The sequence below is a fragment of the Erinaceus europaeus genome, chromosome 1 (assembly GCF_950295315.1).
Source record: "Erinaceus europaeus chromosome 1, mEriEur2.1, whole genome shotgun sequence".
Taxonomy (NCBI): Eukaryota; Metazoa; Chordata; class Mammalia; order Eulipotyphla; family Erinaceidae; genus Erinaceus; species Erinaceus europaeus.
This window is the reverse complement of record NC_080162.1, coordinates 69204627-69348805: the sequence shown is the minus strand read 5'-3', so window position 1 is coordinate 69348805 and position 144179 is coordinate 69204627. Positions and strand designations below refer to the sequence as shown.

Genomic DNA, 144179 nt, shown 5'->3' with positions numbered 1-144179 from the left:
TTGTAGTTATTACTGTTGTCATCATTGTTGGATAGCACAGTAGTAATCTGATATTTTAACCCCTTCTTGATCTAATATATTTTGAACTTCAATAGCCTTAATGATACTGCAATGATATGCCCCACTTTTGAGAACCCAGGTAGGACAGCCTTTTTTTTTTTAAAGTCTAACTTGTAGCTTTGCTGTTCTTAGCTCCAATCATCAGGTCCAATTGGATCAAGAAGACACAACTTGCCTAGCTACTTCTGTTGAGGATTCATTTTCTTATGTCCTCTCATATTTCTCCATGAACAATGGATCTTACTTCACTCTGATATTTTCTTTCTGTCAGATTGAGGAGTTGCACTAAGGTCTTGCCTTCCAAGGTTCAAGCAATAACCTGTGGGATCTCCCCGGAAGAGGCTTTTATTCTCATCTGATTTGTTGGACTTTTCACTGAGGCTTTGGCCTATCACTTTTCTAATTCATCCCCACAGTCTTCTTGAAGATGCCATTCCCACTCTGTTGTTCTGACATCCTACTGGCCTGATTTCTCCATGTGGACTCAACAACAGAGCCACATTTGAAAAGTATTGGGGAGAAATGTGTCAGAAGTATCGAGACTGAGAAAGTATCCTCTGTGCCTAGAGTTTTTACTGCCTTGTGTTGAGGGTCCAGGAGTCAAAGATTTTTCCCCTAGGCCAGCTGCCTCATGCACAATCAGCCCTTGCCTTGGGTGGACATCTGAGACCTTCGTACTCAGTTTCTCACCTGTGAATTAGCACATATTTCTCTTTCATCTGCTTAGTTTGAGAGTCTGTGATGCAGAGGAACATCCCAACAGTGTTCTGTGCTTTTTCCAACTCTGTCTTTCACCCCATCACACAAACCTGCAGTTAGTTCCCTGTGGAAACAGGAAATGTCTCACACTTTAGAGGTAAGAAAGAATTGGGCTCAGAGAGTGGTCTTCTAAATGCCACATACAATTTACAGTATAGTTAGCTCTCAGGTCCAGATCTCAAATGCAAACTCTTAATGTCCCTCTCAGAGTTTCCTAATGTTCAAGAACCCTAATTAGTACAGTGAAGGTGGGGCCTAAGAAGGGACTTTCCACCTTCACACCAGTGAAGTTTTTTTTTAAAAAAAAAAACAACTTTATTTATGAGAAAGATAGGAGGAGAAAGAACCAGACATCGCTCTGGTACATGTGCTGCCAGGGATCGAACCCGGGACCCTATGCCTGAGAGTCCAAAACTTCACCACTGCGCCACCTCCCGGACCACACACCAGTGAAGTTTCTATGGTGATAAATTAGCCTGTTGCCACACCCATGACTGCCACATCCTATTATTATTTTTTTTTTGGCTTGAAAACTTTTTTTTAACTTCAGCAAATACTGGAAATAGAAAAACGAATTCTGCAGAATCTCACAAATAAAACGTCCAATTCCCATTAACAGTTGTTAGCATTCATTGGCTAAGCAGTAATCATGCTATCCAAATTCACCACAGCAAATGTGCTGAAATAGAAAACAGGCAAAAGAAGATATTAAAAATAATACTGACACAGCAGTATTACAACATATTTCCTTTAAAATTCCAACACAGATTTTATCACTTCAAAAGATAAATAGCATCTCCATTATATTTGCAAACTCAACCTTAACAGCTTTCAAAATCTGGGAAAATTTTAAGCAGTCTAAAAAGCACTAAGCAAAGTCCTAAAGTCTACATCATGGAATCCGAGCCCTTCCAGCGGGCCCTGTTGGCATCAGGAGAATGTAGTTGTAAACACGCACCATCATACCTCATGCATAGACCATACTGACCTTCCTTCTTTGGAGTTGGAACGTTACTACAGTTGTACCTTTCAGAAACAAAAATTGTATTTGCGTATGCATTAAAAGTTTGTTTTATTTAATTTTATGAAGCTGTGTAAAGTGATAAGTTAAATTTTTTTTTTTCACTTAGCCATTTAAAATACCTTGTCACTTGAATATTGTGTTGACTGGTCTGAAACAGTGACCGTTGTTGTAACATAGCCCCCAGCCTGGATGTCATCAGGCTTCTGCTGTACTGACTAGACTCGCGGGAGCTGGGTGGTGCTGGTTCAGTGGGAGCCAGGTGAGTGTAGCTCACCCATTGCTTGGCTGGACCCTGTGCCTGCCTGCCTCCCTTCCTCAGCAATAGTTTCTGATAGATCTGGACCTCCAAGACCCTTTAGTGACAAGCCTCTAATCAAAAAGTAAAATTGGGGAAAAGAAGAGTTTGCCCTGCAAGGTGAGCAGTTTTCTGTGTATATAAGGTTTTCTCCAACACCACACCACTCTTAAGTGTGCTTGTTGTCACTTTAAATTTTGAGCATGCCCTATTTTTGCTTTTCTATCCTATATACTATTGGTATAATTGTGTACCAAAAATAAGCCAAACAGTGCATTACACTAACTGGATCCCCATGCATGTCAGCGGAGGAGAGAGAAGCTGGCTCACTGGAGAGCCTGGTTTTCTCTCTTGCCAGTCCCTGTTTGGGCGCCAGATGCTAGGCTAGCTTCACGGGCGGGAGAGAGATGACCAGGAACTCATGGCTGAGCAATCCCTCATTTATGAATCAGATACATCGCCTTTTATGCATCTCTTCATCGGAAGAGGCAAGGGGAAAGGAAATGACTAGGAGAGGGGGCAGAGCAAAAAAAGAGCATGTGGGAGTGGGGTGGTAGCACAGCGAGTTAAGCACAGGTGGCGCAAAAGCGCAAGGACGGGTGTAAGGATCCGGGTTCAAGCCCCCAGCTCCCCACCTGCAGGGGAGTCCCTTCACAAGTGGTGAAGTAGGTCTGCAGGTGTCTCTCCTTTAACTCCTTCTCTCTGTCTTCCCCTCCTCTCTCCATTTCTCTTTGTCCTATCCAACAACAGTGACATCAATAATAACTACAACAATAAAAATAACAAGGGCAATAAGAGGGAATAAATTAATTAAAAAAACATTTTAAAAAAAGAGCACAAACAGAACATAGAAAGCTTCCATCTAACCAGTGGGGATTAAACCAATACCCTGCAGGCAGGGTGGGTCTCAGACAAAACAGTGATTATGTAAATAGACCACAACATCAAGCAATGCAGCAGACCTGGCGTAATGAACAACACTCTCTTGTCTAGCTTGTTTCTGAATCCAGTGACCCAGGGTTCAAGCTTTTCGTATCAAGTGAAGTCTCCAGGTGACTCAAGGTAGTGAGCTGATAGAAACCTAGTGACCTTGTGCAATGCTTGACGACAGATCCTCTTCCTGCTACTCCCCAGACCTCTTCTCATCCTATTTTATGGCTATGGGCAGCGAGGGTCAGAGCGGCCCCCTGGGAGTCCTGGAGTAGCTCTGTATATCGAGGGCAAAGTGCTCAGAGAGACAAGCAGTCAACTCTGGGAAAGCCTCAGTTGGGCAACTCGTTTATTGAAAGAGAAAGCAAGTATATATACCCATTACCCAGGGAAAAGGTCAAGGTAATCATTAACCCAAAACAAAAAGCAATACAATGCATAGTTACATTTTGACCTACAAATTATTTGATCACAAGTAGAAAGTTACCATACAAGGTTTGATCACAAGCTTCACAATGCATATTTCTCCGAGGATAAATTACAGGCACTTCAGGGCGAGGGGAGGAGGGTGTGGTTGAGTAACAAGAGTTTGCAGTGGTTTTTCAAGTTTAGCCAAACACAGTGTACAGTAATTCATGGCCTTTGTTTTAAGGGGAGAAGAGGGACATGTGCAGGACGGTAGCCCCCATTCCAGAAAAGTCATCCATCATTAGTTCAGGAGGTATGGGGAACCTGCCCTTGTCTCATCCCGAAGGGAGAACTAGGGTTTAACCCACTCAGACCTCATGGAAACAATGGCCTGGACTTTCTGGGACAGTGGGCCCATCTTCCAACGTGTTCAGATATGATAAATAGGGTAATGAGGTCCTGAGCAAGGAGCCAGACCCCAAGAGTGGTAGCATTGGAATCAGAACGGGGGTTGGGCAACTCTAAAGCGCTGAGTTCAGGGGCATGAAACTATGAAAGCAGAGAAGCAGTTCCCAGGGAAATAGGAGTTTGGGCACTTTGTTTATACTGGGAAACAAGGATATAAGGTACATGATTTGAAGAATCCTGATCTTCATGTGGCACCACAAGCAGAACTTGAACTGCATGGGAAGTAACTGGGTTCTAGAAGGTTGAGAACAGGTCAGACACTTGGATGAACATGGGGTTTCTCAGGCATTAGAGGCCCAAACACTGGGGCACGGACAGTGCCCAGAGGAATCAAACATGGAATTGAAGTAGGAAAAGGCACTTTGATTTTTTTTTTTAATACTCCAAATGACAAAATTCACATGCTCTTGGGGCAAAAGACTCCACATGATTTACATAGAACTTTCTCCTTCCCCACCCACATTCTTTTTTTTTTCTGATCTCTCCTTTAATTATATATTTTTTGGTTTTTGCATAACTCTTGAGATAACTTATAGTATTTTTTTTTTTTTTTTGGTGACAGTTTCATGTGGGCTGTGTTGCAGGTTCGAGTCCCTGGCTTCCCACCTGCTGGGGGGATTCTTTACAAGCGGCGAAGCAGGTCTGCAGGTGTGTCTATCTTTCTTTCTCCCTTCCTATATTCCCCCCATCCACACTCAATTTCTCTCTGTCCTATACAATAAAATGGGAAAAAAAAAATGATTGCCAGGAGCAGTGGATTCAAAGTACAGGCACCAACCCCCAGCAATAACCCTGGAGGCAAATAAATTAATTACAACAATTTACCCATCAGCAAATATTTACTAAGGATTTGTACAGTACTTAGTGCTGTTGGAAGAGGGACAAAGATGATATATTTCACTTTAATGATTCACAACCACCCTGTGAAAGCAAGAGACAAAACATTCTAAGAGGAAAAAAATTTGTTTCACATGAAATTAAACATGAATAATCTACTTGAGACTGGAAGACAATAATGTCACAAAGGAATGAAACATAATAGCTTTTCTAAAACAAACTCCAATTAATCTGTGCCTGAAATAATTCCCCAAATGTGAAATGTGTCATGTGCTCTTTACTGAACAGAGAACTAAGGAAGATTCAACCCATATGAGGTGCTGTGTGGAGGAAAAGCTGAGAGACAAAAACTTAAGACTCTTAGGCACTGGCATCTTGGTTTTTGTTGTTTTTAATTTTATTTTACCAGATCACCGCTCATCTCTGGTTTGTGATAGGGGAGGGAGAGGTGAGTGGGGAACTTGAACCTGGGACATGAATGAGCCTCAGGCATTAAAGTCTTTTGGACAATCATTATGTTATTTCCCCCACACACCATCTTAATTTTGAGATTAATGTTCCAGAGTTTTTCCACAAGTGAGAGACCCATATAACAAACTTCTTTCATAACTTGGGTTGAAACATAGTGGTTTCAGAATGAGACAGCTCTTTTGTTCATTTTAGAGTCTTGCAAAGTCTTGTTAGAGCAAATTACACTGATACAGCATCTTAATAGGATAGTTTTTTGTTCTTGTTACAATGGCATATTTTTTCTTTTATATTTTTATATTACAGAATCACATGTTGACAGGGGCTTGAATCCACACCATTCCCACCACCAGAGTTCTGAATCTTCACTCTCCCCACTGCAATCCACCACAGTTTCCCTAAAGTTGTAGACATGGGCCAACCATCTCCTCTACAACTATCTATCCACATTTGTACATAATTGCCCCTTGTTTTTCTGACTTAATCCTCTCTTCTCCTCTAAGCCACTCATAGCATCATAGCTAACTCTGTAAGTCCTTCTCCTTTTCCTTCTCTCTCTCTGGGTGCTGATGGAGCTGGAGTTCAGAGCCCTCTTATCTTTATCCTATCACTTCTCCCCCCATATGGATCAAGGTTGCTTATGGGGAGCAGAAGGTAGGAGATCTGGCTTCTGTATCTGTTTCTCTGCTGAGCATGGGCATTGACAGGTCTTAATAGGATATTTTATATATCTAAAATCTGTTCTCAATTTTCAACAAGTGAAGAGTAATGGAACAAAGGTTATTCAGAAATAGTATGGATCTTTCCCATATTATTTGTGAAGGAAACTCTTAAATTTTCTAGCATTGACCTAGACAGACAGTGCTAACTGTGATGTGGCTACAAAGGTGAAATTCACAGGGCATTAAAGGCTGGAAATTATAGTCAAATCTTGCAGAGTGGGAAAATGAGAATCACAAATACGAGAGTTCCAGAGTTCCAGAGTTGGAGAGTTCCTGAGTTGGAGAGTAAGAGAGTGCTTGCGCCGCCGCCGCAAAGAGACAGCCGAGTTCTGTTTGGTGATTAGTTTGTCTTAGTTTGTGAATCGTTGTTCCTGAATAAAGAAATACAGCTTCCCTGCCCAGCCGTTGTCTCCGCGTCTCTGTTACCCACCGTGAAGCAAGCCAGGCCGGCAAGAGCCTTCCGAAAATTTTAACAACAAATGGCGCCCACGTGGACCTGACCTGCGCATCTCTCAGATAAGTAAAGACAATTTGGCTACCTATGCACTATGGCCTTCTCTTCTGCTTGTGAAGAGATCTCCAAAGGCCTCTGCTCTTTCTTCACGAGACTGTTTTGCTGTTTCTGGAACATTTATCTCTGGACCACTCTGTGGTTTCCACTCACTCGGGCCAACTCAGAACTCTGGAACTCTGGTACTCAGGAACCCTCTCTCGGGGTTCCTTGGGGCGGGGCCAAGCAGGCCCGTGAAATTAACAGGACTGATCCAATTCTCTTGGCGGGGGGAGGGCTAGGACAAACCAATGTAAAGCATACGACAGTGAGGGAAGATAGCATAATGGTTATGCAGAGACTCTCATGCCTGGGGCTTCAAAATCCTAGGTTCAATCCCCCGCACCATCATAAAAACCAGAGCTGAGCAGTGCTCTGGTGAAAAAAAAAAAAGCCCACAAATAATGACCCCCTTTTCTCTTTCTAAAGGAAAGTCTTTTATGCATAGATAAATTAATCAACCATTCCAACTTTCCAAATGGCTGTGCTGTACTATCAGGACACTGGGTACTATCCCTACTCCAGTGTTTGGGCCTCCAATGCCTGAGAAACCCCATGTTCAGCCAGGTTGTCTGGCCTGTTCTTAACCTTCTAGCACCTAGTTTACTCTCCTGGCAGTTCAAGTTCTGCTGGTGGTGCCACATGAAGATAAGGATTCTTCAAACCATGTTTATATTATTTCCCAGTACAAATATGGTCCTCGGACCCCACCGTTGTCTTGAGTACTGATGCTCTACTCTAAGGTTTGAAGTTCCTGAATTTTAGAGCTTTAAAGTTGCCCAGCCTGTTCTGACTCTGTCACTTTGGGCTGGGAAGACAGCACAATGCTTATTTAAAAGACTCTCATACCTGAGGCTCTGAGGTCTCAGGTTCAGTCCCCAGCACCACCATAAGCCAGAGCTGAGCAGTGCTCTGCTCTGTGTATCATCTCATTGGTTAGCAGGAAACAGGACAAGAACATAACAGCAGCGGGAGTGGTATCAGTTTATTTACCATCACCATGGAAACTTCACCGGTTAGGGCTTTGGATATGGGCCCCATGTTCATGGCAGTTCACTGACTCTTGGGTATTAAAAATTCATGGTAGAGAACACAACTTGGTGGAGCACATTTCAAAGGTCTACCCCATACCTAACAATTTCCTTAAATTCTAAGTATGATTTATCTTAGAATTCCACACAGACTAGTGGGCAGAAGGTGAGGAGAACTGCACATTTCTCAGAACAAATCCCCACCATGTAGTGACACTATGAATCTATCTAATTCTGTGTATCTGGTAGTTTATGGCAGCCTTCAAACCTCACCTTATTGGCCACTGCTTTGCACCCACTTCATGTTTCTAGGCTAAAGATCAAGAAGGCTGGAGACCAAATCAATTATAGCTGATGGCAATGCTGCAGAGGGAGAACTAGGAGTCCAGTTAAGCACACATAGTACTAAGTACAAGGACCCGAGCAAGGGCCCAGGTTCGAGCCCCCAGCTCCCCACCAGAGCTGCAAGAAGAGGAAATCTTGTGGGAGTGATTGCATTTGGAGAGCCTACAGCCCATAGGTATTTTGGAGTGGGTAGTGTGAAGAGGCTGTGAGGCTCTGTATAAGGCCCACCTAGAACAGGAGCATTGAGAAGTGACCAGTTAGATCTGGAGAGGGGAAATTTGAGTCTGGATTGCCAGCCCCAAGCCAGTCAGTGCAGGAATGTAGGATACTCCAGCTTCTGATTCATCATGTGGTATTTTCCCCTAATGTTCTTCAAATCCAACTTTGCCATTTTGTGTAGTAGCCATTGTGGAAATGGTGGCTTCAGGAAGGTAGCAGTTTGCTCATCCCCCCTGGGGGTATGAGGAAGGTGGCAGGTGAGGGTCATAGTAAGAAGTCCTGACAATCAGCTATGTTCGGACCTCGTTAGGGAAGTTTATTGTCATACTACCACTGGTTTTAAGTAAAAAGCCAAGGCATCACTTGCTCAATAACAGTTTCCAGGGAGTAAGATCAGTAAGCAAAATAAATGGTATCCATGAGTAATGGAGGGAAAAAGACACCAGAGAATTAAAGTGCTGAAATAAGGCTTAAGCAAGTCAGAAGGACTGCCAACTCAATGCTGAGTTCAGACAGTAAAGTCTGAGAGAACACCCATATGGATTTATTACAGAGGGTAGTCCTTTAAAGCACAGAGTGCTAAAGGATACACAGTCTAAGAACTAAACAGACAAAATTCTTGCGTTCAGAGAGCTGTACTTAAGGTCATTTCTTCTTTTTCAAAGAAAAATTCAAGAACTGAATGAACAGTAAAAGTTCAGCTGCAAAAAAAAAAAAAGCCAAATTATAAACAAGATGTCAACCCTTTGAGAACACCAGCATGATTATTAAGAGCAGATGATAGAAAGAGAAGGTGAGGAGACTCACATAAACACTTAGAGGAGCTGAGCCAATGGAAGGCAACTGCTCTGTAGGGCCCTTTGAAGAAACAGTCAATGAACCCAACAGGAATGGATGAGAACAGAGAATGAAAGCCATGGCCCAGCAAGAGAAGTACACTCAAGACCAAGATCAGTGACACCATGCCCAGGATGATCTGGTCATGACACCCTTCCAGAAGAGAGATCCTCAAACTCAAACTCACTTGTGGCTCAAGGACTGACGACTGAAGTCACTGGATGCCCAGGTCAGGTTCCCCCAACACCTGCAGTGACCTTGCCCTCTCTAGTTCTTCTTCTTCTAGCGTTTGCCCTTCTTCCATAGCCAGTCAACAGCGTCAGGTTGAAAGCTGTCAGGAGCTGCTTGTTGCTGGCTTTGAAAGTGACTGGGATCCATGTGGATTCAGTCGGCTAGGAAGGATCGTCAGTTTCCCCAATGAATGGGTACTCACGGGATGCACCACGAGAAGGTCGATCCAATGCATCCCACCCTCTCTAGTAGTGAAGGAGAAAAGCACTGAATGGAACTTAGGTTTGAGGATTGAGTGTTCATCTCTAGGTGACTATAACTGATTTGTGACTTTGAGATCATGCTGTCACTTCCTGTATGTAAAAACAAAGACACACACCAGTGTCCTGCTTAAGAACTCTCCTGACAGCCACTTGCAATGAGCCCCCAGAGATGCCTGCCTGGGTCTGTGCGACTAAAGAGACCCATATGTCAGAGAAGCCACTCCCTTACCTTGTCACCTTTTAGAAAGGGACAGCAAAGGAACAAAAAGGATCACACTAAATTTGCCAAGCACACAGTGCCAGAAGGTAGATAGCCCAGTAGGTCTTAAACTTAGGCATCTGGGGGGTGCTGCAGTAGCACAGCGGGTTAAGCGCACATGGTGTGAAGCACAAGGACTGGCATAAAGACCCAAGTTCGAGCCTCCGGCTTCCCACCTGCAGGGGGTCGCTTCACAGGTGGTGAAGCAAGTCTGCAGGTGTCTATCTTTCTCTCCCCCCTCACTCTTCACCTCCTTTCTCAATTTCTCTCTGTTCTAACAACAATGACAGCAATAGCAACAAAAAACAAGGGCAACAAAAAAGGAAAAATTAGCCTCCAGGAGCAGTGGATTCGTAGTGCAGGCACTGGGCCCCAGCACTAACCCCAGGGGGGGGGGGGGAAACATGTAATTTAGGCATCTGACTCATTATTGGAAAATTCTGGTTTCTTCTCTTCTGGCTCCCAGTCCCCAACCCCCACTCCAGTTCTCTGCCTGCTTTGAGACTTTTCTTGGGCCTCCTGCTGAGGAGGAGGAGGAGGAGGAATAGGAGGAGGAAGAGGAGGAGGAGGAGGAGGGGGGAGGAGGAGGGGGAGGAGGAGGGGGCGGGAGGGAGGGGGAGGAGGGGGGAGGAGGAGGGGGAGGAGGAGGGGGGCGGGAGGGGGGAGGAGGAGGGGGCGGGAGGGGGAGGAGGAGGGGGCGGGAGGGGGAGGAGGAGGGGGCGGAGGAGGGGGCGGAGGAGGGGGAGGAGGAGGAGGAGGGGGCGGAGGAGGGGGAGGAGGAGGGGGAGGAGGAGGGAGAGGAGGAGGGGGAGGAGGAGGGGGAGGGGGAGGAGGAGGTGGGGGAGGGAGGGGGAGGGGAGGGGGAGCGGCCTGGCTGCTAAGACAGGAGCTGCCCTTCGCCCATCCAGCCCTAGGAGACGCTGCTCTGACACTGAAGCAACAGAGCCCCATAGCACTGTCCCGTCTGCCTGGCACGAGGCCCGGGTGTATCCACACCCCAGCGTGCTGCCGGGGCTCAGCACCAGGCCCACATCCTGCTGCACCTTCCCCTGGTGTCACCAGAAGGAGTTTGGCAAAAGCAAGGTGAGGGCTTTCCCAGACCTCATCGTCCCCGGGGTGGGTGCTGCTCTTCCCCTGTGGGGCCAGGAGGGGCCCCTGCGCACCCCAGCAGCAGGTGCCAGCTCGGCCTCCCGGCTGTGCCCGCGCCCTGTGGCTGCAAAGGCTCCAGCGACTCAGCCGGGCGGCGCTCACATCTCCCCCCCCCCCCCCGCGGGACTTGGGGCTCCTCCACCCCGAAGCTGCTCTCCTACCCAGGAATGGCAGCACTCTCAGGCCTCTCTGCCCAGGGCAGCCACATGCTCTGTCCCTGTGTGGCTCGTTAGCTACTGTTTGCCACCGCCCTGGCCAAGAACCTGCCTTCAGGAGCCTCCTGACCAGGAGCGGGAGGAGCAGAGCCGAGACTCCCTGGGCACTGGCCCTTGGGTTGGTGGTTTAACGGAAGTTGTCTCCAAGGAACTAACTGCCAATGATCTCATTGGCTGAGCATGTGGCCACGTGACTGTGGTCCAGCCAATCATCTATCTGATCACTGACTACCTGGTCTGAGGTTGTTTAAACCAGGAAGAAGGATGTCAATGAGCACTATCGAATGTTGGCTCTTTGTTTTATTTTTCTTTTTCAAAAGATGTTCTCTTTATGTATCTATGAGAGTGTTAAAGAGAACCAGAACAACACTGTCATAGGTACTTCCCGGGGTTACACTCACGGCATCCATCATGCAAGCCCTAAGTTTTGTACACTGTGCCACTTGTAGGGCTTCCACTCATGTCATTCCTTCTCCTTTGCATTTTAATCACTTTATGAAGCCTTCCAGGTGGTGGCTGCACCCTGTGTAAACTGGGTTGAGCAAGCATGTTGTTTTGCAGAAGGTCTTCTTTCCCCATCTGCAGGGGGGAAGCTTCACTAGAGGTGACACGGAGCTGCGGGTGTCTCTCTTTCTCCCTCCACTTCCCCCTTCCTTCCCTCTTAACTTCTCTATCAAATAAAAGAAAAAGAACCGCCCCCCCCCCAAAAAAAAAAAAGGCTGCTAGGAGCTGTATATTCATTATGCAAGTACTGAGTCCCAACCATAATCCTGAGGGCGTTAAAAACTAATTACTGGGAGTCGGGCAGTAGCACAATGGGTTAAACGCCCATGGCGCAAAGCACAAGGACTGCCATAAGGATCCCGGTTCGAGCCCTGGGCTCCCCACCTGGAGGGGAGTCGCTTCACAGGCGGTGAAGCAAGTCTGCAGGTGTCTTTCTCTACCCCTCTCTGTCTTCCCCTCCTCTCTCCATTTCTCTCTGTTCCAGCCAACAACGATGACATCAATAACAACAATAATAACTACGACAATAAAAACAAGGGCAACAAAAGGGAATGCAAAAATATAAAAAATAATAATAATTACCAAGACACAATATACCACACAAAAGACACTTTTAAGTAAGAGGGCACTTGTTTTTAGTGTCTTGTGTGTACTTCACCACCACAACCTAATTTTATAAGTTTTATAATCCCAAAGAAAGATGTACCCATTAAAGTTCATCTCCAGTTACATCACATCCCCTCCATCTTAGACAACAGAAGTATGCTTTGTTGCTATCATTTGCCAATTTGGACATTGGATATACAGTCCTCTCTCGCCACGTGGAGCTTCGACTTTCACGGCTTTATTCTATCGCAGTTTTTTTCAAATATATTCATTAAAAAGTTGATCGAGACAGTGAAAATGATACAGCACACGCTGAATTGTCGGAGTTAATTATTCCCTCCTGTATTACAATTAAAATTACTTTAAGGGACTGGGTGGTGGCACACCTGGTTGAGTTACAATGTGCAAGGGCCAGAGTTCGAATCCCCGTCCCCACCTGTGGGGGAAAGTTTTAAAAGTGGTGAAACAGTGCTGTATGTGCCTCTATTTCTCTCTCCCTTTCTATCTCCCCCTTCCCTCTCAATTTCTGGCTGTCTCTATCCAATAAATAAAGATAATTAAGGGGGGGCAGGTGGTAGTGCAGTGGATTAAGCATACACAGGTGGCACAAAGCGCAAGGACCGGATAAGGATCCCAGTTGGAACCCCGGCTTCTCACCTGCAGGGGAGTCACTTCACAATCAGTGAAGCAGGTCTGCAGGTGTCTTTCTCTCCCCCTCCCTGTCTTCCCCTCCTTTCTCGATTTCTCCCTGTTCTATCCAACAACAATGACAGCAATAATAATAATAATAACAACAACAACAATAAAAACAAGGGCAACAAAAAGGAAAAAGTGGCCTCCAGGAGCAGTAGATTCATAGTGCAGGCACCGAGCCCCAGCGATAACTCTGGAAGCAAAAAAAAAAAAGTAATAAATAAATAAATATTAAAGAATAAAAAAAAGAAAATGGGTGTGGTGAAACCAAGCCAATCAGAGCGGGTTTTTCTCATACGGTCTTCGGCATCACTATCCATCCGAAGCATCTTTGCTCTTGTGTTTGCTATTTCTGAGAACTTTAAAAAAATATTTATTTATTTCCTTTTGTTGCCCTTGTTGTTTTATTGTTGTAGTTATTGTTGATGTCATTGTTGGATAGGACAAAGAGAAATGGGGAAGACAGAGAGGGGGAGAGAAAGACAGACACCTGCAGACCTGCTTCACCGCCTGTGAAGTGACTCCCCTGCAGGTGGGGAGCCGGGGCTCAAACAGGGATCCTTTCGCAGGTTCTTGAGCTTTGTGCCACCTGCACTTAACCTGCCGCGCTCCTTCCTGACTCCCTTCTGAGAACTTTTATCTAAGCCCCACAATGGCTCCCAAACGTGCTGCTGCTTCTAAGCCTTCTGATGATGAAACTAAGCACTGGAGGAAGATGTTTCCATCCAGGAGAAGGTGTAACTCTTGGATATGATCAGAGATGGCAAGAAGATGGTGGAGGTTTCCCACCATTACGACTTGAATGAGTCTACTGTTCACTCCATCTGTAAAGATGAAAAGAACATCCATGAAACAGCTAGTGTCTCAACAAGGAAGCAAAACTAAAGGAGTGTTATTTCATGTCTAGAGAGCTCTAATAATGTTTAAAAATATTTAGAAGGTCATAAACAGGTTTTTCTTTCCAGCCCCCATAAACAGGTTTTCTATGCTCTATGAAAATATTCAATTTATGTCTTTCACTTCTTTGGTTAGGTTTACTCCTAGATATTTTATTGTTTTTTGTTGCTATAGAAAAAGGAACTGATTTCTGGATTTCAATTTCTTCTAACTTAGTGTTTGCATAGAGGAATGCCACTGACTTTTGAATGTTAATTTTATAGCCTGACACATTACTGTATTGCCTGATGATTTCCAAAAGCTTCTTGCTGGATTCCTTAGGTTTTTCCATGTATACTATCATGTCATCTGCAAATAAGGAGAGTTTGACTTCTTCTCTTCCAATCTGTATGCCTTTAATTCCTTGCTCCTGCCTGATTGCTATGGCAAGAACTTCCAACACTATGTTGAATAGTAATGGTGATAGTGGGCAGCCCTGTCTAGTACCTGATCTGAGTGGAAAGTGAAAAGAAGTGAAAGACTTGTATACTGAAAATTATGAGTCACTACTCAAAGAAATTGAAAAAGACACAAAGAAGTGGAAAGATATTCCATGTTCATGGGTTGGAAGAATTAACATCATCAAAATGAATATATTACCCAGAGCCATCTACAAATTTAATGCTATCCCCATCAAGATCCCAAGCACATTTTTTAGGAGAATAGAAAAAATGCTACAAATGTTTATCTGGAACCAGCAAAGACCTAGAATTGCCAAAACAATCTTGAGAAAAAAGAACAGAACCGGAGGCATCACACTGCCAGATCTCAAACTGTATTATAGAGCCATTGTCATCAAAACTGCTTGGTACTGGAACATGAATAGACACACTGACCAGTGGAATAGAATTGAGAGCCCAGAAATGAGGCCCCACACCTATGGACATCTAATCTTTGACAAAGGGGCCCAGACTATTATATGGGGAAAGCAGAGTCTCTTCAACAAATGGTGTTGGAAACAATGGGTTGAAACATGCAGAAGAATGAAACTGAATCACTGTATTTTACCCAATACAAAAGTAAATTCCAAGTGGATCAAGGACTTGGATGTTAGACCAGAAACTATCAGATACTTAGAGGAAAATATTGGCAGAACTTTTTTCCACATAAATTTTAAAGACATTTTCAATGAAACGAATCCAATTACAAGGAAGACTAAGGCAAGTATAAACCTATGGGATTACATCAAATTAAAAAGCTTCTTCACAGCAAAAGAAACCACTACCCAAATCAAGAGACCCCTCACAGAATGGGAGAAGATCTTTACATGCCATACATCAGACAAGAGTTTAATAACCAACATATATAAAGAGCTTGCCAGACTCAACAACAAGACAACAAATAACCCCATCCAAAAATGGGGGGAGGACTTGGACAGAATATTCACCACAGAAGACATCCAAAAGGCTGAGAAACACATGAAAAAATGCTCCAAGTCTCTGATTGTCAGAGAAATGCAAATCAAGACAACAATGAGATATCACTTCACTCCTGTGAGAATGTCACACATCAGAAAAGGTAACAGCAGCAAATGCTGGAGAGGGTGTGGGGTCAAAGGAACCCTCCTGCACTGCTGGTGGGAATGTCAATTGGTCCAACCTCTGTGGAGAACAGTCTGGAGAACTCTCAGAAGGCTAGAAATGGACCTACCCTATGACCCTGCAATTCCCCTCCTGGGGATATATCCTAAGGAACCCAACACATCCATCCAAAAAGATCTGTGTACACATATGTTCTTGGCAGCACAATTTGTAATAGCCAAAACCTGGAAGCAACCCAGGTGTCCAACAACAGATGAGTGGCTGAGCAAGTTGTGGTATATATACACAATGGAATACTACTCAGCTGTAAAAAATGGTGACTTCACCGTTTTCAGCCGATCTTGGATGGACCTTGAAAAAATCATGTTGAGTGAAATAAGTCAGAAACAGAAGGATGAATACGGGTTGATCTCACTCTCAGGCCGAAGTTGAAAAACAAGATTAGAAAAGAAAACACAAGTCGAACCTGAAATGGAATTGGAGTATTACACCAAAGTAAAAGATTCTGGGGTGGGTGGGTGGGTGGGTGGGGAGAATACAGGTCCATGAAAAATGATGAATGAAATAGTGGGGGTTGTATTGTTAAATGGGAATCTGGGGAATGTTATGCATGTAAAAAAAAAAAAAAAAAAAAAGAAGTAGAAACGCAAAGCAGAAAATTGACTGAGTTTGGAGTATGGCACCAAAGTAAGAAAGCAGAAGTATACCTGAGTTTGCAGTGAGTACTCTCCCTAACACTTCCTCTCCACTATTCCAAGCTTTGGGTCCATGATTGCTCAACAATTTGTTTGGCTTTGTATGTTAACTCTCTTTTCAGTCACCAGGTTCCAGATGCCATCATGATGCTAGCCAGGCTTCCCTGGACTGAAGACCCCACCAATGTGTCCTGGAGCTCAGCTTCCCCAGAGACCCACCCTACTAGGGAAAGAGAGAGACAGACTGGGAGTATGGACCGACCAGTCAACGCCCATGTTCAGCGGGGAAGCAATTACAGAAGCCAGACCTTCCACCTTCTGCAACCCTCAATGACCCTGGGTCCATGCTCCCAGAGGGATAGAGAATGGGGAAGCTACTGGGGAGCGGGTGGGATATGGAGATTGGGCGGTGGGAATTGTGTGGAGTTGTACCCCTCCTACCCTATGGTTTTGTTAATTAATCCTTTCTTAAATAAAAAAAATTTAAAAAAATTTTTAAAAAAGTGATAAATGACAATAACTATAAATATATAACTTTGTAATTTTCAGTGCTTGATATTTCTAAAAAAAAAAAAGAAAATATTCAATTTATGAAGAATCCTACTTTGCAGAAATTCACTTATTGTAAGAGAGCGTGGAACTGATTAACCACGATAAATGAGGGATGGCTGTAAGTTTACTCATACCTTCATCAATGTAACATTTGCTAAGTTCATCATTGTAGAATCAGTATCAGAATTTCATTTCTTCCTCACTGAAAAATATTTCACCATTTATATAAATCATTTTACTTATTTGCAATGAATGGACATTTGTACTTTTTTTCTTTATATCTATTAAGAGTTAAGTTTGGGGCGGATGAACTAGTTCACTTGAATAGTGTGTGCTGCTTTGCCATGCGCATAACCCAAGTTGGAGCCTGACCCCCAGTGCACTGAAGGGAACTTTGGTGCTGTGGTCTCTTTCTCTCCCTCCCCTCTCCTCATGTTTCTCTTACTCTTTCAAAGAGAGAGAGAGAGAGAATTATGAATTATGCTGCCATCATGCCTGTGTGGTCCTGGGCAGGGTGCTACCCCATTATAAATTGTGATAGCCCAAACTTGGAAGCAACCTAGGTGTTCAACAACAGATTAGTGGCTATGAAAGTTGTGGTAATTATTTTTGTTGTTGTAGTAGTTATTATTGTTGTTGTCGTTGTTGGATAGGACAGAGAAATGGAGAGAGAAGGGGAAGACAAAGAGGGGGGAGAGAAAGACACCAGCAGACCTGTTTCACTACTTGTAAAGTGACTCCCCTGCAGGTAGGGAGCTGGGGCTCGAACCGGGATCCTTACACTGGTCTTTGCACTTTGCTTAAAGGAATCATGTGAAGTGATATAAGCTAGAAGGAGAAGAATGAATTTGGAATGACTTCACTCATGGGCATGGCTTAAGAAATAAGAACAGGGATGGGGGTAGATAGCATAATGGCTATGCAAATAGACTTTCATGCCTGAGGCTTCGTCAAGCCCCAGGTTCAATCCCCGCACCACCATAAGCCAGAGGAGGGGAGCGCAAAGTAATAAACTACAATGAGCTATACCTACTATGTATAGTTCAGAATATACTGAATTCAAAAGAGTGACAATTTTGGGTGCTGATGAGGAGGCAGAATAACCTGAGAAATGAAGTAATAGAATTCAAGTTGTTCTACCTCCTGGTGGAAATTGATTTTTTAATTACTTTTTTTAAATTATTATTTTTTTTTTTTACCAGAGTACTGTTTAGCTCTAGCTTATGGTAGTATCAGGAACTGAACCTGTGATTTGAGAACCCCAGGCATTAAAGTTGTTTGCATAGCCAGTATGATACCTCCCAGGCCCCCATTGGTGGGAATCTAAATGGTATATATAAAATGACATAGGAAACAGGCTGATGATATGGAAAACAGGTTGATAATTTCTTTCAAAAATCAAACTTAAGTGCTGGAAAGGCGTAATAATAGTTACGCAGATTACTTTCAGGCTCTGAGATTCTAGGTTCAGTCCCCAGCACTCCCAGAGTTGAACAGCACTCTGGTGTAAAACAAAACAAAACCAATGAAAAGTAAAAAACTAAACATGTAACTACTATATAACTCAGTAATTACAGTCCAGGGCAATTATTCAAGTGAAATTATTATTTATGTTCTATAGCATCTTTATTCATAATAGTCCAAATCAAGACACAAGCCAGATACCCTTCAATGAGTGAATGAGGATGGAGGCTTTAAGGAAGCTCAGATTCGACTGCGCATGACATTCCAGAGGATGGACCTGGGGTGGGCAGTCTTAGGGGCTGGGAGAGTTCACTGAAGACAGAAAAGCAGAACAGAGTCCTTCAATGTAGAGTCGGTAAATACTGAACTGTATCTCTAAGGCCCTAAGGCTCCACATCTGCTTCATCGCGAAGCATTCTGGGAAGATGATTTCATCAGGGGAACCCTCTTGGCCTGTGAGGGAGCATGCATTTCCCTTGGTTGGGCAGAGAGGAGCCTGCTATCTGCTCTGCATATAGAGCCACCTGTGAAGAACGTCATAGGTGAAGCAATTCTCTATATGGAACACATTGCTTTTTGGCATAACATCAGGGGTGTCTGTGTATAACAGGAAATACGTAATCTTGCTCAGAACAGCTAGACTCCACAATGCACTGGACACATTCCCCAAAGTGCCACGAAGCAGCAGCATATGCACGTTTTTAGAGCTCCTTCTCCCAGTGTTTTCTTACAATGACATCATCCTCCAGCAGTGCCCCACTGTCCTGAAAAGCCCTGCACATAAAAGTGTGATGATGCCTAGTTTACAGTAACATGCTGCAGACACACAAAGGATTTCTTGAGGCAGCTCGGATAAAAGAATGACAAGAACAACAGGGCAGAAGGCTGGCATGTATCAGTCCCTAGGTTTGACCTCTAGCACTACATATACCAGAGTAGTGTCTTCTATGTATATCTATCTCTCTATCTCTGCCTCTACCTCTTTCTCTCTCTGCCATAAAAAAATTTTTTTTCAAAGGATGGTAAGAATTTGTGTCATTAGAACATTCTCCTTTGGGCAAAGGCTTTTATCTGTACCTGAAGCCAGAGATCAAGGGCGTTTTATGAAAGGACTTGTTCAGCACAGGTTCTCTGCATGTGTTAATGGCTTGAGACCATGCCAAACAGTGACACTTCAGCTCATAATTGCTGTGGTTTACATATTGGGAATCCTCAATCTGGGAATATTGATAATGTCTTACCTGCATTAATTTTTACTACAACTATCAGAAATGGCAATTACTATCCTAATTTATAGACAAATTTTCTACAGGGAAAGTAGAGTCTTTAGGAAATGTGATAGAAAACAGGTGCACTCAACCCTGCCCAGCTGGCTCCCAACATGCTGCAATATATGAGCGCTATCACTAGGTGGCACTCATGTCTAAGATGTTACCACTTGGTCTTTGCTGAAAGTCCCATAGAGGAGGAAGTTAGCTTCCATGAAGAATATTTTAATAGTAACATGCTCCACTGAGGGGGTGGTTGAGAGACTATGTTTTGTAGAGGGTCAGTGAGATAGCTCACTTGGATATAGTGTGTTTATTATTTTCCCATTTTCATGTCCGAGGTTTGTACCCAACCCTGAAGGAAGCTTTGGTGCTGTGGTCCCTTTACTATCTCTGCCTCTCTGTCCCTACCTAACGTAAATAAATACATTTAAAAATTAAAAGGAAACTCTTTTGTAGGAGTCCTAAACCTCACAGGTGTACCACATGGGCTGTGTGGCCCCAGATTCAAGATCCTGGTTCCTACCCCCAAGGGGGTCATTTCAAGAGCTCTGGAGTAGTGCTCCTTTCTACCTCTCTCCCCCACTTCCTTCTCACTCTTAGTCAAAAAACCAAAACAAACAGAAGAAGAAAAAAAAGAAAAGAGTAACCATGATGATGATAGCCTCCAGGAACAGTAGAGTAATGCAGGCACTGAGCCCCAGCAATCATCCTGGTGTCAAGAAGGACAAATAAGGGAACCAGGCTGTGGTGCATCCGGTTAAGTGCTCACATTCCAGTGCAAAGGACCCGGGTTCAAGCCCCTGGTCTCCACCTGCAGGGGGAAAGCTTCATGAGTGGTGAAGCAGGGCTGCAGGTGTCTCTCTGTCTCTCCCTCTCTATCTCCCCTGCCCTTTCAGTTTCTCTCTGTCTCTAATAAATAAATATTTTTTTAAAAAAAGACAAATAAGGCTATTTTGTAACATAAGCACTGATATGTTCAGTCTAACACCAATTGAGAACATACATTATGAAACCAGGGAGATCTCAGCCTGTCAGAGCACAGAAGTTGCATGCTAGAGGCCCCAGAGACCTCAAGTTCAATTTATTTTATTACCAGAGCCTTGTGATACTCTGGACACTGTCTCTTCCTCCCTTCCTTTCTCCATAGTAAATAAACATAGTTTTAAAAAGATAATAAACATTATTTTTAAATGAAAGACCAATCATTGGGAACTGGGCGGTAGCTAGCGGGTTAAACGCACGTGGCGCAAAGCACATGGACCAGTGTAAGGATCCCGGTTTGGTTTGAGCCCCCGGCTCCCCACCTGCAGGGGGATCGTTTCACAGGCGGTGAAGCAGGTCTGCAGGTGTCTTTCTTTCTCTCCCCCTCTCTGTCTTCCCCTCCTTTCTCGATTTCTCTCTGTCCTATCCAACAACAACGACAGCAATACCAACATCAATGATAACAACGACGATAAACAACAGGGGCAACAAAAGGGGAAAAATTATTTTTAAAAAGAACAATCATTTGCAACTTATGAAAAAAGTTTATGTGATTCCTTTTTAATTAATTTATTTTTAACAATTTGTTTTTCGTTGTTTTTTTATTTTAAAAAATATTTATTTATTCATTTCCCCTTTTTGTTGCCCTTGTTTTATTGTGGTTATTATTGTTGTTGTTAATCCAAAGTCCCAGGTTCAATCCCCTGCACCACCATAAACCAAAGCTCAACAGTGCTCTGGTTAAAAAAATTAAAAAAAAAAAAAAGAATTGTAGGGCTAGTATTACATTGATATTACAAATGCTGCAGATTGGTGAATAACTGTGCAAGTGGCAGGCCATGGTAGGCCTATATAGCTTGTTATGAAAGTCACCAGCCTAGTTTGGCATTGGTCACCAGCCTAGTTTGGCAGGTGAGATGACTGAACTATGATGATTCCATTTTTTCTCATTTGGGAATGCTAGTTGTTCCCAGTTCCTGTTTATGACTATAATAGTGGGGGATGAGACACCCCATGTGACAATGTATAGTTCTTCAGTAATGAATGACTGAAGACAGGTGGGCAGGGAGGGGAGATCACTTCTGTTTTTTTTTTTCTTTTGCCTCCAGGGTTATTGCTGGGACTCAGTGCCTGCACTACTAATCACTGCTCCTGGAGGCTATTTTTCCTCTCTTGTTGCCATTATTGTTTATCTTTCTTGTTATTGCTATCCTCGTTGTTGGATAAGATAGACAGAAACGGAGAGAGGAGGGGAAGACAGAAAGGGGAAGAGAAAGACACCTGCAGACCTGCTTCACTGCCTGTGAGACGACCCCCCCTGCAGGTGGGGAGCTGGGGGCTCGAACTGGGATCCTTAGGCCGGCCCTTGCACTTCATGCCATATGCGCTTAAGCCACTGCACCACCGACCAGTGCTGGGGGCGGGGTCACTTCTATTTGATGCACATGTACTTTGTCTCCACAGAGAACAGCTGTGTAAAATTCTGTTTCCCATGCTGCTGCTGCCTCAGGAGTTCCCACTTACCTGGCTTGGGCACCCATGTGGGGGTGAGGGCAAGACTCAGTTTAGGTAAATAGGAAATGGGGAGCCCGTCTTTGATTTTCATAGAAAATGCTGATACATGTATAGCATTGTGACTAAAACTAGTAATCTAGTATTATATATTTGACAATTGATAAGAGACTAGAGTTTAAGTGTTATCACCACAAAAGAAAGAGTGCTATATATCAATAATTATGTGGAATTAGGGAGGTATGAGCCCATACTATAGTGCCGATCAATCAGATTGCCATATACAAGTGTACCAAGCCAGTACATTTGTGCACCTTATGATTACACAATATTATATGTCAATTATATTCCAATCTTTTAAAATGCCAAAGCCTACCAGAGTACATCTGTCATTTGGGTTTACTCTGCAATCAACTCTTCAATATGTACCCTTATGGTGTGTGATTTATATAGACTATATAAAGTCACATTGCAAAGTCTTCAAATAAATGCTGCAAGTTGGACACATTTTCAGAACAGGAAAGTAAGATTTCTATACATTTTCAAGCAACATTTGTAAGGAAAAAAATGAATCAGTTAAGTGGAAGTTTGTGCCCTCTTAAGGATATTAAAACATCATGTGGGGGGCCAGGCGGTGGAGTGCCTGGTTAAGCACTCATATTACAAGCCCCTGGTCCCCACCTGTAGGAGGAAAGCTTCATGAGTGGTGAAACGGTGCTGTAGGTGTCTTTTTGTCTCTCTCCCTCTCTATCTCTATCCAATAATAAATAAATTAAATAATTTAAGAGTATAAAAAATCATGTGGAGGGGGTCAGGTGGAAGCACAGCGGGTTAAGCGCACATGGCACAAAGCGCAAGGACTGGCAAAGGATCCCAGTTCGAGCCCCCGTCTCCCCACCTGCAAGGGTGGTCGCTTCACAAACAGTGAAGCAGGTCTGCAAGTATCTTTCTCTACCCTTCTCTGTCTTCCAGTCCTCTCTCCATTTCTCTCTGTCCTATCTAACAATGACAGCAATAACAATAATAACAACAACAATGATAAACAACAAGGGTAACAAAAAAGGGGAAAATGGCCTCCAGGAGCAGTGGATTTGAGTGCAGGCACTGAGTCCCAGCAATAACCCTAGAGGCAAAAAATAAAGTAAAATAAAATAAAATATCATGTGAAAGGGCTAGGTGGTAATGCAACTGGTAAAGCACACATATTACAGTGTGCAAGGACCTAGGTTCAAGCCCCTAGTCCCCTAGGTTGGGTGTTAGTGCACCTGGTTGAGTGCACACATTACAAAGTGCAAAAATCAGGGCCAGGTGGTGGCACGCTTAGTGAAGAGCACACATTGTAGTGCACAATGACCCAGGTTCAAGCCCCTGGTCCCTGCCTACAGGGGAGAAGCTTCACAAGTGGTGAAGCAGGGCTGCAGGTGTCTCTCTCTTTCCCTCTCTATCTTTCACTCCCCTTTCAATTTCTTTTGGTCTCTATATAATAATAAATATTTTTTTATTTATTAAAAAAATTGCAGGGAGAAGCTTCACAAGTGGTGAAACTGTGCTACAGATCTCTCTCTCTCCCTTCTATCTCCTCCTCCCCTCTCATTTTCTGCCTCTATGCTAAACAAACAATATTAGGGGAAAAAAACATGGAGTCAGGGGAGACCACATAATGGTTATACAGAAGACATTCATGCCTGAGGTTCCTAGGTCCCAAGTCCAATCACTAGCACCACTGTAAGTCAGGGCTCAGAAGTACCCTGGTAAGAACAAACAAAAGTAAAACAATAAGAGAAACAGAAGGAGAAAGGGAAAGACATCACAACACTAAAGTTCTCCCAGTGCAGTGGGAGTTGGACTTGAATCTGGTTCAGGTACACAGTGAAGCAGGCACTGTCCCAGGTAAATATATTGCCCAGTTTGGAATTGCATTTTTAATTGATTTTATTCCAATTAAATTGAAAACTGAAGAAATATATTGTTATACAAAACACTTTTATTTGGGCAAAACCATATTTCACTTTAACCACTGAGAATCCAAACTGAACAGCTCAAGATTATATAGTAAAGTGGTAAACTTTTAAGCAACTAGAATGTTTAGAACTGCATATATCCTTTGCACAACATTACTATACAGCAATACTAGCTTGTGTGGGGCTAGCATGGGGGTGGCTCTTCCAGGGCACATACTCTCTGGGTTGGAGTGAACACAACCAGAGCCAGCCTGGGCTACTCACTCAGCAACACGAGGGAGATGACTCATGAACAGAGCTCATGGCAGTGAGGCAATCTGATTCTTTATTGATCAGAGAGCCAAGGCTTTTAAAGGGCAGACCCAGAAGTGGAAACGGAAATGGCTAGGAAAGGGGCGGAGAAAGGTAAAAGGGGCTGGAAAGGTAGGAACTTCCTTAGCAACTGTTGCAAGGGTTTTAACTAGTAGGATTAATAATACCCTGCAGGCAGGGAGGGTCTTGAGGGTAGAAAGAAGACAGATCAAAGGAATGGAATGGGTGGGAATCTTTCAGGCAAAACAATGATTACGTAGATAATAAATCTGATAAGATGAGAGGATAGATGTCCCCTCAAGTCAAGCACTGCCAAGCTCAACCACATCCTCACAATTTCCCAACAGGCTTGGAGAAAAGATGAAGGGGATTCCTAGAGAAGATGAGGACAGGGGCAGAGAGATAGCTCATCAAAAAGGCTGCATGCCTTGCCATGATGGCAATGTAGGTTCAAACCCCAGTATAACATGCAAGGTGTCAATAGCACTGAAGGAAGCACTGCTTTTGTAGTATTTCTCCTTTACTCTTCCTCCACCCTCCCTGCCTATCTGAATGAAAAAGCAGCAGCCCAGAGCTATGAAAGTGTGCATGTGTAAGGCTTTATTGTTGTTGTGTGTGAGAGAGTGGGGGAGGGAGAGAGACATATGGCATTTAGCTGACAGGTAAGCAGCGTTCCAGAAGGCAGGATGGAAAGACTTCAGGGATTGGCAGGGCTGCCAGAAAGTGTCAAAAAGGCAGATGCATCACCATATGGAGATGAGTGACCAGGGACTAGGGCCCTCCAGGGAATCTTGAGATTCACGTGGTGCCCGGAGAAAGCAGAAACAAAACAATGGAAGGGCAAGAGTTGAGATGGTGGAGATACTGTTTGGAGATAGATGAGACTCGAATTTTCTTTAGTGAAGAAGGCAGGGAAATAGAGATATTTTGAACCTCCCCCCCAAAAAAAAAAAATCTAACAGAATTTGCTGATGGATTGACTGTTTGGCATGAAAGTAAGAGATTTTAAGATTTGACCTCAAGGTTACGTTTATCCAAAGGGGATGATGTCATGAATGCCGGCATGGGGAACTTTAAAAAAAAAAATCTTTTTTTTTTATGGGGACTTTTTGAGTTCACACAGAAATGCCTTATGTTTGAGCCTCCTGCTAGACCTCTAAGCAGAGGTACTAAAGAATATGTCTCTCTGTGGGTCTCAGGAGCAAGGAGGCTAGAGACATGAAACTAAATGTCTTCAACATTTCGATTGCACCTAAAATCATAGGATGTGAATTCTGAGATCAAATATTCTACTTTAACCAAGTCATTCTGCTATAAATTTGCTGAGTAACTATAGTATGCAGAATTTCCTGGAAGCCTGGGAGGTGGTGTAGTAGTATAATTCTGGACTGGTAAGCATGAGGTTCCAAGTTTGATTCAGTGTTGCATATACCAGAGTGATGCTCTGGGGGTGCGGGGGGGGGGGAGGTCTTTCTCTCTGTTGTTCTGTCTCATGAAATTAATAAAGCAAATATTTAAATTATAAATAGGTGTCCCAGGAGGTGGTGAAGTGGGTAAACTGTTGGACTTGAACTGAGATCAAGAGTTTGAGCTCCAATATCCCATGTACCAGAGTGATGCTCACTCTTGCTCTCATACATACATATTAATAAGCAATAAAAATTACAATCAAAGCCATTTCTTTCTATGTTAGGCCAACAAATGGACAAGTACTTCTCCAGTCTAGAACATCAGCAGAGTTCTAGACTAGTTCTAGTTCTCTGTGTAAAAATCAAGCAATAGCACATACTGAGGGGGGAAAGGGTGGGGGGTGGGGGGCAGGAAGGAGCTGTACTGCTTCAGATAAACCTGTCTTCCTTTTTGTAGTTTGTTAAGTCAAAACCAAACACCAAGTCTTATGTATCACCCTTTAAGCCTAGATTGGTTTCATATTCCACTTCTTTCTGTAACCTTCCACACCTTCCACAAGACCTAGGCTAGGCTTTCTCCCCCTAGAGATAATTGATCATCTACAAAGTCTCCCAAATCAAAGAGAAGAGCTACCGATGCTTGTCATTTCATTGATGTTATTGGGAAGGAAATGGAAGTTCAGATTGGTGAGCTGTCTTGTTCATGTTTAGAACTGGTAGCAACAAAATTGGAACTATAGATGCTTCTATGCTGGGCAAAAGACTGCACCAATGTGTCCTGGGACCTCACCTCTCCAGAGTGCAACCCCACTAGGAAAAGACAAACAGCTGGGGGTTTGGATCGACCTGCCAATGTCCATGACCAGCACAGGAACAGTTACAGAAGCCAGGCCTTCCTCCTTCTTCACTTCAGAAAGAATGCTGGTCCATACTCCCAGAGGGGTAGAAATATTAGGGAAAAAATGACCAGAGGAGGGCTCTGAACCCCAATTCCATCAGGACCCAGAGAAGAAAAAAAAAAAAAAAGGAAAGACATTTGGAAATACTAACAGGTGTAGGTGTGATTTGGAAAAGAAGAGAAGGCAGAATCAGAATAAACTGGCAACTGTATGTAGAGATAGAGAAATAATAGTCAACTCATATCTGTGACCTTGGGAGAACTACTGCAGTTTCCAGTGGAGAGAGTGGGGACACAGAACTCTGGTAGTGGGAACAATGCAGAATTATAGCCCTCTTATGTCATAATTTTGTAAATCAATATTAAATTACTAAGAACATTTTAAAAAAATGAAACCAGGCTTTATATATATATATATACCTTCTTCTCCTGTGCCTTCTTTTCTGACTTAATGTAGAAAATTTCAAACATATACAGTGTAGACAATAATATAACAAGCCCATACAGACTCAGACATTTCTGTTGTTTCAGTCACCAGGTGTGACTGTTCTGTTGTGGCTGCCCTGCCAAACACACACACACACACACACACACACACACACACACACACACGGTACCCATTAGTCAACGTCAGCACTCATTAACTTCCTGCCACTCTTGCTATGTGTCACACCCAGAGTCCACGTTTCATTTCTTCAAATTTACCTGGGTTATTATTTCAAAGTAAGTTTGTACCATAGTATCCATGACAATTCCATTAAACCTGCAATTATAACAACCTAGATTCAAACCCAGGTATGAAGGTTTATTATTTAAAAAAAAAAAACTTTTTTTTTTCTCTCAGGCATGAACTTTTAAAACAGCACCAGGACCCCTGTGGCTTTGACTAACAATCCCATTAGTAGGAATTGAGCCTTAGCATGCTTGCACCTGTGCTCCCTTGGCCTTCCTTCAGAAGGGGATGGCATCTTTGCTGTGGTGTGTGGGTGAAGTTCCCGCCATTATTAAACAGTTTTGTGCAGAATAAGGGTTCCTTGCACATGCAGGTTTATTACTCTGCGGTGTTTTTTCAGATAGAGAAAAGAAAGTGGTACTCCCAGTTGAGCACACACATTACCTGGGTTTGAGACTCCGCTTCCCATCTACAAAAGGAAGTTTCACACACAGTGAAGCAGGTCTGTAGGTATTCTCTCCCTCCTCAATTTCTCTGTTCTATGTAATAAAAAAGAAAATGCCACCAGGGTGGATTCATCCTGCAGGTACCCAGCTTTCTGATGCCATAATTTTTTTAATTCTATGAAAATTAGCAAACCATTGCTCAAGTAATATTCATAAACATGTTCTATGCCAGTTCTTGCACGTAACTCAACATTAGAAAATATATTAGCACTGTTCATTCTATTAAAATAAACAAATTAAAAACAAAGATTATTGTGGCGGGGGGACGATTCAACTGGTAGTGTTGGACTTTCACGCCTGAGGTTCCCAGTTCAACCCCTGGTACTGCCATGTGCTAAACTGTGGCTGACTTCACTCTTTTCCCCTGTCTTTGAAAGTTCTTATATGCAATAAATGAAATAATACTTTAAAAATAACAGATTGTTTTCTGTATCTTCAAGAACTTATACATTCAAAATCTAGACTTGGGAGCAGCCATTATCAAACTAAGGAATTTTTTTTTTTTTTATAATTTCACTAAGGCCACCTATTAAAAATTTCAACAGTAATCATACTTATTTTCCTGTGTCAGTCAGGAAAGAAGCAAAGATACTTAGCAATTACTGCTAGCTAGTGAAATTAAGGCAGCGCACAGAAAAAAAGCTTTTGGCAGGTGTGTGTGTCAGGTGGTGGTGCACCTTGTTAAGCACACACATTACAGTGAACGAGGACCTGGGTTCAAGACCCTGTTTCCCACCTGTAGGGGGAGCTTCATGAGTGGTGAAGCAGGGCTGCAGGTTTATGTGTCTTTCCCTGTCTCCCCCTTGTCTCTGCCAAATAAATAATTTAAAAATAAAAATTAAAAGTTTTTAAAAATTTTGGAAAAGTTACTAAGATACCAATTACATAGTGCTCTGCTGTGTCAGGGGTACACCCCTCCGACCCCTGCCCCAGGTTCAAGCCTGGTCCCCATGACACTGGAAGGAAGCTTCGTGCTGTGGTATCTTGCACTTTATACTTTTGAAGAAGAAAAAAAAGAAAGAAAAGGAAACAAGGAATGAAGGGAGGGAAGAGGAAGGAAGGAAGGAAGGAAGGGAGGGAGGGAGGAAGGAAGGAAAGAAAATCATCCTACAGTGATAATGTACCAAAAATGCCAAAATTGGGAGTCGGGCGGTAGCGCAGCGAATTAAGTGCACATGGCGCAAAGTGCAAGGACCCGCTTAAAGATCCCAGTTCAAGCCCCTGGCTCCCCATCTGCAGGGTAGTCGCTTCACAGGTAGTGAAGCAGGTCTGCAGGTGTCTTTCTCTCCCTGTCTTCCCCTCTTCTCTCTGTCCTATCTAACAGACATCAATAACAATAAAAAACAACAAAGGCAACAAAAGGGAAAATAAATATAAATAAAAATGTCAAAATAAAAATTAGGTAAATGCATTTATAGATAAGATAAACAACTATCAAGAGAATCCCTGGGCAGGGGGTAGACAACATAATGCTGATGCAAAGAGACTCATGCCTGAGGCTCCAAAGTCCCAGGTTTAATCCCCTGCACCACCATAAACCAGAGCTGAGCAGTGCTCTGGTATAAAAAAAAATAAAATAAAATAAATTTTAAGACAGTCCCAGAGGCTATTAACTAAATTTAGTTAACATAATAAGCAAAAAATAAATGTAACAGAATTAATATTCAGAAGTATTTTTCCACAATAAAGGAATAAACTTCAAGAATTAACAGTCTGATGTAAAAACTCATTACACTGTGGGAGAGAACATTACGAGTAAATGGAGATGCACGATGTATTGGGGTTAGATTTCATCCAGATGGAATACTGTTATTGCAAAAGTCTCACCAGTGTGTGTGTATGCGTGTGCCCACGTGCACGCGCCACCAGGGTTGTTGGGATCAAGGCCAGCATGGTCAGCCTACCACTAGCAGCAGCCATTCCCCCTGCCTTGTTTTTTTCTTTCTATTATTTTATTTCACAGAACAGAGAAACGGAGGAGGGAGAGATAGAAAGGGAGATAGACACCTGTAGCTCTGCTTCAGTGCTTGCAAAGCACCCCCCCTCTGCAGGTGGGGATGGAGGACGTGAACGTGGGTCCTTGACCACATGGAAATGTGTGTGACTTACCAGGTGCGTCGCCACCCAAAGTTTCAGCATTTGAGTTGGATTTTTTGGAGGCAGGGAGAGAAGATAACTTCCTCCAGTGCAGTAGAGTCCAGGCTGGGATCTGGGTTGCTCAATACACTAAAACAGGTGCACCATCCATTCAGGCAAGCTTTCTTGCCAATCCCAGACTTCATCAAGTCAACCCCCACCCCATACTATCTTCATTAGCACTAAAATTTATTTGAATAATCTTAATCAGATGCTCTTTCTTGCATTTTAGACATCCCAATGTACTTATCAAACATTTCCATCTATTTATCAAACTACAAGCCCACTGAGATTATAGTTGAGTTTCTAAACCCAAAACAGCAAATGTTCCTAATATGTACGCTTTGCTCTCAAAAAGTACATGATTCAAACTTAAATTGCAAAGGAGCAATTAGCAGTAACATGAAAGCGGAGCTCCAGTGGCACAGTCGGTTAGCGGGCGGTACTTATACAGAAGTAGTGTGAAAGCACAGAGCAGCTAAGCTGTGAAGAGGGCGAGTCACTGCACAAAGGGGAATGCTGGCCTGTCATGATTAATGCCGTAGCTACCCCAGTCTGAATCCAAGGCAGCGCCTCCTACACTATGAGGTCATCCACTACAGGAGCTAGCTGTACAGCCCCAAAGAGAAGCAACATATGTCTTGGGGAAATTTTGTAACTTATCTTCTACTGCTGCAATTATCTTCATTCCACAAGTGCACAACTGATATTACTGTAACCCAGCAAATACGACCTTTAACAGAGCAGAGCAAAACTTTGTGTAAGCAGGTAAACACATGTATACACATGCACAGTCCAGACAACACAGCCAAGCATGTCCCTAAGTTATGTGTATACTGTGAATCAATCTGAGTTGGAAAATAGTATTGTTGCTACCACCATTTATTTATCTAGTTCATAAGTATATGACACTTGCGTAGTATTAGAGATGCAAAGAATCCCTGCCCTTGAGAGGCTTACAATCTTATTAGGGAAATAAGACAGGCACACAAATGTCTGGACAGTAAGAAAGCAGGTGTTAACAACTGCCCCAAGAATCCAGAAGGCAGAGTATTTTAAGAACACAGAATTAGGAGTCACAAAACCCAGTGCCTGTCAGTTAACTTCTCTGGGCTTCCAATGCCAGCTGTGAAATGTAGACAGATCCTATGGCTATCTGCATTTGTTTGCACCATGATTCTGATCAATCAGAAGCAGAGGAAGTGTTATGAAGGAGGTGGCACCTGAACCAGACATTAAGGAAGACTGAGGAGACATATTAGACAAGGAAGAGGTGTTGAGGTAGGTGAAAGAAGGGGTTCTGGAGGGAAGAAGAATGCAAGTGTCACAAGGAATAAGGGAGTCACAAAGAACAGTGGGAGTGAGGTTTGGTAGCCTTCAGGCATCACACATCCCTTACATTTACATCCAGTCAGTTACAGTACATGATTCAAAAGCAAAAAATGCCATTGAATAATAGTGGCATCGTTAACAAACATTTCAGTTTTTAGAAAACAGAAAATTACTTAACATTTATCTCTACATTTAAAATTGGCATCAATAAGCTGTTCTGTCAAAATGTAAACCAACTCAAAGTTTACATTCTCAGTAAACATAACTAAATCTATCAAATGTCCTTTTGAATTAAACCAGCCCACTAATTCCAATCTTCATCTTCTACTGTTTTGTGCACTATGAAAGGAAAAATATGTAAGACATGGTCCCTGTTCTTGAAGAGCCCACACACAGTATGGTAGCTGAGGTAAAGTAGAAATACGCTTACTCTGAATATGCCATGATACATGGCAAGATCAAGGTTATGAACATAAGGTCTTGGAGTAAAAGCAGATGAAGTCATCCCTTCTGGATTTGGCATGGGCTCAGAGAAGAGATCAATGGCTCAAGGAGAAGAGTTTGGCAGGGACAAAGTATCTGCATCTGCAGAAAGATTCCAGGCAGTGAGCACAGGGATACAGACAGGAAACAGTTTATGAGCATGGCATACATAGCTGGGGCCTCACACAGGTAAACTAACCAGAGAAGCATACAGCTAGTGATACAGACAACTGGATTTAGTCCTATAAAAATGGGGGGAACCATTGAAGCATATGCTTTAATCATTGTATTAATACTGGTTTTCTTAGACTAGAGACAGAAAATGAGTAGAAAGTAGTCTGTATCAAAAGCAATCGCTTTAAGATCTTCTCAGATACACTATTCAGGAAAATTCTCTACTCCCCAACATTACCTTTTCTTGTGCTTTTTTCCCCCATTACGACGTGCTTCCCCTCTATCGTCATATCTTGAAAATGAAGTTTGAACAGGAAAGGCATAGAAGGGAGGTAATAAGGGAGAAGGGAGGTAATAAGGGAGGACCAGAAATATATATGGTTGAGTTACCACAAAGGCCTACAGATGAAGAAAATTCTTATTTCTTAGTAATTTTCTAAAAATGCCAAATCCATCCAAGAAGTACTGGTCAATCTCAACATGGGTATGGTATGTAAAACCTTTACAGGGCTCTGGCTCTTAAACTAGCTTCCATTTTTAAATATCAGTGTTATAAATACAGTATCATGAAATTTGAAAGCCTATGCTCAACTATGAACTGATTAAAATTACATTGTTTTGCTTAAAAAAGATTATATGCATAACCCCAAGTCTTAGGTTCTTAGCTACTACCAAAATATGTCTTTATCTGAATGAAGTCCTTTGTGGAAAACGTGCAGAAAATGAAGATGCAAATAAGCCATTCCTTTAGGGTTGACACTACATAGCAAAATCGCAAAATGTTTTAGAGCCAATTCTACAAAACATGTTCTTTGAAATTTCCTTTTAGAGTGAAGAAAATAAATCTCCATGTTTTATCTAATATGCAGTCTTAAGCTAATTATACCCAATTTTCTTCAAAGATAAATTCTTGTTGTAATCTTAAAAACATGCATATACAATTAGTAGCATCTTCCACATTCCTAAACAAATTACATGCATGATATACATTAACAAATAAAGAAAACCAATATGAGAATTTAGGACATTTATTTTTCTGCATGAATATTTAACTACTACACAACACACGCACACATATAAAACAAACCCACAAAGCAAGGTGTGTAATAGGTAGTGAGAGACACTTAAAATAAGCATATTTAAAATGTCTACAAAAGGCCATTTTTTTAGGCAACAAAATATGTGCAGTCCTTAACACCCTCCTCAACATTCACCTAGCACCACAGATGCAAGGACTTACAGTAAACATGTACAATCTCATGCTTAAAATCTAAAGCATGCATTTAACAGAATTTATACATTATGATCTACTCTACTAAATATGGAATACACACTTCTAATGTTTTATACATTAAATTACCCTGCAGCATTTTGAATTTTAATATTTATGCAAAAAACCTTGAAAGATGTATGAAATAAATTTTCAAGGATGACCTCTAGGCTGTTTACACAGGCATTGGTTTGGTTAAGTGGAAAAATGGCAGCAGCCTTAAGGTTCATACTGAATAAAAATGGTATACGTGCATGTCAATCCATGTAAAAAATACATTATATACACAGATGGCACAAACATTTGTGCAGTTGGAATCACCAGTGCAAATGCATGCATTTGAGGTACTTATTTTTTTCCCATGGTCAGGTATAATTATGCATAGTCATGTTTCTCAAGTGCTAAATATTTCAGACCTGATCAAATAAAGAACTGCAGTAAGTGTAAATATAAGATATTTACATAGTTAATTTCAAAAATGCTATGGTTTGAATGAACACTTGTTAACATTATATGCTTACATATTTAATTTAAAATATTTACCAATCAATACATTTTCTCATATGTAAAGAGTATGACTAGTAATTATACCTGGCCAAGTGATTTATATAGTATACTTGAAATTCTTGACAAAAACTGTAGTGAAATACTTCATTATTGCTTCATTGGACTGAGAGACCTAAAGGCATAAATAAAATGCTAAAGGATGAGGAGAGAATACCCAGAACAGTGACACATGCCACCACATGGACCCTGATCAAAAAAACTCAAAGCTAAGTACTCTCCACATTATCAATGCCATTGGCATCCACATGAATATTGGGGTCCCCACACAAGGACGAGGGGACAAAGCGGCTAACAGTGGGACACAAACAGCTCTTAAGTTCTGGTAATTCTTGCTTCAGGCGTTCCAACTGCTCCACTTGAAATATATTTGGCTGTTCAGGCATCCAATCATATATCCTATGATGAAACAAACAAAAAAACACATAAAATAGCATAATCTCACAGTCTACTTAAGACTTGTCTGACTTCACCTTTAAAGGGTAAATTAGTTACAGAATGCCTGGAATATCCACATAAGCAGTCCTTTTTTTATTTTACCCTTAGGATGTAAGCATCAGTTCCATTAAAAAAAAAAAAATCTCCCCAATCCCTCAAATAATCCAGAATGGTATTTTCTTTTGTACCTGATATAAAAGAGCTGATTCTAAAGCAACTGGCTCAGAAAATAAAAAGTAGTTTTCTAGTGACTCAAATATCTTTCCTCAAAGCACTGCCTTGTTTAATGAATGAGAAGTTGTCACAAAGCAGGGCTAGAATTCATAACCAAATCTGATTTCAAAGCACTGAAATCTACTTTTTCCACTATAACCTATTCAATATAAAACAGTGATTAAATAATTCTAAGTATGAGGAACCGGATGGTGGCTCGTTAACAGTGTGCCAAGACCCAGGTTTGAGCACCCAGTCCCCATCAGCAGGGGGAAAGTTTTGCAAGGGGGAAAGTTTTGTAAGCGGTAAAGCAGTGCTGCAGGTAGTTGTCTTTTATCTCTCCTCTATCTCCCCTGCCCTCTCAATTTCTGGCCGTCTCTATCCAGTAAAGATTTTAAAAAAGAAAAAAGAAACAATTCTAAGCATGGCAAAAATAAAAGAAACACAGCAACAACATTTTGAAATGGAAAATACGGGTAACAAAAGTATTAGAGTATACGAGGTAGAACTCAGTCTGTAATGGAAAAACACAAAAAAGCAGTACTTTCTACATCCTGTCCCCCTCCCCCCCCCAGAGATATGGAATGTGTTCCCTAAAATGACAGTGAGCCAAGAGAGAAAAAGGTCGTGATCCAGGAGGTGGCGCAGTGACTAAGGCACTAGACTCTCAAGCATGAGGTGCCGAGTTTGATCCCCAGCAGCACATGTGCCAGAGTGATGGCTGGTTCTTTCTCTCCTCCTATCTTTCGCATGAGTAAATAAATAAATTATTAAAATGAGAGAGAGAGAAAACGGTATGGACTATCAGAAACAAAAGCTAACACTGAAATTGTTGGGGAATAGTCAACGCTGACAGTGGAGCCCAAAGAAGTTGCTTGGTCTGTACTACAGAAGTTCAAGTAGAAAGGAAGGCAAACTAAGGACAATCACTCTGAGGTGGTCAAGGAAACTACCAGCTTTGTAATTTAAGCACAGAGTACACAGTTATCCTGAATCCCAGTCTTACTTCAACCTGGCTTGTTTTAACCATGGCTTAAGTTTCTATCCATCACAGGATTACTGTGTACTGGTTTACTGCTGAGAACTAGTGCCTGGCTATAATGAGCACTGAACAAGGAAAGATAAATAGACCACTCCATATGGATATTCCTATTGTATTTACAATACTTGACCTACAGTGCCTGATCACACCGGGCCAGAGATCACAAAATCAACTAAGAAAGTTAAGACTAGTATTTATATAGTATACACACAAACAGAAAACATTCAATGGGCATACTTTTAAAAATTTTGCCTTGAGTATATACTTGTATATATACACATCTAAGTATGCACTGAACTACACTGTAAAAAGAACTTCTAAGTAGACTGGGATCAAAACCCATCTGAAAACCACTGCCCTGGAAACTTTATATTCTGTATTCTTTTTTTTTTAATTTTTAAAAATATTTATTTATTTTTCCCTTTTGTTGCCCTTGTTGTTTTATTCTTGTAGTTATTATTGTTGTTATTGATGTCATCGTTGTTGGATAGGACAAAGAGAAATGGAGAGAGGAGAGAAAGACAGAGAGGGGAGAGAAAGACAGACACCTGAAGACCTGCTTCACCACCTGTGAAGAGACCCCCCCCCCCCCCGCATATGTGGAGAGCCGGGGGCTCGAACAGGAATCCTTGATTCGCGCCTTGTGCGCTTAACCTGCTGTGCTACCACCTGGTCCCCCAGTACTAACATTTTAAAGGGAATAATGCTTTGATACACAGTTATACCTAGGGGAGGAAATAAAGGAATGTGAATAGGAAGAGCTACACAGGAAACTTTATGTGGTAATGCTCTTTATACAGGGGTATTGGTTATATATCTTAAAAGCAAACTTAATAGACAGACAGACAGACAGACAGACATATGGAATAGTGCTCAGCTTATTCTCTGAGGCCAGCATTAGCCCAATCATTGAGAAAGGTAAAATTAAGGTTGTCTTAATCACCATTATAAATACAAATCTCATAAATATTAACAAGACAGACCTGTACAGTCATTTACATAAAATTATATATCACAAGATCATGAAAATCTATTGTTAAGGCTTTTGAAGAAAAACAAATAGTTGTTAATATGCTAAGGTACCCACTCTCATCACATTTATTCCTCTGCAATGTAAAATGTAGTCTCCAACTCACTAACAACTCAAAAACCCACTATAATATTTAAGTTCTATGATGAATAAGTAACACTATATGCACATTATTTTCTATGTATGTAGGTATATAACAGAAGAAACAGATAAGAAAATTAAGGTATAGGAACTCAGAAAGAATGTAAAGGACAGGAACACAAACAAAGGGCTGCTGGCTTTTATTGTGAGCTGTATTGAACTATTTACATTTTTAAATAAAATAATACATTTATATATGTAGTTCTTTGACTGAAAAAATATATATTAACTAGGGCTAAAACCCAACACTAACACAATCCATGCCAGCTCTCATCAGACCCTAACTGGAGTTCAATATAACCCTACCCTAACTTAATAATATTCTCGTCTCTGCCTAAACTGCAAATCCTATTAAAGCAATTTTAGCTACGATCCATTTCAAAGCTTCTTTAAAACTGCCCAAATTGAATTTCGATCAGGAAGAATTCATTTTCTGTTTTATGAGGGGCCCACACACTCTACAACAGTGAAGCTGACCACAGACAGACACACACACACACACACACACACACACACACACACACACCAGCAATGGAGTTCACATACAATGTCTCTCTCTCTGTCTCTCTCTCAGTGGAGCTTACCCACAGAGTCATAGCATCTTCTATGTAGTGCTGAGGCTTGAAACTGGTTCACATGCATGACAAATGTAGGTGGCCTACCTGGTGAGCTATCTCTTCCGTCCAGGACTCATTTTTTTCCACCCCCTGTCATTACATAGCATATTATTATTCTCTATAACAAGTCACTATCTGACTCTAAACAAATAAGACCCTTGAGATGGTGTATCTGCTGAAAATATGTATGTCCTACATGGCACATTTCACAACAAACTTTCCTTATCTGAATATAACTGCAAGTTCAAGAAAAATGGGCTTTTTTTTTTTCTTCCTCCAGGGTTATTGCAGGGATCGATTGGTGCCTGCACCATGAATCCACCGCTCCTGGAGGCCATTTTTTTCCCCTTTTTTGTTGCCCTTGTTGTTGTAACTTCGTTATGGTTATCATTATTACCACTGTTGATGTTGTTCGTTGTTGAATAGGACAGAGAGAAATGGAGAGAGGAGGGGAAGACAGGGGGAGAGAAAGACACCTGCAGACCTGCTTCACTGCCTGTGAAGCAACTCCCCTGCAGGTGGGGAGCCATAGGCTCGAACCGGGATCCTTACACCGGTCCTTGCGCTTTGCTCCACGTGTGCTTAAACTACTGAGCCACCGCCCGACCCCCTTGTTTGTTTTTTTAAGCAAGTCTGTAGCTACTCTTTGTTGGGTCCTTTTCAGAATTAGCTAATCTCTCATGATGGTAACAACACCCTTCTAAGCCAAAAATTCTAAACTTAAAGCAATCTTTTTTACTTCTTAGGTTAGTGGCTCTTAACTTATGAACTTATGTCAATAACATTCAGAAAGTTATGGGTTTTTTTAAGGTTAGGGACAGCAGGAGGTCAGGCATAAGGAACACAGAGTAGGAAGGGCTGTCCCTTAGGGCAGCCTATACAAGCAACAGGCTGCATACACTACCCAGGAAGCTGCTGTTTGCAGCCACTGCACACCAGGCACTATGGGGAGGACAGCAATGTCGGCTTAATTGGCTGCAGAAGTTATGTTTTTTAAATGAAGGGGATCTAACAAAAGTAAACTCCGCCTGTGTGTGTGTGTGTATAAGGGGTGGTAGAAAGTGTCTCGGTCAGAGGACAAGGGAGAAATTAAGTGGAATATAAAATGTCTGTGTATGACTGTATCAGATAGAGGTTAGGTAGCAGCATGCAGGGAAAGTCAGAAAATGTGGTGCTGTGCTAACAAGACAGTAGGAAGGAGAGGGCAGCAGGAGTCATCAGTGAGCAGACTACTTCCATCATCTGCCTGAGTGAGAAATGAGGGGGTTCAGTGGAGAGGGACAATAGCAAATGTGCTAAGAGTTGACTTAGGATATATTTTAAAAATTGAATATTTTTACTTTTATATATTTTGTATAACTAAATTCACGAAATTAAAGAACAGAGTCAATGAAGACCCCAAAGACTCAAGTTGAGAAATTAGAAAAATAGAACTGTTTTTACTGATGATATAAAGAAGCTGATATTTGTAGTTGGTTGGAGGAGGGAACTAAAAATAAAAAAATTAGAGGTCATGTGGCTCAGGAGGTGGTGCAATGGGTAGAGTGCAATGGGTAGACTCTCCAGCATGAGGTCCCTTGCCAGAGTGATGCTTTGGCTCTCATAAATAAATCTGAGGGGAGATGGATATGTGTGTGTGTGTGTGTGTGTGTGTGTGTGTGTGTGTGTGTGTGTGTGTGTGTGTGTGTGTGTGTGTGTGTCATGGGCAGAAAAGGCCTGAGTTTAAATATATGAAAATGCACAAAACTGGTTAAGATCACCAAGACAATTCATATACATAGAAAAGAAGTTGGAGGTAGACAGCTACCCTCACTCCTAAGATGACTCTGTACGTCTGGTTAAAGCTTAAGCATTTGAATTTTTAATAAAATTCCCAAATGACTATGCTATACTCCAGAAAAAATCCAGTGTAAAGCAAATGCTAAGATAAATCTCAGGGGAGATATCAAGAAAGAAGTAAGGAGGGAGAGACATGTGGAGAAGAGACAACTCAGCACTACTCTACTACCCAGTGCTGTTCTTGGTTGGACTTGAATCTATCAGTTCATGAATGGAAGGTCTGAGCTCTACTGGGTGAGCTATCTAATGGCTCCCATTCATGAAAATTATTTTAGGAAGAACAAATACCTATCATAAATTAGACCATTGACTCCATATTCCTTCAGTTTCTTTCTGTTCTCAGGATCGTTGGTATCGTCACCCCAGCAGAATATGACTAGTCCCTTAGCTTTTGCATCTTGAATATAGGACGGGTTCCTGAGCAGGTCTTCAGTATGTGCATTTATGCCCTGGAAAAGAATAAAAAGTTGCTCATGAAAAAAAGTTAGGAACTGATTTTCCTTATTAAAAATGGCTGCAATATAGCCACTTTAGATGATTAATAAAAATACACTGAGAAAGCTAAACTCTAACACCTTCTAACTTAGGCCTGAAAACGTTTTTGTTGTTCATTTAACTGCTTCTTATTTGGATATCTAATATCTTTATTTAAAACATTTTTTATTATCTTTATTTCTTTTTTTAAGTGTAGTAATTTTTTTATTGTTTTTACTTTTCAATAAAGTAAATTTAATACTATAAATTAAAATTCAAGAATAAGAAATATATTTCTATTTAACTTATAAATCCTTCAATTTGTAAGAAACAAACCTTAATCATTGCAATGAATTCAAAGATAATAAAACTATCTTAAAATTTTTCAATTCTGAGACATCTACAGCAAGACTTTTTAAAAGTGCACCAGTGGCGATACAAACATGAACACAAGTCTTGCAACCAAAGCTCATGTAACATAAATAAATGCTGGTCTTTCTCTAGATTTTTTTTCCCTTCGAAATACCTTATGACTTTACAGAAGGGCCATAACCGGAGGTGGCTTTAGCCAGCAAAGACATGTTGCATCAGGAGGCATTATGGCTGTCATGGGAAAGTGAGATTACTGGCAGCCAGTGAGTAGATGCAGAGATGTTACTACCGGCCTTGCAACCCCGAAATGGGAACTATGTCCAGATTAAGAAATTCAACTATGAGCCAATTCTGAAAACACAGCCTGTGCTGACATGCCAAGACTTCAGATTCAAGTTTAGTATTTTCATCACCTGAAGCAGTACTTGGTTTCAGAGATCAGTATAATTCAAGACCAAGGATGTGGCTCAGCTTTACATGTACCAAGTCCCAAGCAAGCAGCAAAACGCAAGACCAAAAACTCCCCAAGTGATTAAGCAACACGGTCAGATTAGAAAAAGTAGTTAGCGTTATGTTCCATTTAATTTCCCTCGAGCCTGTTCTACTAGTTCAGTCTGTTAATACAGAAAGTTACTTTGAACTGCTTTGAAGGAAACTGTTCACACTGCATGTTTTGGACTAATTTAAAATAGCTGGCGAATCAAAGTGTGCTACAAGTGCTGAAAATGTTTCTCTCAACATAAGCAATGAAGAGTGTCCCCCACTGGTTCAGTCACTATGTTGTGTTTAGACTGGTTAAAACTAAGTTTATTTGCTTTTCTCTTTTTCATAATGCTTTCTCGTATCTGTCTTCTACAAATAGCAGTGTACATATACAGGGTGTGTAATATATAAAAAGTCAGCTGTCTTTCCACAGAATCTCTAGTTTTAATATTTCTGATGAATTTTCCTAATAGGGAATCAAATGGTAAGCTAGTGATTTCATGTTTCTTAAGGTGAGGAATGTTATTATCCTCTCCACGTTCACATTCTATGTATTTTCTCATGGTCAATAAACACATTCAAATTATGTAAATTGTCCCACCATTTAAAGAGAAAAGTCTCTGTAATAATCTTGAACCTTAACTTAATTTTGCCAGTGGCTGCCTTTCTCAAAAGTTCCTTTACTTCTTCCTTTGACACATAACAATAGCTTTTAATCTCATTGGGGTCTGGATTCAAAGTTACATTCTTCTTCATAAACAAAATGTAACCAATCTCATGTTCTCCCCAAATGTCATCAGATTGAGCCTTGTAATACAATCGTGTTAGGTACTGAATTTCTTCTGGAGGAACCTCTTCCAGGGGAATGCCTAACTCAGCTTTCAGACGTCTCTGAGCTGCTCTTCTCACTCCAATCGCATCATTTTCTTCAAGCTCTCCTGGATTGCTTAGTGGGTGACTACAACAAGTATTGGTAAAACAACCTGGAAAGGTAATTTTAGCATCTGATCTCTGTTGTAACAAGAGCTTATTTTCAGTATTAAATAAGAAGACACTGAATGCTCGATGCAATAATCCTTTCTCAATGTTCTCATTCAGGTGACAGTTCTTTTTGGTGTCAGCCCCAATGTTATTGTCGTTTTCATCAATGAGTATGCACATCTCTGCCAGGAGTTGCACCTGCTGCTTATCCAGCTTCTCCATATTTATTTCAGGCATTGTCCCCTTATGTCTGGTCTGCCCTTGATAGCTGAACACCCGGACGAGACGGTCCTCGGCTGGACGCTGCTCTATTATCTTTATTTCTTAGATAAAGACAGCCAGAAATTAAGAGGGAAGGGGGTGACAGAGGGAGAGAGACAGAGATACCTGCAACACTGCTTCACCACTCGCAAAGCTTCCACTGCAGGTTGGCGACTGGGAGGCTCAAACCCAAGTCCTTGTGCACTGTAACGTGTGCTCAACTACATGTAATACCACTGGACCCTGTATTCTCATTTTGAAGTAGCGTCATTTGCTACAAAGGGTGAAACTAACCAATTAGATAAGCTAAAGCAATATGAAACTTCACTATTGCTCTAAGACATAAAAATTAAACATTACCAATAGATTCTCAAACTGTGCAAAACTCATTGCAATGGGGGTTGTCCGGCATCTGAGGTCCATAAGTTCAGGGTAAATATCAGATTTTCCTTGAGTCAAAAATAATATAGGATATTTGTTCTGCTTCTGTCGAACCCTAGAAATAAAAATGTTTTTCATGGGGGAGATAATTGTAATTTTTTTCAACTTTAGGATATTAAAAATATAAAGAAAATTAATAACCAAAAATAAACCATATGCCTCCTTTCGGTTAAAAAAAGAAAAAAAAAAGGTGCGGGGGGGTGGGGTGGAGGGTGGGGATACTGTTAAATTTTTCTACCTAAGAGCTAAAATATTCTCAGGAGCAGGCAAAACAAAAACAAACAAGGGAATACAATCTGGTGTGCAAAATATTCACGCCAGTAAAATAAAATAGGATGTAGAGTGCTAGGACCAAGTGGGTGTGGAGTTTACAGGATGGGAGGCATCCTGACAGCCTGGAAGGGCTGTGAGAATATAAATAATCTGACTGAGAGACTCTCAAAGGCAACTTCACCTCCAAGCACAATTGCTGTACCCTAAGTACTAATCACAGTTGAATACAAAGGGGGGATCTATATTACTCACATTGTGCAAATATCTGCATCAAATGAAGAAAACACTATTCTCCTCTTGCCAGAATTTTCTAAGACAGTTTTTAAGATTATATCCAAAAACAGATTCATGTCAAAGTATGTTGATAAATTCCCATCCCACATTCCATCCTATATAAAGGAAAAAGAAAATCATGAAATCATTTGGAATCATGGAACTGAAAATAATATTGAAAACATTTTCTTCAGTTTTTATTTCATAGCTGAGGAAAGGAATGGTCTAAAAAGGTTAAATGACTTGTTGAAGACTAGAAGCTGGTTAATGATGATGCAGTGCCAGGCCTTTTTTTTTTTTTAAGATTTTTAAAAATTATATATATTTATGAGAGAAATGAACACAGCTCAGCTCTGACATATGGTAAGTGGTGTTAGGCATTGAACATGGGAATTCTGGGTCCTCAAGCATGCAAATTGTGTGCTCGAATGCTGAGGTAACATCCTCAGACCTGTAATTCAGGTTTACTTTTAACATATGACACAATTAGCCATTGACAAACCTGTTTCCATCATGCTAACACAATAAATGCTAACCAACTGGAAATTCCCAGTTTACTATGACTTTAAAATGTTTTCATATAATCTTCATAAACTCATCTCAATAAAATCATGGTAATTATGACCTATCAGTTAAAATTATATTCTTTAGGTCCTGGACACATTAAATTTATCAACAACAAAAAAGAATTTATCAACAACAAAATTTATCAACAACAAAAAAGAATTTTCTAGATAGCAGAAGGTTACCAAGAGCCCTACTGCTACTCAAATATTAAATGTTTACATATTAGTCTTTAAAATAGTTATGCATATTTTAAAAATCACTTATCAAGAAAACCTGGATGGAACACGTAATTATTATATAGGACCATCTCATCGTAAACAGAAGGCATGATTTGAGGTCAAGTGTGGATTAATTTGATCAACAAACTCCAGGATATTGCTGAGTATAATATTAATAACAGTACATTTACTCAAATTAACTCCACTGCAATTCACTCAATCCTTTCAGCGATCACATACATTTACACATAGCCACATCAAGTACATTCAATAGTTAGTTAATTTTATTCCCTGACTAGAATTTAAGCTCTAGGAAGGCAAGACTTTATTTTGTTTAGTTCACTATTTGACTGTAACACCCAAGAAATCCTTGGTCCATGGCAGTTTTTCAATAAATTGCTGAACAAAAGAATGACTAAATGTAGGAGAAATATATATATCCTAGAGAAATCTCTTTTTCTGCTTAATTATTCCTAGCTACTGCCAGTTAGCAGAAGACTGCTTTGGAGAATTTATATTTTTATATATGTTAGGAAAGTAAAATTTGTGACTGGGGAGGTGGTGCAGTGAGTGGTGAGCATGAGCTCCCAAGTTCAAGTTTCAGTATCGTATACACAAAAATGATGTTCTGGTGATCTCCCCCACAAACAAATACAAAAATAAAAAAAAATAAAAATACATAAAAGTAAAAACAAATCAATTTTAAAATTTTGGCTGTCTAGAGTTATCACTTTATAAATACTCCCAGAAACTATTTAATGTATACATTTAAATTGAAATTTCTACAGTATCATTACTGATTTTAAGAAATTATATTGGTATAGATGTTAAGATAGGCATTTTGAAAAGGTGCAACAAGAATTTTACTTGTTGGGAAAAGTCTGATAAAACAAAGAGGCAGAAATTAATGTATTTAAAGAAAAAGTAGGGAGTCTGGATGAGAGGAATGTGTTAAAAAAGTGACTTACCCTTTGTTGGCAGATCCATTTTATTTCTATGTTAAACCCTACATCTTCCGGCAAAGACTCTAAAACCTAGAGTTTTGTTTGTTAGCAGTAAATTTTGGTTTTTGTGAGATGAATAGAAGAATAAGAGAAAGAAAAAAAAAAAAGAAAATTACTACACAAAGTAATCTATGAGAAAAAGCATGACTAGTAATAGTGTCTGCATTTTTAGCATAGCCACTATCCTTTCTCATACTCAAACTGAAAATCTGCACTATATATGAAAGTAAAAAGAATTTGAATAGCAAAAGCAGTAAGTTTAGGTAAGATCTGTGATAACTGATAGCTCTACAACAAAGATGAGCCCATAACCTAAAATTCTATCACCATTACTTTTGAACTTCCCTTTCTCTTTAGATCTGAATTAAGTTATGCAACCCCATGTATGCATTTAAGACATTTGTCAAATTTTCTGAATTGCATTTGTCAGTCTACCTCACTAAGCTGTGATTTTTATGAAAAGCCATATGATTTTATCTTTTTTTTTTTCTTTGAAGGTGGGTATGTCTGACAAATCATGTCAATAACTATGTTGGGTTAGTAGATAAATAAAGCTATATCTACATAAATGAACAAATAACTGTAGTGAGAATTTATCTAAATTTAATGATAAAGACAATCTATAATGGTTTTTAATAGCCATAATTAGAAAATCAGGTTGGACACAACGTTTAGTTGTTAAAGAATAGTTGACATGCTTAGTTGGAGAGTGGGAGGCGGAGATGATGCTGCTGACCAGGTAAATATATAAACATGTTCATGGCAAAGCAAATCTGAAACAAATGTTTTGAACTTCAAAAGCATACTCAATATGACCAAGGAAATGGCTAGCATTCATGTAGGCTTTCCTGTGGCTTTAAAGGAATTCCTGTATGCATTATGTCTAGTTTTTAAAACTTTTATACTATTTAATTGTTATATATATATTTTTAAAGTGGTTTCTTGAAATGTGTTATCTATGTAACCATGGTATTTACCTTCTTTGACTGGAGAATCTTATTCCTCTCAAAGAGTTATGGAACAATAAAACTGTCTCTCTCTTACCATCAGCCCCCCATGCCTTCTTTACTCTTACATACACAGAAATATGTATATTTCCTATTTAATATGTATATGTGAACATATGAAATACACTGTATTTACTGTACACAATGACTAATTTAACCCAACTGAGAAGGTATTTTTTATTCATTGGAGTATATAAGTTGTTCTACTTTAAAAAATGTAGTATATTACATAATGTTATATCTTCTTGGAAAAGCATCAATGTTGACAATTTGTATTGTTACTGACAATATTTTTACTGCTCATAAAGAAATCAAAATAAATTATTAAAATAAAACTGAATTAATGGAACAGCCTTGCCTTATTTTTCCTAAGAAACTTACCATCTTAAGAGAAGGAAATGGCTGATTCTCAGATAAGGGATTTTCTTCTCCAATCACAGATTCTGAAATTTAATTACGAAAACTTAGTAGATAAAAAGGCATTTTACCACTTAGACTGCTTCCTAAATTCTTAGGAAAAAAACAAAGAGATGCTGACTTATATGTTACTCTTTCATGTATAGTATTTTTCAATTCTTATATTTATTATTATCAACCATCAATGCCTCTGCTTTCCTTTTGTTAACTATGCAGGCCAAGTAGATTTATTTATTTATTTATTTATTTATAAACAGTGACCAAAAATGACAACACAAAACCTTCCTTCTATGCAATGGAGGCCAGGGTTGAACCTGGATCCCACACATGCCAAAGCAGTGTACTAACCCCTACTTTCTAAATCAGAATCTTTTATGCAGACTAATTTGCAACTTTAATATATGTACCAGTCTGTGGCTACAACAGGAGTACTTTCTTATAAAAATTCTTTAACACTGGGGGGCCCGGAGGTAGCTCAAGGGGTTAAGTAAGCGCACATGGCGCAAAGCGCAAGGACTGGCCAGGTTCCCCACCTGCAGGGGGGTTGCTTCACAAGTGGTGAAGCAGGTCTGCAGGTGTTTTATCTTTCTCTCCCCTTCTCTCTCAATTTCTCTCTGTCCTAGCCAACAGCAGCAAAAACAGTAACAACAAAATGGGGGAAAATGGTCTCCAGGAGCAGTAGATTCATAGTGCAGGCATGAGCTCCCTGGAGGCAGAAAGAAAGAAAGAAAGAAAGAGAGAGAGAGAGAGAGAGAGAGAGAGAGGGAGGGAGGGAGGGAGGGAGGGAGGAAGGAAGGAAGGAAGGAGAATTCTAACACTGGGCAGGGGTAGACAGTATAATAGTATAATAGTCATGCAAAGACTCTCATGCCTGAGGTTAAGTCCCAGGCTCAATGACCCACACCACCATAAGCGATAGCTGAGTTTAACCTGTGCTCTGGTTAAAAAAAAAAAAAAAAAGTAAAAATTCTAACACTGAATGTTTTTAAAAGTCGCTCTAAGCAATCATGCTACTTCCTAGTGGAATTAGTAGTCATGCCAACTTGCTAAGACTGCTACTGACAATATCAAAATCACTCCAGATGCTAAATACTATGAGAATTTAATGTCTTTGTTACCATCACTATTTAATCCAAAATACATTTATACTTGCAAAATAAAAGAATATTCTCCAAAAGAGGGGGTTAAAAAGTACCAAACTTAATTTTTAAAAAAAATTCATGAATGCCAATATAAAGTTATAGGTAAAATTGTAATAAATTGAAATAAATAGTCATGGAATATGTGTAATTCTATAGTCATATTTATTCTCTAGAGACATTCTTCATAATTAAGTACTTTAATAAAATCTTCATTAAAGCACTCACACTAGGTGGGGGGGGTAGATAGTATAATGGTTATGCAGAGACTCTTATGCTTGAGGCTCCAAAGTCCCAGGTTCAATCTTCCTCCACACCACCATAAACCAGAGCTGAGCAGTGCTCTGGTACCAAAAAAAAGCATTCACACTATCTTTTTTTTTTTCTTTCTTCTCTCTAATACCAGAGGACTGCTCAGCTTTACTTTATAGTACTAGAGGGGACTGAACCTGGGAACTCAGAACCTCTTGAAAGATTTCTAAATAAATATTATGCTATCTCCCTGGTCCCACTCTATCTTCTTATTGCAATCACACTTAACTACTGATTGTGTACCTATTACATAGTACTGTAAGTAGCTCTGGGACTATAAAAACATTTTCCTCCATCTTTGAAAGGCTTACATTCTGTCAATTTGTTTATTTATTTACCAGAGCTCTACTGAGCTCTAGCTTATGGTGGTATGTGGGATTGAACCTGGGACTTTGGAACCTCAGGGATGAGAGTCTCTTTGCATAACCATTATGCTATCTAACCCCATCCTGAAAGGCTTACATTCTAAAGATATAGAATATATATATATATATATATATGGTAAAAAAAAAAGGGGGGGATACAGCAAGTCTGAAATGACTGACATAATGAAAACCATGTTCATATTGATACATACCTTTCAGGTCTTTAGATTTTAGTGCAGTCACATGAGTGAGCTAGAAAACATACACACAAATATGCCATCACAGAAAAGCCACAACTTATGAAGATACTAGAACTATAACTTGAAAAGCTAGCATGTTAGAAAAGATAACATGTAGAATTATCAGTGTAATAAGAACTGCTATTATATTTTACATGACCTTACATACATATATCATGATACCCAACTAGGGAACAATATAAAAATTCATAATTTAGTAAACTATATAAACCATTTATCTGGATATCTGCCAGAAAGAGGAAGGTGGATCATATAAAATTACATGATATACCAAAATATACACAGATGTCTTAGCTATTAATATACATTAAAAGCCAACTATAATACTATAGGACAGTTGTAAAAAAGTGAACTGCGTACAAAAATGGGCCGAAGCAGACCAGAGACAACCTAAGAGTATGGATGAGAAGGGCTTGGTCCTATGACTTTCAAAGACTTATAGCCTAGCTCCTTTATAAATGCAAAGTTCATGGAAACTGCCAGACAGATATATTAACACAAATCTATCTGATTACCCTAAAAAAGTCAAAGCATACATTCTACCCATTTTGGAAACAAAGAGTATTACTATGTGTAAGCAAGTAAAATTCGTACTAAAGCTAAAAAATTTCTGTTACATTTTTATTACCTTTAACAACTGAAGTTGGTCAAATGTTAATTCCTTCACTGGAATTTCAAATAATTCAACTGGATCAGCCTCAAATTTCTAAAAAGAAAGAAAGAGAAAACAGGTCCCAAATTACCAAGGACTATATGTCTCAAGTTACTAACAATGAAAATAATTGTTTGGTAGTCACAGTGAGTCTACACACCTCCTAGTTCTTAAATTCTGCCCCAACCCCACCTGCCCCCACATGTAGGTGAGCTTGACTAGATGAAAACAGCTGTGAGGAAGTGGCGGCACCAAGGCCATAATGATGAACGAGTCATTTGGCAGTATATCTCTCTACTTCCTGTCATACAGTGTACACCTTATCTGACATACAGCCATGTGGCTGTAAAGTCAACATGCACATATTATTTTGAAATTTTAAGTTATAAGTTTCTAAACTTCTCTAAATAGTTTAACTTTAGTTCTGTGTGGTAAAGCAGGGGAGCAGATATCTCTGTTCCTTCCTGTCCTATCCAGTAAAAACGCAAGTGGATTTGTAGTGCAGGCTTGAAACCTAACAATAACCCAGCTGGAGAAAAAAAAAGAAAAAGAAGAAAACAACAAGAGAAAAGAAATTAAAAGTCAACCTAAGTGTACATGAACTATGTATAGAATATAATTTCATTCTCCAGTAAACTCAAAAATGTTCAACTTAAGAGCAAGACAATGTCAGGAAAAAAAAAAAAGGTTATCAGCAATATTCTGCAACTAATTATAGTAGAAATAAATTAAAACTAGATTCCTTAATTTTGGTCTGGGTTAATCAGATCCTTTACTGCTCTATACCTTCTCATCTTTCTCTGCATTAATGTTCCCCTACAGCAAAAAAGTCTGCTCCATTTATTTTATTATTCTACTTTAGCTATTGAAAGTGGTGTTACTTGCTTCCTCCTCTCACACAAAATCATTAGAAGAGAAGGGCTGTTTCAACATGGTATAGTAATCCAAACTTCTATGACTAAATTAGAATTACAGGCAGTGTCAAGTGTTTTGTCATATTTACACTGCGTTATATAGTGTCCTCGTGCGCTGTTATACATGTTAGAAAACTAGCATCAATTTTATTTTTTTGTGTGTATGTGTGCTGCTGGGGTCTTAGGAATGTGTACTTTCACTGACTTTTTTTTTAGTTATTTTTCCCCCTCTTCAAAACTAACATTCCTATGTTTTTTTTATTAGTAACTTAATAATGATTAACAAAATAGTATTGTAAAAGGGGCATAATTCCATATAATTCCCACCACTATCCTCCTCCATGGGAAGGTTCTCTATTCTTTATTCCTCTGGGAGTATAGACCAAAATTCTTTATGGGTCTATTTGATTTTTTTTTTAACAGAGATAGGGACCAGTGGCTTAAACCTGGCCTCTTGAGCACAGTAATGTGCACTCAACTAGGTATATTACCACTGGCCCTGAGTTTTAATTTCTAAGTATTTTACCTTTTAAAAAATATTTTATTTATTATTTATGAGAAAGATAGGAGGAGAGAAAGAATCAGACATTACTTGGGTACATGTGCTGCTGGATATTGAACTCAGAACCTCATGCTTGAGAATCCAATGCTTTATGCACTGCACACCTCCCGGGCCACTCTAAGTAATTTTCTTATAAAATTAATGTGTAGTCTTTATGAAAATGCAAGTATTTCAGATTATGAAGTAAAAAAGAAAATCTTTCTCTCATTTTTCCAATGTCAAACTTATTCTTTACATACTTCTAGGAAAAACTTATGCATATATAGACATACCTTGTGTACATGTAAATGTAATGGATTTTAGTTTATTTGCTGGGTCAATGATTTACTATTTCATAACTTAACATCTTTTATCAAGATAGAGTGATATTTAATATGGCTTAAAAATCTAATACAGTGCTAGGCAGTGGTACACCTGGTAGAGTATACATGTTACTATGTTCATCTCTGACTTTCAGATAATGATGATAGAGGCAGATAGAGGGAGCGATAGCAGAGCACTGGGGCTTCCTTTAGTATCGTAACTCCTCTCATGATGTGTGCTTAAACTGGAGCTTGAACTTTGGTCATGTGTAGGATAAGGTATGCATCCATCCCAGTGAGCTATCTCTCTGGTCCTATATATATATATATTTTTAATTTCTTTATTGGGGAATTAATGTTTTATATTCAACAGTAAAGACAATAGTTTGTACATGCATAACATTTCCCAGTTTTCCATATAATAATACGACCCCCACTAGGTCCTCTGTCATCCTTCTTGGATCTGTACTCTCCCCACCCTCTGGTCCTATTTACATTTTATAAAGACTACCTTATTTTCATGACAGTCAAGAGACACCAGAGCAGTACTCACCACTGGCTTATGTGATATGGGGATTGAACCTGGGAACTTAGGGGCCTCATATGCAAATCTGTGCGCTACTTCCCTGGACCATTTCCCACTTTAGTAAAGTCACATGAGCCTATTGTATCAAGAGTAAGTTTGAAGTAGAAATAGCAGAAATAGAAAGAGAACCTAGAAAACTAACACTGATAGTTTAAATCCCTCTTCTCTCGCTATAGTGACAATTGCAGACTGCTATAGAAATCACTTGGAACAACATTTTGTTAAAAAAACCAAATTCGTGGTCCATGAGGTGGTGCAGTGAATAAAATGTTCGTCTCTCAAGCATGAGGTCCTGAGTTCAATCCCCGACAGCACATGTACCAGAATGATGTTTGGTGTTCTCTCCCTCCCTCTCTCTCTTTCTCTCCCATAAAATATTTCTCCCTTAATAAAATATTTTTTTAAAAAAAACCAAATTCAGCAATACAGAGGTTCTTCTCTAGAATGTTAGTAGTCCTGTCTCCTCACTAATTCAATGTTATAAGAGCTTGACAGAAAAAACTGCAGATGGGGGCCAGGTGGGGGAGCACCTGGTTGACTGCACATGTTACAGTGCACAAGGACCCAGGTTTGAGCCCCTGGTCCCTACCTGCAGGGGGAAGGCCTCACAAGTGGTGAAGCAGGAGTTGCAGGTGTCTCTCTGTTTCTCTCCCTATCACCCCCTTCCCTCTCAATTTCTGACTGTCTCTATCCAAAAAATAAACAAAAAGATTAAAAAAGAAAAAAAAAAAACTGCAGCTATTCTCCAGGAAATTTAACTGACCAACTCTAATAGTTGAAACACTATACCAAGCATTTTAGTTTTTAAGTCTTTTGCCTAACTATAAAAGTTTCATATGAAGCAATGTCCACATACCTTTTTCATTGTCAAACAACAGGTGAGATCATGATATACCACAGGCACAAAATCTTTTGAAAGATGTACGTCAAATTCTACAAAAGCTGCACCCTGATAGAAATAAATGAGGCAAATATTTGAAAAAATATTCTAGTCCACACCATACAATTATAGACCTATATGCTAAAATGCAAAAACGTTCAAAAGTCAACATTACTTCAAAAGTCAACACTACATTTTAAGGTTTTCTTTTTCCCCTAAAGAGTAATTTCTTTAAAAATAACTATTATCAAAGAGGCACCATCTCCTTTCTTCCCTTTTCTTAAGTCAGTTCATCAGAACAGAGGGCTCTTTTCTACATATTATAGCAATCCAAATCAATTAACAGATTAATGTAACCCAAACTTTATTATTATAATTATTATTTGCAATAGCATAGCTATATAAAGCACTGAAACACATGAACTTGTTAAAAAAAAACAAACCAGCCAAACTACTGCTAAGACTGTAAAAACTATGGTGGCCATCCTGGGGGGGGAAGGGGGCTGGAGGAAGGGAGGTGGTGGGGGCAGTTTGGTATATGCGATTTATAGTGATGTCTTTTAAAATGTTAAATAAACAAAGACCTAGATGTCAGACCAGAAACAATTAAATACTTAGAGGAAAACATTGGTAAAACACTTTCCCACCTACACCTCAAGGACATCTTTGATGAATCAAACCCAATTGCAAGGAAGACTAAAGCAAAAACAAACCAATGGGACTATATCAAATTGAAAAGCTTCTGCACATCCAAAGAAATTATTAAACAAACAAAGAGACCCCTCACAAAATGGGAGAAGATCTTCACATGCCATACATCAGATAAGAAACTAATCACCAAAATATACAAAGAGCTCAGCAAACTTAGCACCAAAAAAGCAAATGACCCCATCCAAAAATGGGCAGAGGATATGAACAAAACATTCACCTCAGAGGAGATCCAGAAGGGTAACAAACATATGAAAAACTGCTCTAGGTCACTGATTGTCAGAGAAATGCAAATTAAGACAACATTGAGATACCACCTCACTCCTGTAAGAATGGCATACATCAAAAAGGACAGCAGCAACAAATGCTGGAGAGGCAGTGGGGACAGAGGAACCCTTCTGCACTGCTGGTGGGAATGTAAATTGGTACAGCCTCTGTGGAGAGCAGTCTGGAAAACTCTCAGAAGGCTAGACATGGACCTTCCATATGATCCAGTAATTCCTCTCCTGGGGTTATATCCCAAGGACTCCATAACACCCAACCAAAAAGAGGTGTGTACTCCTATGTTCATAGCAGCACAATTCATAATAGCTAAAACCTGGAAGCAACCCAGGTGCCCAACAACAGATGAGTGGCTGAGAAAGCTGTGGTATATATTCACAATGGAATACTATGCAGCTATCAAGAACAATGAACCCACCTTCTCTGACCCATCTTGGACAGAGCTAGAAGGAATTATGTTAAGTGAGCTAAATCAGAAAGATAAAGATGAGTATGGGATGATCCCACTCATCAACAGAAGTTGAGTAAGAAGATCTGAAAAGGAAACTAAAAGCAGGACCTGACCAAATTTAAGTAGGGCACCAAAGTAAAAACCCTGTAGTGAGGGGTAGACTTGTAGCTTCCTGGGCCAGTGGGGGTTGGGAGTGGGTGGGAGGGATGGGTCTTTTGGTGGTGGGAATGGTGTTTATGTACACTCCTAGTAAAATGTAGTCATATAAATCACTAGTTGAGAGGGGGAAAACTAATTGTATGTCTCGAAGTTTTTCAAAACACAAACTGAATCTTTTTAATATATAGGCTGTGTAATTGATATGTAGACTCTCTCGAAAGCCTAGACCAAGTAGATCAGAAGCAACCAACAACACAGCTATATACAAGATACTGGGTACTGTACAGCAAACCATAACAAAAGGACTTTTCAAAGTAAACCCAATTACCAATTAATGTGATGATAACATTAACTATTGATTGTCTTTTTGAACCCTAAGACAGCAGGAACCTCACATCTCCACTATAGAGCCTCTACTTCCCCCAGTCCTGGAACCCTTGGATAGGGCCCACTTTCCTGTATGCCTCTCCCAATCCATATCAAATAATATTGCATCTGCCGATCACAACCTAACCAATGCCAACGATTGTCACCTCAACATGCTTCACCTCAGACTGTGTCCAGAGACTTCACGTGTGGAATGACAACCCTTCAGCTTCATTACTCGGGTGAGACCTTTCCTTTCATAGTACACTCTAATTTCCCAAAACCTAGATATACACCAGTTTCTGTGAGAGAGAGTATATGTTCACACGTATCCGTAAACTACTGCAAAATATATACCTGAAAGCAGAAGTACACTAGAGTTTGCAGTGAGTACCCCCATAACACTTCCTCTCCACTATTCCAAGCTTTGGGTCCATGATTGCTCAACAATTTGTTTGGCTTCGTATGTTAACTCTCTTTTCAGTCACCAGGTGCCAGATGCCATCAGGATGCCGGCCAGGCTTCCCTGGACTGAAGACCCCACCAATGTGTCCTGGAGCTCAGCTTCCCCAGAGACCCACCCTACTAGGGAAAGAGAGAGGCAGACTGGGAGTATGGACCGACCAGTCAACGCCCATGTTCAGCGGGGAAGCAATTACAGAAGCCAGACCTTCTACCTTCTGCAACCCACAATGACCCTGGGTCCATGCTCCCAGAGGGATAGATAATGGGAAAGCTATCAGGGGAGGGGGTGGGATATGGAGATTGGGTGGTGGGAATTATGTGGAGTTGTACCCCATCTACCCTATGGTTTTGTTAATTAATCCTTTCTTAAAGAAAAAAGAAAAAAAAAGTTAAATAAAATCACTATGGAAAGTCTATGAACATTATTTCCAAAATGAGTATTTGAATAAATACTATTATTCAGTTGATGAAATCTTTATTTAATAGGAAAAGATTTTCTTGCCCCAAGTAACTCTTAACAAATGGGTGTTTATTGTTTTTATCCCAGTCTTTACCATGGATAACAATATAAATGTCCACTGTTAACTTTATCTTAACTTCAAAACAGTTCAGAAGACACATACATATTCCTCCTTTTTAACTTATTAAAACTGCAGTAGACTCCCCAGAGCAATGTTGCTTTATCTCTCTACCTTTGGCCCAATACTCCAAATTGTTTAAATAAAAAAAAGAGTCCACTTACATGACTAGCAGCATTTCTTAAAGAAGCAATAGTATTTTCTTGAACTTTAGCTAGCCTGAAAAAGAAGACATATATAGAATATAAATACCATATATGATAGAAAAGATAAACTAAGGAGGGGCTGGGTGGTGGCAAACCTGGTTGAGTGCGCACGTTATAATGCGTGAGAACTAAGGTTCGAGTCCCCGGCGCCCACCTGCAGGTACCTCTCTTCCTCTCTATCCTCCCCTTCCCTCTTGATTTCTGGCTTTCTCTATCCAATAAATAAAGATAATTTAAAAAAGATAAATTAATGTAATAATTTATCAACTAGGGCCTGGGTGGTAGCACATGTTACATTGCACAAGGACCCAGGTTCAAGCCCTGGATCCCCACCTGCAGAGGGAAAGTGGTGAAGCAAAGCTGTATGTGTCTCTGTCTTTCTCCCTCTCTATCACCCCCTTTACTCCTGATTTCTGGCTGTGTCTATCCAATAAATAAAGATAATTTTTTAAAAAGTTTTAAGATGTCAACTATATTTTGAATACTAGAAACAGTACTATTTTGAGGTTATTTTTGCCATTCCTCAAACATGGCTGGTGTATACAATTATGCCATATATGCATGATCTAATGATCATAGTATGTGCAAATTAAATATAGAAATGTTCTACATTAACATATTCTCCCCCAAGGGAGGTAACCAGTTAAGAAAAATAAGCCTTGGGCAGAGGTTTAGAACATAATGGTTATGCAGAGAGACTTTCACGCCTGAGTTCTAGGATCAATCCCCACCGTATCACCATAAGCCATGGAGTACTAGGGATTGAACCCAGGGCCTCATCCATGGTAAGGCACAAGTGAGCTATGCCCTAGCCTCCAGAATTTCAACTTTACATGATATAGCTAGTCAAATAAGAAAAGAATTGTGGGGCTGGGTGGTGGCACACCTGGTTGAGTGCACATGTCACAATGCGCAAGGACCCAGGTTTAAGCCTCCAGTCCCCACCTGCAGGAAGAAGTTTGTGAGTGGTGAAGCTGTGTTGCAGATGTCTCTCTGTCTCCCTCCCTATCATCCCCTTCCCTCTTCATTTCTGGCTATCTCTATCCAATAAATAAAGATAACTTTTAAAAAAGAAAAAAAAAGCCTTTGCAATGGCATAGTATGGTTCCTTACAATGAAGCCTCAGGTACCTTGATACTGGCGGACTCAAAGAATGCAAAAAAATTCTATAACAACAAAAGTATAGAAATTACATCTCAGGCTGGGGAAATAGCATAATGGATATATGAAAGGTTTTCATGCCTGCAGCTCTTAGGTCACAGTTTCAGTCCCTAGAACTACCATAAACCACAGCTGAGCAGTGCTCTGGTCTTCCTCCTTCCAACTCTTCTCTCTGAATCTTTCACTAAAATATCAAGAAACGGGGGGGGGGGGGGGGGGGTTGTCCCAGTGGTGGCACGCCAGGTTGAGCACACACATTACCATGTACAAGGATCTTGATTTAAGACCCTTATCCCCAGCTGCAGTATGGAAGCTCCCCCAGTAAAGAAGCACTGTGCAGGTGGCCTTCTCCCCTTCTACCTACCCCACCTCTCTTCCTTTCTCTATTAAAGAAAAAAAAAAGTGTGTGTGTGTGTTTGTGTGAGCACAATTTCTTTAAGAATTAAACCACGTATGAGTTACCATATGTTAACACTGTTCAAATATTCAACCTACTGGGCAGTTGTTGTAGAATTCCCTGCACCTCGATGTCCAACATCCAATGGTGTTCTTGGCTTCCAATACTTGGAAAATGTAGACTTCATATCACAGCTATATCCAGGCAATGGCTTAATGATTATATAGTCAACTTTTGAAGAAAATAAAAGGGGAGGAGACAAAAATAAAAATAATCAAATAAATCCTGATTTAAAAAGCACTCAAACCTGTTTCATCAATCTCTAACAAATAGAAAAAAAATGAATTCAAAATAATACATTCAAAAAATAATGTTCACTTACTGCCATTGCATCAGTTAATATTCTCAATTTTTGAAATAAATATTTAGGGAGCTGGGGGGTAGCGCAGCGGGTTAAGCTGAAGGATGGGTGTAAGGATCAAGGTTTGAGCAACCGATTCCCCACATGCAGGAGGTTCGCTTGACAAGTGGTGAGGCAGGTCTGCAGGTGTCTATCTTTCTCTCCCCGTCTTTCCCTCCTCTCTCGATTCCTCTCTGTCCTAGCCAACAAAAACAGCAGCAATAACAACAATAACAACAACAACAACAAAAAACCCTGATAAACAAGGGCAACAAAAGGGGAAAAAAATAGCTTCCAGGAGCAGTAGATTTGTAGTGTGGGCACCGGGCTCCAGCAATAACCCTGGAGGCTAAATAAACAAATAAATATTTAATCGTCACCATACTTAAAAAAAAAATCAAATTGAAATTAATTAAAATTCTAACAGGGCAGGCAGACAACATAATGGTTATGTAAAAAGACTTTCATGCTTGAGACTGAGGTCCCAGGTTCAATCCCCAGCACCATAAATAAAGCCAGAGCTGGTCTCGGTCTTGGTCTCTCTTTCTCTCCCCACTCCACCCCACCCCCAGCTCTCTCATAAAAAAACAAAGATTTTTAAAACAATTGTAACTTAGTATTTGCTTATTTACAAATGTTGATCCATTTGTACAGGCTTACCTCTCACTTTGCCTATTGTTTTTCTAGAATTTCTACTCATAATGGGAAGAGTAAGGATGCCAGCACTCTTCCCACTCTCAGCAATGGTGGATGATAAGAGGCATGCTGCACCCACATGGCCAGGAAAGGCATCACCCTGAACTACATGTTCACTGAGGTCTTCCTGAAAAAATGAGATTTAGAATCTGAATTTTCATACTTCAAATATTTTCTAAAGATAAAAAGTGCCTTTAAAGTTAACAGAATCTATAAGAATACAGTCTATAGAAATTATAGTAATTATAATAAATTATAGTCTACAATAAATACAATCAGATTTCTATGCAAATCACTAAGGAAGCATCTTTGTAATGCATATATATTATATGTAATATATATATAGTAATGCATTTATATATTTGAAGATTTCATATGCTGTCTTGTTAATAACCATAACTGCTAACTTACACTTATGATCCTCTTGCAGTAGGTAAATATTCACTTTAAGATTACACTAGTCATTTTATCAACCTGGTCTGTCAAGAAAATAGCATTCTCAAAATGATAGCCAGTGAAAGAGAAGCCAATTTATTAAGAATATTAATAAGATACGGCCTGTCACAGTCCAGGAAGTGATGCTGTGGATAAAACATTGGGTTCTCAAGCATAAGCTGTATCTCTGGGATTATATATACCTGAATGATGCTATTTCTCTCTACTCACCCCCTCTCACCCATATATAAATAAATATTTTTAAAAGTTCCTGAGATATAAGGAAATAATCAACTAAAACTTTTTTGGGGGACTGTTGTATGCTTTACATTGGGTTGTTCTAGTTCTCCCCCGCCAAGAGAATTGGATCAGTCTTGCTAATTTCGCTGGCCGGCTTGGCCCCGCCCCAAGGAACCCCGAGAGAGGGCCAGAGTTCCAGAGTTCCAGAGTTCCAGGGCTGGAGAGTTCCAGAGTTTGGGAGAGTGCTTGCGCCACCGCAAAGAGACAGCAGAGTTCTGTTTGGTGATTAGTTTGGTTTAGTTTATGAATCGTTGTTCTTGAATAAAGAAATACAGCTTCCCTGCCCAGCCGTTGTCTCCGCGTCTCTGTTACCCGCCCGTGAAGTTAGCCCGCCCGGCTGGAGCCTACAAATTTTAACAACAAATGGCGCCCAACGTGGGGCACGAACCCACGACCCTGAGATTAAGAGTCTCATGCTCTACCGACTGAGCTAGCCGGGCGTGGTGTGGTACGCCTGTGAAGCTAGCCCCACCCGGCTGGAGCCTACAAATTTTAACAACAGGGGACATTATGTTTTGGTCATCTCTGTAGCTCACTACTCTAGACAGAAAGAGTGGGGCAGAAAGGTAGAGAAAAGGAAGAGACAGCACTTAAGCTTCCTTCAATGTGATTATAACTGGGCTCAAACCTGGGTGGCATAAGCAGCAGAGAAGCACACTATCCAAGTGAGCTATTTTGATGTCCCTAAAGCTTCATATTTGATGCTTTCTAAGGTTCACAGACCTTATTAGCTACTTAATAGCTATTTGTATAGGCTTTTGGAAAAGGTATATGTCTGTGTTTTAAAGTACTTTAAAATGCATAAAATGAAAAAGTAGCCCACCAAAAGACACTCCAAAAGGATATGTCCAGTTTAAATAAAATTAAATAATTCAAAGATTACATAGTAATTTAGTATGATTGGGGTAGTGGCTCAGTAGGTAAGGTGCAAGACACATATATGTGAGACCCCAGGTTTGATGCATATACTAGAGCAGAGTGGTATTTTGGTCTTCCCCTCTCCTTTTTTTCTTTTTCTTTTCTGTTTTATTTATTACTTTTTTTTCCTTTTTATTGCCACCAAAGTTATCGCTGGGGCTCAGTGACTGTATGACAAATCTACTGCTTCTGGTGCCCACTTTCCCTTTCCCCCCTTCTAAATGAAATAAGACAGAGAGACACTGAGAGGGCAGGGAGAGTGGTCTGGGAGGTGGCGCAGTGGGTAAAGCATCAGACTCTAAAAGCATGAGGTCCTGAGTTCAATCCCCGGCAGCACAAGTACCAGAGTGATGTCTGGCTCTTTCTCTCTCCTCCTATATTTTTCATTAAGAAATAAAATCAGAGAGAGAGAGAGAAGGGAGAGACAGAGAGGAAAGAGAAAGGCACCTGCCTGCAGACCTGCTTCACCACCCACAAAGCTTTCCTTCTGCGATGGGGAGTAGGGTCCTTTGCACATGATCACGTGTGTGCTCAACAGGGTGCATTACCACTCGGTCCCCATGGTCTTTTTCTTTTATGAAACAAATAAATATCCAAAGAATATAGCAGTAGCTCCCCCCACACACACCAAGGTTATCACTGGGGCTCAGTGCCTGCACTATGAATCCTCTGCTTTTGGAGGCCATATTTCTCATTTTTGTTGCTGCTCTTATTATTATTATTATTGCTGTTGTTTTTGTTGGGTAGGACAGAGAGGGGGAGAGAAAGACACCAGACCTGCTTTACCACCTGTGAAGGAGCTGGGGATCTAGAGGCTCAAATGGGGATCCTTATGCTGGTCCTTGCACTTTGCATGTGTGTTTAAACCGCTATGCTACTGCCCAGCCCATGCTTTTTTTTATTTTTTAAGATTTTATTTGTTTATTAATGAGAAAGATAGGAGGACACAGAAATAATCAAGTATCACTCTGGTACATGTGCTACCAGGGACTGAACTTAGGACCTCATGCTCGAGAGTCCAATGCTTTGTCTACAGCACCACCTCCTAGACCACAGTAGTATTTTCAAGGTATTATGGCAGCATGTTAATGCATATAATACAGTTATCATGCAGATAATGTGCAAGGCATAAAGCTATCCTCAGAGGTTTAAATGACAATCTAGTGAAAACAGGAGTGGAAAATGTCAATAAACAGTGGTCCGGGAGGTGGCACAGTAGATAAAGCATTGGATTCTCAAGCATGAGGTCCAGAGTTCAATCCCCAGCAGCACATGTACCAGAGTGATGTCTGGTTCTTTCTCTCTCTCCCTCCTTCTATCTTCATGAATAAATAAATAAAATCTTTAAAAGATAAAAAGGAAGGGAAGGAGGGAGGGAGGGTGGGAGGGGAAAAAAATGCCAACAAGCATGAGTCTATGGAAACCCATACAAATAACCACAATACTAAGCCAAACAACTATGAGATAAGGAATAAGGACCACCTTTGGGGAGATCCAGTATAACTGTGGGAACACAAACAGCCTGTGAAGTACAGAGCTCTGATGTGTTATGAAGACCTCTGGAAAATCGGTAGTTTCACACTCTGAAAAATTGGAACAACTTTCATAGTAATCAGTTTTTATTACATATTTGCAAAACCAAATAAATTTGCCAAAGTAAGACTACTATCATAATGTCTCAATAATCCAGGCTTTGGTCACAAAAAGTAAGCAATCACACTAGATATATCACATTGTCACCAAGAGTTAATACAGCCTGAGCAACCTGTATTTATTTACAAGTCTCTCCTAGAATAAGTCATAGAATATACATAGGACATCAAGATATTTGGCCTTGATTTCGAAGACCAATTCCACAGAAGTTCTCTTGATCACATTGTCTTAAAAAAGATTTCTTTATGCATTTAATGAGGAAAAAGAACAGTGATGTCAGTCACACATGGTGCCAGTAAATGAACCCAGGGTCTAACACACACAGCATATGCTCTATAGGTTGAACCTTATACTCTTTTTATTTTATTTTATTATTTATAAAAAGGAAACACTGACAAAACCATAGGATAAGAGGGTTACAACTCCACACAATTCCCACCACCAGAACTCCGTATCCCCTCCCCTCCCCTGATAGTTTCCCTATTCTTTATCCCTCTGGGAGTAAGGACCCAAGGTTATTATGGAGTGCAGAAGGTGCAGGGAAGCAATTACAGAAGCCGAACCATATATTCTTAATACTTGAAAGTTTGTCAACTCCGGATTTTTAACCCTGTTATAACATATAGAAGAGTAAACATCTAAAGGATTTATCAATCATGACTTTAAATAAAAATGGAGCCATTTAAAAACAAAACCTGTCTGCATGTTTCTTAAGCCCCTTAGTGATAACTTCTTACCTCAAAAAAATCAAATATCAGCTCCAAGTTGTCTGGTTCCATGGTTTGTATGCTATACTCTGTCCAGCGATCAGGTTGTAAACCATATCCACACTCTGGCTGTGAATGCCTGCACTTGAATTCATTGTCACTTATTAAGGATATCTCCAAGGTATTGGACATTTTGTGAAGAATAGTGGGAGATACACTATCATCATCATCTTCCTCCAGACCTTCTAAAGTCAACTTTACTCTACACAAAAAGAAAAAAGAAAATGAAACAGAAAGTGGGAGCTGGGTGGTGACACACCTGGTTGAGTGCACGTTACAGTGCGCAAGGACCCAGGTTTGAGCCCCTGGTCCCCACCTGCAGGGGGAAAGCTTCTCAAGTGGTGAACCAGAGCTGCAGGTGTCTCGGTCTCTCTCCCTCTCTATCAGCCCCTTTTCTCTCAATTTCTGACTGTCTCTATCCAATAAATAAAAACAGTAATAAAAAAAATTAAAGAAAGTGTCCAAATTGCAGATGCTACTATGATGCCATCCTGGCTTCCCTGGGCAGATGACCTCGCACCACCATAAGCCAGAGCTGAGCAATGCTCTGGTAAAATAAATAAAAAAAGAATAGCGAAACTTCCTAGGGAGGGTATGGGGCATAGAACTCTTGTTATCTTATAATCTTGTTAATCATTATTAAATCACTAATGAAAATTAAAAAATAACTAAATTAAAAAAAAAGAAGTATTACATAAGGTTCCAGCTTCAATCCTCAGTTAAAACCAACAATTGGAACAATAAAAACAAAGCAACACAGTTAGAATCTGTCTATAGAGAATGATGTTTTATTTCTGCGTAACTGTCCATCTAAAAGTTTGCCAGTCTGTTTACCAACACTTGATGGCAATGAGATAGAACAGCATGTCTAGTATTTTCTTTAAAACATATAAGCTATATTTTGCTTAAAATATATAAACTATTCTATTGGTAAGTTATTAAAGTTCTGATATCTTTGCAGAGAAATTTATTTAGTCTTACTAAATGTCTAGTTTATTCTATTACTAATATCAATATGGGGAAAGAAAGGTGATCAAAATAAACACCGATTTCTGGCTATGCAAAATTATTCTAATAGGAATTCAATACTTAACATGTACAGTTTAGTTAAATATGGGTTTAGGAAGACATTCCAATTTAAGCCTAGTCAACATGACAATACACAGAAGTACTCAAAGCAGTTTTGACAACAGGGTGCTTATACATTTTCAATCCAATCAGAATCCTATTAGTTATCTACTATAAATTTCTTACCTAGTCAAGAGAAAAAAACTTAAGTTCAGTCCTAACAATCACTGCTTTATCTTCTATTTCTAATATTTTTACTGCAACTTATTAAAGATAATTTATTTGTTTATCATAAGCAAATAATATATATATATATATATATGATTAACTGTTAAAGAAATCTCTGAGGCAACATGATTAACCACATAGACCAATTATATTGCTAGTCAGAATTGAAGCAGAGGCCTAGAAAAGTTAATGTATTGGGGGCTGGGCAGTAGTGCAGTGGGCTAAGTGCATGAGATCCTTGTGCAAGGACTGGCGCAAGGATCTCGTTCAAGCCCCTGGCTCCTCACCTGCAGGGGGGTTGCATCTTCCCTCTTGATTTCTGACTGTCTATTCAATAAATAAAGATAATAAAAAATAATAATTAAAAAAAGAAAAGTTAATGTATTGAAAAGTTAATGTATTGAAACAGCTACACCTAAAACCTTTCACTTATTTTCGTAACAACCAACGCAAAAGACTATAAAGGAGCTACCTGCTCCTTCCCTTATGAATTTTATGACTGAGATAGTACTTAGGTAGCATAAGGAAAGTAGATTATTATTTCAGCTACGAAAAAATAGACCTTTCAACCCAGCTTTGATACTGTCAGAAAAATTTTACTATAAATCAATTCTTAGAGCACTCAGTGCCAAAGATATAAATATTCAAATGGTTCCGTTGTGAGGTCCCTTACATAGACACATAATGACATGACAAAAAAGTTAACAATTTATACAAAATTGGCATTTCTTAAATGAGTATAGGCTTAAATGAATTTGGAATTGCTGTGCTCTGGGTGACAAAAGCGTAAGACTGAAATTTACAATGTCCTCCATCTTTCTTCATGGAAAGGCTTTCTGTTTTTCGGCTTTATATTTTTTTTTAAATTTTTTTCCCTTTTGTTGCCCTTGTTTATCGTCGTCGTTGTTGTTATTGTTGTCGTTATTGTTGGATAGGACAGAGAGAAACTGAGAGACTTGGGGAAGATGGAGAGGGAGAGAAAAAGACAGACACCTACAGACCTGCTTCACCGCTTGTGTAGCGACCCCCACCCCCACCCCACCCCCGCAGGTGGGGAGCCAGGGGCTGGAACCGGGATCCTTACACCAGTCCTTGCACTTCGCTCAATGTGCACTTAACCCACTGTACCACCGCCCGGCTTCTAAGCTTCCAGGCTTTTCATTTTTAAGCCTTAGGAAAGTTCAGATATTTCCAAAGATTATTTTTCTTTGGTTATGCCATTTTTCCCTCATTTAAGAGAAATCATTTGTTACTATCAATTTCTAAATAAACTACAGCTACACTAGGAAATTTTAAATGTTATAAACTACAAAGATATAAGCTTGGAAATCATGTAGTTTTATAAAAATAAGCTTTTATGGCTTCTAATTTAGAGATTAATATATACATGCAACTGCAGTAATCTGAGGTAGGAAGCCATCCACTATGTCAAGACTCTGGGGTTATTAAAAAAAATGTAACAATATAATGTGTCATTTTCATAGTTTATAAACTTAGAGGTTAAGATCAAATGGCATACATCAGTCTAGGATATGACTCATTGGTTAAAGTGTTGGACTCTCAAGCACAAAGTCCCAAGTTCAATTCCTGGTAACACATGCACCAGAGTGATGCTTCGGTTCTCTTTCAGCTATCCTATTTCTCATTTACAAATAAATATTTTTTAAAAGAACAAATGGCTTATATACCTATAGCATTTATGAAAATAAATGGTCTAAGTAACAAATATATATAAGTAACAACTGGTGTGATAGTGTGATAGCGCAGGCATCAGGCAACGTGCCTTCATGCCTGTGTTTTTGAGGTCTTAGGTTCAATTCCCAGCACTAGAGTACACTAGTGTTGAATAATGTTCTGATGGTCACACACAAACAAAAAACATATAGGTCATACCTAAATCTAGATTTTTTCCAATTTTTCTTTGTTATTGAGACAGGAGGTTTCTCAGAATAATGCAAACGTAATCTTATTTCAGTTTGACATGTCAGCCACCCAGAATCCAGAGTTTCAACACCATCTGGTAAGTAAATGTAAGGAAAATTATTATATAAATTATTTTAAGCAATTCAATACAATAAGCACTGATAATTCTAGCTTATATTCAGAGTTTACTGCACTTAAATTATTCAACACTGTATGATTTGAAAGCAAATATGTAAGTAATCATAAGTTACACATTGAAAAAAAGAACTTTTATATGTTGGATACAGTCATATTTTAACAATTTAAGCAATTAAAGTAGTACTGAATTCATTACTGGTATGATAAAATTTTATTTCAGAAAGAACACATTTCTAAGATGGCATCTAACCTAGCAGTTGTCCATTGGGCATCATTATTACACTTCCAAAGGCTTCACATGAGATACTCAGCTGAAACTAGTTATGTCAGTAGTGCTGAAGGCTGAGATAAGAGAAGGCAGGAACAAAACTGTGAGCCAAATCTGTATTTTCATTTACATATTTTGTCAAAAGTAAATTATATAATTGTGATAACACCATTAGTATAATTTAGCTTGAAGTCACCTACTAACAGGTAATAAAACTTTCATAGATACATAACTGTCAACTGTTTTGAATCTAAGTTTTTCATCAACAGAACTTTAAACAAATATCAAACTTCTCTCTCCAGTACAGATTTAAAAGTTTAATCATTATAAATTTTAAAAATAAATAAAAAGAAGCTGCTACCATCTTTAAATCATTTTCAGATATAAACCAAATTGAAGAAATGGTTTTCTGTTCAGAAAGCTAACTAAAACTAAATTGAAGAGAACAAAGTGGAGGAAAAGAAATGTTATGCATTTATGATTCTAAATAATAATTAAGATATAACTGAAGTTTAATTCCTCACACCATCATAGACCAGAATTAAACAGTGCTCTGGGGAAGGGGGGGGAAAGAGCATTATGATTGAAATCTACAATGTCCTCCACCAAGAAAGCTCTCCAAACAACCTGGAGATTCACCCAACAGAGCACAGATTTTACTGTATGTGAGGACCTGAGTTTGAGGCCTCAGCACCACATACAGCAACTACCCTGGGAGGCGTTTCATAAATGGTGATGGAGTACGGTGGTACCTTCTCTCTCTCTCTCTCCTTCCCTACCCCTCCCTCCCTCCCTCCTTCCCCCATCCTGTCCTGTTTCTATCTGAAATTTTAAGAGAGACTGAATACCGGGAGCAGTGAAATCATGCAGGTGCAAAGCCCCAGCAGACAAAAAGAAAGAAAAAAAGTTCTCTAAAACCTGTAGCATAACTAATGATTTGTAAAAAAAAAAAAAAAAAAAAAAAAGAACAGAACAATGCTCTACAATGATTCAAGTAATTTAAATTTCCTCATGATATAATATAAATAATCCCAAACAAAATTAAATAAATAAGCTAAATTATTCTCCAGATACTGTGAGAATACATAGTACATTTCTAAAGTGCATAAACCTATGTAGGCAGTAAAACCACAATCAAAACATTCAGACCCATTTCCTTCCTGAACTTTTAGCAGGAAAGCAAATTGGTTATCAGCAATTTATTGCTATTTCAGACTTAGTGTAAGCATAATATGTCCATTCCCATTATATCTTTTGACCAGTAGAGTATAGTATCTAAGATAAAAGTACAGTTTAGCATAACTCTTAATACATTATTAAAATTTTAGCCATTAAAGGAAAGCTAAATCCTTAGTGTAAAATATTTGCTGAAGTAGAATATATCAATCCATACTTCTAACATATTTAGAAGCAAAATGATTTCCTAATCTACATTTCTCCATTGTATTTCCTACTCTATTTATATTTCTTTTAACTCAATTACTAAACCATTTTGCCTAATCTAGGTTTTATTAGATAGAAATATGTTTATATGTAAAACACAAAATGTACAAAATTAGCTTAAGAATATTTTATTCTTTAAATGTTTAGAATCATTAATATCATTTTCAAACATATTAAAAAGTAATTACATATTAACAGCTAGACGTTACACTTTTATATTAATCCATGTGCCTGAAACCACTAGTGAAATAAAAACCAAGAGAAGAATTTTAAAGCATAAGAAACATACTGGAATTTATTAATACAATGAACTTGTTTCTGGGATCTAATCTCCATTTCAGTATCATTCTGTGATTATTTCCCTAGGCTTTTTATAAAGAAATGTGGGGTGACATCAACCACATCAGTAAAAAAATTATTTTGAACTCTTACTTACTGTGAATTCCAAATTGTCCATCATCAATAATAATTTCATTTTCTAGAATTGAAGGAAAACAGAAAGCCTAGTTAAAAATGATGCATTCAGAATGAACTGAGTATTTTCCCATTTAAAGGACTTCTCAAAATATTGAATCTAAAATTTAAATGCAGCCCAAAATGAATAAGCATATTCATTGTAGCTCTCAATAAAGAATTTCCTTTCAAGGAGGCTATGAAACATAATAGTTCTAAGATGTTACAAGGAAGAAAAAGAAAGCTCCTCAGAGAGGGGGCTCTAGAGGGAAGCAACAGTTTCTACACCCACCAATATGAAACTGTCAGGCTGCTGGGAGATGCTGTCTTCTGGTTGATTTGTCAAACCAAGCATCTTGGCACAATTAAAATGCTTATTCTTATATAGCAAACATTCTGAGCCTTATTTAAAATCTGATTCTCCTCAAATCCCAACTATGTTCTATTGCCAGATAAAGCTATATACAAACAGCATAAACTTACCTGTATATACAAAACTGTGAGGAACTATCAAAAGAAAAGCACTAGCATATTCCCTTCTAACAGAAATTACCACTAAATGAGAAAAAGCTGTTAAAAGCCCCGCCCTCTAAATGAATCATTAGTTATCTTCCCAGTCACTTTCTTTCCCTGCTTATTTTAAACATATATCTGAAATACTTGTCAAAATAAGCATGGTAGTATCCAATAAATTCTCTGGTTTATTCCAAACAGCCCATAAGTTTAGAAACTAGTTTCCAAAAGTATAACAAACTTCCTTTTAAAAGACCAGAAATAAAATCATCCCATTTCTCACATAAAAAGAAAGAAAACAAACAAACAAACAAAAAACATATTTAACTTCATGGTGTCTTTCAAAATGAAAATTATATTTGAAATATTTAGAAATTTCCAACCTCACTATGGGACTATTATAATTCTAAAGAACATCATTATAAAAATTCTAAATATACTATAAAAACATAATAAAGGCTATAAAAGGAAAACCCAAGAGGATGGAATGAGGTATTTGTTTAAAGGAGATGCATCCTTTCCACTGATTTAAAGTAAAACTATATCTCTCACTACATTTTAAGCTACAATAATAAGTAGCAAGCTATTTACAATTTTCAAATTCTAATCTTGTTTAAAAATTAAAAGATACACTTTCAACAATTTTCAGATGTATTCAAGTGGGTGACTTAAAAATGTGAGAACTTCACCTTTTAATCTCAATATGAGAAATAAAATTCAAAAATAGGTGTATGAATAGAAATGCCACTTTTAGGCACAAGAAAACAATGTTTAGAAAACTGTGGATTTATTACAGCCAGCAGGCATTTAAATAAACTAGGAGGGAAATATGTTTATAACAATTTTAACTCATTCATATACATTTATTCAAATATTTGCTAGCTCAGAGACAGAGAGAGAACAAGCAAAATAATCTATCCCACTACTCTTACTACTCAAATTAAAAATTTTAAGAATCCTTGCTTCAAATACAGCAATAAATGCTCAGTGAAGTTACCTAACTCACGAAAATTGAAATAACTAGGCAAGCATTTTTTTTCCAAATTTAAGAAAAAAGTTTATAAAGGCAATTTAAAAAGCTTTTTAAAGTAATATTCATGAAATGCTAAGTGAAATTTGCAGCACTGACAACACATTGACTTAAGTTACAGAAAATTTACTAAATCCCACTAAGCCACTGTGCAGCATATTAGTAACTTTATGCATATGCCTCAAACAGATGCAGTTAATGCCCATACCTAAAGGGGTTATTGATCGTGGTTGTAGATGAGTCTCCCACTTGTGAACTATGACTTGACATGGACCACCGATAGTCTGCAATTTAAAAGTTAAATGTCTGCAATAATTTCTTGCATCTTATTTTCTACCCATGACTCCAAATGATGTTTGTGGCCTTAAGTCTTAGTTTATATATGAAACCAAGAGATCCACTGTGTTAATAACCAATATTATATGCCAAAAATTGGGAATGTACCAGGTCAGAAAACATGATGAGAGCTGGAAGGGAATGAAGGTGAAGCAGTAAACAGAAAAATGAGATGAAGTGGAACACAAAACCATCTTAAAACCGTGGTAAAATCTGTTTACAATCTTCATTTTTTTTTCAAAGTTTAATTTTTAGCTGGCACTCATTTTGCAAAAAGTTAACACTCAATATACTTTATGATTGGTATGTCAGTAATCAATGAGGTATTACTGAACAAAGTATTTGTGTTAAACAATTCTTCAAATGTTTTGGGGAAGCTTACATTCTACGATGTTAGGAAGAATGCAATTAAATGATTTAAGTCACTCAAGAAACTCAAGGGTATAAAAAAGTTCTTCTTACAAATATTTAAAAGTGATAATTGGAAGAACATCTGATTTCTCATAATGACCACTTTTTAAAAAGCACAGGAAATTCTAAAAGAAAGGAAGCATGCATGAGCAAGTTTTATAAAAGGAGAACATCTAACTTTATTTTAATGCCTTAGGGTTTAAAGTTTCAAATAGTATGGCAATTCTTAATACTGTCTTCTTTTATCAAATTCTATTACTGAAAAATTAAACAAAGCTTTATGTGTTGCTGAAAATGTCTACAGCAACTGAAAATTGAAGCTACCAACAAAATTCCCTATGTATATCTAAAGGGTGGATGCATAAATGCTTCCTAATTTATCTCTATTTAAAAATTGATAAAGTATAAAAATTATTTAATACACATTTTAAAAGCAAAGTATCAAATTATAACCTTAACAAGATACTTAATTTTTTTCTTTAGATGCTTTTTGAAGACATTTAATATAAAAATCATCATATAACTTATGAAGATACTCATGAAGATACTATGAAGATACTCATATATAATCTCCAAAGCTCTTGCTAGGCATGTATTACATATACTCTTAAGAGGTCTGGATCATCTTTAGATGGCACTAGGTACTCTTTCTAAAATTTTACAGGGTCTCTGCAGTAATACTTACTAATAAAAACACTAAATGATAAATGTAACAAATTAGGTCAAGTACATCAATTAAGCATAAGATTATTCTGCCACTTAAATTATATAGAGGTTAAACTATTTTTATAAACTCAAACTACTGACATGTGAAAGCAGAAATAGTGTATTGATGTAAATTTGTAATCCTGGAATAATACAGAAAATGTTCATTTTTCTCTAGCTCAATACTTTAGGAGTTCACTTATGAATTGGTCAACTGGGTCAATTTAAAATGTTTTTTAAAATGTAAATGTGAAATTGTTTATCCTAAAAATGTGGTAAATTTCATTTCCAACACACTAAAAAGTGAGACACATTTAATCCCATATTTGCTAGTTGTCTTTTTACTACAATTTTTAACTGCCATGTTTTTCTCAATTTGTTTTGTATTCTTCAAGCCTTCTAATCCTCAAAAGACGTAAATACCTACTTTAAAATTAGGAATTCTGGTGGTCTGGGAGGTGGTGCAGTGGATAAAGCATTAGATTCTCAAGCATGAGGTCCTAAGTTTGATCCCTGGCAACACATGTACCAGAGTGGTGACTGGTTCGTTCTCTCTCTCTCTCTCTCTCCTCCTATCTTTCTCATAAATAAATAAAATAAGAAAAAATAAAATAAAATAAGGAATTCTGTTTCTCAGCAACCAGCAGACTGAAAGAACTAATTTATTCTCTTTCTTCAGGTCGCCCAAACCCCCTGTAGCCCATCATCCTCAAAAATACTCTGTATAAGATGGCATGATCCATATTCTTATACAAGTTACCAACTGAGAGTAGGAAGGGTACCAAGAATATAACATTAAATGTCAGCAGGGATAAAAGAAAAAAGGCAAGTAGAAGAGTTGTTTCCTATTTTAATTCAGATGTTAGGAGAACTTATATAAAGTATTGATTGCAGAATCTCTAATAGTGAGATTAATCTTGTGAATTAAATATCTGATAGAGAACATATTTATATATAATTTTAGTAACTCCATCCTTATCTGCTTTAGTAAATGGGCCACTTATTCATAGCATAAAACAAGCTAGGCTAAACAGAAAGGAATATTTGGAAGCAGCTCAAAGGATAATTCAATAGACGGATTACAACTGTGCCTACTAGTGTTTACACTACCAAATATCCATGTTGGTTGGTATATTTAGTAATATAGTACTAAAAAAAAATCAAGTTCTAAAACACACCAAATTTCTAAAATTGTTATTCTTATTAACTTTCAGCTTACTGAGGTTTTTTTTTCTTTACAAAAAAAAAAAAAAAAAAAGCTTAAAACACAGGGAGTAAGTAAGCTTAGTATTTATTTTATGGACTCTTATGTCTGAAGTACCATCGGTTCCAGGTCCAATCCCCAGTTCCACCATTATCCAAAACTCAGCAGTTAGTTCTCTGGTCAAAAATAAATAAATGTATTATGGAAATTTTAAATCTCAGAAATGATTCCAAAACATAGAATCCTTCTAATATGCTAGATATAATAACCAATTCTTCAAGATCTCAGTAAAAAAGATTGATTATATTCTGTAAAAGATTGGTGTAGCTTTAAGCATTCTAGAGCCAGATGGGGCAGGTCCTTTGAAGGAAAAGGCAATAGCACCATTCCATGACAGTAGTCCTTTAGTGGTATTGATAAAGTTACTTCACAATTTGACATACATTAAACAAGATGAGTGTGGGGATGTTTTCCAATCATGCATAGTAGCAACACACAGAAAAGTTATGTTTCTGTGAAAAAGAAAAAAAGTCATGACTATTTTAATAGCTGTTGATATCATCCACCCACCATGATAAATATCTTTTTTAAAAAATTATTAATTTATTAATTTATTTATTCCTTTTTGTTGCCCTTGTTTTATTGTTGTACTTAATTGGTGTTGTTATTGATGTTGTTGTTGAATAGAACAGAGAGAAATCTAGAGAGGAGGGGAAGACAGAGGAAGGGAAAGATAGACACCTACAGACCTGCTTTACCACCTGTGAAGGGACTCCCCTGCAGGTGGGGAGCCAGGGGCTAGAACCGGGATCCTTAGATGGTCCTTAAGTTTTGCACCACCTGCGCTTAATCCGCTGCACTATCACCAACTCCCAATAAATAAGAATATCTCATTTATAGGCTGCTTTTTAAAAATAACCAAGCAAAAATTATCAACTAGTTACATATGATCATATTCAAATATTATGAAAAATGTAATAAAAGCTCTAAAAATGTTACTGATAACTTTCTTTCCACAATTTTGAAAGAAGTATACATGCAAATGAAGACGGGAAATTTATCTATGTCAGAGATCATACTTATTTTTAAGTTACTATTTTTAATAAGACTAGTAAGAAAAATGGCCCCCTACAGCAAAGAAATCACTCTAAAATGGTTCAAATATAAAGCTATCAGTTGAGGGTAGTTAGCATTTAGAAGAATTTTACTACAGTAAGAAATCACTATATAAAATAGTAACCCTAGCTATTCTGAAAATAAGCAACTATCCATCTACTCCTGACGGTTGATTCTTTTATTAAAGACTTTACATAACAACGAAGATAAGTAAAAGAGTTCATAATGAATCTAGTTACAAATGAATGGTGGTGCTCATAAAAATTAAGAAGATTTATGTCACTGAAAAAGAACTATTGTGGTCTGGGAGGTGGCACTCTGGATAAAGCACTGGACTATCAAGCATGAAGTCCTGAGTTTGATCATCGACAGCACATGTACCAGAAAGATGTCTGGTTCTTTCTCTCTTCCTAACTTTCTCATTAGTAAATAAAAATCTTAACATAAAGAACTATTGCCACTGAAATAAAAGCAAAATTTCAAAAGCAATATTTAAGTAAAAATCAACTCCACTTTATTTTAGTACGAAACAATATTGTTAATTCAGTCACGAGTAGAAAAGGGTGAACATGGGTAAAGTTTTCAAGTAATACGTTAATTCAAAAAGTGTCTTTAGTGAAGCTACAGAATTAATGAACTATCTAAAGATACACAGAACTATTACTTCAGTAATATCTGCTACTATCTTTGCTATAGATTTTGGTATGATTATTTTCATTTGTTGCCCCTACAATCATTTAAAGTAATACTTTAATACTACAAAATAAAAAAGAACATATAACTGTGAAAAATTAAGTAAAAAAGGACTTCAAGATTTAATTTCTAAACTAAAAAGAATGCCATAAAAAAACAAAATATAGAAAAAGAAATATGAACAAAAAGATTTATTTATAATAGAATTTCTTTTTTTTAATATTTATTTTATTTATTCCCTTTTGTTGCCCTTTTTGTTTTATTGTAGTAATTATTATTGTCGTTGTTGTTGGATAGACAGAGAGAAATGAAGAGAAGAGGGGGAGAGAAAGATAGATACCTGCAGACCTGCTTCACCGCTTGTGAAGTGACTCCCCTGCAGGTGGGGAGCCAGGGCTTGAACCGGGATCCTTCTGCCGGTCCTTGTGCTTTGCGCCACCTGCACTTAACCCGCTGCACTACAGCCCGACTCCCTATAATAGAATTTCTAATATGGGAAGAACCTAAGAAATATATAATTCAAATCCCTCGCTTGGTAAATGAGGAAGCTAAAGACTAAAGGCCAAATGACTTCAAATATCACGTTTTTGTTTTAGCTTAGGTTCTGTAACTGTATAAACTACTTCCTAAATCTCATGACCCAATAAAATTTGGCTTATTAGCTGTTTCACCTTTTTTATGCTTTCTTAGTTACTTTATATTATTTTACATTCATAAAATACATATTCTAATAACATCATTTCATGATTTTAAATGTTTGCACATTAGCTTTAACAATAATTGTAAACATTATAATATTTTCAATGATTGTTATGTTTCACTTAAAAAAGTGCTACCAACTTTTAAAAGGAGCATCATTCTGAGCTGGCATGTGGAGGGGAAAAAATCCTCTGGCTTTATGCACATGGTTTTATGTAGCTGTTACTCTAGTCCATGAAAAATATACTTACCATAGCAGCCCCTGCATCACACGGTACATGTGTACACGATACAAAGCACCTACTTAAAGAAACACACTCACCAACACATTCTGTAAACTTTTGCAAGTATTACAAGGAGGGAAAAACCGTGGTTTTTTTTTTTTTTTTTTTTTTTTTTTTTTACTATAAGCAGTTTTCTTGCCCTTTTTGGCAGGGGATTCAAAAAAACATTTGCTGCTTTTGGTTATGTTTTTAATGAAGACGGTAAGTACTGAAGGTTGGCTTAATCTAATTTGTGATGACATTAGTCTTACTTAAGCAAAGTGTGCCCAAAAGATACATGATTTTTTTTCTTGTGCAAATAAACCTTCCAGTAAAATGTAATTCATTTCTATTACAAAGTTAAAGCTTGCAAATCAGGATCCTCAAATAAGTCTTTAATGCTATGTCTTTATCTATCTACAAATTATTCAACTTACACTGAAAGACTTTGCACTAAGTAAATGATCTTTTCTTCAGTCATTAAAGTGAGAGACTATTTATTGTCAAGATAAGCCAACACAATGATCACTCATAATGCATTTTATGTTTCATTACTAAGTATTTGCAACATGTTCTAGGTTGACAGGGGTTTTCAGGTTTGGGTTTGTTTTGGTAATGGTGGCTAAAAGAATATGGTAATAGTGGCTGCTTGCATTTTTCATATGCCACAACTATTCAATGATCCCCACAAAGAGAAACAATATTTTTAAAGAATTGATACATACTTTGTTTCCTACACTACTGCCTAAGCCCAAGTGTGCTCTAAGATAAAAGGTCTGAAAGAAAAGAATCCTTTCAAGGAATAAGTACCTTTAAAATAAGAGAAGAGGAGCCATTTTTCTTTTCTAGGTATGAAAACAATCCCTAAATCATAAATCATAGTGAGCAAGAAGTTTAGGTTTAGCAGATACACCAAGGAACTTTCAGACAGCGTGTGTGTGTGTGTGTGTGTGTGTGTGTGTGTGTGTGTTTATGATTTCAGTTTTGACAGGAGTTATTGCAACCACCAAGAGATAGTTGCTGTGAAATGATATAATAGCTATATATCCACTAAATGTTGCTAATATCACATGAAGGACTAAAAAAAAAATGAAACAAAAGGAAGAACCTTTATTAGTTTACAAAAGTTTCAGAAAATGCATACCTCTCAAGAACATCTATTTTCACTAAAATTAATTTCAAAATAATCATATTGCAGAACATACTTACTATCAGCCTTTTTAAAAGTCCACTGCAGACACTGTTTACCTCTGAAGTACTTTGTTTTCATCATTTTGATACTAAAATGTTACCAATCTAAAGTTTTATTTTTCTTATTTTATCAAACACATTTTAATGTTTTCAAACTTTTAGCTGTTTTTGAAAACAGTTAAGTTTTCTCATGAAACTGGAAAGTAGAAAAAGAAAACATACCTTTGGTTCTAAAAAGCACCCTCTGAAGTAGCGATACTCAACAGACACTCCTCTACTAAGTACAATGGTTGCTTTCCATAACATGCTGTGAAGGGAGAAGAATTAAAGGAGCAACATCAATATCAAACTAAAACACACAGACCTCATACTTTAAAATACCCTTCAAGTAGGGTCTTGTTGCTGAGGAGTTATTCTGATGCAGTCTCCGCCCCCAGGTTTTACTACGCCCGGAGAAATCCTAGCAGTGCCCCCTTCAACCAATCCTGGCCCTACACGTCACCCCTGGTTGTCGCCCAATAAAAAGCCCCCTCACCTCACCCTCTCTCTCTGGGCTCTCAGATCTCCCTCTCTGAGATCTCGCCCCCAGTGGTCAGGTAGTGGGGACGACCATTGCCGGCTGGCCCCACGTGGTCTGAACCAAACCCCCCCATCCTATAATAAAGATTTGTGTACCCCTCCTTTGCTCTGGACGTCCACTCTCTTCTCCGCGGTGCAGCCCGACACCAGACCGCCACAACAACAGGGTCTCTGGCCAGTAATGGTATAGTCTATTCACTACTAGATAAGTGTTTCTTTTGGGCCTGTCAGGTTCTGGGAGCATAATGACAGGAAGGCAGGGGCCCAGCAGTGAAGTACCTAATTATTATTACCATGCTCATGGACCCAGGTTCAAGCTCCTGGTCCCCACCTACAGGGGAAAAGCTTCACAAGTGGTGAAGCAGGTCTGCAGGTGTTTCTCTCTTTCTCTCTCTCTCTCTCTCTCTCACACACACACACACACACACACACACTCTCTCTCTCTCTCCCCCCTCCCTCTCAACTTCTCTGTCCTATCATATTAAATAAAGTTTTAAAAAATTTAAAAAGACAATGACATGAAGATAGAAAGAAATCTGTCTTCAAGGAGCTTGCTTTTTGTGTAGGTAAACAACATATATAGTAAGAGCTATCTGACCTTTCTGATGTGAAAGGAAGTTCTGAGATGGTTTTGGAGGGGACATCTCAATAAAAATAATAAAAATAATAAAAATAAAAAGATCTGAGTGTAAGTGAAGAGAAACAACTAACCATACAAAGGGAAGTATTTAGAGAAAGTAGTGTACAAGTGGAAGTCAAAATCAGAATATTCTCTGACTTTCCATTTAGACAGAGATGTCACATAGCTACTAAGACCCTTAGGGGGTCAAAGTCAGCAATTTACACTCATATTCCTGATGTGATCATCCCTGATTCTAACTGTTCTGCTTAGCTGTTGTCTATTCCTCTAGTCAGGTAATAGTTTTTGGTAGGATACCTGTATCAATTCAATGTCCTTCTCTGCTACTCTAACATACTCTAATGCTAAATTAATGTGTTGACTTAAGAGTGAAAGATTTTATTATATTCCATTATTATAAGGAACTTGTAGTTTCAAAGCATAGACCACTGGTATCCATTGTATGGTCCCAAGACCATCAGTATCACCTGTGAACTCATTAGGAACACAAATTCTTGGGTCATGCCTGGACCTACTGAATTAGAAATTGGTAATAGGGCCTTGTAATCTGGAATTTCATGAGCCTCCAGGAGATTCTGATGATAACACTTAGTATGAGCACCACTGTCATAGACCATTACCTGAACATTATTTCAGCATGAACAGTTCAGTGAATGAACAGCAGTGCCAAATGTTCTTCCATAATAACGGATGGCTAGCACTGCTCCCCACCTGACTCTACCAAAACAGACTTTAGGGCACAGCCTCACTGAGACTCAATACTCACTCTTAATAAGATATCCACTATCAGCTGTCACCTATGGCCCTGGCTTCAACAATCTGATTAACAATTTGGTACCAAATTAAACAATTTGGTAGTAATAAAACACATATGCCCTGGTTCCACCTAGGGAGAGTCTGATTTCACAAGTTTGGTGAATCCAGGTATGTGAAGATTGAGAGAAAAAAAAAAGAAAAGAAAACACTTCACTGGGTATCTGGCATGTCTTATTGGTTGGGAACCACTATTTCAGAACAAGGACAACAAATGTTCAGCACATGATCAATGTGTGCATGTGTGCGTGCGTGTAAAAGATTTATTCACTTTATATGAAAAAGATCAAGAACAGCATGTGGTGATCAGAATTGAAACCCAGGGCTTAACGTCTCACACATGCAAGGAATGTATTCTACTTTGAGCCACGCTCAAAGTCCCTTTCAACACAGGGTTTCAGGCAGAGGCTACCAAACCTGAGGTATACTCTCTGCTTGAAAGAAAGAAAGAAAGAAAGAAAGAAAGAAAGAAAGAAAGAAAGAAAGAAAGAAAGAAAGAAAGAAAGGCAGAAAGAAAGAAAGAAAGAAAGGCATATTTCTAGTTTTCTTTTTTTAATTTTTTATGTTTATCATTATTTATCTATTTTGGTGAAGAGTGAGAAACTGAAAGGGGGAAGTAGAAGTGAGAAAGATGGGCGGGATGGGGGGGGGGGGAGTAGCGTAATGGTTATGCAAAGACTCTCCTGCTTGAGGCTCCAAAGTCCCAGGTTTATTCCCCTGCTCCATAAGCCAGAGATGATCAGTGCTCTGGGGAGGATGAAGGGAGGGAGGAAGACACCTACAGCACTATGTCACTGCTTGTGAAGCTTACCCCTATAAGTGGGGACTAGAGGCCTGAACCCAGGTCTTTCTGCTGTGGAATGTGTACACCCAGCCAGGTATGCCACCACCCAACACCTACTTCCAGTACTTTCATCGATGAGACAATCAGCTGATCTATGGGAAACTAGCCCCAGAAATGTTGAAAAGACCCAATTGGAAGCTTTTAAAAATATTTGGAACATCTCTCACACACTAATTCTTTTTTTTTTAATTTTTATTTATTATTGGATAGAGACAGGGAAAAACTGAGAGGGAAGGGGAACATAGAGAGGGCGAGAGACAGACAACTGCAGCCTTGCTTTACTGCTCATGAAGCAACCCCTTCTGCAGGTGGGGACTGGAGGCTCAAATCCGGGTCCTGGTGCATTGATTGTAACATATGCGCCCAACCAATTGTCCTGGAACCCCAACTCCCCAGAGCCCTATCCCCCTAGGGAATGATAGAAACAGGCTGGGGGTATGGATCGACCTGCCAACATCCATATTAAGCAGAGCAACAATTACAGAAGCCAGACCTTCTGCACCCCATGATGAACTTTGGTCCACACTCCCAGAGGGATAAAGAAAGATTAGGGAAGCCAATGGAGAGGATGGGATACAGAACTCCAGTGGTGGGTGGGTATCCTGTGGAATTGTACCCCTCTTATCTACAATCGTGTTAATCATTATTCAATCACTAATGAAAATAAGATGCTATGATGTTGTGGTTACTTTTGCTTGCTCTTTCTATCTGAATATCAGTCCAGAATCGTGAAGCACCTGAACTGAAAAATTTAAACACACACACACACACACACACACACACACCCCTACCTGAGGGGTGAGGAGTCAATGAGATAGCTCACATGGGAGTGCACCTGCTTTACCTGCATATAACTCAGGTTCTAGTTTGTTCCCACAGTACTAGGGGAAGTTTCAGTGTTGTGATAATTTTCCCAGTTGCTCTCACTTTTTCTTTATTTTTAAAAATTTAGCTCTTTATGTATGGGGGGCAGGGGGAACATGAGCCAAAGCATTAACTCTGGCACATGAGTTTCTGAGAATCAAACTCAGGACCCTATGCCTGGGGGTCCAATACTTTCTACTGTGCTACCTCTGGGACCACTGACAATCTGAGGAAAAAAAAAAAATATATATATATATATATATGCAACAAAAGGAAAAAATATATATTTTAATATATACTTAATATATATTAAACAACAGGAAAAAAAGCTGAGAATTGGCTTAGAAAATGTCTTACACTAATGATAAATATATATGCAATAATATTAAACAGGAAAAAAACCAACTGAGAATTGGCTTAGAAAATGTCTTACACTAATGATATGTAAGGAAGTTTTATATTCTATAAATATTCCTTTTTCTTTTGCTTAGGGTATTATTTTACCAACTTTGCTTTTCCCCTTTGTTCTGCCATCATAAGTACTCCTCACACTATCTGAAATAAAGAATCAGAATTTGTTTTACCCAACTTGTCCTAAAACCACTATTTCTGGTCTAACTAATCCAAAGAGGTAAGTCTAGTGCTCCAGGAGGTGACACAGTGGATAAAGCATTAGACTCTCAAGCATGAGGTAACTGAGTTCAATCTCCAGCAGCACATGTACGGGGGGGGGGGGGGGGGGGGGGTTGGTTAGGAAAAAGGTCTGTAATGACATTCATGGGTGGCATGGCAATATCAAATTACTATAAAGTCTAAATGATTCTCTACCACCACCACCTTTTTTTTTTTTTTTTTGGTCTAGCACTTGTCCTAGTCCGTGGGTCACATTTTTTCAATAGCACTGCCTTATAGGAAAATTGAACTTGAGCGTAATGATTATATAATCTGAGGGTTGAACTCAATATATTTAGACACCATTTAAAGCCTTCTTATTTCTATGCTGCCCACACATGTATCTTGACAATTCATAACATTCCCAAATATTCCCAAGTAGAGGACTATCCCCTTTGCTGAAATTCACTAACTCTACTCTAACCCCTTTACTGGTAACACAGAGCTAGAGATATCAGATCTGCCCAAGATCACAATCAACTGAAGAACTGATACCCAGATCCGCTTTTTTTCTGGTCCAGTTCATTAACACATCCATGCTAGGTTTAGTGCTGTATAAAATCTAATCATAGGAGCTAGAAAGTTCAGAATGTTTTCCTCTCTGCTACTTTTAATACTATTTAAAAAAAAATTTTTTAAGCTAAAGCAAAAATCGCATCTTTTGTCATTAACATGTACTAAAAGACCCAAAAGATAATGATGCCTAAAAAGTCTTACTGAAGGGGCTAAGAGGTGGCGCACCTGGTTAAAGCACACTCATTACGGTGCACAATGAACCAGGTTCAAGTCCCTGGCCCCCATCTGAAGGGGGAAAATTTCACAAGTAGTGAAGCAGGACTGCAGGTGTCTGCTTCTCTTCCTCTCTCTCTCCCCCACCCATCTCAATTTCTCGTTCCTATCCAATAATAACTAATTTTTTTGTTTTTAAAAAAAGTCTTACTGAACAAGAAATAGCAATACAAGCCTGTTAATTAGAACTAGCCAGGAGCTGAAAATGGTTGCTTTCAGGGCCGAAGATAGGTCACCCAATAGGATGTATTCCCTTATCAGATGCATAGCCTAATTTTGTGCTCCAGACCATATAGGCATACCACAACACTAGAAGAAATTCCCAAGCTGTGCTGTCTCTTCTTTTCTTCTCTCTTCCTCTCACTAAAAGAATGAAAAAGTGGTCTGGGAACAGTGAAATTATGTGTCACAAAAAAGAAAAAAAAAAGAAAAACATTGTTTAAAGGTAGAATTTGAAGAATAAAAGAACCTGTTTTTCTTTCATTTTTATTTTATTTATTTATTATTGGATAGAGACAGAGTTAAAGTTAAAGAGAGGGAGGGGAAGACAGAGAGGGAGACAGACACCTGCAGCTCTACCACCCAAGAAGCTTTCCCCTTGCAGGTGGGGACCAAGGGCTCGAACACAGGTCTTTGCACACTAGAGTGTATGTACGCTTAAACAGGTGTGCCACCGCCTGGCCCAAGAACCTGCTTTTCCACAATGAACTTTGTAAAAAAAAAAAAAAAAACTATTCCACAGGAGTCAGCACAGCAGGTTAAGCACACATGGCACAAAGTGCAAGGACCGGCAGAAGGATCCCAGTTCTAGCCCAACTCCCCACCTACAGGGGAGTTGCTTCACAGGTGGTGAAGCAGGACTGCAGGTGTCTGTCTTTCTCCCTGTCTTCCCCTCCTCTCTCCATTTCTCTCTGTCCTGTCCAACAACGACGACATCAATAACAACCACAATAACAACAACAACAATAAAAAAGGGCAACAAGAAGAAATAAATATTAATAAAAAAATTTTTAAAGCTATAAGCACAACTTTGATAAAAGTAAAAGTTAAGTGACCCAGCAGTTTGGTAAAGTGTTGGACTCTTAAGCATGTGGTGCCAAGTTCCACCCTCTACATCATATGTGCCAAAGTCATGCTCTGGTTCTTCTCTCTCTCCCTCTCTATTATTTTACCAGAGCACTGCTCAGCTCTGGCTTATGGTGGTGCTGGTGATTGAACCTGGGACCTTTGGTGCCTCATGCACATAAGTCTATTTTAGAAAGCCATTATACTATGGAAGTATCTTAGAAACCCCCAAGTTTAGAGCTGGGAAATAGCTCAATTGAATGGTGTGCTGCTTTGTCATGTGAGACCAAGGATTGAGTATAGTCCCCACCACAATGAAAGAAGCTTCAGTGCTGTGGTCTCTCTCTCAAAAATAAGAGTTTATAACTGAATGTCACAATTTTGTAACCTGACATTTTCATGCCCGTGCTTACCTTTCACCAGTCTCATTCTCTGGAAGAAGAGTAACAGCATTTTGAGGATTCCAATTTCCCAAGGCATCACAGCTTCCACATATTGCAAAACTTTCTCCTGAAGGGGAAAAAAATCATCAGTTATAGTGGAACACAGTAAGAAAATGTCCAATTTTAGTTGTAGTAAACAAGGCAAACATGGTTAACATGGTTAGTTGTAAGTTAGGGAAATTGATGACTGTTAAGAGCGCAGGTATGTCTGAAGCCCCAAATATGTCACATCTGGGTGGTGTTCTGGTCTGTCTCAATCTCACATTCTCCTTCATAAAAAAAAAAAAAAAAAAAAGAATTAAAAGAATTTGAGAAGAAAAAAAAAAAGCCAATTGCACTAGATCAACCAGATGCAGTTTTCTTTAGTAAGATGAACAAGGAGCTTCACTGAAGACACAGTTTGAACCCAGGTATTATACTAGCACCTTATTAATTTAACCAACCTCTATGGATCCAAAGCCAGAGAAAGGGAGATAGAGAGCTGCACTTTTCTTTATTTACTCAATGACTTGATTGAGTTAATAATAAGCACTAGGGAGTCGGGCGGTAGCGCGGCGGGTTAAGTGCACGTGGCACAAAGCACAAGAACCGGTGCAAGGATCCCGGTTCGAGCCCCCGGCTCCCCACCTGCAGGGGAGTCACTTCACAGGCGGTGAAGCAGGTCTGCAGGTGTCTGTCTTTCTCTCCCCCTCTGTCTTCCCCTCGTCTCTCCATTTCTCTCTGTCCTATCTAACAAGAACATTAATAACAATAAAAAAAAACCTACATCCAACAACAAGGACATCAATAACTACAACAATAGAAAAACAACAAGGCAACAAAAGGGAATAATTAAATAAATATTATAAAAAAATAAAATAATAATAATAATAAGCACTAAAAGACAAAGTGACCAAACTTCAATTTGACATTAAAGGCAGCATCCAATGTAAAGGACCAAACACTAAACACATATAATATTCTACAAAAACTGTAACCAGCATCTTCTGGGAATTCAACCAGTAGCTATTAATTAGCTTTAAAAAAAAAAAAAATCAGTGGAACTAATATAACTACAACAACAACAACAACAAATCCAAAATGACATAGAATGAAAAGCCTACCATTACTTTCTAAAATGGGGCAGGGAAGACAGCATAATAGTTATGCAAACAGACTCTCATGCCTGAAGCTCCAAAAAAGTCCCAGATTCAATCCCCCACACCACTATAAACCAGAGCTGAGCAGTACTCTGATGTTTCTCTCTCTCTCTATCTGCATTTCTCTCAAATATAAAATAAATAAAATATATTTAAAAAATAACCATTTCATCTAAATGCTTCTTACCAATAAATCAGTAGATAGCTACTGCCTATATATACTTGGTAAATTTCATATATTGATCAAAAGTCAACAACTTCTTGGATATGAATATGCAGAAGTTTTTGACCTATATATGTCAAGATATTTTAAATTAATATAATTTGCCAGACATGATGAGTGACTTACAGCTCAAATTGTTTTGTTTTGTTTTTCTGCCTCCAGGGTTATCACTGGAGCTCAGTGCTGGCACACGAATCCACTGCTCCTGGCAGCCATTTTTTCCATTTTATTGGATAGGACAGAAATTAAGAAGGGAGAGGAAGATAGAAAGATAGACACTTGCAGACCTGCTTTTTACCTCTTGTGAAGTAAACCCCTGCCCCTTGCAGTTGGGGAGCCACAGGCTGGAACAACGATCCTTGCGCTTCGTACTATGTGCACTTAGCCTGAAGCACCACTGCCCAACCGCTCCTTTTTTTTTTTTTTTTTAAATCAGAGCACTGATCAACTCAGGCTTATGGTGGTACTAGGGATTGAACCTGGGACTTCAGAGCCTCATGTATGAGAAGCTCTTTGCATAACCATTATGCTATCTACCCCTGCCTTAAACTGTCTTCTGTAACTCCTAGTAAGTAACATGTAATTCTGCAAATCTTCTCTCTATAGAGGTCACTCAGTACACAGAAAGTATGCACTTGGCCCAAAGCAGTCAGCCCTTCAAGGGATGTGCTATTTTCAATCTGTAGAATCTTGCCCAGAGGTATAGGTATACCAGATTACATTGGCTAAGAATTTGAACTTCAACAAGACATACTTTGGCAGTAATTGTGATGGTGACTAGAACAAAAACACTGGATATAGTATGTCATTCATTTATTCCTTTTTTTTTTTTTATCAGCTCTGGCTTATGGGGTGCAGGGGATTGAACCTGAAACTTTGGAGCCAGCCTCAGGTTTGAGTCCCTTTGCAGAACCATTATGCTATCTACCCCCACTCTTTTTTTTTTTTTTCCTCAGAGAAACAGTCAGAAAAAATGGGGGAGGGATGGAGATAGGCAGAGAGAGACACCTGCAGTACTCACTGCATTATTAAGCTCCCCCACCCCATCTGAATCCCCTGTGCCGGCAGGGGGCAGGAGGCTTGAACCCAGGTACATGGCAATTTTTGTACATTATGGAGTGTGCCATTGTCTGCCCATTTATTCTTTGTGCCTAGTTCTTTGAACGTCAATTCCAGCTCTTAATTAGGAACTGTGGTAGGCAAAGAAATTCAATACAGACAAGATAAAGTCATGTTTTTCATTTTGTAGAATTGTAGAATTTACAATTGTAGAATTTACAATCTACACACACACACCATTTCATAAAGTCAGTAAGAATCAATATAAATTGGCCCCAGAAATTTTAATTTCACAGGGACCCTAACCTATGGGATGTGTGGGGTAAAGAAAAATGATGTATGGGTGTATGGGCGCAAGTCTAGGCAAAGGAAAGCAATCTAAGAAAGTCTCAAAGGATAAAGAAAGGGGGGAGGAATGAAACAAATTTGAAGAAATGAACAGTATAGTCCAGATATTAGACAAGAGTATACATAACTCAGATGTGATACTGTTCTTTAAAAACTGTTTACTTATTTTATCATAAAGACAGAAAGAAATTGAGATGGAAGGGGAAGAAAGACAGCTGTAACACTGCTTCACCAATTGTGAAGTTTGCCCTGCAGGTGGGGGCCAAAAGGTTGGACCTGTGCATTGCAACACATGCACTTGACAGCGTGCACCACCTGGCCGGCCCCAAGACACTATTCTGATATACTATTTTACATGACAATTGTTCACACTGCTTACATAGCAAAAAAACATAGTAAAATCTAAAATAATTTCCAACAAACAAAAAAAGTCAACTACATACTTTATAAACTGTTCACTTTACATTGAGTACGCATCTGATGTGAAGCAAGGTCTAAAGATATTTTCATCTCAAAAAAGTAGGCTCATTCTAATAACTACAAAAAAAGAAAATGACTAACTTTTAAAGCTGTGTAAGTTAAAATTTTAAAAAATATTTTATTTATTTATTTTCCATTTTTGTTGCCCTTGCTGTTTTGATCATTGTGTGGTTATCATTATTGTTTTTACTGATGTTGTTGCCAGATAGGACAGAGGGAAATGGAGAGAGATGGGGAAGACAGAGATGGGGAGAGAAAGATAGACACCTGCAGACCTGCTTCACCACTTGTGAAGTGACCCCCTGTAGGTGGGGATGGGGGGCTCAAATTGGGATCCTTATGCCAATCCTCGAGTTTTGCACCATGTGCGAGCTTAACCCACTGAGCTACAGCCTGAACCCTGTAAATTAAAATTTTACCTGGTAAGAGAGTTCCTCGTATTTCAAAGGTAACCTGAGAAGGTGTCATTCTGATGGATTTATTTTAGAATGCCGTGCTAGGAAGAAAAAGAGAAGTCATTAATAAAATTAAAGAGAAAAAATATAAAACTGTGAACAAAGATTCAGAGTCCTTATGTATAAAGAACAGCATTTTTTAGAGCCTACTTTTATAAACTTACTCTGTAAAAGATTATAAATGAAAAATATTTCGCCCATCAAAAGTACCCAAGACTTCTAGAAATTCAAGATTCTCTTAACACATATTTTCTCTTCTGATAAGCAGCTGTTCGATACTCAGTCTATCTTCTGGGGCAGGTTCATGTTATGAGAAAAAAAATGTTTTCTAACTTAGATAGGGGGAAAAAAAAACTGGCTCAAGAGATGATTTCTACTTTAACAAGAATGTCCCAAATTTAATAATAAAGAACTTAAGTAGCACCCAGTGAAACAAACTAGCTATGTTCTGAAGTAAATTTGAGGATGTAACATTAAGTAACATAACTGATGACTGAAAATAAGTGTTCCTCTGATAACAAAAGCAAAAATAATAATAATAAAAATAATTTTTAAGGTTTTCTATTAACCATAAAGACCATGATTACTCTAGCTTTATAATATTTAGAGTTTGAACTCTAATCTACTACCAAACCCTCCTGATTTCAACTGGTCTCACATCCGTGAAGATATAAAGCTTCACGAAGATATAAAGCTTCATGTCTCTGATATCTGATTACTGTAAAAAATGGCGACTAATCCCTAGCACTGCAAAAACGGTATCATCTGTTTTCCATCTACACCATGCCTCCGCCTCACGTGAGCTTAATGTGCAGCTTGGCGATACGAGAATCCGGCATGAAGCCCAGCCAGTCTATCTTGGCGTTACTCTCGATCTCACTCTGTCATTTCACGAACATCTCATAAAAACTGCAGCAAAGGTGGGCGCGAGGAATAACATCATTGCAAGACTGGCCAGCTCCTCATGGGGCGCGAGCGCTTCCACACTACGATCATCATCTCTGGCATTATGCTATTCCACTGCAGAATACTGTGCCCCAGTATGGTTCCGTAGCCCCCATGTCCACTTGGTCGATTCCAAATTATATTCCTCCATGAGGATCATTTCTGGAACCATCCGTTCCACCCTGGTTCCATGGCTGCCAGTTCTTAGCAACATCGCCCCGCCAGATATTCGTCGGGATGCGGCATCATCTAAGTTCATTTCCCACGTCTACGCTCGACCGGACCTGCCAATATACGAGGATATCTTCGCCCACCCTGTCCAACGCTTGATATCTCGTCACCCAATCTGGTCCCCTACGCCTACACTGAACTTCTCTGTTCCAGACTCTTGGAAACAGAGTTGGCAGTCAGCTGAGGTCAAGAACAAACACCTCATCGCAGATCCCTGCAAGCGTCAACCCGGCTTTGACCTAGCACGTTATGATTGGGCCCTCCTCAATCGCTATCGATCAGGCCATGGCCGGTGCACCGCTATGTTCCATCGCTGGGGAGCCAGAGACAACCCGAACTGCCCCTGCGGCTCCAGACAGACTATGACCCACATAGTCAACGACTGCCAACCTCTCCAGATTCAAAGGAGGTCTCGAAACTTTACATCAGGCTCAACCTGACGCTGTTGACTGGCTACGGAAGAAGGGCAAACGCTAGAAGAAGAAAATGAAGATATAAAGCTTCATTTGAAATCCTAAGTCTGGAGGACCTAGTGGGGGTTGTATTGTTATGTGGACAACTGAGAAATGTTATGCATGTACAAACTATTGTATTTACTGTCAACTGTAAAACATTAATCCCCCAATAAAAAAATTTTTTAAAAAATCCTAAATCTGCATTTTGGCTATTCAATGTTTCCCGGAAATATATATCACTTAGAATGCCTTACACGGTTCCTCATTCAGAATCACTTTGACTACTTAGAGATCTAAACTTCTGGGGCCGCGTGGTGGTGCACCTGGTTGAGTGCATGTGTTACAATGTACAAGGACCCAGGTTCGAGTCCCTGGTCCCCACCTGTAGGGGGAAAGCTTCCTGAGTGGTGAAGCAGTGCTGCAGGTATCTTTCTGTCTTTCTCCCTCTCTACCTTCCCCCTTCCTTCTCAATTTCTGGCTGCCTCTATCCAATAAATGAAATGATTAAAGAAAGGTAGAGTAAAAAAAAAAGCTTAAAAAAAAGAGATCAAAACTCCTAATTCGTGGAGATTTTTACTGCTTATCTATGTTTCTCTCTAGTTTTTCATTTCTTTGCTGTTTCTCCTGATCAAATAAACCTGTTTACCATTTCCTAGTTTTTAAGTCACACACCACACACACACACACACACACACACACACACACACACACACACACACACGTGCACATTCTGAGATTGAGCATAATGGATCTGCAAAAAGACTTTCATGCCCTAGGCTCTTAAATCCCAGGTTTAATCGCCCCCACCACAAGCCAGAGCTGAGCAGCGCTTTGGTTAGTCTCTGTCTCTCTCTACCTCTCTCATTAAGATAAATATTACACACACACACACAGTTTAAATTCAAGGTCATGAAATGTAAATATAAAGAATACATATAAAGAATTTGCTTAAGGGCAGGGGTAGATAGCATAATGGTTATGCAAAGAGACTCCCACCAGAGGTTCCAAAGTCCCAGGTTCAATTCACCCTGCACCATCGTAAGCCACAGCTGAGCAGTGCTCTGGTAAAAATCAAACAAAGGAAATAAAGAAAATACTATACAAAGGAGGGATTAGAATCTTTATAACTTCTGTAAACTCAAAAACCTTTGTATTCTAATCCACCAATGTTTCTAAGAAATTTTCTTATGTCTTTACCCTCCATCATTTCCATGAATTTGCCAACTTAAATTTTGTTTACTTGCATCTATATATTACATTATGTTAAAAATTCTTTTTAAAGTTTTTAAATTTTTTTTTATGTTTATCTATTTATTTTCCCTTTTGTTGCCCTTGTTGTTTTTATTGTTGTACTTATTATTGTTGTTGTTATGATGATGTTGTTATTCAGACAGAAAGAAATGGAGAGAGGAGGGGAAGACAGAGAAGGGGAGAGAAAGATAGACACCTGCCGACCTGCTTCACTGCTTGTGAAGTGACTCCCCTGCAGGTGAGGAGCCACGGGCTCAAACCATGATCCTTAAGCCAGTCCTTGCGCTTTGCGCCATGTGCGTTTAACCTGCTGTGTTACCCCCCGACTCCCTAAAAAATCTTAAAGTTCCTTTCATAGCAACTCATCCTTTATTTTCCATTCCCCCCACACCCATTTTAGTGAATACATGCTTAACTCTATAATGGTTATTTAATAAAGTTGCTGTCCACAGCAGGTCACACTTACACATTAAGATAGGTAAATCTACAGAAGCAATTCTCTCTGGATGCAAATTTGCCCTCAGAGGACTTTTGGCAAAGTCAGGAGAAGGTTCTGATTGTCATTAACTGGGGATGATACTCCTGACATCAAGTTTAGAGAACTGCTATAGCATATCATACGATGCAGAGAACAAGTAATGTCCATCTCTATCAACAGGGTAGAGAGACTTGGCCTTTTATTATTTATCCACCGGAGGTTATTAGAGATAAAAAGCACAGCTATAAATTATGTATTGTCCCATTTATATTAATTATAAAATGTAAGTATTAAACATAAATGTGTGTGTTAAACAAGAACATCAGTCAATGTAGCTTCATATAAGTGGGATGAAGAAGTCTTAGCAACTTTTTAACATTTCAGTTAAAAAAAAACAAGGTAAGGGGTTAAGAATGGTTTCACAGTGGTCAGAGCTTTGGACTTTCAAGATGAGATCCTCAGTTCAATCCCTAGCATAACATGAGCCAGAGATACTCTGGTCCTCTCTCAAGGCTCTGTGCACAGGAGAAAACCCCACCCTTGGTCAAAGTAATTTTTTAAGTATTTCTATTTTCTTTGTTTATGAGTAAATTTGATAGGGAGGCTGGGTGGTGGGGCACTAGATAGATTACACATGTTACCATGCACAAGAACCCAGGTTCAAGCCTCCAGTCCTCACCTACAGTGCTGCAGGTGTCTCTCCCTTTCTCGCCCTCTCTATTTGATGCAATTCACCCTCTGTCTCCCCCTCCCCTCTCAATTTGTCTCTATCCAATAAGTAAATAAATAAAACTTGTTTTAAAAGCCAAAAAACAAAGAGTAAATATGATTGCAGCCCAGAAGGTAGTGCAATAGATGGACCACTTGGTTCTCAAGCCTGAGGTCTGGAGTTCATCCCAGGCACTGCACGTGCCAGAATGATGCTCTGGTTCTCTCTCCCTCTTTTTTTTCACAAATTAATTAACTAATTAAATGAATCATTAAAAAAAAAAAAAGAGTAGATAGCTATTTAAAGTACTTATGTCCAATACTAGAGTTTTAAATCTAAAAAGTTAATTCTACATTATACATTATAATATCCCCACTTAACGGCCTATCATTATTAACAATTACCTTAACAGTTTTATTTTTATATCACATCTGATGAATGAGGACAACCCTGGGATAGCAGCATGAATATTTCTTTTTCTAATAAATAATATGGTAGTAAATCACTGCATTCTATCAAGAAGGAAGCTTAGAGCCAGGGAGATGTGTGCTCCACATGTTACAGTACAGAATTTGTTGTGTCTGATACTCCCAGGTCCCAGGTTCAATCCCTGCTGGCACCTATAAGCCAGAACTGAGGAGTGGTCTTGTCAGTTTCTTCCCCCCACCTCTCCCTTCCTCCTTTCCCCTCTCTATTCTCCCTTTCCCTGTCTAATAAAAACAAATCTTTTTTTCTGTTATATCTGCTGCCTGACTCTTGGACCCATCTCTACTGCTATCACCTCATATAGCCTCTTAATTGGGTTATGAACTAGATTTCTAAAAGTTTTCTGACTTAAATTATATAATTTTAATTTTGTCTATACCTATTATTTAATCCTAAAACATAAATTGAAAGTAATATATCTCCAAATAAAACATTTCAATGACTCTTAAAAAATCTTTTTTTTTTTAAAGAAAAAATATTAGGAGGCCAGGTGGTGGTGCACCTGGTTACATTGTACAGGGACCCAGGTTCAAGCACCTGGTCCCCACCAGCAGGGGGGAAAACTTCAGGAGTGGTGAAGCAGGGCTGCAGGTGTCTCTCTTTCTCTCTATCTCCCTCTCTCACTTTCTGTCTCTACCGAATAATAAATAAAACAGAAAAAAAGAAATATTAGGGCTTGCAAATATGTTGAATTTTAAGTTGGTATATTAATTTTGGAGGCAGTTGGGTGGTAGCTCAGCGGGTTAAGCGCGCGTGGCACAAAGTGCAAGGAGTGGCGGAAGGATAGTGGTTCGAGCATCCTGCTCCCCACCTGCAGAGGAGTCGCTTCACAGGCGGTGAAGCAGGTCTGCAGGTGTCTATTTTTCACTCCTCTCTGTCTTCCCCATCTCTCTCCATTTCTGTCTGTCCTATCCAACAACAACAATAACTACAATTTTTAAAAAGGCAACAAATAAATACTCAATAAAATTAATTTTGAGGCACAGCCAAAAGACTCAGCATGAAGCAAAAGCAATGACTAGCCTCAATCTGAACCTAAATTATAAGTTCACCCAGTGCTCACTGCCATAATTCTTAACTAAGGACAAATCTTATCTACATACTTACAGTTGGTACTAAATTATTTATTGATCAATTTTAAGTACTAATTTTAACAATTTCTTGGAAATCAGACATGAGTATCCCTGCATATTAAAATCAGCAGCAGTGGCCCACCCAGGAGGTTTTGCAACAGTCAGGTGAGTGCAGGACTTGTAAGAATGAATTTCTGAGCACCATCTATGCCAACATCATGATCTGGTCTTATTTCTCTTTCCCTCACTCCTTTGTAAATAATTTTTTTTTTAATTTCCATAGTAGGAATAAGATTAACTCTAAGTCTCTTCTGCATTAAGTAGCAATTTACCTTAATTTAATAAAATGCAATTCAACTGATTATTATCTAGTTAAGTTTTTCTTTTTTTTTTTTTTAAACCAGAGCACTGTTCAGCTCTGGCTTATGGTGGTGTGGGAGATTGAACCTAGGACTTTGGAGCCTCAGGCATGAGAGTCTCTTTGCATAACCTTTATGCTAGCTACCCTCCGCCCAAGTTTTTCATTCAGCCATTTTGGGCTGGGGAGATAGCATAATGAGTCTCATGCCTGAGACTCCAAGGTTCCAGGTTCAATACCCAGCACCACAATAAGCCAGAACTGAGTAGTATTCTGGTAGTAAATAAATAAGTTATTTTAACTTGGCTAAGAACAGCTGTAGTAAGTGTACTATACAAAGTCATACAAGACACAGAAAAAACCTCCCCAAGCTAGAAAAACTGCTCAACTGGTAAGACATCAGACTCTTCTAAGGTTTCCAGTTTGATCCCCTGCACCATATATGCTCTGCCTCGTCTCACTTTCTTCTCTTGTGAAATTCTCTCTCATATGTAATAAATAAAACAAATATTTTTTAAAGTCTCTCAGATGCCAAAAAAGCATCATTCCACTTGGAGTGCCAAATATCACGTAATTTGGTTTAATTTCCAATCTCACTCTCTACATGTAATACCATACCAAAGAAAAATCTGGAGAACTGCTCCTGTCGCAGTTTACTTGATCATGGACAGAGGCCAAAATTCTGGTGCAGGACTGAAATGTACAGTTCTGCCACTCAGTTACCACCAAAACAGCAGTGACTAAGTAAAAACGCTGTTCTGCCATGGAATGAAAAATGTAAACATCCAACAACACTTCCTCAAAACAGCAACAACAAAAACAAGTCAAATCAGAAGAGGAAAGGTCTTGCATATAAATGTAACAACATAGTAAAATGCTATTTTTTCAGATGTAAAATACTTTACATACAAGAGCTGACAATAAATGTAACTTAAGCACTTCATCTCTAACTTTATGTACACATTATACTTCTTGATGCAGGGTTTTGGCTTGGTTTTTAAGTATAGCCTCCATTTTGTGGCTTTTGAAGATATATATTAAATTGGATTTTCACCTGAGATTTTCAGTAGTCTTTTTTTTTTTTTTTTTTGCCTCCAAGGTATTGCTGGGGCTCAGTGCTTATACTACAAATCCACTGCTCCTGGAGGATATTTTTTCCCTTTTGTTGCCCTTGTTGTTTTACCGTTGTTGTTGTTGTTGTTGTATCGTTGTTGTTATTGCTGTCATTGTTGGATAGGCCAGAGAAAAATCGAGGGAGGAGAGGAAGACAGGGGGAGAGAAAGACAAACACCTGCAGACCTGCTTCACCGGACCCCCCTGCAGGTGGGGAGCGGGAGCTCCAACCAGGATCCTTATGCCAGTCCTTGGGCTTCTGTGCACTTAACCTGCTGTGCTACCACCCAGCTCCCTTGAGTAGTCTTTAATATAAGTTTAATACTTTTTCAAAGATTCAAGCAATTAAGGGGCTGGGTGGTGGTGCACTTGGCTGAGTGCATGTTACAGTGTGCAAGGACCGGGGTTCAAACCTCAAGTCCCTACTTGCAGGGAGAAAGCTTTGCAAGTGGCAGAGTGGGTCTGCAGGTGTCTCTCTCTACCTCCCCCTACCCTCTCAGTTTCTGGCTGTCTTTGTCCAACAAATAAAAATAATTTTAAAAATTAGAAAAATAAAATAATAAATAGTTTAGGGCAGGGGTAGATAGCATAATGGTTATGCAAACAGACTGTCATGCCTGAGGCTTTGAAATCCCAGGTTCAATCCCCTGCCCCACCGTAAACCAGAGCTGATCAGTGCTCTGGTTAAAAAATAAAATACAATAAATCTCTTATAAAAAGACTAAAGCAGGGAGCCGGGCGGTAGCGCAGTGGGTTAAGTGCAGGAAGCGCAAAGCGCAAGGACATGAGGATCCCGGTTCAGCCCCGGTTCAGCCCCAGTTCAGCCCCTGGCTCCCCACCTGCAGGGGAGTCACTTCACAAGTGGTGAAGCAGGTTTGCAGGTGTCACTCTTTCCCCCTCTGTCTTCCCCTCTCTCCATTTCTCTGTCCTGTCCAACAATGACGACATCAATAACTACAACAAAACAACTAGTGCAACAAAAGGAAATGAATAAATATAAAAAATATTTTTTAAAAAAAGACTAAAACAATTAGCAAAATATAACTTGTAGTTTACATTTAAGAACATCTCATAGTTTACAGTACCAAGCAAAATAAACTTTGCTGTTTCCTTTTTATCAAATAAACTACCCCATCACATGACCTTACTGGTTTACTTACTTGGGGACAAAAAATTTAAACAAGCCAGGGCACATGAACATCTAGTTCAGAGTTAAACTGAAATCACTATTTTTTTAAGCTGGAATGTTTTCCTGTTCAAAAACAATCTACTTCCATCCTTCCCTCACCCCCAGGGGGAAAACTACCTCTTGTTCCCAATAACTTTGATTTCTACCTCACTATAAGAAATATAGATGAAACACACCTATATTTCTCTTAATTTCTATTCATCTTAGTGGAAAATTATTATGATCCTACTATTCTTTTAAAAAAACAATTTTTTAAGGATTTATTTTATTGCTTACATTTGAGAGATTCACATGAGACAGAGATGAGAGAAGAGAGCCAGAGTACACTCCGGTACACAGTGATGGGGACTGAACTGGAAACCTCAGGTATATGAGCTCAACGCTCTACCAGCTAGGCCATTTCTCCAGTCGTTGATTCCACAACTGTAACCCCAGTAAATGTTAAGCCAATTTTTTAATCAGGTGTACAAAGACTAGAATGGATTGTTAACCAAGTACTTCTGAAGACTTCATTAAGACACGCCAATTCTTTGGCCAGCTTTTTAAACAATGCAGTGGAAACCCCTCAAACATTTTCCACTTCACTTTAGCTTGATATTGTATATTTTTCCTGGATGTGATACATAGACAGTCACTAGCCTTCTTTTTAATACACATCAAATTTTCCTCATTCTACACTGTGAGGTTTCTTTTGTGGTCATTAAAATCTGATTCTGTAATTTTATTTCTATATAGATTACTGGGTTTCTCTACTTCTTAAAGTAGGAAGTGGGGGCAGGGGAGTTAGCACAATGGTAATGCAAAAGACTTTCAGGCTGGAGGCTCCCAAAGCCCCAGGTTCAAGCCCACCCCCACTCCCCCACCCCCGCAATGCAGAGCTGAGCAGTGCTCTGGTGGAAAGGAAAAGAAAGAGAAAAAAGGAACTGGCTCGTGTTGGACCATATGCCTTTACCACGGACTGTTTTATTTGCTATCGCCTGTATCCAGAAACTTCGGAGTGGGAGAGAAAACCCATAGGTTGTTATTGATTTACTTCTTAAAGTGCAAATGTCACGACTGTAGCAACAAGGAGAAACAAGAAGTAGCGCGGTGTGGGGTAAAAGCAACAGCGCAGAAATAGGGAAGAAGATGAAAAAAAAAAAAAAAATCACAGGGTCCAAGCGCCCGTGCTGGGATGGGCTCCATCAGTCCCTTTAAGCTGAGGCTCGATCACACTCCACAGCTGCCCTCAAGGTGACATTTCCCTACGCGCTCAGTCCGCACGGATCCGCACCTGCCTCGCTTTCCCACCCGACCCGTGGGGCGGCGAGGGGCGGCGCGGGGCGGCGCGGGGCGCGCGGTCGAGCGCCGAGCCGATCGCGGCTTCTCTCTCCGCGCCCGCAGTGAGCCAGGGCCGCCGCACGGTCTGCCAAGTGCACCGCGGATACCCGCGCCTACCTGCCCGAGCCTTTCTTGGAGCCACTGAATTCAGACCAGCTATGCCCTGGCCGGACGATGCGGTCAGGCAACGCCGGGAGATGAGCAGTTGTCAAAACACCCGGCTGCCGGGGACCAGGCGCCGACCCGGCGAGGGGCGCACGGCTGCTCGGCGCGCTGGGGTCTCGGATATGCTGGGGGTTTTTATTTTGTTTGTTTGTTTTGTTGTTTGTTTTCTTCTCCCAGAGGGAAGCCTGAGCAGCCCCGGCGGAGTCGCGATTGCTAATCATCCAAGTTGAATAAATACACACTAGCCACCCCACTCACCGGAATGAACGTCCAGGCCGCGGTAGCCCGGCGAGCAGCGCCCGGTTGGGCTGGGGGGAACCCCGGCTGGTCCTGCGCGCCGCCGCGTCCCAGACGCCCTGACAGCTCAGTCGCCACGTGAGCGGCCGCCGCGGCCCGGGCACCCAGCGTCGGGCCCGCCCCGGACAGCCGGCCTCACCTGCCGGCTCCGCGCCGCGCCCGAGAGCTAGGGCCACGGGCCGTGGAGCCGGACGCCCGCCGTCCACACCTCGCCAGCGCTCCCCCAGGCGGCCCGCCGCAGTCAGAGGCAGGAAGCGGCGCCGCTGAAACCGGTTTTAGCTGCTCCAGACCAAACCGCCAGGCCATCCCGCGGGGCGGGACCTGAAGGATGGGGGCGTGGCCTGACGTCACGCCCGGCACCTTCCTGGCCAATTGGCGGCTGCGCATAGGGGGGCGGGCCCACACGTTCCAGGAGAGAACCCGCACCCGCAGCCTCCCGCAGCGGAGCATCCCGGGAATCCCCGCGGTCGGCTGTGCTGCGGCCATCCCCGGGGCGGCGCAGATAGGAGCTCTTCTGCGTTCTCAGACTTGTCCATGAGTTCTCCAAAGCCGCCTTAGGACCACCGAATGCGGAGACTGGTGTGTTACAGTTCTGGTGCTACAGAATTGCCATTTCTTTTCCCTTAGAAGGTTAGCGAAATAAGCAGGCTAGATGTATTTTTGGATGCGTTCTTTCCTTACAAAACTGCGAGCAAGGCAAATCTTTTAAAAGTTGAAAAGGAGGATTGGGTAACCTGAAATGGTTCAGATAATTTTGCTATGCAGAGGAGGATTTACTGGCCACCTGGCACTGTCAGAATTGAACTCTCATTCCAGGGATCACCCCAGAGATGGCCAATCTAATCAAATCTGTCTTTGGCCAAGATCGTTATGTCAAAGTTAGAAGAAGCGCATCTCTGCAAAAGATGTAGTCATTTATTTTCTGGGGAAAAAAGTCACCCTACACAATGAAAATTTTTCTCATTCAGTAGTTTAGGAAAATTCAGTAATAGGTCATACTTACCTAACCGAAACTTTTCCAGAACCAAGGTTAGCCTCTGATATTAACTTACATTTAAATTTCATTTAAATCAAGCGAGAGGAGATAATAGCATAATGATTCAAGTCCCCACACTACCATATGCCAGAGCTGAGCAGTGTTCTGGTAAAGATAAATAAATAGCAATAAATGACACAGCAAAATGAGTAAAGAGAGAACCGCAGAGGTAGCTTAGTAGTAGAGCATAGAGATAACTTGGCTGAACAGTGCTGTGCTCTTATAAAAGTAAATGAATAAGGAGTCAGGCGGTAGCGCAGCGGGTTAAGCTCACACGTCACGAAGAGCAAGGAACGGGCGTACGGATCCGGGTTTGAGCCCCTGGTTCCCCAACTGCAGGGGTGGGGGTCACTTCAGAGGCGGTGAAGCAGATCTGTAGGTGTCTATCTTTCCCCTTCTCTGTCTTCCCTTCCTCTCTCCATTTCTCTCTGTCCTATCTAACAATGACGGCATCAACAACAAAAATAATAACTACAACAATAATTTAAAAAAACAACAAGGGCAACAAAAGGGAAAATAAATATTTTTTTGAAAAAGTAAATAAATAGATCTAGAAGAAACTACCTTAGGGAATGTTGAAGGACATTAGAATAAGATGTAACTGAGTCACAAATTAGTTGGGTTGGGTCTAACTTGACTTGAGTGTGCTTCTAGTTACTCTTAATCAGATTGTTCATGACCATACTTTGACATTTGAACTTAGATTAGATTAGATCCCAGGGCATTTCTGACAACATCATCCATTCAGTTAATAATTAAGTGCTTGTTCTGTGCTGGGCACAAGGTGCAATGATTATTTTTTAATAGTTTTATTTACTTACTAATGAGATAGAGAAGGAGAGAGGAAGAACCAAAATATCATTCAGACACATGAAATGCCAGGGATCAAACTTGAGACTTCATATTTGAGGGTCCAGTGCTTTACCACTGTGCCACCTCCCAGGTCACTGTGATGTTTTCTTGGTGGTACTTGTTTCAGTCCCACACAGATCAAAGTTCTATGCTCTACCATTTAAATCAACTCCCGATTGCTAGCCCTATTTTTTTTTTTAAGATTTCATCATTACAGTTGAGTAGTATTCCATTATGTATATGTAGCATAACTTTTTAAAAAAGTTTTATTTATTGTGGTCTGGGAGGTGGCGCAGTGGTAAAGCTTTGGACTCTAAAGCATGAGGTCCCGAGTTCGATCCCCGGCAGCACGTGTGCCAGAGCAATGTCTGGTTCTTTCTCTCTCCTCCTATCTTTTGCATAAATAAAGTTTTATTTATTTTTTAATGAGATACACAGACAAAGATACACACAGAGACCAAAGCACTGATCAGCTCTGGCTTATGGTGGTACTAGAGATTGAACCTGGGTGCTCAGAACATCAAGCATGAAAGCTGTTTGCATAACCACTATTGCTGTCTCCCTTCCCTATCCCAAATTTCGTAAAGAACTAAAAAAAAATCTGATTATATACCATTATCTGCTAAAGTGTGATATTGTACATTTCTCAACAGCTTGACGTTGGTTTCATTCCTTTGATATTAGTCATACTTCAGTGATGAATTTCTTTTAGTTTCCTTCCTTTAAATGTTTATAATAGACCTTTACTTTCCATTAATCATTACTTTCCATCAATAATAGTCAAGCTATTATTTATGTAATGTTCATAGTTCAAGTTGATGGACCTAATCCATGCTTCTTCTCTAAATCCTCTTAAAATGGCAGAAAAAACTAAGCATTTGAAAGGTGCTATCAGTGAACCAGAAACTTCTAAAAGGTATAGAAGCCATCAGTATAAGCTGATTGAGAAGTAATAAGAACAGAAAAACTTGGACCCATGCAGGGAAGGTAAAGATTTCTGGAATTAAGGGGGTAGATGGCATAATGGTTATGCAAAGAGACTCTCATGCCTGAGGCTCCAGTGTCCCGGACACCACCATAAGCCAGAGCTGATCAGTGCTCAGGTTAAAAAGCAGAGAGAAAAAAAATAATTAAAAAAAAAAAAACTTTTGGTGGTCAGGTGATGGTACACCAGGTTAAGCATATATAGTGCAAGGACCCACGCAAGGATCTGGGTTTGAGCCTCAGGCTCCAGACCTGCAGCGGGAATGGCTTCACAAGTGGCGTAGCAGGTCAGCAGGTGTTTATCTTTCTCCCTTTCTGTCTTCCCTACCCCTCTCAATTTATCTCTGTCCTATCCAATAAAATGGAAAAAATGGCTGCCGGGGCAGTGAATTCATAGTGCCAGCACCCAGCCCCAATAATAAGCTGGAAGGTGAAAAAAAATTAAAATTAGAAAAAAAAATTTTAATTCTGGATTTAATATATAGATATATATTGAAAGATATATACCCCTGCCTAAAAGTTGTTTTATCGTGCAATATATTTTAAATTAAACCATATACACCTTGTTCTAAATGAGATAGCTTAGTAGGATGTTGTCAATACATTTTTAAATATTTATTTATTTATTAGATAGAGAAAGCCAGAAATTGAGACTGCCTCTATCCAATAAAAATAACAAAAAATAAAACAGTCGGGCGGTAGCGCAGCAGGTTAAGCGCACGTGGCGCAAAGCACAAGGACTGGAGTAAGGATCCTGGTTCGAGCCCCTGGCTCCCCACTGGCAGGGGAGTCACTTCACAAGCGATGAAGCAGGTCTGCAGGTGTCTGTCTTTCTCTCCCCCTCTGTCTTCCCCTCCTCTCTCCATTTCTCTCTGACATATCCAACAACAACAATAATAACTACAACAATAAAACAACAAGGGCAACAAAAGGGAATAAATCAATATTTTTTTAAATAACAAAAAATAAAATAAATAATAATATAGGGCAGGGGTAGATAGCATAATGGTTATGCAAATAGACTCTGGTGCTTGAGGCTGCAAAGTCCCAGGTTCAATCCCCTGCACCACCATAAACCAGAGCTGAGCAGTGCGCTGGTAAAAAAAAGAAATAAATAATATATAATATAGTAATAAGAAGAAGAAAGAAAGGGATAGAGACAGAGAAACACCTGCAGCGTTGCTTCACCACTCACAAAGCTTTCCCTCTGCTTGCAGGTGAGGGCCAGGTCCTCACACCCCAGTCCTTGCAGATTGTAACATGTGCTCAACCAGGTGTGCCGCTACTCAGCCTGGTCAATACATTATTTCTTCTATCACTTCTATGGAATATAACTCTTCAAAAATTATGGTTAATGGAATTATTTATGTTCATTATGTTCAGAAGGTCTCCACATGTGCTGAATTTTATGAAATACATAACACTACCTTGGACCAATAAGATAGATCACATGGTAGAGCACCTACCTTGCCTTGTGCTCAACTCAGGACTGAGTCCCTGGCACTCCACATGACAGTGCTACTGCACTAGTGGTGGACCAAAGCAAAAGACTCTGGGTGGGTGGGGAGGAGTTCAGGTCCTGGAACAGGATGGCAAAGGACCTAGTGGAAGTTGTATTGTTGTGTGGAAAAATGAGAAATGTTGTGCATGTACAAACTATTGTATTTACTGTCAACTGTAAAATATGAATCCCCCAATAAAGATATAAAACAAAGAAAGAAAAAGTTACCCAGTACAGTGAAATTGAGCATGCATCAGGTCCTAGGCAGCACCCCCTCCCCAAAATACATACATAATATATATATATATATATTTGATTATGTCTCATATGATTAAATGAAACATGTCATTTGATTTCTGAAACCAGCACTGCATGATCTCTCTTTTTTAACCTGAGCTTTGCTCAGCTCTGGTTTATGGTGGTACAGGGATTGAACCTAGAACTATAGAGCCTCAGGCAAGAGTCTTTGCATAACCATTATGCTATCTACCCCTGCCCCATAATCTCATTTTTAATGGATTAATTTTTTAACTAATCAATTCATCTGCTTTTATAAAATAAAAAACCAGAGCACTACTATGATTCTGCCATATATGGTGCTGAGAATGAGGCCTTGTGGTCTCATGCGTACCCCTAAACTAATTCAAGTTGGCTGCAACTTTTCTCGTGCACTGCTTTCCAAGTTCTTGAATGCATCATAGTACTAAACTGTTTTTTAAGAGTTAAAAAAAAAAAAAGTTTAAATGGTAAGATCAAAGGTGGCGTAATAAAGCATTGGCTTCTCAACCATGAGGTCCTGAGTTCAATCCCCGGCAGCAGAGTGATGTCTGGTTCTTTCTCTTTCTCCTCCTATTGTTCTCATGAGTAAATAAATAAAATCTAAATAAAATAAATAAATATCACTTATTTCAGTTGATGCTTGAGAAAATACACACACACACACACACACACAGTACCTATCAGAATACTGGCTGCTTTCTCTCCAATGCTTGAGCTGCTCACATCTCACAACCTTCTCTGTACCTTGAATCTATAAAGGATCAATTGAGCTAGAAAGATAGCTCACTGGATAGTGTGTCTGCTTTGTTTTCTGAGCTACCCAGGTTCAAGCCCAATCTGCACCACACTGTAGAAAGTTTTGGTGCAGTGATGTATTTTGTTTTCTTATTATTTATTTTTTTATATTTATTTTATTTATTTTTTCCCTTTTGTTGCCCTTGTTGTTTTATTGTTCTAGTTATTATTGTTGTTGTTGGATAAGACAGAGAGAAATGGAGAGAGGGAGGGGAAGACAGAGAGGAGGAGAGAAAGATAAACACCTGCAGACCTGCTTCACCGCCTGTGAAGCGACTCCCCTGCAGGTGGGGAGCCGGGTTCGAACCGGGATCCTTATGCCGGTCTTTGTGCTTTGCGCCACCTGCGCTTAGCCGGCTGCACTACAGCCCGACTCCCGTAATTTGTTTTCTTTTTTAAAAAATATTTATTTTCCCTTTTGTTGCCCTTGTTGTTTTATTGTTGTAGTTATTGATGTCGTTGTTGGATAGGACAGAGAGAAATGTAGAGATGAGGGGAAGATAGAGAGGGGGAGAGAAAAATAGACACCTGCAGACCTGCTTCACCACCTGTGAAGCAACTCCCCTCAGGTAAGGAGCTAGGGATTCGAACTGGGATCCTCACTGGTCCTTGTGCTTTGTGCCACCTGCACTTAACCCGCTGCGCTACCACCCAACTCCCAGTGATGTATTTTCTTTTCTTTTGTTTCTCTGTCTCTGTATAGCTCTTTATATCTGACAAAAAATGAGTTTGATACAATGAGGTCTTAGCAAATAAACAAAATATCAGTTTCATCAAAGCTAAAAAGATGAATATAAAGTGTAATGCTAAGAAATTTTAATGCCATAATTTAAACTATCCCATAATTGTTTTTTAACTTAGAATTTTTATTAATTATTGATATTATTTTACATCTCTTTATAATTTTATTATATATCATTCTTGTACATATATGAAGATAAAATATAAATGAAATAAATTTCTTATAGAATCTTCAAGCATGTTCACGTTTATGGTTAGGTCCTGAATAACTTTGGAGTGTCCTTGTTTGTTCAAATACTATTGTTGAATAACATTAGTGATCAAGCCCTTTTTAAAAATATATATATTTTATTTATTTATTAATGAGAAAGATAGGAGAGAGAGAGAAAGAACCAGATATCACTCTGGTACATGTGCTGCCAGGGATTGAACTAGGGACCTCATGCTTGAGAATCCAGTGCTTTATCCATTATGCCACATCCCGGACCACACGATTAAGCACTTTTTAAGTACTAAAATATTATCCCCAGGACTTTCAAAAGTCACCAATACCAGGTAAGTTTTGGGCCATTGCTATTTTTCATTCTAAAGGAAGATATCTTCAAACATATACAGACAATAACCAGGGTTCCAACTCCATTTTCAAAAGGTCCTTAAATGGTTTGTGCACTAGAACTTTATTAGAAATCATTTAGAAGCTGAAACTTTTATCCAAGAAATCAGGAATTAGCATATTCAAGTGAGTGAAGAGGATGGTAAGTTAGGACTGATGCCTAGCCAGCAATGCTCTTAGAAATTACAATTATCAAAGAGATATGTTAGAATGAATGAGATGAGATAATGCCCACCTTAACTCGGAGTTGTACGAATTAAGTTAATTGCATAAAAAGATGGAAAGAGGGAGTCTGGTGGTAGCCTAGCGGGTTAAGCTCAAAGTGGCAAGGACCAGCATAAGGATCCCTTTTCGAGCCACCGGCCCTCACCTGTAGGGAAGTCTCTTCACAAGTTGTGAAGCAGGTCTGCAGGTGTCTTATCTTTCTTTTTTTAATATTTATTTTCCCTTTTGTTGCCATTATTGTTTTATTGTTGTTATTGATGTCGTCGTTGTTGGACAGGACAGAGAGGGAGAGAGAAAGAGAGACACCTGCAGACCTGCTTCACGGCCTGTCAAGCGAACCTCCTTCAGGAGGGGAGCCAGGGGCTCAAACAGGATTCCTTATGCCGGTCCTTGTGCTTCGAGCCACGTGCGCTTAACCCGGTGCGCTACCGCCCGACTCCCCTTTTTTTTGCTCCCAGGGTTATTGCTGAGGCTCAGTGCCTGCGCCATGAATCCACTGTTCCTGGAGGCCATTTCCTCCCCCCCTTTGTTGCCCTTGTTGTTGAAGCCTTGCTGTGGTTATTACTGTTATTGTTGATGTCGTTCGTTGTACGATAGGACAGAGAGAAATGGAGAGAGGAGGGAAAGACAGAGGGGGAGAGAAAGAGAGACACTTGAAGACCTGCTTCACCACCTGTGAAGCAACTCCCCTGCAGATGGGGAGCGGGGGCTCAAACCAGGATCCTTACACCGGTCCTTACACTTTGTGCCACATGAGCTTAACCTGCTGCCCGACCCCCCAAAACTTTTTTTTTGAGACCAACACCCGCCATACCAGGAGATGCTTCTGTTTTGTGTTATTTTTCCCCCACTCCCTCTGTTTCTGACTTTCTATCTGAAAAAGTTAGCCGTGAATCCCCTGCAACAACAACAATCATTTAATAGAAGAATAATCTATAAAGATGAGTATTATTATATAGGTCACCATCTCCATAAAAATGAACAGTGGAGTAACCATTTTTGAAAAGTGACTGGGAATATATTCTAGTCAATATATATATATATATTTTTAACCACAGCACTATCCAGCTATGGTTTGCGTGTGCCAGAGATTGAACCTAGTGATTCTGTTGCCTCTCTTGTAAAAGTCTGTTCCACTAATGCTTGTGCTATGTCCCCAACCCTTCTATTCATCTATAAAGAATTTATCAACTGCATACAAGGATTAGCTTAATTTTAATGCTTAGTACATTATTCTACAGAAATACCTAGATTAATGAAATGTAGTTGTAAATTACTAGAACACTGATGAAACTGGATATCATAAAGCAGTCTCCAAAGAAAAGATTATGGGGGTGGAGGTAGATAGCATTATGGTTATGCAAAGAGATTCTCATGCCTGAGGTTCCAAAATCCCAGGTTCAATCCTCCATATCACCATTAGCCAGAGCTGAGCAGTGCTCTGGTAAAAAAAAAAAAGAAAGGAAGAAAGAAAAAGAAAATGCAGGTAAGGCCTAGGAAGTGGCTCAGTGGCTAGAGCACTAGACTTAAAAGCATTAGGTTCAAGCTTGATTCCTCAGTGTTGCACATGTCAGAGCGATGCTTTTATTCTCTTCCTTCCTCCTCCCTTCCTCCTCTCCCTTCTTTCTGTCTCTCTAATAAAAACTTATTTATTTTCCCTTTTGTTGCCTTTGCTGTTGTTTTCATTGTTGTTGTAGTTATTATTGTTGTTGTTATTGATGTTGTCATTGTTAGATAGTGCCCCGACCAGCAGGGCGGTGAACAGGGGCTAGGAACCTAAAAGACCTGGAATGACAGGGACATGAGACACGAAAGAACGACAGCAAGACAAGTTTCTGATCAAGCTGCAAAATTTTATTGTGTTCACAGGCATTTTAAGGCTTTGGGGAAGGGGGAGCATAGGGGGAAGGGGGAGGCAGAGATGCTGGAGGGTCCCTTGCAACTATTTTTGTTAAACTATAACTATATGGTATGTCACTATAACTATATGGTATGTCACTTAGTTTCTGGCAAACATCCTTCCTATGGGAATTAGAAACTTATCTCAAGGGCTTCTGTTGTTTCAAGGATTAGCTTCTATCAAGCAGAGAAATGGCTCCTGGCAAGATAGGACAGAGAGAAATAGAGAGAGGAGGAGAAGACAGAGAGGGGGAAAGATGGACACCTGCAGACCTGCTTCACTGCCTGTGAAGCGACTGCTCTGCAAGTGGGGAGGCGGGGCTGGAACTAGGATCCTTACGCTGGTCCTTGCACTTTGCGCCATGTGTGCTTAACCCACTGTGCTACCTACCGCCTGCCTCCCAATAAATATTTTTTTAAATAAATTATCAGTATGTCAACCATAATTATGACTGAAAGTCATCTGATCTATGAAACATTTAGGATTCGTAAAACTAAGAAGCAAATATATGAGACACTGATTTAAAAAAAAAAAGAAGTTTGTTTCTTTGTTCTGTTTATGAGAGAGAGAGAGAACCAGAGTACTGCTCGAGCATATCTGATGCTGGCGTTTAAATTCAGGACCTCACGCTTGAAAGTTCAGCATGCTACCCATTGTGCCATCTCTTGAGCCACCTGCTTTTCTTTTTAGCATGTTCCACTTATTATTTTATTTTTTCCAAATGTTTCTATTTTTTTCTTAATCTGTATTTAGAAATAAATAAATATAGAAATAGAGAGAGAAGGGGGCTATAGAGAAGGTGAGAGACAGAGAGACACCTCCAGCCCTGCTTTGCCACTCACAAAGCTTTCCCCACGCAGGTGGGGACCAGGGGCTCGAACACAAGTCCTTATGCATTGCAACATGTGCACTCAACCAGGTGTGCCACCACCCGGTCTCCCAAATGTCTCTAAATCTTACTATATTTGCATTAGATTCTACCAAGGGAGTTTTCTTTACTGCTCAAAACGTTTAACAGTTAACCAGCTATCATTTGGTGAAAATATTGATAACTGCCTGAAAACCTATGCTACACTTTTCAGGTATATCCTTACTCTGAATAATAGCAGCAGCAACAACAAAACATAAGAGCACTGCCACAAAGTCCTAGCTGCAAAATCCTAGTTTCAATCCCCTATGCCACCATAAACCAGAGCAGAGGAGTACTTTGGTAAAAAAAAACAAAAAAACAACCATATATAATGCACACACACACAGCTAACATTTTATTGTTTTTATCTGTTGTGTCTTTCCTTTGTTCCCATCCGATCAGCCTATAATCAGATACTCAAGGGTAAGAATGGTTTTTTGAGGGCTATTGCTGATCTTTTCATACCATTTATAGCCCAAAGCACATAATTGGTGTCACTGCTTACAGAAATCATTAAAAATTCGGGGGGGGGGGTTAAGTAAGTTCATAAGTTCTATATGTACTGCTATCTCTCCCCCATTGGACCAGCAGCAAGTGAACCTCTATGGGTTCCATTGTGGCCTTCATTTCCACTTGTATCACCTTATTCTGCAGGCATAATAGTTCAGTTGTTCCAAATGACACTAGCCAGATAACATAGTCTGATCCATCATAGACATATGAGCCATACAGTGATTTGTTTTTAATTTATTTTGAGTTCACATGTCCTTACCAACGCAGACTTTACCACTCCCTGTTACTCACACACTGTCCTAATCACAGATTTAAAATGCTCTTCCTGGACCACATAAACCTCTGAGTTTGGATTCCAAGACAACGCAATCAACTCGTAGCCCTGTCAGCAATCAAAGGAAACCTTTGTGACCAAAGTGGGGAATCTTTTGTGTAAGGCAAACACCAAAAATTCTTTTTGTAGGAAATTGAGACACATCTTGGAGATTTTTTAAATAAGTAAATATTGTATACATTGTCTGTGTCCTACATGCCAAGTTCACATCATAGGCTACATTATGAATCCACATTTTCCAGAAATCTTCCTCTTTGCTTGCTTCAAGTAGTCCTCTAATAATATGATCCAGCTACAGAGTGATAGTGATACTGATGATGCTGATATAAAAGGGGAAAAGGGGATGGGGGTGACAGGGAAAAGATGAAGAAGGAAGAGGAAGAAGAGGAAGGAGAGCAGGAGCATGAGGAAGAGATTTACTCTGCAATGTCTATCTCTTGGATTAGGCTCTACAGCCTCCTCCGAATAACCACTCCTCCTTTTAGTCTTCTAGTGGTTGTCCACATTGAAGGTCTTTAGTTAGTTTTCAACTACTTCTCAAGTTTTATCTCTGACTCAAACCACCTGCTTCCTTCTCAGCCATGTTTATTTATTTAGAGCCTCCTCAGTCTAGAGCTTTGCCATTCAAAATGTCCCTAGACCAGCAATATTGACATTCCCAGGGAGTTTGTTGGAAACACAAGTCTCTAGGCTCACTGAGTGATCTGGCCTCTGCTTTATCAGAATCTGTATTTTAACAAGATCTCTGGAGGATTCATAAAGATACAAAGTTTCTGAAGTTCTGCTCTACAAGACATGCCTTCCCTAGCCACTTGCTCACTTGGACCTCTGTAAAATTAGTTCCAAGGAACAATCTCATCTTCAGGGATCTGCAACTCATCTTGGAGGTATTTCTTTACAAATGGCATCTTACCTTATCCTTAGTTCTTCCTTTGCGGGTGTGACAAAAATTTTATGTGAGCAAATTTGCATAACAAATGTCTATCACATCTGAATTGAACTCTATGGAATGTCTCCGTTTCTGGTTTTCCATTTCCCTCATGCTTCTCAAGAAGATTGTAAGCTCTCTGAAGTCAACAGCCTTACCTTATTTCTATGTTGAAGTTTTAGCTTCTAGAGCAATGCTTGTTAAAATAGACTTGATACATGCGATAGCAATCGCCATTTATACAGCCCAGGTTTATCCCTCACATAGCAGGGCACATGGGAGTGCTACCAACTCTAGGATTACAGTATTATTCTCTCTCTTTCTCTCTTACTCCCTCTCTCTCTCTCCAAATATATATGAGCAAGTTTGCTCAGCTTGGTAAAAGAGCACATATGTGAGGGCCCTGTGGTTGATATATATATAAAATTGACACATAATTGACCACTAAGCTATTCTTAAAGATGTAACTCCTCCTGGTTCTGTTTCAGGTATAAAGGATGCTACCCAGAGAACCCATATGAAGGAGTCTGTCCTCTACCTTCGTCTTACTGCCCTGCTCTAAGCTTATACTTGTCCTTGTCCTTTTTTTTTCCCTTTATTGGGGGATTAATGTTTTATAGTCAACAATAAATACAATAGTTTGTACATGTATAACGTTTCCCAGTTTTCCATATAACAATACAACCCCCACTAGGTTCTCTGCATCATGTGTCAGGACCTGTCTCCCCTACCCACCCCAAAGTCTTTTACTTTGGGGCAATATTTATTTTTTTTAATTATCTTTATTTATTGGATAGAGACAGCCAGAAATCAAGAGATAAGGGGAAGGCAGAGAAGGAGAGAGACACCCACAGCCCTGCTTCACCACTTGTGAAGCTTCCTCCTTGTAGGTGGGGGTGGGGGGGGATTGAACATGGTTCCTTGTGCACTCTAACATGTGCACTCTACTGGTTTGCCACCACCCAGCCCCTACACTGATCCTTTGATCCTTATGTCTTCCCTGCCCAAATTCCAGAATGGTCTCCTTCAAACTCAAGTGCAAGGACTTCTAGCACCCAACTGAGCAGTCATCTCTACCAAAGCTCAAGTTCTATAGCCTTTCTGCCTTATGAATTTCCAAAAATCATTAATGAAGGGAATCCACAGATATGTATCAATGCACTCACATTACAGTGCTCAAGGACCCAGGTTCAAGCCCCTGGTTCCCACCTGCAGGGGGCAAACTTCACGAAACTGAAGCAGGGCTGCAGTTGTCTCTCCATCTCTTTCCCATTCTATCTCTCCCTCCCCACTCAATTTTTCTCTGTCTCTATCCAATACTAAAAATAAATCAAAAATAAAAAAAGAAGAAAGAAAAAGAAATATATCAATGATAAAAAGCAAGGATTGGTAATACGCAGTTTTGGAAGTTTATAAGAAGATTTATTGGGAGTCCGGCTGTAGCTCAGCGGGTTAAGTGCAGGTGGCACAAAGCACAAGGACCGGCATAAGGATCCCGGTTCGAGCCCCAGCTCCCCACCTGCAGGGGAGTCGCTTCACAGGTGGTGAAGCAGGTCTGCAGGTGTCTATCTTTCTCTCCCCCTCTCTGTCTTCCCCCCCGCTCTCCATTTCTCTCTGTCCTATCCAACAATGACGACATCAATAACTACAACAATAAAACAACAAGGGCAACAAAAGGGAATAAATAAATAAATATAAAATTAAATTAAAAAAAAGAGAAAATTTATTATCTGGGTCTTCTCAACTCCAGTTTCTGGTGGTGTTGAGGACTGAACCTGGGACCACAAAACTTAGTGCATGAAAATATTTTTTTTAATTTCTTTATTGGAGAATTAATGTTTTACATTCAACAGTAAATACAATAGTTTGTACATGCATAACATTTCTCAGTTTTCCATATAACAATAGGAAGACCCCACTAAGTCCTCTGTCATCCTTCTTGGACCTGTATCCCCCCCCCCCACCCCAGAGTCTTTTACTTTGGTGCAATATGTCAATTCCAGTTCAGGTTCTACTTGTATTTTCTCTTCTGATCTTGTTATGAAAAGATTTTTTTTTTTTTTTTTTTTTTTACCAGAGCATTACTCAGCTCTCGCTTATAGTGGTCCGAGGGATTGAACCTGGGACTTTGGAGCCTTAGGTATAGGAGTTTAACCATAGAGCATAACCATTATGCTATCTACCCCTGCCCCCCCTTTTTTTTTACAAAGCTATTGTGCTATCTCCCCATCCCACTGCGTATTTCTTAATTGTTCAAGTATTGTATGTGAATATGTGTTAATGTTTAGTCATGTCTGGAAATGAATGATTGAGAAGATTTTTTTCACATACAAAAAAAATAAAACTTCCAAATACTGAATTATGGTGACAAAGGAGGCAAAAATAAGAGTATGTGAAATTTGGGGGGACAAAAGGAAAATACTTCTTGTTTTCACTGAAAGTCCTTAGTCTCATTAATTTTTCTACTGAAAATAGAAAAAATACTTGGTATGCAAACAACTTCTCCCCTTCCCCTGCCTGTGATAGGCATGAAACACACACAGTTTTACTGTAACACAAACACACACACACACACACACACACACACACACACACATCGCCTCCTATCCTTTTTAGTACTTACATTCCGGCTGTTCTTGGGAGGAACTCATTAGTACTCCCTGTCTGCATGTGAATTTGTCCTACTCTGATCTATTCCCTATCTTTCTTTCAGCATTCTCAAGGGTTATTATTTACAGATACCACATGACTGTGTGGGTGTCCCAGCTGTGATTATTAAATGCCCTGGGCCTTGAATGATAATGACCTTGCTATTCTTGCACTCATTTATTTTTAAAAATCATTTGCATGCATTGGTATGCAACCTAACCTACCATCCAAACAGAAATTCATTCAAGAATTGTTTAAATGCTTCATTATTGGAAAAGTATTTTGTATATTCAGGTTGCCTTTTATAAGTCATATTTAACCAAAACCAGCATTCTGTACCAAAGTCATTAGCAGTTAGAAGTACTTACTTTTTTCTACCACCCATACCACCCTCTATTTAATATAAAAGGATTTTTAAAAAATTTATTTCTTTAAATCATGTTGAGTGAAATAAGTCAGAAACAGAAGGATGAATATGGGATGATCTCACTCTCAGGCTGAAGTTGAAAAACAAGATTAGAAAAGAAAACACAATTAGAACCTGAACTGGAGTTGGTGTATTGCACCAAAGCAAAAGACTCTGGGGTGGGTGGGTGGGTGTGGAGAATACAGGTCCATGAAAGATGATGAATGACATAGTGGGGGTTGTATTGTTAAATGGGAATCTGGGGAATGTTATGCATGTACAAACTATTATATTTACTGTTGAATGTAAAGCATTAATTCCCCAATAAAGAAATAAATTATTAAAAAAAATTATGCCAATTCCATTTCAGGTTCTATTTGTGTTTTCATTTCTGATCTTGTTATTCAACTTCTGCCTGAGTAAAAGGATTTTTAAAGTTTTTTAAAATTTCTTCTTTCTGCCACGTTGATGTGCTCTATAATGTTACTTATTTATTTACTGAGAAGGAAGGGAGACATAGAGAGAAAGAGAGACACCTGCAGCACTGCTTCACCATTTGTGAAATGTCCCCCGTATAGGTGAAAAGCCAGGGCTAGAGCCCAAGTCCTTGTGCATGGTAATATGTGTGCTTTACTGGGTGTACCACTGCCTGGACTCTACATTAACATTCTAAACTGAATAGTTATCATATCTAAAATAAATGTGTATTAGGCCAATAGTGCCCATAGTAAAGTACCAGGATTGCATGTCTGAGGCTCCAGAGGTTTCCAAGTGCAATTCCATGCACCATCATATACCAAAGCTGAGCAGTGCTCTGATCTCTTCTTCTTTCTCTATCATGAAAAAAAAAAATTAAAACATATTGGAGTCTGGGTCATCGTGAACCCAGTTAAGCCCACATTGTATTAAGCTCAAGGACCCGCTCAAGGATCTGGGTTCAAGCCCCCTGATCCCCATGTGCAGGGGGAAGCTTCATGAGCTGCAAAGCAGGCTTGCAGGTGTCTACCTTTCTCTCTCCTGATCTCCCCTATCTCTCTCAATTTCTCTTTGTCTTATCCATTAAAATGAAAAAAACAAATAAATAAAAAGCTGCCAGGATCAGTGGATTGGTAGTGCAGGCACTGAGCCCCAGCTATAACCCTGGAGGGTGGATGTTTGGCTTCACTGGGGGTGGGGGTTGGGATGAGATGGGACACAGTCTTTTGGTGGTGGAAATGGTGTTTATGTACATTTCTATTAACTTGTAGTCATATAAATCACTATTTAACTAATATGAGAGGGGAAAATTGATTGAATGTCTCGAATTTTTTAATGCACAGACCATAGGCTGAGTCTTTGAAATGTTGACTCTCTTAAAAACTTAGACCAGGTGCTCAACAATTTGTTTGGCTTCGTATGTTAACTCTCTTTTCAGTCACCAGGTTCCAGATGCCATCAGGATGCCGGCCAGGCTTCCCTGGACTGAAGACCCCACCAATGTGTCCTGGAGCTCCGCTTCCCCAGAGACCCACCCTACTAGGGAAAGAGAGAGGCAGACTGGAAGTATGGACTGACCAGTCAACGCCCATGTTCAGCGGGGAAGCAATTACAGAAGCCAGACCTTCTACCTTCTGCAACCCACAATGACCCTGGGTCCATGCTCCCAGAGGGATAGAGAATGGGAGAGCTATCAGGGGAGGGGATGGGATATGGAGATTGGGTGATGGGAATTATGTGGAATTGTACCCCTCCTACCCTATGGTTTTGTTAGTTAATACTTTCTTAAATAAATAAAAAAAAACTTAGACCAGGGAGAACAGAAGCAACCAGTGGCATTACTCAGTAAGACATAGCTATATACAAATAATGTCAAAGGACATAAATTATGGTGATGTTGTGTATGATAGAGCAAATCCTAACAAAAGGATTTTCAAAGTTAACGCAATTGCCAAATAATATGATTACAGCAGTAACTATCTATTGCCTTCTTAAACCCTAAGATAGCAGGAACCTCCTGCTTCCTCTATAGAGTCTGTTTCCCCCAGTCCTGGAAACTGTAGGGTGGGTCTCACTTTCCTGCATGCTTTTCTCAACTCATACCAAATGATATTGCATCTGCTGATCCCAGCATAATCCACACATAACCTCCTCACCTACCTCCTATTACACTTTCCTCAGTCACTCCAAAGCTAACCTTATCAAAATAAGGACTGAAAAAGCTGAATAAGGGCAAGAGGCTGGCATACTTTAACAATGACTCTTTTTTATTTTTATTTTTTGACACCTGCAGGTCTGCTTCACCACCAATGAAACGAACCCCCGGCAGGTGGGGATCTGTGGGGCCTGAACCGGGATCCTTACACCGGACTTTGCACTTCGCACCATGTGCGAACAATGACTCTTTAGTAACTATCAGGCCACCCCATCAGCTGGGGGCCTAGTTGGGGAGTCCTGAGACCCCCAAACAAACATGATGGGCCTAGACCATGAATAGATCCTTCTCTCCATTGTTACTGGTCATCTCTATCAGGAACAACACAACCAGACCTCTTTGTGGGCCCCAGTAGGACCTTGCCCTCAATGTGGACCAACAACGGTAGAGAATGTTCCATCTTCCAAAGGGAGGCTGGACAACATACTCTATGCTACACCTGAGGAAGATAGGTCCTGATATTGGGGCAGCTTGGAATGTTCCTACTCATGATCACAGAATGTGAGCTCAGATCTACAGGGATGCAGAGGTCACATAGGTTCCTAAGCTGAATATGGGCCCCAGACCAAATCAAATTGATGGGTTTATAGTCAAAAATATTTATACACCTTTCCCATATTTGGGAGCTACTCTCTTCCAGCTTTCTGGTCCTTTTTCCAGCCATGACATCATCTCTCCAGACAATAACTTGGATCCACCTGCATATCAGCTGTCAGGCTCAGGAAAAAAAAAAACAAAACTAGTATAGTCATGGGCTCTTTGGAATATAACTAAAATAAGACTACTAACTATCTACAAAATGGAGACCCCCCCCCAACTCTTCATCTGAACTAATCTAGCCTTTAGGTTCATGATTAGTCAACAGTTTTTTTGGCTCTGTATGTTAACTCTTTTTTCAGCCACCAGGTTCCAGATGCTAACATGATGCCAACCAGACTTCCCTGGACAGACAACCCCACCAATGTGTCCTAGAGCCCCACTTCCCCAGAAGCCCCACTTCCACCCCACTAGGGAAAGAGAGAGGCAGGCTGGGAGTGTGGATCGACCTGCCAATGCCCATGTTCAGTGGGGATGCATTGGATCGACCTTCCCGTGGTGCATCTCGTGAGTACCCATTCATTGGGGAAACTGACGATCCTTCCTAGCTGACTGAATCCACATGGATCCCAGTCACTTTCAAAGCCAGCAACAAGCAGCTCCTGCCAGCTTTCAAGCTGTTGGTCCTGCTCTTCGAGTCCTCCAACTTAATGTTGAGGGGCTGTCCTTTGCACCCACATAGTCAACGACTGCCACCTCTCCAGATTCAAAGGAGGTCTCGAAACTTTACATCAGGCTCAACCTGATGCTGTTGACTGGCTACGGAAGAAGGGCAAACGCTAGAAGAAGAAGTGGGGAAGCAATTACAGAAGCCAGACCTTCCAACTTCTGGGCCCCAGAATGACCCTGGGTTTATACTCCCAGATGGACAAAGAATAAGAAAGCTATCAGGGGAGGGGAGGGGATAGACTTCTGGTGGTGGGAATTGTGTGGAGTTGTACCCCTCTTATCCTATATTTTTTGTCAATGTTTCCTTTTTATAAATAAAAATTCGGGAGTCGGGCGGTGGCGCAGTGGGTTAAGCGCAGGTGGCGCAAAGCGCAGGGACCGGCGTAAGGATCTCGGTTCGAGCCCCCGGCTCCCCACCTGCAGGAGAGTCGCTTCACGGGCAGTGAAGCAGGTCTGCAGGTGTCTATCTTTCTCTCCCCTCTCTCTCTGTCTTCCCCTCCTCTCTCCATTTCTCTCTGTCCTATCCAACAACAAAGCAACGTCAACAATGGCAATAATAACCCCAACGAGGCTGCAACAACTAGGGCAACAAAAAGGGGGAAAAAAGGCCTCCAGGAGCGGTGGATTCATGGTGCAGGCACCGAGCCCAGCAATAACCCTGGAGGAAAAATAAATAAATAAATAAATAAAAATTCAAAAAAGCATAATCTATCAATATGCTAAAATTTTCACATATTTTCTCTTATTAAGTCTTTCTAGCTATTTTTGAATTGCTAATATAAACTCATTTTCAGAAAAGAAAAACAGAAGCCATTTAAAGTAAATAAACTACCTCAGCTCAACTGCCTAGCTTAGATAAACCATTCATTCTCTTAGATTCTGGATCTTATGGTCTATAAAACCAGGATAGTATCTAACTCAAGTGTAAGATTTTGAAAGGAAAAAAAACTGTCAGCTGTAAAGTTGTTCTTTTGTGAAATAGCGGGTACAAAGAGAACAGGTTCTTAAAGTTCTCTATAGGTGTCAGTTGTAACTATTAAACTTCTAAGCAATAGTGTGTAAGAAAATAGCTCATGTGTTCATTGTACCCATCTCCTGATAACTTCAAGTTCATTGTCCTCAGCTTGGTTTCTGGAATTAAGTCTTGATGGAAATCAGAAATGCACTGAAAGTCAGGATCTTCTCCTGGCGAGTTGGTGGTTGAATACTTATCAGTACACCACAGTTCCTAGATTGAAAGATAATAGATTTATTGCTTTGGGTCAAGTTCAGGTTTTATTTATGTATTCAAGGGGAATGATTCATTATTCAGCTCTGTGTGTCATAGGACCTTCTTTCTTTTTTGGGGAATTAATGTTTTACATTAAACAGTAAATACAATAGTTTGTACATGCATCACATTCCCCAGTTTCCCATATAACAATACAACCCCCACCAGGTCCTCTAGGACCTTCTTTCTCTGCTGCAATGTTAAAGGATTCTAAGAATAGGGGAAAATTCCTAGAAAAAGATCCTTCTCATCTCAACTGTTCCAGTTAGATTAAGGAAACAAAATATATAACATCACTATAACACCTTTGGGGATTGTAGTGAGCTCCCCATTCGCCCTCCCAACCCCCATCTCTGCTCTGCCTTTTAGTGCCATAAAGGATCCAGGTGAAATAACTTCATGAATAACCTACTTTGTTTGACATATTTATACCTTGGAGCAGCTAATTCACTGACTAGAATGATTTTATCTAGAGGGAGAGGGAGAGAGAGAGAAACTGAGAGAGAGATCAGAGCACTGCCAGGGATCAAACCCAGAATTTCATTATGCTCTACTTCCTCAGCCTCCAGAATTATTTCTTCTTTTATGGAACCATATCTTACAAGAATGCCTGGCATAAAGGAATTAAGAAATAAAGCATATTTGGTCAACTTTATTACAGTGGTTGATGTCTGATCCAGAAAAGTATCCTATCCTAGGACCTGGGAGGTGGCACAGTGGGCAACAAAACAATAGACTTTCAAGCATGAGATCCCAAGTTCAATTCCTGGCATTGCATGTGGCAGGGTGATGCTCTGGTTTTCTCTTTCCTTCTCCTTCTCCTCTCTCTCATTAATAAGTAAATAAATCCTTTAAAAAGAAAAATAAAATGTCCCTCCCCCTCATGATAATATATCAAGACTATTTTTACAATGACTGAAGAAATGGGAACTTTTTCTTGGTATCAATTGTATCCTCTTGAAAAATATAGTAGGGGATGGGCAGGGGTAGATAACATAATGGTTATGCAGAGACTCATGCCTGAGGTTCTGAAGTCTCAGGACTGTGTGTTTGTTGTTGTTTTTTTAAATATTTTTATTTACCTATTATTGGATAGATACAGGGAGAAATTGAGAGGGAAGGGAACAGGGAGGGAGAAAGACAGAGATACCTGCACCCCTGCTACACCACTTGTGAAGTTTTCCACCTTGCAGTTGGGGACCAAGGGCTTGAACCTGGGTCCTGGAAAACTGAAATGTGAGCACTTAACCAGGTATGCCAGTGCCTTTCTTTCTTTCTTTTTTTCTTTCTTTTTTCTTTCTTTCTTTCTTTCTTTCTTTCTTTCTTTCTTTCTTTCTTTCTTCTTTTTACTAGAGCACTGCTCAACTCCAGTTTATGGTGGTGTTGGGGACCTGAGACCTTCCTTGGGACCTCATCCATGAAAGCATTATATCATTTATTTTATTTTTATATTATTATTATTTTATCATTATTATTATTATTTTTACATTACAGTGCACAAGAACTTGGGTTCAAGCCCTTGGTCCCTATCTGCAGGAAGAAAACTTCACGAGTGTTGAAGCAGGGTTGCAGGTATCTCTGTCTCTCTCCCTCTCTCCCTCCCCCCCATTCTCAAGTTTCCTTTGTCTCTATCTAATAAATAATAAATAATAAACAAAAATACATAAATATATAATAATAAGTAAAAATACAGAAATAGAAAAACAAACAAACATTTCTCTAAGCTCAACAAATGTCTTGTCATCTGAAGGAAAAAAAAAATCATCCAGGCAGGGGAGATAGTCTAATGGTTATACAAACAGACTCTCATGCCTGAGGCTCCAAAAGTTCCAGGTTCAGTCTCTTGTGCCACCATAAGCCAAAGCTGAGCAGTGGTCTGGTATTTCTCTCTTTCTCTCTGCATCTCTCTCAAAAATAAAATAAATATTTAAAAAAATTAAAATACATATCATCCTGCCTTTCCTCTCTGTATCTTCCTCTTTTTTTAAAAAAAAAATCTTTTTATTTACTTATTATTGGATAGAGACAGAAAGAAACTGAGAGGTGACAGTGAGCTAGAGAGGGAAAGAGACAGAGAGACACCTGCAGCCCTGTTTCACCATTTATGAAGCTTTCTCCTTGCAGCTGGGGACCAGGGGCTTGAACCCAGGTTCTTCATACTGTAATGTGTGCACTTAACCAGGTGCACCACCACCTGGCCCCCATATCTTCCTATAGATAAAAAAAAATCTTCATAAATTCTAGTGGGGAAAATAACTCAATTAGTAGAGCACAGGATTTGCATGCCCGAGGCTCCTAGTTTAGTCCCCTGTACTGCATGTATCAGCGTGGTGCTGTTTTATCTTTTGCCCTTGTTCATATGAAATACCATTTCATATAATGTAAATAAAATAAATTTTTCTTTAAAAGATGTTTAAAAGGGGATGGGATACAGGGTTCTGGTGGTGGGAATTGTGTGAAGTTGTACCCCTCTTATCCTATGGTTTAGTCAATGTTTCCTTTTTATAAATAAAAAATTTAAAAAATAAAATAAAAGATGTTTAAAGAGATAGCATAGTAATTATCCAAAAATACTTTCATGCCTGAGGCCATAAAATCCCAGGTTCAGTCCTCTGCACACCCATAAACCAGAGCTGAGTGGTGCTTTGGTAAACAAACAAAAACCAATCAAAATAAACAAACAAAAAGCTAAGTATCTAGCAGCACTACAAACTTATTGAAAGGCTATGGAAAGCACAGAGTAGATACTAGAGGGATACTCAGAAGAATCCATCCCTCGTGAATGACACTAATAGCTGGGAATGAAGTACTAAGTAATTATAATAGAAGACATGAAATTGTGGATAATAAAGAGTAGTCAAGAGTTCAGAGAAGAAAAGCTAATAGCTAAGCACCAGATTTTTAAATTAACATTTATTTATTGATGAATAAGTGAGAGAAGGAAGTGAAAGAGGAAAGCATCAGAACATCCCTCTGTCATATGCAATGCCCAAGATCAAACTCAGGACATCAAACTTGAGAAACTTGGTTGTGGTCCAGGAGGTGGTGCAGTGAATAAGTCATTGGACTGTCAAGCATGAGGTCCTGAATTTGATCTCCGGCAGCACACGTACCAGAGTGATGTGTGGTTCATTCTCTCTCTCTCTCTCCTCCTATCTTTCTAATTAATAAATAAATAAACTCTTTATAAAAAAAAACATCCGATGGTTTCTTCATTATGCCACCTCCTAGCTCACTTTCCCACACATTTTTTTTGTTTATTAAATCAAATATCTGGATTCCTATTCAATCAAACCTGTTAGAATGGTTATTTATCAGACCTTGGGTGTTTGATGTTTCTTCATGCAATATCATAAAGAATAACATTATTATCATACATGCTATTCACTTTTTCTGCTCCTGAACTTAAGAAGCTTGTCCAGAGGAAGAAACACAGCCAAAGAGACTAGCCTCATATTACAAAGTAATGATTGCTAGCTTTGACAAGGGTTCCTATTGCTTCTTTAACTAATTTCCTCTTTCATGAGGATTTTTTTTTGCCTCCAGGGTTACCACCTGCACTATGAATCCACTGCTCCTGGAGGCCACTTTTCCCCAATTTTGTTGCCCTTGTTGTTAGTATTATTGTTGTTGGATAGGACAGAGAGAAATTGAGAGAGGAGGGGAAGACAGAGAAGGGGAGAGGAAGACAGACACCTGCAGACCTACTTCACCACTCGTGAAGTGACCCCCCCCCCCCCATCACCCGTAGGTAGGGAGCCAGGGGCTTGAACTTGGATCTTTACACCCATTCTTGTATTTTGTGCCATGTGTGCTTAACTCTCTGTGCTACCGCCACCGCCCGGCCCCGAGAAAATTATTTCTGATTTAATTTTGCTGCAGAGCAAACCATTCCAAAACTGGAATTCCAAGACCTAAAACAACCATTTTATTTTCTCTCTTAGTATATGTGCTGCCAAAGTGAGCACTTAATATCTTTTTCAGCTCTCGAGATTGAGTGGGTTTAGCTAGCAGGTTTTTGTTCCTGGTTATTATGTAGCTATTAGATGGCAACTAGGGGATGGAAAGAGCTGAAAGACTGACTAGGCCAGATGTCCAAAATGATTTATCTACTCCTATGTCTGGTACCTCAACTGAGATGGCTGGAGCAGCTGGGGGCAGAGAGGGAATCTTTCTTTTCTTTCTTTCTCTCTTTCTTTCTTCCTTTCTTTTTCTCTTTCATTCTTTCTCTTTCGACCTTTCTTTCCTTCTTTCTTTCTATTTATTTGATAAGAGAAAGAAATTGAGATTGGGAGGGGAGATAGAGAAGGAGAGAGGAAGAGAAACAGCTACTCAACTAACTACACAAAAGAAAGTATGGTATATCTCCTAATCTCTTCTGACAGCATCAGCATTATTGCCACCCCTTGATAATCTTTAGAAGAAAAAGTTTTACAATTGACCAAAAGATATACTGGCAAAGAATATACACCAGCTCAAAGACAATTATTGTCCCTTTGACAACCTTCATTAGAATCTTGAAACAAGTAAATAAAATAAAACTCAAGGCTAATTTAGGCCCCACTAAAATCCTAGATATATTTCCTCCCCAACTTGAGGCCAGACCTCATAGACTGATTTGAATACAGTAAATGATACTCAGTGCTTTAACAGCTGGGAGAAAAATCCAAGTTTGTCAAGTAAAGAAGGAATTACAAAAGATGGAAAAGGGCAAGGTACTGACTCACTTAGTTGTGGCCTTTTATTGTTTACTATCCGGCCACCCCATTACCAAGTCAGGAAATCCTAGAATTACCCCACAGATACAATGGGCCTAGACCTCTAGCACCATCACTGGTCACTTCCACCAGGAATGTCATCATGAGCCACTTCAAGGGCCTTTCAGGACTTTGCCTTCACTAAAATAGCAATGGTAGGGACTGCCGACTCTCTGAAGGGAGGCTGGGTCAGCATACTCTGCCACTTGAGGAAGACTGGTCCTGAGATGAGTGCAGCCAGTTGTGATCATGGATTGTGAACTCAGACAGGGACTTAGAAGTTATACAGACTCCTGTGCTAAATATGAATATACATGAGTCCTGGGTCAGATTGATGTGGTAAATAGTTAATGGTGTTTCTATACCTTCTTCAAGTTTGGGGGCTACTCTGCCATAATCCAGCTCTTTAGTTCTGTTCTCAACTCTGACTACATCTTCCCAGACTATATATATTTTGCCTCCGGGATTATTGCTGGGGCTCGGTGCCTACACTACGAATCCACTGCTCCTGGAGACCATTTTTCCCCCCGCTGTTGCCCTTGTGATTATGATTATTGTCACTGATATCATTGTGGTTGGATAGGACAGAGAGACATGGAGAGAGGAGGGGAAGACAGAGAGGGGGAGAGAAAGATAAACACCTGCAGACCTGCCTCACCGCCTGTGAAGCAACTCCATTGAAGGTGGGAAGCCAGGGGCTCGAACCGGGATCCTCATGCCGGTCCTTGCACTTTGTGCCACATGCGGTTAACCCGCTGCCCTACCGCCCAACTCCCCCCCCCCCCCCCCCCGCCTTTTTTTTGTTTGTTTTGTTTTTACCACAGCACAGCACAGCTCGGGTTTATGATGGTGTGGGGGATTAAACCTGGGACTTGATGGAGCTTCAGGCATTAGAATCTGTTTGCATAACCATTATGCTATCTACAAACCCCTCCCCCACAATATTTTTAACACACCTCCAAGTCAACTATCAATCTCAGGCAAAAATCACTAAAGTCATGGGCCCCTAAGAATATACCTAAAGTAGACTTCCTAGCTTCTTATCACCCTCAAATCCCTAATCTCACCTGCTCTGTTCCTACATTATGGTTCCTGCTTATTAAACATTCTGTCCTGCTCATAACTACTTCCTTTCAGACACCAAGTTGCAGAAGTTATTATTTTGCTTCCGGGGTTATCACTGGTGCTTGATGAACTACACTATGAAGCTACTGCTTCTGGTGACCATTTCTTTAGATTTTTTTTTTTTTCCGATAGGACAGAGAGAAATTGAGAGGGGAGAGGGAGACAGAGAGGGAGAGAAAAAGAAAGACACCTGTAGATCTGCTTCACCGCTTATGAAGCAACCCCCTGTGGGTGGTGAGCCTGGGGCTCGAACCAAGATCCTGCAGTTCCTTAAGCTTTGTACTCTTTAACCAGGTGCATCACCGCCCAGCCCAGATGCTACTATGATTCCATCCTGAACTCCATGGGCAACAAATTCACCCATGTGTCTTGGAACCTCACCTTTCCAGAGCCTTACTCCACTAGGGAGAGAAAGAAACAAACTGAGGGTATGGCTTGACCTGCCAATGCCCTTGTCCAGCAAAAGAGCAACTACAGAAGCCAGAACTCCTAATTTTGGTCTCTATTCCCAGAGAGAGAGAAATATTAAAGGGCGATGACTAGAGGGCTCTAAATTCCAATTTCATCAAGACCCAGAGAGAGAAGAGGGGAGAAAGGAAAGACACTCGAAAGTAGCAACATATGTAGATATGACTTTAAAAGGAAGGGAGGGTAGGACCATAGAATAGTGGGCAAAAAAATAATAATAATAAAATAATATATATTTATCACCAAACTCAGCAGCAATAAAACAAATGACCTCATCCAAAAGTGGGTAGAGAGTACGAACAGAACAGAATATTCACAACAGAAAAAAATCTAAAAAGCCAATAAACATGAAAAAATGAGGGAGTTGGGCTGTAGCACAGTGGGTTAAGTGCACATGGCATGAAGCGCAAGAACCTGCGTAAGGATCCCGGTTCTTGAGCCCCCAGCTCCCCACCTGCAGGGGGGTCACTTCACGAGCTGTGAAGCACGTCTGCAGGTGTCTGTCTTTCTCTCCCCCTCTCTGCCTTCCCATCCTCTCTCCATTTCTCTCTGTCCTATCCAACAATAACAACAATAATAACCACAACAATGATAAAACAACAAGGGCAACTGAAGGGAAAAAAATAGCCTCTAGGAGCAGTGGATTCTTGCACGCACTGAGCCTCAGCAATAACCCTGGAGGCAAAAAGAAAACCAAAAAAACATGAAAAAATGCTCCAAGTCATTGATTGTCAGAGAAATGCAAATAAAGACAACAATGGGATTCACTTCACTCATGTGAGAATGTCATATCAAAAACAATAGCAACAACAAATTCTGGAGAGATTGTGGGGACAAAGGAACCCTCTTGCACTGCTGGTGGGAATGTAAATTAGTCCCACTCCTGTGGAAAGCAGTCTGGAAAACTCTCAGAAGGCTAGAAGTGGACCTACCCTATGACCCTGCAATTCGTCTCCTGGGGTATCTCCTAAGGAAACAAGCACACCCATCCAAAATGATTTGTGTATATCTATGTTCAAAGCAACACAATTTGTAATAGCTAAAACCTGGAAGCAACCCAAGTGTCCAGCATGACACTCTCTTTGCTTAACCATCATGCTATCTACCCCTGCCGAAAATTGTAGTATATATACATAATGAAATACTACTCAGCTATAAAAAATGGTGAATTCACCTTCTTCACCTCATCTTGGATAAAGCTTGAAAGGCTCATGCTAAGTGAGGTAAGTCAGAAACAGAAGGATGAATATGGGATGATCTCACTCTCAGGCGGAAGTTGAAAAACAAGATCAGAAGAGAAAACAACTAGAACCTGAACTGGGATTGGTGGATTGCAGGCATCTCTATTTTCAAGTAACCCTCCACTGGATATCTTGGGCTTTCTCTCAGCATTGTAGGTTACAGCACTCAGACATCTTACATGGTACTGGCCTCCACTAAAGTGGCAATTCCTCTAAAGATTAACCTACCATAACAATCTACTTGAGCAAATTTTTTAAAGAAAGGAAGAAAGGAATTCTAGGAGCAGTTTAACTGTGTGGCTCTGGTCCCTGAGTATTTTAGGAGGCTACAGCAAGAAGGTGGCTGGGGTTGTAGTCATCTAAAGTCTTGACTGTGGTTGGAAGCCATTGCAGGATGGTGTACTCACACAGTTCTATTAATAGTTATAAGCTGAAAGAGTCTAGTTCTCCCCAGAGGATCTCTCAATGAGCTGCTCAACAGCTTTTATGACACAGTGACTGCCTTCTCTCAAAATTAACAATTCAAGAGAAAATAAGATGGTGGACATATCTTATGACCATGACTCAGAAATCATGATGTGCCATTTCTGTAATATCCCATTAGTAGTAGAAGCTAGCCCTTTCTCAGGTGTAGCACAGAGTATGTTGTCCAGCCTCCCTTCAGAGGATGGAACTTTCTCTACCTTTGTTGATCCACGTTGAGGGCAAGGTCCTATGGGGGCCCACAAAGGGGTCTATTTTGTTGTTTCTGATAGAGATGGCCGGTAACAATGGAGAGAGGGATTTATTCAAGGTCTAGGTCCATCATGTCTGTTTGGGAATCTCAGGACTCTCCGACTAGGGCCCCAGCTGATGGGGTGGCCTGATAGTGACTAAAGAGTCATCGTTAAAGTATGCCAGTCTCTTGCCTTTATTCAGCTTTTGCAAAGCCTTGCTTTTTGCAAAGCCTTGCTTTTTGCAAAGCCTTGCTTTGATAAGGGTAGCTTTGGAGTGAGTGATGCTACACCTGAGGAAGATGGGTCCTGATATTGGGGCAGCTTGGAATGTTCCTACTCATGACCACAGAATGTGAGCTCAGATCTACAGGGATGCAGAGGCCACATAGGCTCCTAAGCTGAATATGGGCCCCAGATCAAATTGATGGGGTTAATAATCAGTAATATTTATACACCTTTCCCATATTTGGGAGCTACTCTCTTCCCTGATCCAGCTTTCTGGTCCTTTTTCTAGCCATGACATCATCTCTCCAGACAATAACTTGGATCCACCTGCATATCAGACTTTAGGTTCAGGGAAAAAAAAAAAAAACTAGTATAGACACAGGCCCTTTGGAATATAACTAAAATATACCTACTAGCTATGAAACTCTTCGTCTGCACTATTCCAGCCTTTAGGTTCATGATTAGTCAACAATTTGTTTGACTTTGTATGTTAACTCTCTTTTCAGCCACCAGGTTCCAGCTGGCATGATGCCAACCTGACTTCCCTGGACAGACAACCCCACCAATGTGTCCTGGAGCTCTGATTTCCCAAAACCCCACCCCACTAGGGGAAGAAAGAGGCAGGCTGGGAGTATGGATTAACCTGTCAACACTCATGTTCAGCAGGGAAGCAGTTACAGAAGCCAGGTCTTCCGCCTTCTGCATCCCACATGACCTTGGGTCCATAATCCCAGAGGGATAAAGAATAGGAAAGCTATCAGGGGAGGGGAGGACATATGGAGTTCTGGTGGTGGGAATTGTGTGGAGTTGTACCCCTCTTACCCTATGGTTTTGCCAGTCTTTTGTTTTTATAAATAAAATAAATAAAAATAAAAGATAAAAAAGCTTTAAAAAAAGACGCTAGCCCTGCTCAGTCAGGGAAGGAACTACAAATGTGCATGAATACTTAGAGATTGGGAAGCCATTTGGAAATAGCTCAGTTAAGTCATGGAAAAGATAATTTTGGGGAGTAGAAGAGACAAGGCAGGTTATAATAGTGAATCCAAGAGCATATAAAGAAAAATTCAAGCACTAATTTTAGTCCTGCAGTTAGGAACATGATGGAGAATCTTGAGAGTTAATAGTCCCTGACACATTTTGCCAATGATAAGAAGTGAATTAGAAGTGAGAAGAATAACAAATCCAATTTTCCTGTTTCTTTCTTTCTTTCTTTTTTTTTTTTAACCAGAGCACTGCTCAGCTCTGGTTTATGGTGGTGCAGGGGATTGAACCTAGGACTTTGGAGCCTCAGGCATGGGAGTCTGTTTGCATAACCATTATGCTATCTACCCCTGCCCGCAATTTTCCTCTTTCAATTTCTTCTTCTAGCGTTTGCCCTTCTTCCGTAGCCAGTCAACAGCGTCAGCTTGAGCCTGATGTAAAGTTTCGAGACCTCCTTTGAATCTGGAGAGGTGGCAGTCGTTGACTATGTGGGTCATAGTCTGTCTGTAGCCGCAGGGGCAGTTCGGGTCGTCTCTGGCTCCCCAGCGATGGAACATAGCAGCGCACCGGCCATGGCCTGTTCGATAGCGATTGAGGAGGGCCCAATCATAACGTGCTAGGTCAAAGCCGGGTTGACGCTTGCAGGGGTCTGTGATGAGGTGTTTGTTCTTTACCTCAGCTAACTGCCAACTCTGTTTCCAAGAGACTGGAACAGAGAAGTTCAGTGTAGGCGTAGGGGACCAGATTGGGTGACGAGACGTCAAGCGTTGGACAGGGTGGGCGAAGATATCCTCGTATATTGGCAGGTCCGGTCGAGCGTAGACGTGGGAAATGAACTTAGATGATGCCGCATCCCGACATCCTCTTTCAATGCTATTCCTGAACTAACAAGAAAAGAAGCCCCTGCCATTAAATCATCTTAAATTTCTTCGATGAACAATATTTATCCTCAATAATTAATGGATTTTATGGAGATGGAAAGATGTTTTCATCTTCTAATAGGCTTGCAACCAAGGAGGCTGTGAATAAAATGTTGAACTTAAAAAAAAATTTTTTTTTACTTACCTTTATTGGATGGAGACAGCCAGAAATCAAGAGGGAAGGGGGTGATAAAGAGGGAGAGAGAAAGACCCCTGTAGCACTGCTTCACCACTCGCAAAGCTTTCTCCCTGCAGGGTCAAGGACTTTTTAAAAAAATATTTGTTCATTGGATAGAGACAGTCATAAATCAAGATGGAGAGAGGGGCAGGAATAGATAGCATAATGCTTATGCAAAGATATTCTCATACCCGAGGCTCCAAAGTCCCAGGTTCAAACCCTCCCACTCCCACAAACACACAAGCCAGAACTGAGCAAGGATCCTAATATTTTTTAAGTATTTTATTTATGAGAGAGATGCAGAGAGAAAGAGAGAGAGAGAAAGGGAGAGAGAGAGAGAGAGACTGGGAGAAACACCAGAGCATTGCTTAGCTCTGGCTTGTGGTGGTATGGGAGATTAAACCTGGGACTTTGGAGCCTCAGGCATAAGTCTGTTTGCATCAACATTATGCTATCTCCCCACTTTATCAAAACTTCCTTCAGTGTGGTGGAGGCCAGACTCAAACCTGATCTGCACACATGGCAAAGCAGTGCACTATTCAAGTGAGCTATTTTGCCAGCCTAATAAGTCTTATTTATTTATTTATACCAGAGCACTGCTCAGCTCTGGCTTATGGTGGTGCAGGGGACTGAACCTGAGACTTTGGAGATTCAGGCATGAGAAACATTTTGCAGAACCATTATGCTATCTCCCTCTTCTATTTTTTAATAGTTATAATAAATGTACTTTATTGAAGGTCTGTATAAAAAGCATCATGTTAATTATATTTTACATTTTCTTTTTTTGAGAAAAATAAAATATTTTTATTTATTTATTTATTTATATTTTTTATTTAAGAAAGGATTAATTAACAAAACCATAGGGTAGGAGGGGTACAACTCCACACAATTCCCACCACCCAATCTCCATATCCCACCCCCTCCCCAGTAGCTTTCCCATTCTCTATCCCTCTGGGAGCATGGACCCAGGGTCATTGAGGGTTGCAGAAGGTAGAAGGTCTGGCTTCTGTAATTGCTTCCCCGCTGAACATGGGCGTTGACTGGTCGGTCCATACTCCCAGTCTGCCTCTCTCTTTCCCTAGTAGGGTGGGTCTCTGGGGAAGCTGAGGTCCAGGACACATTGGTGGGGTCTTCAGTCCAGGGAAGCCTGGCCGGCATCCTGGTGGCATCTGGAACCTGATGACTGAAAAGAGAGTTAACATACAAAGCCAAACAAATTGTTGAGCAATCATGGACCCAAAGCTTGGAATAGTGGAGAGGAAGTGTTAGGGAGGGTACTCACTTGTTGTTGCGGTGGTCTGGTGTCGGGCTGCACCGCGGAGAAGAGAGCGGACGTCCAGAGCAAAGGGGTACACAAATCTTTATTATAGGATGGGGGGGAGGTTTGGTTCAGACCACGTGGAGCCAGCCGGCAATGGCCGACCACAGGGGGAGAGCAGGGAGCGAGACCTCAGAGAGGGAGAGCCGAGAGCCCAGAGAGAGAGAGGGGAGGGGTGAGGGGGCTTTTTATTGGGCGGTAACCAGGGGTGACGTGTAGGGCCAGGATTGGTTGAAAGGGGGCACTCTAGGATTTAGCGGGGCATAGAAAAACCTGGGGGCGGAGACTGCATCAGAATAACTCCTCAGCAACATCTCCTCCTATCCCTTTATATCTAAATGGACACAGTAAAGAAAAATGGAATGGAGCAGGCTTAAATGTTTTAGAGGAATGTCATGCTCAGGTGGGAAGATGTAGGACTTTCTGTGGAGGAGGGAAGGCTTAAATGGCTGCCAACCTTGTGAGATTTATGCGTCCTCCTGTGCTCAACCCCTCTTTAGAGAGAGAGAGACTTACCTGGAGAGACTCATCTCATAGGTTTAAGCGCAGCCTGCTCAACCATCTCTTCACAATATCTCTACATCTTTTCTATCTTTCTATCTAGTAATTGCATAAGATGTACAAAGTCTATAAAAGACTATCATGGGGCAGAAACCTTTTGGGCAAAAGCCTAAATGATATAACAAAATAGGAAGGGACAAGTAGGGGAGAAGTAAAAGCCAGTGTGGTGTGAAGGGAAGGATTGGTGTGTGAAGGAACATTCCCTGTTTGGGTGGGGAAAGGGGCAAGGGTACATAATGAGGGGGAGGTGGGAGGCATGACCCACCAAACAGAGGGGCTATTTGGCATTGTATAGTCCTCAAGGCAACAGTCTGTAAAGTCTATGAATTACTCAGGATCAGTCTATGAAAAACCAGCAGCGTGAAGGGAAATAAGCTGCTTCAAAATTGTGTAAAATGTATATAGGGTATGTCAGAAAGTCTGATACAAGTCTCAGTCCGAAGTATATGGCTAGGGGAAGAATTGGCAGGGGATGCAACGCTGCATGAGGGAGGTCAGCCGCTGGAATGTTGCTCTTTTGTAGATAGCTAGCTGGAACTGCCAACACGTAACAAGCAGGTCAGAAGCAGGAACGGTAACCAGGCATGAAGAAAGTTCTGTCCTTGGAGTTTGTGTATCAGGTTCTTCAGATCGCGTTGAGTGACATCTAGGGTTAGGGTTAGGGTTTATTAACAACACTCACTGCAAACTCTAGTGTACTTCTGCTTTCTTACTTTGGTGCCATACTCCAAACTCAGTCAATTTCTGCTTTGCGTTTCTACTTCTGAAAAATAAAATATGTTTATGTTTTCATCATTTACTCCTTCTATAATGCTTTCTCTTTTTTTTTTTTAATAAATGAGGGAGGGACCAGGTGTGTCACATCTGCTTAAGTGCACATGTTACAATGCTCAAGGACCCGGCTTCAAGCCCCTGGTCCCCATCTGCAGGGGACCAATGCTGCAGATGTCTCTCTGTCTCCTTCTCTCTCTATCTCCCCCTTCCTTTCAATTTCTGGCTGTCTCTATCAAATAAATAAAGATTAAAATAAAAAAAGAAATCAGGGAGGCTGGGTGGTGGCACATCTGGTTGGGTACACATGTCATAGTGTGCCAGGACCCGGGTTCAAATCCCCTGTCCCCACCTGCATGAGGGAAGCTTCAGGAGTGGTGAAGCAGGACTGCAGGTCTCCCCCCCCCCCCCCCATCTATCTATCTCCTCCTTCCCTCTTGCCTCTCGACTTCTGGCTGTCTTTATCCAATCAAGATAGTAAAGAAGGGCAGGAGTAGATAGCATAATGGTTATGCACAGAGACTCTCATGCCTCAGACTCCAAAGTCCCAGGTTCAATTCCCCTTACCACCATAAGCCAGAGCTGAACAGTACTCTGGTAAAATAAACAAAATAATAAATAAATAAATAAATAGACTAAAATAAAATTTGGGCTGGGGAAGATAGCATAATAATTATGTAAAAGGCACTCCTGCCTGAGGCTCCAAAGTCCCAGGTTCAATCCCAGTACCACCATAAGGCAGAGCTGAGTAGTGCTTTGGTCTTTCTCTCTGCATCTCTCTCTCTCTAAAATAAATAAAAATTATTAAGAAAAAAAAATCTTAAAAAACAGAATAACATAAAATTCAAATAAATAAATAAATAAATAAAAGAAATCAAGTTTGCCTAAATGATGTCCTTATTCAGTAGATACACAGTCTTTCAGAGTGTCCACTTCTTTCTTCTTTATTGAGGAAACATTATTTTGCAAGGCCATTATGTGAAAGGGTTACAGTTTCACATCTCCCCAAGATAAGTGGCAGCACAGCTCCACACCCCACCTTTTACCAGTTTACCCACTTGTGATGTCCCTCCACTGGGCACTGGTTCCCAACTTCCTTACAATTCCTTCCAGCTCTCCCCATTTGAATCTTTGAATCTCCTGAAATAGACCACAATTTATTAAAGTTTCATCCTGTATTTACCCTTACTTTGTTTCTTAAATCGTACCAATAAGTGAGATCATCTGCTAGTCAGCTTTCTCCTTTTGGCTTACTCAGGAAGTTTACTTTTGCCAACTTAATTAGCAGCACTTTAGAGGACAAAACTGTCCAGGTTTCATGCTGGGATGAAAGAAGATGGTTTTTCATTTTGTTCTAATTGAAAATTGAAGCAAAGAGAATTTCACAATCAAAACAGGAAGGGAAACCAGACTGAAATATAACAAGAAACTTAGAGCTTTATTCTTTCATAATACTTAGGAAAGAAAAGTTTTTTAAACTACTTTCATCAGAGCCAAGTTTCTTAGAAGAATGTATTCTAGATATGATCTCTAAATCTTTACCTCCCCTCACCCCAGCTTTTGCCCCCACTGATTCATTGACCAACTTTCATTGTGGGTAAGTGACCTCAAGGAGGACATTCCTCTGTTTTTGTCCTTGAATTTAAGGAAGGAGAAGAAAGATGATTAGTTGTTTATACTTTTTAAAAAAATATTTATTTATTTATTCCCTTTTGTTGCCCTTGTTTTTTTATTGTTGTAGTTATTATTGTTGTTGTTATTGTTGGATAGGACAGAGAGAAATAGAGAGAGGAGGGGAAGACAGAGAGGGGGAGAGAAAGATAGACACCTGCAGACCTGCTTCACTGCTTGTGAAGCGACTTCCCTGCAGGTGGGGAGCTGAGGGTTCGAACCGGGATCCTTATGCTGGTCTGTCCTTGCACTTTGTACCATGTGCACTTAACCCACTGTGCTACCATCCAACTCCCATTTGTTTCTACTTTTAAGGCTAGGAGAAGTAATCTACTCTTGCAAACTGAATATTTTAATCATTCTGAATTTAACAGCGCCAAAATCTAGTTACCTGAAAACTACTTCGTGAAGGACCCAACCCAAGAAAAACAATTGGTAGTCAGATACTGAATTTTCTCTCTGAAATGTCACCTTGCCCTTTTATTCCTTTCTGGTGATATTCTTTACTTTTAACAATAATGTGGCCCTTTCTCTGTTCCTCTATCTATCTAGCCTACCTCAGTCTGGTCTCTTGCCTTTCTGTGCTTTTTTTTTTTTTTTTTAAATATTTATTTATTTATTCCCTTTGTTGCCCTTGTTGTTTTATTGTTGTAGTTATTGTTGTTGTCGTCGTTGTTGGATAGGACAGAGAGAAATGGAGAGAGGAGGGGAAGACAGAGAGGAGGAGAGAAAGACAGACACCTGCAGACCTGCTTCACCGCCTGTGAAGCGACTCCCCTGCAGGTGGGGAGCCGGGGCTCGAACCGGGATCCTTATCCGGTCCTTGTGCTTTTGCGCCACCTGCGCTTAACTCGCTGCGCTACAGCCCGACTCCCGCTTTTTTTTGCATGATCTCCTCCAGTCCCAAGACTATTGGATAGAGACAGAGAAATCAAGAGGGAAGGGGCAGATAAAATGAGAGCAAGAGATAGAGACAACTGGAGCACTGCTTTTCCACTAGCAAAACTTCTGCCATACAGGTGGGAACTGAGAGGTTTGAACCCGGATCCTTGTGCATATGTTTATTCAACTAGATGCACATCACTTGGCCCATCTAGCCTTGGTCTTTTCCTGGAACTCAAGACTCATGTCCAACTATCTTCTTGATTTTCCAACTAGGACATTTCCAAAGACATCAGAATAATTCTCTGTTCCCTTACCCCCAAATCTGTTGCCTCACTCTTAACTTAACCTGTCTTGTAAGTGGTACTGGAATGGGAAAAGAAGCTGCAGATTTGTCATACTTAATTTCAACAAAGAACTGGAGAGAAAAGCATGATTTACAGGAATACTTATTTATTTAAATTTATTATTGGATAGAGACAGAGAGAAATTGAGAGGGGGAGAGGAGAGAGGGAGAGAGTTTCCAGGTGTTTTCACATGCAGCCCTACTCACCACTTGTGAAGCTTTCCCCCTGAAGGTGGGGGCCAAGGGCTTGAACCTGGGTCCTTGTGCACTATAATCAGAGCACTTAACCTAGTGCGCCATGGCCTGGCCCTGATTTATAAGAATTTTTAAGCTTTTGTTCAGGAAATGTGAGAGTAAGATGTATAGATGACTCTTATGAACTTCTAAGCCCTTGCTTCACTTCCTTTCTAATCTAAGCCCACACCCATTATAACTTCTATTTGTCCTTTTTTCTTCCCCTCCTCTCCCAGCTAAGGGAAACAAGGCCCAAGTTCCTCAGGTATTCCCAGATTCTCTTCCCTCTCAGTGAAACTGCAAAACAAAAGTTTCTTGTCACAAAAGTTCTGGATCCCTGTGGAACTCTTTGGTCCTTATCTTCCCCTAGGATTTCCCTCTCTGGGGGTATGGACTAACATTTTTGGGGGGTGTTGAAGGAAAAGAGGTATGGGTTTTGTAACTGCTTCCAGATGATATGGGTGTTTCCAGGTCAGCCCATACCCCCAGACCTGTCCCTATCTTTCTCTAATAGGGTAGAGCTTTAGAGAGGTTCTGGGACACACTGGTGAGGTCTAGGATTTAGTCCTCTCAGTCTACTTCAGATCACTTCACAGTCTACTTGACTTCCATCACCACTCAATCTCCTTATCCTATCCAACCCATTCTCTTCACAGAAAAATAGTTACATCTTTTAAAAATTATATTTATTTATTTGATAGAGCAGCCAAAAATTGAAAGGGTAAGGGAGAGGTAGAGAGAGAGAGAGAGAGACACCTGCAGCACTGCTTCACCACTTCTGAAGCTTTCCCCATGCAGGTGGGGACCAGGGGCTTGAACCTTGATCCTTGCACATTGTAACATATGCGCTCAACTAGGTGTGCTACCACCCACACCCCCAAAATAGTTCCATCTTAAAGTAAAAATCAAATCATGCCATGATTCACATAACATCCTTCAACAGAGTCCTATTACATTTAGAATTAAATACAGGGACCTGGAGGTGGTATACCTTGTTGAGTGCACATGTTACAGTGCACAAGGACCCAGGTTCGAGTCCTCAGTCCCCATCTGCAGGGGGAAAGCTTTGCAAGTGGTGAAGCAGGGCTGCAAGTCCCTCTCTCTGTCTATCTCTCTCTCTCTCTCTCTCCTTTCCCTCTCAATTTCTTGCTCTCTATCCAATAAATAAAGGTAATAAAAATTTTTTAAAAAAAGAATTAAATACAAACTTGAAATGCTCTCAAAACTGGTATAAAGACTACCCAGTGGTCTGGGAGGTAGCACAGTAGATAAAGCATTGGATTCTCAACCATGAGGTCCTGAGTTCAATTCCTGGCACATGCACCAGAGTGATGTCCGGTTCTTTCTCTCCCCTATCTTTCTCATGAATAAACAAAAAAATTATATATATATATATATATATATATATATATATATATATATATATATATATATATGAAGGCTACCCACTTCTCTCTCTCTCTTAACTTCATTATCATTTTGTTGTGGAAATGTTGGTTTATAGGATTGTTTTTGTCAGAAGGAGATATTTCCCCAACATAAGTGTCATAAAAGGACATAGATTATGGTGAGGTTTTATATGATACAGCAACTGCTAACAAAGGGATTTTCAAAGTTAACCCAATTACCAAATAATTTAGTTATAGCAATAATTATCTATTGCCTTCTTAAACCCTTAGCAGGAATCATCCCCTTTCTCTATAACGCCCATATTTCTCCCAGGCCTGGAACCCCTGGGGTGGTGCTCACTTTCCTGCATGCTTCTCTCAATTCATATCAACTGATACTACATCTGCTGATCCCAACCTAATCAATGCAACCATTACCACCTCGGCATGCTTCACTTCAGACTGTGTCTAGAGACATCAGCCGTGGAATGTCAATCCTTCAGCTTCATTACTCTGCCACCAGGTTCCAGATGCTAGCATGATGACAACCTGAGGACCCCACTAGTGTGTCCGGGATCCCTGTCTCTCCAGACCCCTGCCCCAATAGGGAAAGAGACAGACTGGGAATATGAATCGACCTGCCAATGCTCATGTTCAACAGGAAAACAATTACAGAAGCCAGACCTTCCACCATCTGCATCCCATAATGATCATGGGTCCATACTCCCTGAGGGATAAAGAATAGGGAAGCTATCAAGGGAGGGAGGTGGAATACGGAGTTTTGGGGGTGCGAGTTGTATGGAAATGTACCCCTCTTATCCTATAGTCTTGTTAGTATTTTCATTTTAAAAATAAAAATTTAAAAAAATTAACATAAAAAAACAGCAATGTAACACTTCCATGGTGGTCCAGGAGAAAGAGACCTCTCACAGATTCCAACTTTATAAAACCCAAGACCCACCTCCACCTTTCCAAGCCACACTTGTAACTATTCCTATTTTCTGGGTGGTACCTTGTCCCTCAACATTCACATAATCATATAGTTATAATGGCAGCCCATTTGTTTCCAGAAATGAGGGTATTAGGAGACATTGAAGAAATTTTCCACGTATGAAACAAATTGAATGAAATGTAAACAATGAAATACTTTTTTTTCCACAATGAGTTGGTTTAAATTGCAGGTGGTACAGAGTATGGCATGGAACACAGATGAAGAGTGTACACCTCGCAGAACTCTGGACAGGGCTTATCCTGACTTGAGGAGAGAGGCAGGAGCTGAGACAAGAACTGAAGATGAACTGCTGTTGTTTACTTTTTTTTTTCTTTTTAAACAAGTTTTTCCTTTAATTTACAACAGGTTCCAAGGAATTTCATTCTTACTTTTCGTGGCAGCTGATGTTAGGGGAGGGAATCCAAGTGTTTAAAAACAAGATGGAAGCAAGAATCACCACTGCAAAAAAAAAAAAAAAAAAAAAAAGAATCACCACTGCATCAGGCATAAGGAGCTGCTTACTTTTTGCCAGATTTCTTAATTCCTCCTGTGGCCAGGGGCCCTTCCCCGTGGCCTTCGCTTTCAGCTCCTCAGGCTTCTACTCCTCCTCCTGTTTCTGCTTGAATGCCTTGTCTTGTCCATCTCCTTGGCCTGCTTCTTGGGCTGCTTCAGGGGCTTCTTCTTGCCACCCTCTCAGTCAGACATGGCTTCTGCCGCCCCTGCCCCAGCTGAAATACTTTTTTTTCCTAACTAGGGAACCCTACTGGATGTGACCAATCACAGTTAAGAGAACCCGTGGTTTTTTTTTTTTTTTAAATATTTGTTTGTTTCCTTTTGTTGTCCTTTTTTTTTTTTTTTATTGTTGTAGTTGTTGTTGGATAGGACAGAGAGAAATGGAGAGAGGAAGGGAAGACAGTGAGGGGGAGAGAAAGACACCTGCAGATCTGCTTGTGAAGTGACTCCCCTGCAGGTGGGGAGCCTGGGGCTCCAACTGGGATTCTTACACCTGTCCTTGAGCTTTGCACCATGTGTGCTTAACCCGCTGTGCTACAGTTGGACTCCTGAGAACCCATGTTTTTAAAAAAGTGACAATGTCATTCCCTATCCGAAGCCCAAAATAAATAAATTCTCGAGAGCCTTTCTTTCAATAGAGTGTTTAGCTAACCTGTTTCTGCTTTGCTGCAGTCTTGGCTCTCCGTGAAAACAGCTGCAGTCATCTTAACCATGCAGAAGCTGGAAGAATTTTCTCACACGTCTAATTTCCTGTATTTCCTGCTGCAGTCTATTTTTTTATGGCATACTTAAAAAATTTTTTTTATTGGGGAATTACTGTTTTATATTCGAGAGTAAATACAATAGTCTGTACCTGCATAACATTTCTCAGTTTTCCAAATAAAAGTACAACCCCCAATAGATCCTCTGTCATGCTTTTCTATTGTGTTTTTTTTCCCCTTTCCTAAGACAACAGCCTCATGCGATGGGCATTGTCTTGATGGAATAAGGGAAGAAGATTTGAATTCAACTTAAATTCTTTTAAAGTTATCTTTCCCAAGATTAGGATTTGTCTTACTTAATATGTGACACTAGGATATAGTTTCAGATTTATACAGATGTGTCTATGACTCACCACACCCAGTACCAAAATTTCAGTGCCATTACCCCAAGAAGGCTCTTCTACCTTTTCTTTCTTTCTTTTTTTTTTTTTTTTTTTCTCCAGGGTTATCACTGGGGCTTGGTGCCTACACAAGAATCTACTGGTCCTGTGGCCAGTTTTTCGATGTTTATTTATTTATTTTTGGATAGGACAGAAATTGAGAGGGGAGGGAAGATAGAGAAGATGAGATACAGGCTGGGGGTAGATAGCAGAAAGGTTATGCAAAGAGACTGTCATGGCCTGAGGCTCCAAAGTCTCAGGTTTAATCCCCCGCACCACCATAAACCAGAGCTGAGCAATGTTCTGATAAAAAATAAAAATAGGGAGTCAGGCGGTAGTGCGGTGGTTAAGCGCAGGTGGCACAAAGTGCAAGGACGGGAGTAAGGATCCCGGTTCGAGCCTCCAGCTCCCCATCTGCAGGGGAGTCGCTTCACAGGCGGTAAAGCAAGTCTGCAGGTGTCTGTCTTTATCTCCCCCTCTCTGTCTTCCCCTCCTCTCTCCATTTCTCTCTGTCCTATCCAACAATGACGACATCAGTATCAACAACAATAATAACTACAGCAACAATGAAAAATAACAAGGGCAACAAAAGGGAAAATAAATAAAATTTTAAAAGTGTCAAAATAATAATAGTAATAATAATTTAAAAAGAAAGAAAAGGAGAGGTAACGAGAGAGAACTGAAAATCTGTTTCACTACTTGTGAGGCGACCTCCCTGCAAGATAGAGAGCTGAGGGCTTGAAACTGAGTTCTTGCTGGGGTCCTTGCGCTTTGTGCCACGTGCACTTAACCTGGCGTACCACCGCCCAACCCCCACCACAACCTTCTTTATTTAAATTTATTTATTCCCTTTTTGTTGCCCTTGTTGTTTTGTTGTTGTAGTTATTACTGTTGTCGTCGTTGTTGGATAGGACAGAGAGAAATGGAGAGAGGAGGGGAAGATAGAGAGGGGGAGAGAGAAAGACACCTGCAGACCTGCAGACCTGCTTCACCACCTGTGAATCTCCTCCCCTACAGGTGGGGAGCCGGGGGCTCAAACCGAGATTCTTACGCCGGTCCTTGCGCTCTGCACCACACGCACTTAACCCGCTGAGCTACCGCCCGACTCTCACAACCTTTTTACAATTGCCACCAGGGTTATCTCTAGAGCTTTACGAATCCACTGCTCCAGCAGCCATTTCCCCCCCCCCCCTTTACTTCTATTTTATTTACTAGGACAGAAAGAAATTGAGAGGACGGAGGGAAGAGAGGAAGATAGATACCTACAGACCTGTTTGACAACTCCTGAAATGTCCCAGGTCTGCAGGTGGGGAGCAGGGGCTCAAACCTGGATCCTCGCACGTGGTAATTTGTGTGCTCAACCAGGTATGCCACTGCCCAGCACCTCTTACTTATTTCCCCTATACCTCTTCTACTCTCTCTAATAACTACCAGCTTTTACAAAGGCTCAGACAGTTTAGTTATTGTATAAGTTTAATTACAGTCCATAAGTGAATTAAACCATCCAGTAGTTATCTCTCATTTCTTAACTTATTTCACTCAGCATAATCACTTCTAGATTCATTTTTAAGAGATTCATACTTTTTTTAGATTCATACTTTTTTGTATTAATTTTCTTTTTCTTTTTAAATTTTTTTTCTAGTCTTTATTTACTAGATAGAGACCGTCAGAAATTGAGAGGGGAAGAGGAGACAGAGAAGGAGAGAGACAGACACCTGCAGACCTTCTTGTCACTTTCAATGCCTTCCCCCTGCAGGTGGGGCATGAGGGGGCGGCTTGAACCTGGGTCCTTGTACACTGTAATGTATGTGCCTAATCAGGTGTGCTACCACCTGGCCTCCTAGATTCATTTTTTAAATATTGCATTCATTTATTAGTGAGAAAGATAGTAAGACAGAGAGAACCAGACATTACTCTGGTACATGTGCTACTGGGGACTGAACTCAAGACCTCATATTTGAGAGTCCAGTGCTTTATCCATTGCGCCCTCTCCTGGACCATGACGCATTCATTTTTTTTTCTTTTTCAGAAAACATGTTATTTTCTTTTTAAAAAAATTAAAAAAAAATTTTTTAATCTTTATTTACTTATTGGATAGAGACAGCCAGAAATCAAGAGGGAAGGGGGTGATAGAGAGGGAGAGACAGAGAGACGCCTGCAGCCCTGCTTCACTACTCGCAAAGCTTTCCCCCTGCAGGTATGTAAAAACATGTTATTTTCAATGGTAGGGTAATCTTCCATTAACTTTATATCCTGCAGCTCCTTTTTTATTTATAAAATTTAAAAAATGATTTAAAAAAATTTTAAAAATTAAATTAATTTTTAAATTTTTTATTTTACCAGAGCACTGCTCAGTTCAGGATAATGGTGGTGCAGGGAATTGAACCTAGGACCTTAAAGCCTCAGGCATGAGAGTCTCTTAACATAACCATTATACTCTCTGGCACACCACTACCCAGTCTCCTCCCTACCCCACCGTCGTTTTTCAATTGCCACCAGGGTTATCACTGGAGTTCTATGAATCCACTGCTCCCACAGCCATTTTTCCCCTTTTATTTCTATTTTATTTGCTAGGACAGAAGGAAATTGAGAGGAGGGTGGAAAGGGGGAAGAGAGGAAGATAGACACCTACAGACATGTTTCACAACTCCTGAAGTGTTCCCGGCCTGCAGGTGGGGAGCAGGGGCTCAAACCTGGATCTCTACCCCTTCCCTATCCTACAGTTTCTTATTTATTTATGTATGTATTTATTTATTTATTTTCCTTTTTGTTCCCCTTGGTTTTTTTATTGTTGTTGTAGTTATGATTGTTGTTGTTATTGATGTCATCGTTGTTGGATAAGACAGAGAAATGGAGAGAGGAGGGGAAGACAGAGAGGGAGAGAGAAAGACACCTGCAGACCTGTTTCACCACCCGTGAAGTGACTCCCCTGCAGGTGGGGAGCTAGGGGCCAAACCTGGATCCTTATGCTTGTCCTTGCATTTCGTGCCACGTGCGCTTAACCCACTGTGCTACTGCCTGACTCACACCTACAGCTTCTTTATGCAGTCATTATTCAATAGGTATTTAGGTTGGTTTCACATTATGTGAGTAGTGCAGCTATAAACATAGAGATACAAATATCCTCTTGAATTAATGTTTTCATGTTGTTTGGATAAATACCTAGGAGTGGTATGCAGGGTTTTTTTTGTGTGTGGTTGTTTTTTTTTTTGTTGTTGTTGTTGTTTGTTTGCTTGTATGTCTTTGCTAATGCTTCATGTGCCAGGGCTTTTTCAGATAGAAAGACAGAAAAGAATAGATCATAGCACCAATGTTCCTCCAATGTGTTGAGCTTAAATATATATATATTTATATATATATTTCCCTTTTGTTGCCCTTGTTTTATTGTTGTAGTTATTATTGATATTATTGCTGTTGTTGTTGTTGGATAGGACAGAGAGAAATGGAGAGAGGAGGGGAAGACAGAGAGGGGGAGAGAAAGACACATGCAGACCTGCTTCACCGCCTGTGAAGCGACGCCCCTGCAGGTGGGGAACTGGAGGCTCAAACCAGGATCCTTTTACCAGCCCTTGCACTTTGCACCATGTGCGCTTAACCTGCTGTGCTACCGCCCAACTCCCCTTTTCTTTCTTTTTAACCAATGAGAGAGAGAGAGAGAGAGAGAGACATACAAACACTTTGGCACATGCAATTCATGAGGTTAGACTCAAAAATTTGTGCTTAGAAGTCCACCATCTATTTGCACCATCTCCCTGGCACCATTTTTAAAGGACTTTCCATACTGTCTTCCATAGCACCTGCACCATTTTGCATTTCCACCAACTGTGTATAGTCCCTCCACATACATTCTTTTTTTTTTAATTTCTTTATTGGGGAATTAATGTTTTACATTTTACAGTAAATACAATCATTTGTACATAACATTTCCCAGTTTTCCATAACAATACAATCCCCATTAGGTCCTCTGTCATCCTTTTAGGACCTGTACGCTCCCCCCCCCCCCAACCTCATCCCAGAGTCTTTTACTTTGGTGCAATATGCCAATTCCATTTCAGGTTCTACTTGTATTTTCTCTTCTGATCTTGTTTTTCAACTTCTGCCTGAGAGTGAGATCATCCCATATTCATCCTTCTGTTTCTAACTTATTTCATTAACATGAATTTTTCAAAGTCCATCCAAGATTGGCAGAAAACGGTGAAGTCACCATTTTTAATAACTGAGTAGTATTTCATTGTGTATATATACCACAACTTGCTCAGCCGCTCATCTGTTGTTGGACACCTGGGTTGCTTCCAGGTTTTGGCTATTACAAATTGTGCTGTCAAGAATATATGTGTACACAGATCTTTTTTGATGGGTGTGTTGGGTTCCTTAGGACATATCCCCAGGAGAGGAATTGCAGGATCATAGGGTAGGTCCATTTCTAGCCTTCTGAGAGTTCTCCAGACTGCTCTCCACAGAGGTTGGACCAAATTACATTCCTACCAGCAGTGCAGGAGGGTTCCTTTGACCCCACAACCTCTCCAGCATTTGCTGCTGTTACCTTTTCTGATGTACGACATTCTCACAGGAGTGAAGTGGTATCTCATTGTCTTTATTTGCATTTCTGACAATCAAAGACTTGGAGCATTTTTTCATGTGTTTCTCAGCCTTGGCCTTTTGGATCTCTTCTGTGGTGAATATTCTGTCCATGTCCTCTCCCCATTGTTGGATGGGGTTGTTTGTTTTCTTGTTGTTGAGTTTGGCAAGCTCTTTATATATTCTGGTTATTAGCCTCTGGTCTGATGTATGACATGTAAAGATCTTCTCCCATTCTGTGAGGGCGTCTCTAATTTTGGGTAGTGGTTTCTTTTGCTGTGAAGAAGCTTTTTAATTTGATGTAGTCCCATAGGTTTATACTTGCCTTAGTCTTCTTTGTAATTGGATTCGTTTCATTGAAGATGTCTTTAAAATTTATGCGGAAAAGAGTTCTGCCAATATTTTCCTCTAAGTATCTGATAGTTTCTGGTCTAACATCCAAGTCCTCAATCCACTTGGAATTTACTTTTGTATTTGGTGAAATATAGTGGTTCAGTTTCATTCAAACTCCAGACCTCATGCTTTAGAGTCCAGTGCTCTATCCACAGTGCCACCTCCCAGACCACCATCTTTCTTTCTTCCTCTTCTTTCTTTCCTTGCTTTTGTCAATCTTTTTAATGTCAGACATTTTTACTGGTTTGAGTTAATATCTCACTGTGGTTTTAATGTACATTCCTTTAATTATAAGTGATTCAACTTAATTTTGTATGAATGCATAAATGAAAAGCCAGATTATATTCTGGCTCTTGAAAAATCTTATGTTCATAGAAAAGTATTGCCACTGGTACTTAGGAAGCAAGACAAGAAAAGGGGCATTTGGACTGGGTGAGGTGTATTGTAGCAAAGGAAAAGACTCTGGTCTATGGGGAGATAAGTGAGGAGGGAGAGTGTCCATTATCCAGGATTTGATGGTGAAGAAAGGCTTGGGTTGGTGATGGGAGTGGTGTCAGACACAGGGGGATAAGAAACTACTCGCTTATCAACAGTTGTTTTGTAAACCATTATTCACCAGTGGTCTGGGAAGTGGTGTAGTGGATAAAGCATGAGGTCCTGAGTTCAATTCCCAGCAGCACATATACCAGAGTAATGTCTGGTTCTCTCTCTTTCTCTCTCCTCCTATCTTTCTCACTAGTAAATAAACAAAATATTTTAAAAAAGCATTTTCCCCCAATAAAATGATTTTGAAGGAAGTAAAAAAGAGAGAAAGAAAATAGCACTATTAAGAAAATAGACCTTGGGTAGGGGAGATAGCATGGAGAGAGGAGGGGAAGACTCCTCTGCAGAGACTTTCCTGCCTGAGGCTCCAAGGTTGCATGTTCAATCCCCCACACCAACATAAACCAGAGATGAGCAGTGCTCTGGTAAAAATAAAAATATTAAAAAATAATAAAATAGATCTTTTGGATTTGACAGATAATGGTTATGCAAATAGCTTTCATACCTGAGGCTCTGAGCTTCCAGGTTCAATCTCCAGCACTACCACAAGCAAGAGCTGAGCCATGCTCTGGAAAAAAAAAAAAAGGTTTTTAATTAAATTTCAAGAAAGAAAATATACCTCTTAAAATGCAACTTCTCACTTTATGTTGTAGATGCTGAACTATCAACAAAACTTTTAATAATTACATACACACTCAGGAATTTCAATTCTGTTCTAATGCCTTTTAAACAGCTTCTTTTCTGCTTTGTTAGTAAACCACAAAATATTGGGTATAGTTCACCAGCAAGTATTCAGTGGGATATAACCCACTAAAGTACTTTCTTTCCAACATGCATAAAAGTCATGATTACCTTTGCTGAAAGAAAGATCCTGAAATGCTAGCTCACAAAGGAATTGTTAGGTGAATTCTAGTTGACCCCCAAAGGAACCCAAACTATTTACAGGTAAAACACTCTGGGAGGAAATAGGCCTGAACTGGGAAGTTTTCTTTAGACAACTAGTACAACTTTTGCAGATAGACTGTGAGTGACCGGATACCACAGGAGTCAAAGATCCCAGACTTATTTGTCCCTGAGGAAACTTGGAGAAGGAAGTATGTCTCGTTGTTCATATTTGTTTCTTTTAGGAAAAATGCTTCTTTCAGAACTAAAACATATTTTATGTTCTCTGATCATATTAATATAATCTTCCTTCAAGATTCAAGTAGGCCTTTTGGAATAATATTGATAGCTTAAAAAAAATTTTTTTTTTAAAAAAACTCTCTTTTTATTTTATGAAGGGTGTGTGCTGGGCAGTGGCTTAACGGGTTAAGCGCACATGGTTTGAAATGCAAGGAACAGCACAAGGATCCCAGTTCGAGCTCTATACCTGCAAGGTGGGGTCGCCTCACAAGAGGTGAAGCAGGTCTGTAGGTGTCTATCTTTCTCTCTTCCTCTCTTTATCTCTGTCTTTTTTTTTTTTTTTGTCTCCAGGGTAGAGGATTCAGTGCTGCCACTACGAATCCACTGCTCCTGGAGGCCTTCTTCTTCTTCTTCTTCTTCTTCTTCTTCTTCTTCTTCTTCTTCTTCTTCTTCTTCTTCTTCTCCTTCTCCTTCTCCTTCTCCTTCTCCTTCTCCTTCTCCTTCTCCTTCTCCTTCTCCTTCTCATTCTTATTCTTCTTCTTCTTCTTCTTCTTCTCCTTCTATTTTTATCAGATGGGACAGAGATAAATTGAGAAAGGAGGGGAAGATAGGGAGAGAGAAAGATAGACACCTGTAGACCTGCTTCACCACTTGAGAAGCAATCCCCCTGAAGGTGGGGAGCTGGGGGCTCAAACTGGGATTTTTGAGCAGGTCCTTGTGCTTTCTACTTTGTGTGCTTAACCCAAAGCTACCACAAGTGAGCCACCACAAGCCCCTCTCTTTTATTGATTTATTTTTTTATGCTATCTACCCCTGCCCTCTCTTACTCTCCATTTCCCCCTCCTCTCTCAATTTCTCTCTGTGCTAACAACAACAAAATGGAAAAAAATGGCTGCCAGTAGCAATGGATTTGTAGTGAGCCTCAGCAATAACTCTGGAGGCAAAACAACAAAAAGAGGGGGTAAGGAGACAGAGAGAGAGAGAGAGTCAAAGAGAGAGAGAGAGAGAGAGAGAGAGAGAACAGAGCATCACCCTGGTATGTGCTGTACTGGGAATTGAACCAGGGCCTCATACATGTAAATGCTATATTGTATTGGCTGAGCCACCTCTCTGTTGTACTGCTGCTTTAACTGTAAATATCAGATGATTGGGCTAAGAGATTGTTCTAAACCAGTCAAGCATGCTATATCTACTTAGACTACTTTCTTGGCTCCTTCCATTGGATATTGTTTATATTGAATCTTGGTTGAGTTGCCCAGTTTAACCTCTACAAAAAAATTATATCAGTTCCAGCTCTAATTCACGTTTAACTTCTAGAAGGAATTATGAGATGTCATGCACTGCAAGACAAAGCTCTCCTTTTATTGCTTAACAAATGCAAACAGTGAGTTTCTGCTCTGCATGAGTCACCCACATTGGACTGCCCTGAGCATGGTGCCTTCTTTAACTGAGTCCTGTGGGCATGGGTCTCCTTCAAACACCTCCCCTTTTGGGAAGAAAAATTTAGCACACAACCAACATATTGCAGAACTAGAAGGGAGCTAAGGGGATTACCTGCTTTAATTTTTCCTCCTTCTCCTCCTCCTCCTTCTCCTCTCTTGCTCTCTCTCTCTCTCTTTCTCTCTCATTGACCAGTTTTTTACTTTGAAGTTGATAAAATAGAACTTTTCTACCATCTCAATAAGTTACTTAATAAAGATAATCACGAAAGGAAATTGAAAAGAATGACACATACTTGGCAGTCATGCTACAACTCAAAAAGAAATCCAGGATGATTTTGTACTCTGGGCTTTTAACCAACACTGCTAGCATGTTAGCAAGTGTTTGTCAACAGAACAAATGTCTAGTGAAACTTCAGCTCTTACTGTGATGATATATCTCTAGGCCCTACTTCCCTCTTACCCTGACAAGTTACTTCATTTTTCTTAGCTGAATAGTTTTACTCAAAAGTGTATGCTGTTATGTCTGACTTCCTCTTTCTGAGATCTTTCTCCACTTCAGTGGCCTCTT

At 40.0% G+C, this 144179-nt stretch overlaps 2 protein-coding genes and 2 non-coding genes across 6 annotated transcripts; all 4 read right to left on the bottom strand.

Annotated features, from left to right (window-relative positions):
* Positions 1-32721: 32721 nt before the first annotated feature.
* GPCPD1 (glycerophosphocholine phosphodiesterase 1) lies at positions 32722-95815 on the bottom strand. Of its 3 annotated transcripts, XM_016195412.2 has the most exons (20): positions 95675-95815; positions 85608-85684; positions 81910-82006; positions 75453-75537; positions 68821-68896; positions 67053-67094; positions 64738-64861; positions 61519-61750; positions 57440-57602; positions 56478-56610; positions 54780-54834; positions 51583-51675; positions 48339-48416; positions 47663-47702; positions 45599-45660; positions 44175-44240; positions 42401-42537; positions 41795-41930; positions 39152-39312; positions 32722-33942 (listed from the first exon to the last, which is right to left on the bottom strand). In XM_016195412.2, exons 2-20 carry the CDS (start codon positions 85654-85656, stop codon positions 33753-33755), a joined length of 2019 nt encoding a protein of 672 aa, XP_016050898.1. In that variant the 5' UTR covers positions 85657-85684; positions 95675-95815; the 3' UTR covers positions 32722-33752. The 3 variants fall into 3 exon arrangements, with proteins under 3 accessions (XP_016050898.1, XP_060042706.1, XP_060042700.1); XM_060186723.1 differs by lacking the exons at positions 68821-68896; positions 81910-82006; positions 85608-85684; positions 95675-95815 and adding an exon at positions 65156-65247; XM_060186717.1 differs by lacking the exons at positions 75453-75537; positions 81910-82006; positions 85608-85684; positions 95675-95815 and adding an exon at positions 65156-65247.
* On the bottom strand, positions 37877-38005 carry LOC132542856 (small nucleolar RNA SNORA70). Its single transcript, XR_009553824.1, has one exon. It is a non-coding gene; the product is annotated as a small nucleolar RNA SNORA70 (small nucleolar RNA).
* LOC103128668 (isopentenyl-diphosphate Delta-isomerase 1) lies at positions 39550-41474 on the bottom strand. Its single transcript, XM_007539565.3, has one exon. It carries the CDS (start codon positions 41408-41410, stop codon positions 40733-40735), a length of 678 nt encoding a protein of 225 aa, XP_007539627.2. The 5' UTR covers positions 41411-41474; the 3' UTR covers positions 39550-40732.
* TRNAK-CUU (transfer RNA lysine (anticodon CUU)) lies at positions 58578-58650 on the bottom strand. Its single transcript has one exon. It is a non-coding gene; the product is annotated as a tRNA-Lys (tRNA).
* Positions 95816-144179: the final 48364 nt, after the last annotated feature.

Coding starts and splice junctions, on each gene's coding strand:
- LOC103128668 (XM_007539565.3), bottom strand. CDS start 41,410: ATGCCTGAAATAAATATGGAGAAGCTGGATAAGCAGCAGGTGCAACTC.
- GPCPD1 (XM_016195412.2), bottom strand. CDS start 85,656: ATGACACCTTCTCAGGTTACCTTTGAAATACGAGGAACTCTCTTACCA. Junction 42,538..44,174: donor AATGGATCTGCCAACAAAGG/GTAAGTCACTTT, acceptor TCCTTTATATAG/GATGGAATGTGGGATGGGAA. Junction 33,943..39,151: donor AATGGTCTAATTTATGATAG/GTATTTGTTCTT, acceptor GTTTCATCATAG/GATATATGATTGGATGCCTG.